Source organism: Myxine glutinosa, chromosome 5, assembly GCF_964187855.1.
Source record: "Myxine glutinosa chromosome 5, kmMyxGlut1.1, whole genome shotgun sequence".
Lineage (NCBI taxonomy): Eukaryota > Metazoa > Chordata > Myxini > Myxiniformes > Myxinidae > Myxine > Myxine glutinosa.
Window position 1 is genome coordinate 152,447,997 of NC_136265.1, and position 121,896 is coordinate 152,569,892.

At 45.0% G+C, this 121,896-nt stretch overlaps 1 protein-coding gene across 5 annotated transcripts; it reads left to right on the forward strand.

The window, feature by feature from the left end:
• Window positions 1-30,692: 30,692 nt before the first annotated feature.
• On the forward strand, window positions 30,693-113,789 carry LOC137426911 (putative RNA-binding protein 46). Of its 5 annotated transcripts, none has more exons than XM_078778873.1 (7): window positions 30,693-30,770; window positions 35,900-36,058; window positions 60,920-61,104; window positions 76,986-77,099; window positions 77,184-77,358; window positions 79,328-79,392; window positions 113,433-113,789. In XM_078778873.1, the coding sequence occupies exons 2-7, from the start codon at window positions 35,944-35,946 to the stop codon at window positions 113,475-113,477; spliced, it is 699 nt and encodes a 232-aa protein (XP_078634999.1). In that variant the 5' UTR covers window positions 30,693-30,770; window positions 35,900-35,943; the 3' UTR covers window positions 113,478-113,789. The 5 variants fall into 5 exon arrangements, with proteins under 5 accessions (XP_078634999.1, XP_078634996.1, XP_078634995.1 ...); XM_078778870.1 differs by having other exon boundaries at window positions 30,765-31,085; XM_078778869.1 differs by having other exon boundaries at window positions 30,765-31,016.
• Window positions 113,790-121,896: the final 8,107 nt, after the last annotated feature.

The following is a 121,896-nucleotide window of genomic DNA, read 5'->3' on the forward strand; positions in this document are numbered from 1 at the left end:
GCGACTGTGTTCGCATCCAGAATCAGACCGGGCCACACCCCCTCAAATGGGACAAAACCGGCATCATCATCGAGGTTCGCCAGTTTGACCAATATGTGGTAAGAGTTGACGGTTCAGGAAGGGTTACTCTGCGCAATAGGAAATTCTTGTGAAAATACATTCCTGTGCTAACACCCCTACCAAGATTGACGATAGATGGTGATATTGGAGTGCAGAGACCAATGGTTCGGCAGAACATCCCACACCCATGCATTGTGCACACCACAACCCCGGCCAGTCACAAGGAGGCTTGTGGCCCATCCATTACGAGTCCAATGCCACCGCAACATCCCACCATCAACTCTGACACCACTCCACCGCAGCCACCTGCTACGTTTCCTGTTGAATCACCCAGGGTCAACCGGAGCCCTCCTAGCCGCCATCAGCTCTTTGATGATGCTACATCCCCATCTATGGCTAAGTCATCGCCGGTAACTCGGCATATCAGTGCAGCGCCTCAAATGTCACCTCCTCAAGTCAGTGGTCCCAAACCCAATACGGTTACCACACGCACTGCGCTTGACAAACCAGCTGCTGCACCCAGACGGTCCGGCCGAAGCACGAGCAGGCCTGCCTTGCACTCTGACTATGACATGTGATTCTGGCATTGACCATTACTGACATTGTGCTTGGTTTCTGGTTCACCAGTTCTTCAATTAGCTTCAAAGTTAGTTACATTTATTCTTCATATTCTCAGTCTTTGTCATGCCAAAAGACACACATACCTGTTATACACTTATATTTTCCATGCCAAAGAATTGGGGGGAGATAGAGGATTCTTAATCATTACTGATCATTATGTTTGTTCTTATATCTTTCAGACCGTGTTCATTGTTGAAGTTGCAATAAACCACCAAATGGATTAACAAAGAGAACTGGTCTTATTTACAGAATAGATCCTTTCACTTGTAAATTAGTGTATTTCCCATTGCTAACCCCTTCAGAATAGATCCATTCACTTGTAAATTAGTGTATTTCCCATTGCTAACCCCTGCAGAATAGATCCATTCACTTGTAAATTAGTGTATTTCCCATTGCTAACCCCTGCAGAATAGATCCATTCACTTGTAAATTAGTGTATTACCCATTGCTAACCCCTGCAGAATAGATCCATTCACTTGTAAATTAGTGTATTACTCATTGCTAACCCCTGCAGAATAGATCCAATCACTTGTAAATTAGTGTATTACTCATTGCTAACCCCTGCAGAATAGATCCATTCACTTGTAAATTAGTGTATTACTCATTGCTAACCCCTGCAGATTAGATCCATTCACTTGTAAATTAGGGTATTACTCATTGGTAACCCCTGCAGAATAGATCCAATCACTTGTAAATTAGTGTATTACTCATTGCTAACCCCTGCAGAATAGATCCAATCACTTGTAAATTAGTGTATTACTCATTGCTAACCCCTGCAGAATAGATCCAATCACTTGTAAATTAGTGTATTACTCATTGCTAACCCCTGCAGAATAGATCCAATCACTTGTAAATTAGTGTATTACTCATTGCTAACTCCTGCAGAATAGATCCAATCACTTGTAAATTAGTGTATTACTCATTGCTAACCCCTGCAGATTAGATCCATTCACTTGTAAATTAGGGTATTACTCATTGGTAACTCCTGCAGAATATAGGATTCTTAATCATTACTGATCATTATGTTTGTTCTTATGTCTTTCAGACCGTGTTCATTGTTGAAGTTGCAATAAACCGCCAACTGGATTAACAAAGAGAACTGGTCTTATTTATGAACATGGTGCAAGTTGACCGAAGCCACAATGCCTGCTGTGGGATGCCCAATCGCCGGATGTGACTACACCACTGAAGACCTCGATCCTGCTATCGTGGCGCACTCGTCACTGCCCACAGTGCCATACACGCCCCTGGACATGCCGCCAAGGTTGAAAAAGTCAAAAGGCCCACAATTGTCGCCGCTGGCTCCAGTGAAGAGTGGGCTTACTTCGAGTCACGATGGTCTGAATACGTCGATGCAACCAAAATCACTGGCCGTGATAAAGTAGTTTAGTTACTAGAGTGCTGTGACGAACCTCTGCGCAAGGATCTAACAAGATCGACAGGTGGTAGCCTTTCAAACAAACCCATCGAGGTGGTAATGGCAGCCATTAAAAAACTTGCCGTTCACAGAGAGAACACTATGGTTGCCAGAGTAGCACTACATAATATGCGTCAATACCGTGATGAGACAGTGCGCAGCTTCGGGGCCCGCCTACGTGGTCAAGCGGGAATATGCAAATTCCTAATCAAATGCCCTCGTTGTGATGCTGAAGTTAACTACACAGAAGTGATCGTGTGTGATGTTCTTACACGAGTAATTGCTGACCCTGAAATCCAGCTTGACCTCCTTGGTGACAAGAACCAGGACATGATCCTGGAGGACGTTTTCCAATTCATTGAGGCTAAAGAATCTGGCTAACGGTCAGCATCTACACTACTGGACACACACTCAGAGGAAGCAGCTAGCAGCACATATCAAAAGGCCAAGCAAGTAACCATCAAGGACAGAAACGACCCATGCTCCTACTGTGGCAAAAAGGGACACGGGAAGAGCGCCCCAGCCCACGTTCGCAAAACAGAATGCGCGGCATATGGTCACAGATGTGGGCATTGCAAACGCGATAATCACATGGAGAGTGTATGTCAAACCTAAACCTAAACCATGAACCATGAACAAACTTCAAACCATGAACAAACCTAAACGCACGAGTGCCTCTTCTAATAACAGTGAAAATGCTGTGTTTGATACCTTATGTACTGTCCACGTATCAGAACAACAGTCAAATGAAACTCCTAACATATCTGGGCATGAATGTAATGAGTTTGATAATGTTATTAATTCGGGTCGATCACGCAGTGAGCGTTCCATCACCCTTGACCACCATGTTTATGACAAACTCTCTAATACATGGATCAGGAAGGGTTCAAAACCTCAACCATTTGTTAGTGTGACTGTCAAAATCATGCGCGAAGACTACGCAGCCCTTGGCTTTGAACTTTCCACTCAGACCATGACTTGCCATGTCCCCGTGATGGCAGACACAGGGTGCCAGAGTTGCCTTGCTGGTATAAAGGTCATCCACCACCTTGGTTTGCGCAAATCTGACCTCATCCCAGTAACCATTAGAATGCGCACTGCCAACAATGGAGGCATCAATATCCTTGGGGCCACTGTACTCCGCTTGTCGGGCAAAGACAAACGGGGTCAGGCTGTTGAAACTAGGCAAATGACCTATGTCACAGAAAGCTCTGACAAGCTCTTCCTCAGCAGAGAAGCCTGTGTCGCCCTTGACATCATCCCGGATAGCTTCCCCCGGATTGGTGTAGACCTGACAGCACAGCAGCCAGACGCAACAGCAGTCTTACAGGAAGACCCCACTACAGCGTGCCATTGCCCTCAGCGTCGTCGACCCCCACCACCCCCGACAAAGCTGCCATTCCCCGCAACTGATGCTAATCGCATGAAGCTACAACAGTATCTCCTTGAATACAATAAGTCAAGCACATTTAACACTTGTGAGCATCAAACATTGCCTCTAATGGATGGCCCGCCTATGAAACTGATGGTAGATCCTAATGCTGAACCAGTGGCACACCACACCACACACTGGTGGGATGTGGTCAAAGCTGGGATAGACCACGATGTACAGTTGGGTGTGCTTGAACCAGTCCCCATTGGTGTCTGGTGAACTCATCACCTGGTGCCATAGAATGGTTGTCTGTGCAAAGAAGAATGGCCAGCCACGCCGCACCATTGATTTCCAGGCCCTCAACGCCCATGCTACACGGGAAACACATCACACGCCATCACCCTTTCATCAGGCTAGATCGGTTCCGAACGGTAAGAAGAAGACGGTCTTTGATGCATGGAACGGTTACCACAGCGTGCCCATCTGCAAAGAAGACCGGCACCTGACCACCTTCATCACACCCTGGGGTAGATACCGCTATAAAACAGCCCCTCAAGGGTAGATTGCGTCTGGCGATGGATATACAAGATGTTATGACGAGATCGTGTCTGACATCCCCAATAAGACCAAATGCATTGATGATGTCTTGCTATGGTCTGACTCGCTGGCAGAAAGTTCCTTCCAGGCTGTTAAGTGGCTTGACACCTGTGGACAGAATGGAATCACCCTGAACCCTGACAAGTTTGTGTTTGGCGAAGATATAGTGGAATTTGCTGGGTTCAAAATAACTCCCAATAGTGTCCATCCTTGCAGGAAATACCTACGCGTGATCCTCGATTTCCCAACACCCAAGGACATCACAGATGTACTTTCTTGGTTTGGACTTGTCAATCAAGTGTCATACGCTTTCAGTATGGCTGAGAAGATGTTGCCGTTCCGGCAATTACTTAAACCTAGTACACCGTTTAAGTGGGATGAGCACCTCCAAGATGCATTTGAAGAGTCAAAAGCTGTCATTGCCAGTGAGATCGAGGAGGGTGTCCGGATATTTGACCCAAGCAAGCCCACGTGCCTCGCTACAGACTGGTCCAAGACTGGCATTGGCTTCTGGCTACTGCAGAAAATTGGTACCTGTACCAACATAAAACCCTTCTGTTGTCACACAGGATGGAAAGTCACACTCGTTGACAGCAGATTCACCCACCCTGCTGAATCACATTATGCACCAGTTGAGGGTGAGGCCCTAGCAGTTGCTGATGCCCTAGACAAGGCCAGATACTTTGTTCTGGGATGTGAAGACCTCATAATCGCTGTTGACCACAAACCTCTGCTCAGGATCTTTAATGATCGAAGTCTCGAGGATATCTCAAACGCTCGACTTAGGAACTAGAAGGAGAAGACCCTGCGATACAGGTTCTGGATGGTCCATGTGCCGGGGATTAGACATCACGCCACAGACTGCATCTCACGCCACCCTACTGGAGAGCCTGTGAAACTGACCCTCACTGACGATATGGCGGCCATTGATTCCACACCCATCACCTTGACGCATTCCAAAACCCTCCTGAGTGGCTTACGTAGATCAGCACCAGAAACCCCCGATGACTATGTTTCCACGTCTGCTATGTCCACCCTCGCCTCATTTAGCCTCTAATCTGTAACATGGGACAGGGTTCGAACCGCAATAGCGAGTGACAATAACATGCAGAGCCTTGTTGACCTTATCGAGTCAGGTATCCCTGAATTCCGTCATGAGCTCCCTGGACCCCTATGCGAATACTTCCAATTTCGAGATAGTCTACATACAGTTGATGGTGTCATACTCTACGAGGATCGTGTCCTTATACCAACGTCTCTCAGGGACGAGGTGTTAGCCGCTCTGCACGCTGCTCATCAAGGGGTCACCTCTATAACTGCGAGAGCTGAGTCTTCCATCTTCTGGCCTGGCATCGCCCCTGCCATTGCGGCCCTTCATGCTGGGTGCTACCATTGTAATTGGATTGCGCCCTCCAATCCAAGTGCATCACCCACTCCTCTGACACCTCCAGATTATCCATTCCAATGCATGTGTGCCGACTACTTTCACTACAAAGGATGCAACTACTTGGTAGTGGTCGACCGGTATTCTAACTGGCCGATAGTTGAGAGAGCCTCACATGGTGCAGGTGGACTCATCGCTTGCCTAAGACGTACCTTTGTCACATTTGGTATCCTTGATGAATTAGCTTCCGATGGTGGTCCTGAATTCACAGCTGTCGCTACACGTCAATTCCTCAAGGACTGGGGTGTACATCATCGACTCTCCTCAGTAACTTATCCACATAGCAACTGCCGTGCTGAAGTTGGTGTCAAGACTGTGAAGCGTCTTCTCATGGACAACACTAGCCCTAATGGAGGCCTTTATACCGATGCATTCCAACGTGCATTGCCCCAGTATAGAAATACTCCAGACAGAGACACAAAACTCTCTCCAGCAGTGCATTTTTGGCTGCCCAATTCGAGACTTCATCCCAATACCACTTGGCAGATACAAACCTCATAACACCTGGTGTGGGACTCTGGCGGCTCAGGAGGAAACACTACGCAACCGCCACATGAGAGACGCTGAGCGCTGGTCTGAACATACCAAGAGACTCTTGCCCCTTGTTGTCGGCGACTGTGTTCGCATCCAGAATCAGACCGGGCCACACCCCCTCAAATGGGACAAAACCGGCATCATCATCGAGGTTCGCCAGTTTGACCAATATGTGGTAAGAGTTGACGGTTCAGGAAGGGTTACTCTGCGCAATAGGAAATTCTTGTGAAAATACATTCCTGTGCTAACACCCCTACCAAGATTGACGATAGATGGTGATATTGGAGTGCAGAGACCAATGGTTCGGCAGAACATCCCACACCCATGCATTGTGCACACCACAACCCCGGCCAGTCACAAGGAGGCTTGTGGCCCATCCATTACGAGTCCAATGCCACCGCAACATCCCACCATCAACTCTGACACCACTCCACCGCAGCCACCTGCTACGTTTCCTGTTGAATCACCCAGGGTCAACCGGAGCCCTCCTAGCCGTCATCAGCTCTTTGATGATGCTACATCCCCATATATGGCTAAGTCATCGCCGGTAACTCGGCATATCAGTGCAGCGCCTCAAATGTCACCTCCTCAAGTCAGTGGTCCCAAACCCAATACGGTTACCACACGCCCTGCGCTTGACAAACCAGCTGCTGCACCCAGACGGTCCGGCCGAAGCACGAGCAGGCCTGCCTGGCACTCTGACTATGACATGTGATTCTGGCATTGACCATTACTGACATTGTGCTTGGTTTCTGGTTCACCAGTTCTTCAATTAGCTTCAAAGTTAGTTACATTTATTCTTCATATTCTCAGTCTTTGTCATGCCAAAAGACACACATACCTGTTATACACTTATATTTTCCATGTCAAAGAATTGGGGGGAGATAGAGGATTCTTAATCATTACTGATCATTATGTTTGTTCTTATGTCTTTCAGACCGTGTTCATTGTTGAAGTTGCAATAAACCGCCAAATGGATTAACAAAGAGAACTGGTCTTATTTACAGAATAGATCCTTTCACTTGTAAATTAGTGTATTTCCCATTGCTAACCCCTTCAGAATAGATCCATTCACTTGTAAATTAGTGTATTTCCCATTGCTAACCCCTGCAGAATAGATCCATTCACTTGTAAATTAGTGTATTTCCCATTGCTAACCCCTGCAGAATAGATCCATTCACTTGTAAATTAGTGTATTACCCATTGCTAACCCCTGCAGAATAGATCCATTCACTTGTAAATTAGTGTATTACTCATTGCTAACCCCTGCAGAATAGATCCAATCACTTGTAAATTAGTGTATTACTCATTGCTAACCCCTGCAGAATAGATCCATTCACTTGTAAATTAGTGTATTACTCATTGCTAACCCCTGCAGATTAGATCTATTCACTTGTAAATTAGGGTATTACTCATTGGTAACCCCTGCAGAATAGATCCAATCACTTGTATATTAGTGTATTACTCATTGCTAACCCCTGCAGAATAGATCCAATCACTTGTAAATTAGTGTATTACTCATTGCGAACCCCTGCAGAATAGATCCAATCACTTGTAAATTAGTGTATTACTCATTGCTAACCCCTGCAGAATAGATCCAATCACTTGTAAATTAGTGTATTACTCATTGCTAACCCCTGCAGAATAGATCCAATCACTTATAAATTAGTGTATTACTCATTGCTAACCCCTGCAGATTAGATCCATTCACTTGTAAATTAGGGTATTACTCATTGGTAACTCCTGCAGAATATAGGATTCTTAATCATTACTGATCATTATGTTTGTTCTTATGTCTTTCAGACCGTGTTCATTGTTGAAGTTGCAATAAACCGCCAACTGGATTAACAAAGAGAACTGGTCTTATTTATGAACATGGTGCAAGTTGACCGAAGCCACAATGCCTGCTGTGGGATGCCCAATCGCCGGATGTGACTACACCACTGAAGACCTCGATCCTGCTATCGTGGCGCACCCGTCACTGCCCAAAGTGCCATACACGCCCCTGGACATGCCGCCAAGGTTGAAAAAGTCAAAAGGCCCACAATTGTCGCCGCTGGCTCCAGTGAAGAGTGGGCTTACTTCGAGTCACGATGGTCTGAATACGTCGATGCAACCAAAATCACTGGCCGTGATAAAGTAGTTTAGTTACTAGAGTGCTGTGACGAACCTCTGCGCAAGGATCTAACAAGATCGACAGGTGGTAGCCTTTCAAACAAACCCATCGAGGTGGTAATGGCAGCCATTAAAAAACTTGCCGTTCACAGAGAGAACACTATGGTTGCCAGAGTAGCACTACATAATATGCGTCAAGACCGTGATGAGACAGTGCGCAGCTTCGGGGCCCGCCTACGTGGTCAAGCGGGAATATGCAAATTCCTAATCAAATGCCCTCGTTGTGATGCTGAAGTTAACTACACAGAAGTGATCGTGTGTGATGTTCTTACACGAGTAATTGCTGACCCTGAAATCCAGCTTGACCTCCTTGGTGACAAGAACCAGGACATGATCCTGGAGGACGTTTTCCAATTCATTGAGGCTAAAGAATCTGGCAAACTGTCAGCATCTACACTACTGGACACACACTCAGAGGAAGCAGCTAGCAGCACATATCAAAAGGCCAAGCAAGTAACCATCAAGGACAGAAACGACCCATGCTCCTACTGTGGCAAAAAGGGACACGGGAAGAGCGCCCCAGCCCACGTTCGCAAAACAGAATGCGCGGCATATGGTCACAGATGTGGGCATTGCAAACGCGATAATCACATGGAGAGCGTATGTCAAACCTAAACCTAAACCATGAACCATGAACAAACTTCAAACCATGAACAAACCTAAACGCACGAGTGCCTCTTCTAATAACAGTGAAAATGCTGTGTTTGATACCTTATGTACTGTCCACGTATCAGAACAACAGTCAAATGAAACTCCTAACATATCTGGGCATGAATGTAATGAGTTTGATAATGTTATTAATTCGGGTCGATCACGCAGTGAGCGTTCCATCACCCTTGACCACCATGTTTATGACAAACTCTCTAATACATGGATCAGGAAGGGTTCAAAACCTCAACCATTTGTTAGTGTGACTGTCAAAATCATGCGCGAAGACTACACAGTCCTTGGCTTTGAACTTTCCACTCAGACCATGACTTGCCATGTCCCCGTGATGGCAGACACAGGGTGCCAGAGTTGCCTTGCTGGTATAAAGGTCATCCACCACCTTGGTTTGCGCAAATCTGACCTCATCCCAGTAACCATTAGAATGCGCACTGCCAACAATGGAGGCATCAATATCCTTGGGGCCACTGTACTCCGCTTGTCGGGCAAAGACAAACGGAGTCAGGCTGTTGAAACTAGGCAAATGACCTATGTCACAGAAAGCTCTGACAAGCTCTTCCTCAGCAGAGAAGCCTGTGTCGCCCTTGACATCATCCCGGATAGCTTCCCCCAGATTGGTGTAGACCTGACAGCACAGCAGCCAGACGCAACAGCAGTCTTACAGGAAGACCCCACTACAGCGTGCCATTGCCCTCAGCGTCGTCGACCCCCACCACCCCCGACAAAGCTGCCATTCCCCGCAACTGATGCTAATCGCATGAAGCTACAACAGTATCTCCTTGAATACAATAAGTCAAGCACATTTAACACTTGTGAGCATCAAACATTGCCTCTAATGGATGGCCCGCCTATGAAACTGATGGTAGATCCTAATGCTGAACCAGTGGCACACCACACACTGGTGGGATGTGGTCAAAGCTGGGATAGACCACGATGTACAGTTGGGTGTGCTTGAACCAGTCCCCATTGGTGAACTCGTCACCTGGTGCCATAGAATGGTTGTCTGTGCAAAGAAGAATGGCCAGCCACGCCGCACCATTGATTTCCAGGCCCTCAACGCCCATGCTACACAGGAAACACATCACACGCCATCACCCTTTCATCAGGCTAGATCGGTTCCGAACGGTAAGAAGAAGACGGTCTTTGATGCGTGGAACGGTTACCACAGCGTGCCCATCTGCAAAGAAGACCGGCACCTGACCACCTTCATCACACCCTGGGGTAGATACCGCTATAAAACAGCCCCTCAAGGGTAGATTGCGTCTGGCGATGGATATACAAGATGTTATGACGAGATCGTGTCTGACATCCCCAATAAGACCAAATGCATTGATGATGTCTTGCTATGGTCTGACTCGCTGGCAGAAAGTTCCTTCCAGGCTGTTAAGTGGCTTGACACCTGTGGACAGAATGGAATCACCCTGAACCCTGACAAGTTTGTGTTTGGCGAAGATATAGTGGAATTTGCTGGGTTCAAAATAACTCCCAATAGTGTCCATCCTTGCAGGAAATACCTATGCGTGATCCTCGATTTCCCAACACCCAAGGACATCACAGATGTACTTTCTTGGTTTGGACTTGTCAATCAAGTGTCATACGCTTTCAGTATGGCTGAGAAGATGTTGCCGTTCCGGCAATTACTTAAAGCTAGTACACCGTTTAAGTGGGATGAGCACCTCCAAGATGCATTTGAAGAGTCAAAAGCTGTCATTGCCAGTGAGATCGAGGAGGGTGTCCGGATATTTGACCCAAGCAAGCCCACGTGCCTCGCTACAGACTGGTCCAAGACTGGCATTGGCTTCTGGCTACTGCAGAAAATTGGTACCTGTACCAACATAAAACCCTTCTGTTGTCACACAGGATGGAAAGTCACACTCGTTGACAGCAGATTCACCCACCCTGCTGAATCACATTATGCACCAGTTGAGGGTGAGGCCCTAGCAGTTGCTGATGCCCTAGACAAGGCCAGATACTTTGTTCTGGGATGTGAAGACCTCATAATCGCTGTTGACCACAAACCTCTGCTCAGGATCTTTAATGATCGAAGTCTCGAGGATATCTCAAACGCTCGACTTAGGAACTAGAAGGAGAAGACCCTGCGATACAGGTTCTGGATGGTCCATGTGCCGGGGATTAGACATCACGCCACAGACTGCATCTCACGCCACCCTACTGCAGAGTCTGTGAAACTGACCCTCACTGACGATATGGCGGCCATTGATTCCACACCCATCACCTTGACGTATTCCAAAACCCTCCTGAGTGGCTTACGTAGATCAGCACCAGAAACCCCCGATGACTATGTTTCCACGTCTGCTATGTCCTCCCTCGCCTCACTTAGCCTCTAATCTGTAACATGGGACAGGGTTCAAACCGCAATAGCGAGTGACAATAACATGCAGAGCCTTGTTGACCTTATCGAGTCAGGTATCCCTGAATTCCGTCATGAGCTCCCTGGACCCCTATGCGAATACTTCCAATTTCGAGATAGTCTACATACAGTTGATGGTGTCATACTCTACGAGGATCGTGTCCTTATACAACGTCTCTCAGGGACGAGGTGTTAGCCGCTCTGCACGCTGCCCATCAAGGGTCACCTCTATAACTGCGAGAGCTGAGTCTTCCATCTTCTGGCCTGGCATCGCCCCTGCCATTGCGGCCCTTCATGCTGGGTGCTACCATTGTAATTGGATTGCGCCCTCCAATCCAAGTGCATCACCCACTCCTCTGACACCTCCAGATTATCCATTCCAATGCATGTGTGCCGACTACTTTCACTACAAAGGATGCAACTACTTGGTAGTGGTCGACCGGTATTCTAACTGGCCGATAGTTGAGAGAGCCTCACATGGTGCAGGTGGACTCATCGCTTGCCTAAGACGTACCTTTGTCACATTTGGTATCCTTGATGAATTAGCTTCCGATGGTGGTCCTGAATTCACAGCTGTCGCTACACGTCAATTCCTCAAGGACTGGGGTGTACATCATCGACTCTCCTCAGTAACTTATCCACATAGCAACTGCCGTGCTGAAGTTGGTGTCAAGACTGTGAAGCGTCTTCTCATGGACAACACTAGCCCTAATGGAGGCCTTTATACCGATGCATTCCAACGTGCACTGCCCCAGTATAGAAATACTCCAGACAGAGACACAAAACTCTCTCCAGCAGTGCATTTTTGGCTGCCCAATTCGAGACTTCATCCCAATACCACTTGGCAGATACAAACCTCATAACACCTGGTGTGGGACTCTGGCGGCTCGGGAGGAAACACTACGCAACCGCCACATGAGAGACGCTGAGCGCTGGTCTGAACATACCAAGAGACTCTTGCCCCTTGTTGTCGGCGACTGTGTTCGCATCCAGAATCAGACCGGGCCACACCCCCTCAAATGGGACAAAACCGGCATCATCATCGAGGTTCGCCAGTTTGACCAATATGTGGTAAGAGTTGACGGTTCAGGAAGGGTTACTCTGCGCAATAGGAAATTCTTGTGAAAATACATTCCTGTGCTAACACCCCTACCAAGATTGACGATAGATGGTGATATTGGAGTGCAGAGACCAATGGTTCGGCAGAACATCCCACACCCATGCATTGTGCACACCACAACCCCGGCCAGTCACAAGGAGGCTTGTGGCCCATCCATTACGAGTCCAATGCCACCGCAACATCCCACCATCAACTCTGACACCACTCCACCGCAGCCACCTGCTACGTTTCCTGTTGAATCACCCAGGGTCAACCGGAGCCCTCCTAGCCGCCATCAGCTCTTTGATGATGCTACATCCCCATCTATGGCTAAGTCATCGCCGGTAACTCGGCATATCAGTGCAGCGCCTCAAATGTCACCTCCTCAAGTCAGTGGTCCCAAACCCAATACGGTTACCACACGCACTGCGCTTGACAAACCAGCTGCTGCACCCAGACGGTCCGGCCGAAGCACGAGCAGGCCTGCCTTGCACTCTGACTATGACATGTGATTCTGGCATTGACCATTACTGACATTGTGCTTGGTTTCTGGTTCACCAGTTCTTCAATTAGCTTCAAAGTTAGTTACATTTATTCTTCATATTCTCAGTCTTTGTCATGCCAAAAGACACACATACCTGTTATACACTTATATTTTCCATGCCAAAGAATTGGGGGGAGATAGAGGATTCTTAATCATTACTGATCATTATGTTTGTTCTTATATCTTTCAGACCGTGTTCATTGTTGAAGTTGCAATAAACCACCAAATGGATTAACAAAGAGAACTGGTCTTATTTACAGAATAGATCCTTTCACTTGTAAATTAGTGTATTTCCCATTGCTAACCCCTTCAGAATAGATCCATTCACTTGTAAATTAGTGTATTTCCCATTGCTAACCCCTGCAGAATAGATCCATTCACTTGTAAATTAGTGTATTTCCCATTGCTAACCCCTGCAGAATAGATCCATTCACTTGTAAATTAGTGTATTACCCATTGCTAACCCCTGCAGAATAGATCCATTCACTTGTAAATTAGTGTATTACTCATTGCTAACCCCTGCAGAATAGATCCAATCACTTGTAAATTAGTGTATTACTCATTGCTAACCCCTGCAGAATAGATCCATTCACTTGTAAATTAGTGTATTACTCATTGCTAACCCCTGCAGATTAGATCCATTCACTTGTAAATTAGGGTATTACTCATTGGTAACCCCTGCAGAATAGATCCAATCACTTGTAAATTAGTGTATTACTCATTGCTAACCCCTGCAGAATAGATCCAATCACTTGTAAATTAGTGTATTACTCATTGCTAACCCCTGCAGAATAGATCCAATCACTTGTAAATTAGTGTATTACTCATTGCTAACCCCTGCAGAATAGATCCAATCACTTGTAAATTAGTGTATTACTCATTGCTAACTCCTGCAGAATAGATCCAATCACTTGTAAATTAGTGTATTACTCATTGCTAACCCCTGCAGATTAGATCCATTCACTTGTAAATTAGGGTATTACTCATTGGTAACTCCTGCAGAATATAGGATTCTTAATCATTACTGATCATTATGTTTGTTCTTATGTCTTTCAGACCGTGTTCATTGTTGAAGTTGCAATAAACCGCCAACTGGATTAACAAAGAGAACTGGTCTTATTTATGAACATGGTGCAAGTTGACCGAAGCCACAATGCCTGCTGTGGGATGCCCAATCGCCGGATGTGACTACACCACTGAAGACCTCGATCCTGCTATCGTGGCGCACTCGTCACTGCCCACAGTGCCATACACGCCCCTGGACATGCCGCCAAGGTTGAAAAAGTCAAAAGGCCCACAATTGTCGCCGCTGGCTCCAGTGAAGAGTGGGCTTACTTCGAGTCACGATGGTCTGAATACGTCGATGCAACCAAAATCACTGGCCGTGATAAAGTAGTTTAGTTACTAGAGTGCTGTGACGAACCTCTGCGCAAGGATCTAACAAGATCGACAGGTGGTAGCCTTTCAAACAAACCCATCGAGGTGGTAATGGCAGCCATTAAAAAACTTGCCGTTCACAGAGAGAACACTATGGTTGCCAGAGTAGCACTACATAATATGCGTCAATACCGTGATGAGACAGTGCGCAGCTTCGGGGCCCGCCTACGTGGTCAAGCGGGAATATGCAAATTCCTAATCAAATGCCCTCGTTGTGATGCTGAAGTTAACTACACAGAAGTGATCGTGTGTGATGTTCTTACACGAGTAATTGCTGACCCTGAAATCCAGCTTGACCTCCTTGGTGACAAGAACCAGGACATGATCCTGGAGGACGTTTTCCAATTCATTGAGGCTAAAGAATCTGGCTAACGGTCAGCATCTACACTACTGGACACACACTCAGAGGAAGCAGCTAGCAGCACATATCAAAAGGCCAAGCAAGTAACCATCAAGGACAGAAACGACCCATGCTCCTACTGTGGCAAAAAGGGACACGGGAAGAGCGCCCCAGCCCACGTTCGCAAAACAGAATGCGCGGCATATGGTCACAGATGTGGGCATTGCAAACGCGATAATCACATGGAGAGTGTATGTCAAACCTAAACCTAAACCATGAACCATGAACAAACTTCAAACCATGAACAAACCTAAACGCACGAGTGCCTCTTCTAATAACAGTGAAAATGCTGTGTTTGATACCTTATGTACTGTCCACGTATCAGAACAACAGTCAAATGAAACTCCTAACATATCTGGGCATGAATGTAATGAGTTTGATAATGTTATTAATTCGGGTCGATCACGCAGTGAGCGTTCCATCACCCTTGACCACCATGTTTATGACAAACTCTCTAATACATGGATCAGGAAGGGTTCAAAACCTCAACCATTTGTTAGTGTGACTGTCAAAATCATGCGCGAAGACTACGCAGCCCTTGGCTTTGAACTTTCCACTCAGACCATGACTTGCCATGTCCCCGTGATGGCAGACACAGGGTGCCAGAGTTGCCTTGCTGGTATAAAGGTCATCCACCACCTTGGTTTGCGCAAATCTGACCTCATCCCAGTAACCATTAGAATGCGCACTGCCAACAATGGAGGCATCAATATCCTTGGGGCCACTGTACTCCGCTTGTCGGGCAAAGACAAACGGGGTCAGGCTGTTGAAACTAGGCAAATGACCTATGTCACAGAAAGCTCTGACAAGCTCTTCCTCAGCAGAGAAGCCTGTGTCGCCCTTGACATCATCCCGGATAGCTTCCCCCGGATTGGTGTAGACCTGACAGCACAGCAGCCAGACGCAACAGCAGTCTTACAGGAAGACCCCACTACAGCGTGCCATTGCCCTCAGCGTCGTCGACCCCCACCACCCCCGACAAAGCTGCCATTCCCCGCAACTGATGCTAATCGCATGAAGCTACAACAGTATCTCCTTGAATACAATAAGTCAAGCACATTTAACACTTGTGAGCATCAAACATTGCCTCTAATGGATGGCCCGCCTATGAAACTGATGGTAGATCCTAATGCTGAACCAGTGGCACACCACACCACACACTGGTGGGATGTGGTCAAAGCTGGGATAGACCACGATGTACAGTTGGGTGTGCTTGAACCAGTCCCCATTGGTGTCTGGTGAACTCATCACCTGGTGCCATAGAATGGTTGTCTGTGCAAAGAAGAATGGCCAGCCACGCCGCACCATTGATTTCCAGGCCCTCAACGCCCATGCTACACGGGAAACACATCACACGCCATCACCCTTTCATCAGGCTAGATCGGTTCCGAACGGTAAGAAGAAGACGGTCTTTGATGCATGGAACGGTTACCACAGCGTGCCCATCTGCAAAGAAGACCGGCACCTGACCACCTTCATCACACCCTGGGGTAGATACCGCTATAAAACAGCCCCTCAAGGGTAGATTGCGTCTGGCGATGGATATACAAGATGTTATGACGAGATCGTGTCTGACATCCCCAATAAGACCAAATGCATTGATGATGTCTTGCTATGGTCTGACTCGCTGGCAGAAAGTTCCTTCCAGGCTGTTAAGTGGCTTGACACCTGTGGACAGAATGGAATCACCCTGAACCCTGACAAGTTTGTGTTTGGCGAAGATATAGTGGAATTTGCTGGGTTCAAAATAACTCCCAATAGTGTCCATCCTTGCAGGAAATACCTACGCGTGATCCTCGATTTCCCAACACCCAAGGACATCACAGATGTACTTTCTTGGTTTGGACTTGTCAATCAAGTGTCATACGCTTTCAGTATGGCTGAGAAGATGTTGCCGTTCCGGCAATTACTTAAACCTAGTACACCGTTTAAGTGGGATGAGCACCTCCAAGATGCATTTGAAGAGTCAAAAGCTGTCATTGCCAGTGAGATCGAGGAGGGTGTCCGGATATTTGACCCAAGCAAGCCCACGTGCCTCGCTACAGACTGGTCCAAGACTGGCATTGGCTTCTGGCTACTGCAGAAAATTGGTACCTGTACCAACATAAAACCCTTCTGTTGTCACACAGGATGGAAAGTCACACTCGTTGACAGCAGATTCACCCACCCTGCTGAATCACATTATGCACCAGTTGAGGGTGAGGCCCTAGCAGTTGCTGATGCCCTAGACAAGGCCAGATACTTTGTTCTGGGATGTGAAGACCTCATAATCGCTGTTGACCACAAACCTCTGCTCAGGATCTTTAATGATCGAAGTCTCGAGGATATCTCAAACGCTCGACTTAGGAACTAGAAGGAGAAGACCCTGCGATACAGGTTCTGGATGGTCCATGTGCCGGGGATTAGACATCACGCCACAGACTGCATCTCACGCCACCCTACTGGAGAGCCTGTGAAACTGACCCTCACTGACGATATGGCGGCCATTGATTCCACACCCATCACCTTGACGCATTCCAAAACCCTCCTGAGTGGCTTACGTAGATCAGCACCAGAAACCCCCGATGACTATGTTTCCACGTCTGCTATGTCCACCCTCGCCTCATTTAGCCTCTAATCTGTAACATGGGACAGGGTTCGAACCGCAATAGCGAGTGACAATAACATGCAGAGCCTTGTTGACCTTATCGAGTCAGGTATCCCTGAATTCCGTCATGAGCTCCCTGGACCCCTATGCGAATACTTCCAATTTCGAGATAGTCTACATACAGTTGATGGTGTCATACTCTACGAGGATCGTGTCCTTATACCAACGTCTCTCAGGGACGAGGTGTTAGCCGCTCTGCACGCTGCTCATCAAGGGGTCACCTCTATAACTGCGAGAGCTGAGTCTTCCATCTTCTGGCCTGGCATCGCCCCTGCCATTGCGGCCCTTCATGCTGGGTGCTACCATTGTAATTGGATTGCGCCCTCCAATCCAAGTGCATCACCCACTCCTCTGACACCTCCAGATTATCCATTCCAATGCATGTGTGCCGACTACTTTCACTACAAAGGATGCAACTACTTGGTAGTGGTCGACCGGTATTCTAACTGGCCGATAGTTGAGAGAGCCTCACATGGTGCAGGTGGACTCATCGCTTGCCTAAGACGTACCTTTGTCACATTTGGTATCCTTGATGAATTAGCTTCCGATGGTGGTCCTGAATTCACAGCTGTCGCTACACGTCAATTCCTCAAGGACTGGGGTGTACATCATCGACTCTCCTCAGTAACTTATCCACATAGCAACTGCCGTGCTGAAGTTGGTGTCAAGACTGTGAAGCGTCTTCTCATGGACAACACTAGCCCTAATGGAGGCCTTTATACCGATGCATTCCAACGTGCATTGCCCCAGTATAGAAATACTCCAGACAGAGACACAAAACTCTCTCCAGCAGTGCATTTTTGGCTGCCCAATTCGAGACTTCATCCCAATACCACTTGGCAGATACAAACCTCATAACACCTGGTGTGGGACTCTGGCGGCTCGGGAGGAAACACTACGCAACCGCCACATGAGAGACGCTGAGCGCTGGTCTGAACATACCAAGAGACTCTTGCCCCTTGTTGTCGGCGACTGTGTTCGCATCCAGAATCAGACCGGGCCACACCCCCTCAAATGGGACAAAACCGGCATCATCATCGAGGTTCGCCAGTTTGACCAATATGTGGTAAGAGTTGACGGTTCAGGAAGGGTTACTCTGCGCAATAGGAAATTCTTGTGAAAATACATTCCTGTGCTAACACCCCTACCAAGATTGACGATAGATGGTGATATTGGAGTGCAGAGACCAATGGTTCGGCAGAACATCCCACACCCATGCATTGTGCACACCACAACCCCGGCCAGTCACAAGGAGGCTTGTGGCCCATCCATTACGAGTCCAATGCCACCGCAACATCCCACCATCAACTCTGACACCACTCCACCGCAGCCACCTGCTACGTTTCCTGTTGAATCACCCAGGGTCAACCGGAGCCCTCCTAGCCGTCATCAGCTCTTTGATGATGCTACATCCCCATATATGGCTAAGTCATCGCCGGTAACTCGGCATATCAGTGCAGCGCCTCAAATGTCACCTCCTCAAGTCAGTGGTCCCAAACCCAATACGGTTACCACACGCCCTGCGCTTGACAAACCAGCTGCTGCACCCAGACGGTCCGGCCGAAGCACGAGCAGGCCTGCCTGGCACTCTGACTATGACATGTGATTCTGGCATTGACCATTACTGACATTGTGCTTGGTTTCTGGTTCACCAGTTCTTCAATTAGCTTCAAAGTTAGTTACATTTATTCTTCATATTCTCAGTCTTTGTCATGCCAAAAGACACACATACCTGTTATACACTTATATTTTCCATGTCAAAGAATTGGGGGGAGATAGAGGATTCTTAATCATTACTGATCATTATGTTTGTTCTTATGTCTTTCAGACCGTGTTCATTGTTGAAGTTGCAATAAACCGCCAAATGGATTAACAAAGAGAACTGGTCTTATTTACAGAATAGATCCTTTCACTTGTAAATTAGTGTATTTCCCATTGCTAACCCCTTCAGAATAGATCCATTCACTTGTAAATTAGTGTATTTCCCATTGCTAACCCCTGCAGAATAGATCCATTCACTTGTAAATTAGTGTATTTCCCATTGCTAACCCCTGCAGAATAGATCCATTCACTTGTAAATTAGTGTATTACCCATTGCTAACCCCTGCAGAATAGATCCATTCACTTGTAAATTAGTGTATTACTCATTGCTAACCCCTGCAGAATAGATCCAATCACTTGTAAATTAGTGTATTACTCATTGCTAACCCCTGCAGAATAGATCCATTCACTTGTAAATTAGTGTATTACTCATTGCTAACCCCTGCAGATTAGATCTATTCACTTGTAAATTAGGGTATTACTCATTGGTAACCCCTGCAGAATAGATCCAATCACTTGTATATTAGTGTATTACTCATTGCTAACCCCTGCAGAATAGATCCAATCACTTGTAAATTAGTGTATTACTCATTGCGAACCCCTGCAGAATAGATCCAATCACTTGTAAATTAGTGTATTACTCATTGCTAACCCCTGCAGAATAGATCCAATCACTTGTAAATTAGTGTATTACTCATTGCTAACCCCTGCAGAATAGATCCAATCACTTATAAATTAGTGTATTACTCATTGCTAACCCCTGCAGATTAGATCCATTCACTTGTAAATTAGGGTATTACTCATTGGTAACTCCTGCAGAATATAGGATTCTTAATCATTACTGATCATTATGTTTGTTCTTATGTCTTTCAGACCGTGTTCATTGTTGAAGTTGCAATAAACCGCCAACTGGATTAACAAAGAGAACTGGTCTTATTTATGAACATGGTGCAAGTTGACCGAAGCCACAATGCCTGCTGTGGGATGCCCAATCGCCGGATGTGACTACACCACTGAAGACCTCGATCCTGCTATCGTGGCGCACCCGTCACTGCCCAAAGTGCCATACACGCCCCTGGACATGCCGCCAAGGTTGAAAAAGTCAAAAGGCCCACAATTGTCGCCGCTGGCTCCAGTGAAGAGTGGGCTTACTTCGAGTCACGATGGTCTGAATACGTCGATGCAACCAAAATCACTGGCCGTGATAAAGTAGTTTAGTTACTAGAGTGCTGTGACGAACCTCTGCGCAAGGATCTAACAAGATCGACAGGTGGTAGCCTTTCAAACAAACCCATCGAGGTGGTAATTGCAGCCATTAAAAAACTTGCCGTTCACAGAGAGAACACTATGGTTGCCAGAGTAGCACTACATAATATGCGTCAAGACCGTGATGAGACAGTGCGCAGCTTCGGGGCCCGCCCACGTGGTCAAGCGGGAATATGCAAATTCCTAATCAAATGCCCTCGTTGTGATGCTGAAGTTAACTACACAGAAGTGATCGTGTGTGATGTTCTTACACGAGTAATTGCTGACCCTGAAATCCAGCTTGACCTCCTTGGTGACAAGAACCAGGACATGATCCTGGAGGACGTTTTCCAATTCATTGAGGCTAAAGAATCTGGCAAACTGTCAGCATCTACACTACTGGACACACACTCAGAGGAAGCAGCTAGCAGCACATATCAAAAGGCCAAGCAAGTAACCATCAAGGACAGAAACGACCCATGCTCCTACTGTGGCAAAAAGGGACACGGGAAGAGCGCCCCAGCCCACGTTCGCAAAACAGAATGCGCGGCATATGGTCACAGATGTGGGCATTGCAAACGCGATAATCACATGGAGAGCGTATGTCAAACCTAAACCTAAACCATGAACCATGAACAAACTTCAAACCATGAACAAACCTAAACGCACGAGTGCCTCTTCTAATAACAGTGAAAATGCTGTGTTTGATACCTTATGTACTGTCCACGTATCAGAACAACAGTCAAATGAAACTCCTAACATATCTGGGCATGAATGTAATGAGTTTGATAATGTTATTAATTCGGGTCGATCACGCAGTGAGCGTTCCATCACCCTTGACCACCATGTTTATGACAAACTCTCTAATACATGGATCAGGAAGGGTTCAAAACCTCAACCATTTGTTAGTGTGACTGTCAAAATCATGCGCGAAGACTACGCAGTCCTTGGCTTTGAACTTTCCACTCAGACCATGACCTGCCATGTCCCCGTGATGGCAGACACAGGGTGCCAGAGTTGCCTTGCTGGTATAAAGGTCATCCACCACCTTGGTTTGCGCAAATCTGACCTCATCCCAGTAACCATTAGAATGCGCACTGCCAACAATGGAGGCATCAATATCCTTGGGGCCACTGTACTCCGCTTGTCGGGCAAAGACAAACGGAGTCAGGCTGTTGAAACTAGGCAAATGACCTATGTCACAGAAAGCTCTGACAAGCTCTTCCTCAGCAGAGAAGCCTGTGTCGCCCTTGACATCATCCCGGATAGCTTCCCCCAGATTGGTGTAGACCTGACAGCACAGCAGCCAGACGCAACAGCAGTCTTACAGGAAGACCCCACTACAGCGTGCCATTGCCCTCAGCGTCGTCGACCCCCACCACCCCCGACAAAGCTGCCATTCCCCGCAACTGATGCTAATCGCATGAAGCTACAACAGTATCTCCTTGAATACAATAAGTCAAGCACATTTAACACCTGTGAGCATCAAACATTGCCTCTAATGGATGGCCCGCCTATGAAACTGATGGTAGATCCTAATGCTGAACCAGTGGCACACCACACCACACACTGGTGGGATGTGGTCAAAGCTGGGATAGACCACGATGTACAGTTGGGTGTGCTTGAACCAGTCCCCATTGGTGAACTCGTCACCTGGTGCCATAGAATGGTTGTCTGTGCAAAGAAGAATGGCCAGCCACGCCGCACCATTGATTTCCAGGCCCTCAACGCCCATGCTACACGGGAAACACATCACACGCCATCACCCTTTCATCAGGCTAGATCGGTTCCGAACGGTAAGAAGAAGACGGTCTTTGATGCGTGGAACGGTTACCACAGCGTGCCCATCTGCAAAGAAGACCGGCACCTGACCACCTTCATCACACCCTGGGGTAGATACCGCTATAAAACAGCCCCTCAAGGGTAGATTGCGTCTGGCGATGGATATACAAGATGTTATGACGAGATCGTGTCTGACATCCCCAATAAGACCAAATGCATTGATGATGTCTTGCTATGGTCTGACTCGCTGGCAGAAAGTTCCTTCCAGGCTGTTAAGTGGCTTGACACCTGTGGACAGAATGGAATCACCCTGAACCCTGACAAGTTTGTGTTTGGCGAAGATATAGTGGAATTTGCTGGGTTCAAAATAACTCCCAATAGTGTCCATCCTTGCAGGAAATACCTACGCATGATCCTCGATTTCCCAACACCCAAGGACATCACAGATGTACTTTCTTGGTTTGGACTTGTCAATCAAGTGTCATACGCTTTCAGTATGGCTGAGAAGATGTTGCCGTTCCGGCAATTACTTAAACCTAGTACACCGTTTAAGTGGGATGAGCACCTCCAAGATGCATTTGAAGAGTCAAAAGCTGTCATTGCCAGTGAGATCGAGGAGGGTGTCCGGATATTTGACCCAAGCAAGCCCACGTGCCTCGCTACAGACTGGTCCAAGACTGGCATTGGCTTCTGGCTACTGCAGAAAATTGGTACCTGTACCAACATAAAACCCTTCTGTTGTCACACAGGATGGAAAGTCACACTCGTTGACAGCAGATTCACCCACCCTGCTGAATCACATTATGCACCAGTTGAGGGTGAGGCCCTAGCAGTTGCTGATGCCCTAGACAAGGCCAGATACTTTGTTCTGGGATGTGAAGACCTCATAATCGCTGTTGACCACAAACCTCTGCTCAGGATCTTTAATGATCGAAGTCTCGAGGATATCTCAAACGCTCGACTTAGGAACTAGAAGGAGAAGACCCTGCGATACAGGTTCTGGATGGTCCATGTGCCGGGGATTAGACATCACGCCACAGACTGCATCTCACGCCACCCTCCTGGAGAGCCTGTGAAACTGACCCTCACTGACGATATGGCGGCCATTGATTCCACACCCATCACCTTGACGCATTCCAAAACCCTCCTGAGTGGCTTACGTAGATCAGCACTAGAAACCCCCGATGACTATGTTTCCACGTCTGCTATGTCCTCCCTCACCTCACTTAGCCTCTAATCTGTAACATGGGACAGGGTTCGAACCGCAATAGCGAGTGACAATAACATGCAGAGCCTTGTTGACCTTATCGAGTCAGGTATCCCTGAATTCCGTCATGAGCTCCCTGGACCCCGATGCGAATACTTCCAATTTCGAGATAGTCTACATACAGTTGATGGTGTCATACTCTACGAGGATCGTGTCCTTATACCAACGTCCCTCAGGGACAAGGTGTTAGCCGCTCTGCACGCTGCCCATCAAGGGGTCACCTCTATAACTGCGAGAGCCGAGTCTTCCATCTTCTGGCCTGGCATCGCCCCTGCCATTGCGGCCCTTCATGCTGGGTGCTACCATTGTAATTGGATTGCGCCCTCCAATCCAAGTGCATCACCCACTCCTCTGACACCTCCAGATTATCCATTCCAATGCATGTGTGCCGACTACTTTCACTACAAAGGATGCAACTACTTGGTAGTGGTCGACCGGTATTCTAACTGGCCGATAGTTGAGAGAGCCTCACATGGTGCAGGTGGACTCATCGCTTGCCTAAGACGTACCTTTGTCACATTTGGTATCCTTGATGAATTAGCTTCCGATGGTGGTCCTGAATTCACAGCTGTCGCTACACGTCAATTCCTCAAGGACTGGGGTGTACATCATCGACTCTCCTCAGTAACTTATCCACATAGCAACTGCCGTGCTGAAGTTGGTGTCAAGACTGTGAAGCGTCTTCTCATGGACAACACTAGCCCTAATGGAGGCCTTTATACCGATGCATTCCAACGTGCACTGCCCCAGTATAGAAATACTCCAGACAGAGACACAAAACTTTCTCCAGCAGTGCATTTTTGGCTGCCCAATTCGAGACTTCATCCCAATACCACTTGGCAGATACAAACCTCATAACACCTGGTGTGGGACTCTGGCAGCTCGGGAGGAAACACTACGCAACCGCCACATGAGAGATGCTGAGCGCTGGTCTGAACATACCAAGAGACTCTTGCCCCTTGTTGTCAGCGACTGTGTTCGCATCCAGAATCAGACCGGGCCACACCCCCTCAAATGGGACAAAACCGGCATCATCATCGAGGTTCGCCAGTTTGACCAATATGTGGTAAGAGTTGACGGTTCAGGAAGGGTTACTCTGCGCAATAGGAAATTCTTGTGAAAATACATTCCTGTGCTAACACCCCTACCAAGATTGACGATAGATGGTGATATTGGAGTGCAGAGACCAATGGTTCGGCAGAACATCCCACACCCATGCATTGTGCACACCACAACCCCGGCCAGTCACAAGGAGGCTTGTGGCCCATCCATTACGAGTCCAATGCCACCGCAACATCCCACCATCAACTCTGACACCACTCCACCGCAGCCACCTGCTACGTTTCCTGTTGAATCACCCAGGGTCAACCGGAGCCCTCCTAGCCGCCATCAGCTCTTTGATGATGCTACATCCCCAATCTATGGCTAAGTCATCGCCGGTAACTCGGCATATCAGTGCAGCGCCTCAAATGTCACCTCCTCAAGTCAGTGGTCCCAAACCCAATACGGTTACCACACGCCCTGCGCTTGACAAACCAGCTGCTGCACCCAGACGGTCCGGCCGAAGCACGAGCAGGCCTGCCTGGCACTCTGACTATGACATGTGATTCTGACATTGACCATTACTGACATTGTGCTTGGTTTCTGGTTCACCAGTTCTTCAATTAGCTTCAAAGTTAGTTACATTTATTCTTCATATTCTCAGTCTTTGTCATGCCAAAAGACACACATACCTGTTATACACTTATATTTTCCATGCCAAAGAATTGGGGGGAGATAGAGGATTCTTAATCATTACTGATCATTATGTTTGTTCTTATGTCTTTCAGACCGTGTTCATTGTTGAAGTTGCAATAAACCGCCAAATGGATTAACAAAGAGAACTGGTCTTATTTACAGAATAGATCCTTTCACTTGTAAATTAGTGTATTTCCCATTGCTAACCCCTTCAGAATAGATCCATTCACTTGTAAATTAGTGTATTTCCCATTGCTAACCCCTGCAGAATAGATCCATTCACTTGTAAATTAGTGTATTTCCCATTGCTAACCCCTGCAGAATAGATCCATTCACTTGTAAATTAGTGTATTACCCATTGCTAACCCCTGCAGAATAGATCCATTCACTTGTAAATTAGTGTATTACCCATTCCTAACCCCTGCAGAATAGATCCATTCACTTGTAAATTTGTGTATTACCCATTCCTAACCCCTGCAGAATGGATCCATTCACTTGTAAATTAGTGTATTTCCCATTGCTAACCCCTGCAGAATAGATCCATTCACTTGTAAATTAGTGTATTACCCATTCCTAACCCCTGCAGAATAGATCCATTCACTTGTAAATTAGTGTATTTCCCATTGCTAACCCCTGCAGAATAGATCCATTCACTTGTAAATTAGTGTATTACCCATTCCTAACCCCTGCAGAATAGATCCATTCACTTGTAAATTAGTGTATTTCCCATTGCTAACCCCTGCAGAATAGATCCATTCACTTGTAAATTAGTGTATTACCCATTCCTAACCCCTGCAGAATAGATCCATTCACTTGTAAATAAGGGTATGCTAATGTACAAGTAATGGATATATTAAACTGACGTGAACCCAAAGAACGAATCAATGACTTTCTTTCAATGTATAATACCCGGGGTAACTTATGTGTAAAGTATCTCGACAAACTACGATCAATTGTCGTACACGTTTATTCACTCTGCCGATACAGGCCCGATTCACCTCAGCACCATCCGAGCTCGCGCATAGTGATACAATGCCGTCACGGTGTAGGGATACAACGGTGATTATTTGCACTTCATACATGACATCCTCCCCTTTAAGTCCAAAATTACCAAGAGCAATATGTGCTAGATTTCAAGAATTGACATTTCAAAAGCAACATTTCCAAAACATGTGAAAATATGTGTGCAAACGGTTATGAGAATAATGAAAATACGTGAAAATAGAACATGTGTCACCGTAAAAATAGAACATGCGTCACCGTGAAAAAAAAACATCTTCAAAGATTCAACCGGTCGGGTGCTTTTCTCTCACGCATTGAGCGTCGCGGTGTACTAGTGGATACAGAGTCCGAGGTGATTCCTTTGGGTCGCGGTGTACCAGTGGATACAGAGTCCGAGGTGATTCCTTTGGGTCGCGGTGTACCAGTGGATACAGAGTCCGAGGTGATTCCTTTGGTCTCCACGAAGGGTGTAGTGTTCGCAGAGGTTTTCGGGGCATCCGAGCCGGCTGGAGCGGCCACGACGATCTCCGGCAGTGGTGGGTCGAACTGTTGTCCTGACTGTGACGATGCTGCCTGACTGACGATTTCTCTCACGCATTGAGCGTCGCGGTGTACCAGTGGATACAGAGTCCGAGGTGATTCCTTTGGGTCGCGGTGTACCAGTGGATACAGAGTCTGAGGTGATTCCTTTGGGTCAAGGTGTACCAGTGGATACAGAGTCCGAGGTGATTCCTTTGGTCTCCACGAAGGGTGTAGCGTTCGCAGAGGTTTTCGGGGCATCCGAGCCGGCTGGAGCGGCCACGACGATCTCCGGCAGTGGTGGGTCGAACTGTTGTCCTGACTGTGATGATGCTGCAGGCTCTATCGACTCACAGTGACGGTTGGTTATGTGGTCCTGATTTCGATGAATTTCGCGGCCATCCTGCAGGGGAATCACACAGGACAGTGGACCTGGCTTCTCGATGATGTCCCCCGGTAGCCACGTCGCACCTGCACCAAAATTTCGGGCAAACACTGGATCTCCAATGTTGATACATCGACTGTTGGACGACTTATCGTGCACCAACTTTTGATTAAGCTGGCTCTGATAAACATTTGATGATATGTCCGGTTTGTGATTGTCGATCTCAAGTGTCGTTTCATCAATAACTCAGATGGAGCTGCACCGGTTGTTGATTGTGGCGTGATGCGGTATTTGAACAGGAGACGAGGAAGCTTTGTTTCCAGGGTTCCCTCCTGAAGTTTCTGCAATCCGGATTTGATGATTCCCACAGATCGTTCGGCCAAGCCATTTGAAGCCTGGTGATGTGGGCTGACAAACTTATGTTTGATGCCGTTCCGACGTGTGAACTCGGCAAACTCGGTACTGGAAAAACACGAACCGTTATCACTCACGATCATCCTGGGCAGACCATGAGTGGCGAAACAGCGTCTGAGTCTTTCGATGACAATGGCTGACGTAGTACCACGCGTCACATAGGCATCAATCCATTTTGTGTGCACGTCCGTAATTATTAGAATCATGCTGCCGTTAATAGGCCCGGCATAATCGAGATGCAGGCGATGCCACGGTTCGCTGGGCCATTCCCAGGGATGCAGTGGCGCTTTCGCAGGTGTATTCCGGGTGCTCTGGCAGGGGTAACAATGTCGAACATGATGTTCGATATCAGCATCAAGATTCGGCCACCACACATAGTTTCTGGCGAGTGACTTCATCTTCACAATCCCGGGGTGACAGTCATGGATTTCATCCATGACCCTGGAACGCAGATTTTTCGGGATCACGAAACGACATCCCCAGAGTCGGCAACTATTTTCCACGCTGAGTTCGTTTTTACGTGCTTTAAAAGCCGCAAAATCTGGGTCACCCTCAGGTAGCAAATGCCATCCAAGCTGTACAGCCTGGACAGTTCTGGACAGAACGGGGTCTCGTCGAGTATGAGTGCGGATCTGGCCGGAATCGACAGCACAATCTTCCAGATGATCCATCAGTGCGATAATGGATCCTGGTGTAGGCGAATCATCAACGGATTCTGGAAGGGGTAACCGACTCATGGCATCTGCATTTGTGATAGACGAACCGGGCTTATAACATATGGTGTAGTCATAAGCAGCGAGAAACAGGGACCAGCGGATGATCCTGGGCAGTAGTGTGTCAGATGTCACCTTAGTTGGACCAAACAGACTGATCAGCGGCTTGTGATCAGTGCGAATCGTGAAATGATGTCCAAGAAGGTACTGGCGAAATTTGCTGATGACGAAAACGATTCCCAATCCTTCCTTGTCAAGTTGGGAATAGTTCTTCTCTGCCGGGGACAACGTTCTGGATGCAAATGCAACCGGTCTTTCCGTACCATCAGGCATCACGTGTGATAATACACTCTCCACTCCATACCGACAGGCATCGCATGTCAGCACAAGATCCTTCTCTGGATCAAAATGAACGAGAACATTGGACGATTTGAGCAGATCCTTAGAGGGCTGGAATACTGATTGTTCAGTAGACCCCCAGCTCCAGGAGATTCCTTTCCTCAAAAGCCGATAAAGGGGGCCCAAAACATCGGTCACATTCGGGATGTAACGACCATAGAACTGAAGCAAACCGAGGTATGACTTCAATTTGGTCACGTCTCGTGGAGCAAGAGCATCCTTGATAGCTCGGACTCTCTCATCTGTCGGGTGTAGACCCTCGGCATCAATCGTATGACCCAGGTACGTGACTGATAGCACCATAAACTTGCACTTGTCTCGACGCAAACGTAGGCCGGAGTCCGAAATCTTCTTCAGAACTCTCTCCAGGTTTTGTAGATGTTCTGCATCCGTACGACCAGTAACCAGAATATCATCCTGGTAACAAACGACATTGTGTTCGGTGGCAAACAAACTGTCCATTACACGCTGATAAATTCCAGGTGCAGATTTCACTCCAAAACTGAGTCGGTGGTACCTGTACAACCCACGATGTGTGTTGATGGTAAGATACTGTTTCGAATTCTCGTCCAAACGGAGCTGCAGATAGGCGGATTTGAGATCGTGTTTCGTAAAAGTCTTGCCTCCCGTGAGATGAGCATAGAGGTCTTCGATCCTCGGGATTGGATATTTATCCAATGAAGAACACTTGTTCACGGTCATTTTATAATCCCCACATATGCGGATGGACTGGTCCGATTTTATGACCGGAACGATGGGCGCCGCCCATTCGGCATACTGGATTTGCTCGATGATCCCCAGATTTTCAAGATGATCCAGTTCCTTGTCAATCCGCTCACGCAGGGCGAAAGGGACTGGGCGAGCCCTGCAAAATATAGGATTGGCATCCCGGTCAACCCTGAGTTTAGCCGTATGTCCTTTCAAGGTTCCAAGCTTATCCTTGAAGACATCCGGGTACGTATCCAGCACATTTTTGAGTGTGTATGCTGCGGTAGGAGAAACGTTGGCTGCCCGGAGTTGATGAATATCTCGACAAATACGTTGGCTGCCTGTAAAGTATCTCGACAAACTACGATCAATTGTCGTACACGTTTATTCACTCTGCCGATACAGGCCCGATCCACCTCAGCGCCATCCGAGCTCGCGCGTAGCGATACAATGCCGTCACGGTGTAGGGATACAACGGTAATTATTTGCACTTCATACATGACATTATGAAAGCTTGCTTCTAATTTATTGGTGGAGAAAAGCCAATGACAAAAAAGAATTTCTGGGCTACTTAACAGTGGATTCAGCACTTTATGGGTTAATCTTCCTTGTATGTAAAGTTTTTAGACGATTTTTCCTTCTTCCTTTAAAGGTATTTTAAACATGCTCCCAATTTCACAATCTCCCCGTGATGGACATTAACGATGTGTTCCTCTTCTTCACCACGTTCAAACGACGCTTCTTCTTTTTCTACATCAAGATTATTTTGTTCCTTTTCTCTTGTTTGTATCCTCAGGCTCATTTGTTCGGTGAATCGGTGTTCTCGCTCTTCCAGGAGTTTGGTTGCGGATGCAAAAATTTCAAATAATCCTTTGCTGGGGGATTAGCTTGGGTTAGCCACGCGGTCCGGAAGTGGACAATGATCCGCCTTTTGAGGACCCTTGAGGTAATTTGACCACGAGGTTGATGGCGGATCGTGCGCTCATTTTGATTTTCGGCTCTGTCACGTTTGCATAATCACGTGATACATTGAAGGTCATGTGACCTGGCTCGCGGATAGTGAGATTCCGTCACGTGTGCTTTATCCGTCGAGATACAACAGGCTCGACCCTCCCCCTGAGCCTGAGGTGTTCACATAAAACAAACAGACGGGATAATCTCAAGACAAAAGTGCTCGAAGGTTGTGGTGTCATTAAAACATTTAAATAACAACCCCAAAATGAGGCAAAGCGTGTGACGAAGTACACGTGGCTGTATCTTATTGGCTGATCATTGTTTTAACCAAGCCCTCTCGAAGAGGCTTCTGGGCTTCTGGACTTCTGGTCTACTGTTCGAGGCAGGCCCAGTGAACTGGTCCAAAGGTTGATTACTCGCGCCGACCATAAGCCAATCACGTGAGTGTTGTGATGATTTCCGTCTGTTTGTCTTTTTCCGCAGAATAACTGGACAACAAAGGCAGCTAAAATCGACAAATTTCGGTACCTGGGTCATTTTGTTGAGTGGCGTATATAGAGCCTTGCGGCTCTGATACTAGATCTGATACTAGTTACATATTCTAGAACCGCGGATACGCGGCAGTACAGATACAGTTTACGCCCTCTAACTAAGGCGGTATTACATGACAAAGAGGAATCCAGGATGTGAGCGAGCACCTCATTAGGATGCATGGTAGTCTTAAAAATAGCGATTGATTTTGGAGCTAGTTATATGTGAGTATATGTCTGGTGTTATTATTATTCCTTTTGAATACATTTTACACTCTGTAGCACAATGATAAGATCCGGTGAGTCTCGCGCGCAGGTCGGCGGTTCGATTGCCCCGGGCCGAGCGGTTTAACATTCAGCATTTAAAGAACGTATAACGGACAAACATGACGAAACATGATGGTGACGAAAACATGTCTGACAAAACATGATGGTGACGCCGCTACGCCCCGGAAGTTATCACGTTCCCCATTACAGTATCTGACGAAACGTCCGGTGTTGTGTATACATGTCTGACGAAACGTCCGGTGTTGTGTATACATGTCTGACGAAACGTCCGGTGTTGTGTATACATGTCTGACGAAACGTCCGGTGTTGTGCATACATGTCTGACGAAACGTCCGGTGTTGTGCATACATGTCTGACGAAACGTCCGGTGTTGTGTATGCATGTCTGACGAAACGTCCGGTGTTGTGCATACATGTCTGACGAAACGTCCGGTGTTGTGTATACATGATTACATGTCTGACGAAACGTCCGGTGATGTGTATACATGTCTGACGAAACGTCCGGTGTTGTGTATACATGTCTGCTGAAACGTCCGGTGTTGTGTATACATGTCTGACGAAACGTCCGGTGTTGTGTATACATGTCTGACGAAACGTCCGGTGTTGTGTATACATGTCTGACGAAACGTCCAGTGTTGTGTATACATGTCTGACGAAACGTCCGGTGTTGTGTATACATGTCTGACGAAACGTCCGGTGTTGTGTATACATGTCTGACGAAACGTCCGGTGTTGTGTATGCATGTCTGACGAAACGTCCGGTGTTGTGTATACATGTCTGACGAAACGTCCGGTGTTGTGTATACATGTCTGACGAAACGTCCGGTGTTGTGTATACATGTCTGACGAAACGTCCGGTGTTGTGTATACATGTCTGACGAAACGTCCGGTGTTGTGTATGCATGTCTGACGAAACGTCCGGTGTTGTGTAGACATGTCTGACGAAACGGCCGGTGTTGTGTATACATGTCTGACGAAACGTCCGGTGTTGTGTATACATGTCTGACGAAACGTCCGGTGTTGTGTATGCATGTCTGACGAAACGTCCGGTGTTGTGTATGCATGTCTGACGAAACGTCCGGTGTTGTGTATACATGTCTGACGAAACGGCCATTTAATTCGGGAAATATTCGTCAGTTTCCGTTTCCCCGTGTGAGGCTGTGTCGTCTTCTCGTCCACGTGGCGATCAGTTAAGTTGTGTTTTTTCTGCTCAAAGTTAAGTATTTTGTTTTGCTGTGTTTGTGTCTACTGTTTCTGGTTCGATCGTGTTTTGCTTTTCGTGCACAATTGTGTATTAGTCAGTCAGTTTGGTCGTACGTGTTTGAGGCCTAGTTGGCCTCGATGCCTGTCTTCCTCTCATGGTGTTCTCCTTCCAACAACAACCTCCTTACCTCCTCCTCAAATCTCCCCTCACCCCTCCCCTCACCTCACCCCTCCCCTCACCCCTCCCCTCACCCCTCCCCTCACCCCTCCCCTCACCCCTCCCCTCACCCCTCACCCCTCCCCTCTCCCCTCACCCCTCCCCTCATCCCTCACCCCTCCCCTCACCCCTCCCCTCATCCCTCACCCCTCCCCTCACCCCTCCCCTCACCCCTCCCCTCACCCCTCCCCTCACCCCTCCCCTCACCCCTCCCCTCACCTCACCCCTCCCCTCACCCCACCCCTCCCCTCACCCCACCCCACCCCTCCCCTCACCCCTCCCCTCCCCTCACCCCACCCCTCCCCTCACCCCACCCCACCCCACCCCTCCCCTCACCCCTCACCCCTCACTCCTCCCCTCACCCCTCACCCCTCACTCCTCCTCACCCCTCACTCCTCCTCACCCCTCACTCCTCCTCACCCCTCACTCCTCCTCACCCCTCACTCCTCCTCACCACTCACTCCTCCTCACCACTCACTCCTCCTCACCACTCACTCCTCCTCACCACTCACTCCTCTCACCACTCACTCCTCCTCACCACTCACTCCTCCTCACCACTCACTCCTCCTCACCCCTCCTCACCCCTCACTCCTCCTCACCCCTCACGCCTCACTCCTCACTCCTCCTCACTCCTCACTCCTCACTCCTCCTCACTCCTCACCCCTCCCCTCACCCCTCCTTTCACCTCACTCCTCCCCTCCCCTCACTCCTCCCCTCCCCTCACTCCTCCCCTCCCCTCACTCCTCCCCTCCCCTCAAATCTCCTCCCCATCAAAACTGCCAACTCACTCCTCCCCTCAAATCTCCCCTCTCACTCCTCCTCCTCAAATCTCCCCTCTCACTCCTCCCCTTCAAAACTCCCAACTCACCCCTCCTCCTCAAATCACTCAGTCATTTCAAATTGATGCAAAAGTTTTTTTATTGTTTTTATTTTTACCAATTTGAAGGTAAGGGCCTTTCTAACAATTTTGGTTCGAGTGACAACCATTCATATAAAAAAAAAATTTTGGAGGATTTTTCTCATCACGAATCTTCCCCGTACCGACCTGCGTTGTCATCCGAAGGGTCCCGAAACTCTTGTTCCAAGTCAGATTTGTTGGGATACATGTGAATGTGTCCCCTCTCTCTCCCCCTCTCTCTCCCACTCCTCTCTCTCTCCCCCTCTCTCTCCCACTCCTCTCTCTCTCCCACTCCTCTCTCTCTCCCACTCCTCTCTCTCTCCCACTCCTCTCTCTCTCCCACTCCTCTCTCTCTCCCACTCCTCTCTCTCTCCCACTCCTCTCTCTCTCCCACTCCTCTCTCTCTCCCACTCCTCTCTCTCTCCCACTCCTCTCTCTCTCCCACTCCTCTCTCTCTCCCACTCCTCTCTCTCCCACTCCTCTCTCTCCCACTCCTCTCTCTCTCCCACTCCTCTCTCTCTCCCACTCCTCTCTCTCTCCCACTCCTCTCTCTCTCCCACTCCTCTCTCTCTCTCTCTCACTCATCTCTCTCTCTCTCTCACCCACTCCTCTCTCTCTCCCACTCCTCTCTCTCTCTCCCACTCCTCTCTCTCTCCCACTCCTCTCTCTCTCCCACTCCTCTCTCTCTCCCACTCCTCTCTCTCTCCCACTCCTCTCTCTCTCCCACTCCTCTCTCTCCCCCCCACTCCTCTCTCTCCCCCCCATTCCTCTCTCTCCCCCCCATTCCTCTCTCTCCCCCCCATTCCTCTCTCCCCCCCCCCCCATTGCTCTCTCTCCCCCCCCATTGCTCTCTCTCCCCCCCATTGCTCTCTCTCCCCCCATTGCTCTCTCTCCCCCCCCATTGCTCTCTCTCCCCCCCATTGCTCTCTCTCCCCCCCATTGCTCTCTCTCCCCCCCCATTGCTCTCTCTCCCCCCCCATTGCTCTCTCTCCCCCCCCCATTCCTCTCTCTCCCCCCCATTCCTCTCTCCCCCCCCATTCCTCTCTCCCCCCCCATTCCTCTCTCCCCCCCCATTCCTCTCTCCCCCCCCCATTCCTCTCTCCCCCCCATTCCTCTCTCCCCCCCCATTCCTCTCTCCCCCCCCATTCCTCTCCCCCCCATTCCTCTCCCCCCCATTCCTCTCCCCCCCATTCCTCTCCCCCCCCCCATTCCTCTCTCCCCCCCCATTTCTCTCCCCCCCATTTCTCTCCCCCCCATTTCTCCCCCCCCCCCATTCCTCTGTCCCCCCCCCATTCCTCTCCCCCCCATTCCTCTCCCCCCCCCATTCCTCTCCCCCCCCATTCCTCTCTCCCCCCCATTCCTCTCTCCCCCCCATTCCTCTCTCCCCCCCCATTCCTCTCTCCCCCCCCATTCCTCTCCCCCCCATTCCTCTCCCCCCCCATTCCTCTCTCCCCCCCCATTCCTCTCTCCCCCCCCATTCCTCTCTCCCCCCCCCATTCCTCTCTCCCCCCCCATTCCTCTCTCCCCCCCCATTCCTCTCCCCCCCCCATTCCTCTCCCCCCCCCATTCCTCTCCCCCCCCATTCCTCTCTCCCCCCCCATTCCTCTCTCCCCCCCCATTCCTCTCCCCCCATTCCTCTCCCCCCCATTCCTCTCCCCCCCATTCCTCTCCCCCCCATTCCTCTCCCCCCCCATTCCTCTCTCTCCCCCCCCCCCATTCCTCTCTCTCCCCCCCTCCATTCCTCTCTCCCCCCCCCCTCCATTCCTCTCTCTCCCCCCCCCCCTCCATTCCTCTCTCGCCCCCCCCCCCTCCATTCCTCTGCTCCCCCCCCATTCCTCTCTCTCTCCCCCCCTCCATTCCTCTCTCTCCCCCCCCCCCCCCCCCATTCCTCTCTCTCCAAACCCATCTCATCCTCCCTCTTGGTCCATCTCTATCTGTATCTCTATCTTCATCTCTATCTTCAATCCCACTCCACCCTCCAGGTCTTTAAAACAGCTGTTCACCACCATCTCTTATCCTCCCCCATCCAAAACCTTGATCTTTTCTACCCCGCTAATTTCGGTCCCCTTGTGTTTTATACCTCTCCCCCCCCCCCCCCCCTCTGCCCTTCCCATGCCTCCTGCCCCAAGCCCTCTCCCTCCCACACTTCTCCCTGCTCTCAAATGTTGTGGTTGTGTGCTTCCCCTTCTCTCCCCATCTTGTCTTCCGCTCCCTCTTTTTGTATATTTTGTTTGTCTGGTTGATTTGTTTGTGAAATAAATGTTAGCTCTTTCACGAGCCTCGATTCAGTATACAAAAAAAATAAAAAATAAAAATCTGTCCGTCTCCTAGTTTTTTGACTACCTCTTATTTTAGCATCTTTAAAGGTACTAAATAGTGGTCAATTTATGGTCATGCAACTGTATATTAATTTTTTTTTTTTTCCTGCCACACAGCTCTGAAGAAGGGTATTGAACTTCTGAATACACACGCTGTTGAAATGGCCAGAAACATGGGTACACATGCAAGTTTGAATGCCCAGAGGGTGCTCGTGGAGGACACTGTATACATCGTAACGCAGATTAATGGACAGAGGAAATGCGGTCCTCCACCTGGTGAGGATGTGGACATTTCAATATTGCTCTCGGTATTTCTTTGGTGGTTTAAAGGTTCACATAATCAGAAATTAATGTTTCATTTAATGAATAAATATGGCTTCACTTAACTCTTAATCGTTGTTTTTTTTTTGTTGTTGTTGAATAAATATCTTGAAACGAAGATTCTAATGTTTTTTTGGTGTACTTGTAAGCTTGATTGGTCCTGCTCTAGGATGGTTTTTCAAAATGAAAGTTCGACAAGTCATGCTCCCCACACTTAAACAAGTACAAAAAGTTTTAATTGAAACAAAAGCCGCGTCGATGTTACACAATGCCTAGATGCAGCTGTGCCTATAACGTCGATGTTATAGGCACAGGACATTCCTATTGATTCGATTACTTGATGTTATTTTTGTGCAAAGTGAAAATATATCTCGGCAATTTCCCGTGTGTGGCGACGAATTTTTAATATATCTCGGCATTTTCCCGTCTGTTATTTCGGGCGGTGTATGACTGACCATGCCGCGATTTAAACAAAATATATATATCTCGGCATTTTCCCGTCTTATTTCGGGCGGTGTATGACTGACCATGCCGCGATTTAAACAAAATATATATATCTCGGCATTTTCCCGTCTCTTATTTCGGGCGGTGTATGACTGACCATGCCGCGATTTTAAAAAATATATCAATGGACTTGAAGTTACAGGCCTTTGAGAATTCATTTCGTTCTATAAAGGGCAACTTTCATCGGATTTTCTTCCCGTTTTTTTTCAACCGAGTCTAAAACTATGTTAGCGACTGTGAAAAATGAAATGATATATCGAATTTGATTTGAAATAAAACTGTGTGAGAGAGGAAGACACCACGGGCCTACAAAACAGGCCTCAAAGCTATGCGAGTTAATAAAATGGTGGATATTTGTTTATATGAAGCCTCTCCCACAATGGGTGGAGCTATGGTTCCCAGAATGGGTGGAGCTTTGAGGTTTTGTCTTCTCTGCAAGAAGAACAAGAAGAACAAGAAGAAGAACAACAACAGCAGAGGGCACTCTATGACAAGCGTCTTGCGACGCGAGTAGGTGATAAATGTTGCTTCTGGGACACCTCCGTTTAACATGGGAAATCCCTATCTAATGTCATTTACCCCCTTGTCTTTTTCAAAAATCATAAACACCTCTATTTCTCCCTCTATGAACCTATAATCCTTCTCACCGTATGAACCTATAATCCTTCTCACCGTATGAACCTATAATCCTTCTCACCTTATGAACCTATGATTTTCTTCCTTTATGAATCTATAATCCTTCTAGCCTTATGAACCTATGATCCTTCTCACTTACATGTAATTTTTACCCTATTCCCCCCACTAGCCCCTTAATGTAGTTCCTTAGACCACTCTACTAATGAGCCTATAAATATATTATCTCTTTCTAACTTTTTAAAGAGTTCCATTCTCCTATAGAACTCATCCCCATCAAGTATATTTATAAAGTATACAGGTTCCTTAACCTTTTGTTGTGAAAGTATAAAGTGGTATGTTTCACGGAGGGTTCTTGTTTGACCTCCTCCTCTCCCACATACCATTTTAAAATTATAATATTTATTATCCGATTGATAACCATTAACGTTCTCACTCCACTCTAATATATTTTTCTTCCCGCCCTCCATTACCCCACTTAACAAATGAATACGTTTATCCGTCTTGAGAACCTTCTGACCAGTGATTCTCTCAACCTCTTGAATCTAATATTTTTCACATTCGTTGTGTTTTCTATTTATATACCAAGGTTGATTACACCTCCACTCTTTAGTCTGGTTGATACTTGGTTCTATCATTTATATAATAGAAAAAAGGTGGTGGTAGCCTGTTAAAATCCCTAACCCCCCTTTTTAACTTATCACTTATATACATCTTATCACTTATATACATCTTATCACTTATATATCTTATCACTTATATATCTTATCACTTATATATCTTATCACTTATATATCTTATCACTTATATCTTATCACTTATATATCTTATCACTTATATATCTGATCACTTATATACTTATATAACCATAAGGGAGACTATCAATTCCATTTTCTAAAATAAACCTCTTATCATCAAAAGCCCCCAATGCTTTCTTATTCACCTCTTCTGAATATAATTGATGTTTATAACTTCTTATTCCATTAATCTTTCTAAACTCTTCTTTCTTTGTTGTTAAACAGTTATAATAATCCTTAAAGTTTATTGTTTCTTTAATGACATTTTTCTTTACACCTTTTAACTTCTTATCAGTCTTTTCAACGTTATTCACAATGTATTTATAAGCATAAGCCTTCGACCTCAATCCCACAAATTCACTCATAATATTTCCTCCCAATTCATCCTTGAACTTTCCAATCACCTTTTTATTTTTAGAAGAGAACAACTCACTCTCTGGACTGTAATTACTTGTATCATAGATATTAATGTCCTTTTTCATGTCTGAATAAACATCATCAGTATTAATTTTCAAAATAAAACTATCAGTATCCATATACAACAATGACACATTATCCTTATACTTTGATTTTAGATTAATATAAAAGTAATCATACATTAATGACTTTGACAAGTCAAGAATTGATGTTCCAATGTAAATAGGTTTGTCCATTTCAATACTCTTTAACCAAATGGATCGCACAAAAGTTCTCAGTAAAGACCTCAGCTCTAGTAAAACTCGGTCTATTAATTAATTTTGATGCTTGTTCCCAAGATGTTGCTAGTCTGATATTTTGTCTTTTCCTCACATTCTCCATGGTCTTACCAAAGACCGCATTATTCATCAATTTATAAAAGTCTTTCTCAAAATCTGTTTTTGACTCTGTTCTTCTTTGTGTATTAAAATCGATGTACCCCTTTAACCAATGACTTTGATTGAACTTTAGAACCCTGTGGATCTTCTCTACTCTTAGACCTTTTGATAAATATTGTTGCAAATTTCTTTGGTGTAGTACATAATTTTTCTTGTTATATAATGTAGTAAGTAATTTTTCTGTTGATTCACCTATATCAAACGATCGTTGATAATCACTCAACCATTCTTTCTTTGGACTTTCTTTCTCACAAGCAAATGGAAGATCTTTATGTTTGATATGAAGTTCTTCAGGATATTTTAAATCGACCTCAAAATAATAACCAACCTTTGAATCATCCAATTTTTTGTGTAGAGATACATACATCTTGTAAAACCTTTGTGTAGTCTTTTTCCTTTACCCATCTTAGTTTCCCATAAGGAAGAGCTTGAGACATTGCCCAGCCATACAAGTTGTTTGCGTCATAGTACATCAAGTAAGAACTCTCTTTCGTTGAATCATAATTTGGAAGATATTTGTTATTTGCTTTTGCGTATCTGCTCGAGCATACTTGTGAAATTCCACCTCTTTTTGCCTTTTCAATCATCAAAAGCATATCGACATCGGTTATCAAATCCAAAGCTTGTTTTGTCATTTTCAACATTGCACTCCAAGCCAATCCAGGTGCTGTGTAGTAGTGAGCAGGATCCAATCCATATCCAGTGCGACAAACAGATCTAAAGGCTTCAAATACATCGGCCAATAAAAGCACATCAGTTTTGAGATACAAATCGTGATACTCGCCAAGATTCTTGATGTTATATTTTTCCCAAACATTTTGTGCGTGTACATAATCTTTATCAGATATATGACTGTTGTTTAATTTGTTATCGAAATTTTCTTTTAAAGGAAGTTGTGTTTCATTGAATCTCTCAAATGAGTCCATATAGTCATAGGGGTAAATTCCCTTTTGTGTTAGAAAATCTTTATCTGAAAAATACTCTGAAAGACATGGAAACTCTTTTAGATTTTGAACCAAGTTAGCCAATGGACTTGCCATGAATTTAAATGTATCAAGAAATCTGATATGAGTAATAGGAGATGTGTGAATTGTTTTTGTGAATGAAATGTATTTCTGATCTGTGTTAGGAATTGCTGAAATGTGTCCAGATGTCTTTGAAAGTTCATTAATAAATAGATGCGTATCATAATGAGCATTGTTATGAAGAAAGACAGGAATGAAAGAGGGGAGTTGATAATTAATATTACAACTTTGATGAGCTGGACCTCTATATTTACCAGTGAGATGACAATGATCTCTAACCTTTAGACCTTCACCAATTTTTTCCTCACAAATATGACAAACATTGTTTTTACTAAATTCCCTTTTCTGTTCACTCGTCAAGGACATTGGTTTATTAGTTTCTCTCATTATCTTGGTTAATCGGACAGTCTTTTTCTAGTCGTTTCACAAACTCCTCTGGGGTATTTCAGCCTCTATACTCCTCTAACTTGTTATATTTATCACCAACGGATGATTTTATATAATAACAAAAACCGCAAGGAGTATGTTTTTGATATTTATTTGTGTATGATTCTTTTGGATCTGGAGAAGCAGTATCTATTTTTTCTAGAATACTTTCAAAATCAGCATATATAACAAATGGATGTTTGATCTTTTTCTTTTCATCTTTGAATGTGATATTTGAGCCTTCTTTAGGCATATTGATTACCGTTGATTTATGTTCACCACAATAATTTGAATGTTTATCTAATCTTTCTTGTGTATGGAAGAAGTTAAGACAACACAAACAAATATATATTTTATTTGTTCTTTTACATACTTGTGGTTTTATTAATTTAGCAATACCTTTAATGTATGTATAATGTGAATTTTCCTCTGAATTAAAATATAGAAGATTAATATGAGTTTGTTTACAATTGTCAGAAAGCTTTAAAACCTGAATGCTGTTTGTTTCTGTTAGACCATAAACATTAACTGATAAATTATTTATCTTTTCAAATTTAGGAATATCATTTAAAGCCATCGGAAACTTTAGATCTTTCGTATTTAATGTATTCTCATATTTTTTATAATGAGATACTCTTTCATCATGAAAATGTGGAGGATGTAAGTGTGCTAGAATAGACCAGAGAAAACATTTATTGTCTTTATTTTTGATATTGATAACTGCTTTTCTATTTTTGATAACACTGGGTAAATCAATGTAGGAAGAAGCTTTTAGAGGATCTGATTTAAGAATATGAATGTCTATGTAAATAATTTTTCCTATATTGAATCCACTTCCTACGATTGAATTATCCACATCTTGCTCTTGTTTAATAAGTTCATCATAGACTCCTGATGTTTTAAAATCTTGATATGAAGATATAAAGTGTGGCTCAGTTCTCATGTATGGTGTATCTATAACTCCTTCGTCCTTTGTCATTTCTAATTTTACTCCCATATAAAATTTAAGTGGTTTCATTTCTTTTAGTGTTTTTTCAATCAACGTTTGAACAGCAGGTTTAACCATTTCTACAGCATCAACTATAGACTCTGGTTCAGGAGGTTTGAAGTTAAAGACTCTTATTTTAATATGTCCTTTGAATGCGCCATCAGAGTTTTTAGTTGTGATAAAATTTGATAAATGTAGAATTGTTTTAAGATGTATTTCGAAGCCTTTCTTGAGGATATTTTTATTACATGCAGAACAGTGTTTTGTTTCCTTCTGAATAGGAGATAGTAGGTGAAGTAGATTAAATGTGTGTTTGTTAGTTTTAAGGTGTCTTTTGTATTGTTTATATTCTTGTTCACAAACGTCACAATACGTTGCTTTGATCATATTTATTTATATAGTAAAATTATACTTAAAACAAAGTGCCTTTTTTAGAGGCTTTTTAAAAGATGAAACTGTGCTTAAAGTAAAACACCTTTGAGCTTTTCAACTCGTTTTATGTATATAACTTTACTTAAAGTAAAACACCTTTGAGCTTTTCAACTCGTTTTATGTATATAACTTTACTTAAAGTAAAACACCTTTGAGCTTTTCAACTCGTTTTATGTATATAACTTTACTTAAAGTAAAACACCTTTGAGCTTTTCAACTCGTTTTATGTATATAACTTTACTTAAAGTAAAACACCTTTGAGCTTTTCAACTCGTTTTATGTATATAACTTTACTTAAAGTAAAACACCTTTGAGCTTTTCAACACGTTTTATGTATATAACTTTACTTAAAGTAAAGCGTCTATGTATTAGCCAGAAAGTTTAGATACTCTAGTTCATCAATTTCAATTTCACTATCTGAGTCATCAATAAAGCTACTCTCATAACTATCATTTGAACACAAACTATTATCATAACTATCTTCAGATCCTAGACTCTCAGTATAATAACTCTCAGAGTATTGACTGTTAATATCACTCATTTACATACCATTAAACTTCCATCAATATCTATATATTTTCTTTCATTAGAACTAATAACCACAATATTTTTTTACATTAAATGTTATTTTCAAATAATCTCTAATAATCAGAGTACGGAATGATAGTTCACCACTAATATTCATATTATTAATTTCACCCACATCTTTGGGTCTATTAAAGAATATACAAATGTTTCCTCTGGAATCGTTGATGGTCTTATCATTCATTTTCAAAGCTTCTTTATCAATGACCTTTTCAAGCTTTGAGTAAATTGTTAGTAGTAGTGGAGAAACTTTTGTCAAATTTACTTTAATAGAGTTATTAATTAACATAGCTTGTCCCGTAAATTTAATAAAAGGACACATGTTAGTCTCCATTATGGGTTTAATCCAAAAATTTCCATATTTATCTTTGTTCAATTTAACATCTTTGACATATTTTTCTATATCTTCCACCGAAGTAGAGATTGATTGAAATTTGTCTTTTGTGTTTTACTTTAAGCACAGTTTCATCTTTAAAAAAGCCTCTAAAAAAGGCACTTTGTTTTAAGTATAATTTTACTTTATAAATATGATAAATTCTGAAGGATATTTAGAATTTCCAGACTCTCCATATGATAAATTAGAAATCTGCCACCATTGTGGTAGAATAGGGCTTAATAATGAGGGTTCATATAAACAATGTATTTTCTGTGATTTAATTTTAATTAATGGTAATAAAAAAATATAGAAAAATATATAACTCTTTTAAATTAGAACCAAAAATGAATTACTTTACAAGATTAATAAGAGAGATGAATGTTATGGTGATAATACACCATTTCTTACAAGGGAAGAGACTATTTGTATTGAGGAAATGTATAAGGGTTTAATGATATTTATTATTCAAAATAATTTTAATGGAAATGTTAATACAAGATACTATATAAACAAAATAATGGATTATTTTGAAATTAAACCTGAACTCAGGATAAAATATAGAGTTTCTCAAAAAACTCAAAAAAAGTTAGATGACTTGTTTTCCAAATATATAAATGAATGATTTTTTACCCGTTTGGGAAAATAAGATAAAATTTAATAACCATAAAAATCTTCCAAATTCATTGAGATGTCTAATAGTCGGTTCAAGCGGATGTGGAAAAACCTGTTTACTTTTAAAGATGCTCCTTAGTCCTAATTTTTTAGATTATGATAATTTAATAATTTTTACAATGTCAAGTTTTCAACCCGAGTATCAACTACTCTCACAGGGTTTTAATGCGGGTCTTAAAAAGGAAGACATTATCGGTTTATTTAAACTTCAAAACGAACTAAATGATTATAATATTGATGATATAATACAATTATTTTGTGATACACAGAAATCAAAATCAAAACCAAAACCCATAACTTGTATTCTCGGTGATAATACGGATGATATACCTTCACCTCAAGATTTAGATAAATCAAAAAAGAACCTCGTTATCTTTGATGATTGTGTTAATGAGAGAAACCAAACAGTAATGGATAGCTACTATACAAGAGGGAGCCATTCTTCTTGTAATTGTATTTATCTTAGTCAGTCATATTTTCAACTCCCTCGGCGCTCAATAAGAAACAATGCTAATACTTTTATTTTATTTAAGTTAAATTCAATAGATACAAATAATTTTTGGAGAGATAATTGTTCTACATTATGTAGTAAGAAGGAATTTGAAAATAATATGAAACACACGATTGGAAAATATAAATATATTGTTGTGAAACAAGATGAGATACTAAATGATATTTTTCAATAAATAAATACAGAAAATGAATACCGAAGAAAGAGTAAGAAAGTTTAAAGAACATCAAGAGTTGGTTTCAAAAGTTGTAAAGCAACAGGAAGACATAAAGAAGAAAAGGAGACAGAAACTAACTGGTGAAGAAGCCTTTGAAAGAAAACAAGAGAAATTTTTTAAACCACTTTTAAAAACTCAACAAACGATTTCACCTACAGTTCCCACGGTAGAATTTACTCTGAAAAAATTTCAAATGCTCAAAGATTTTAGTCAAATGACAGAGCAAGAACTTGGAGAATTAGAATATGATGATGAAGGATTATTTCAGCATCTTGAGAAGGTAAATAAACTTTCCAATTATATTGTAGAAGCTCTTCAAAACAATGAATATTTGAAGGGTTCAAAAACCAGAGCAGGTCTCATTCCAACAGAAGAACCAGCACAGTTCCATCTTGTGAAAGAAAAGTTATTGATATTTAATGATAAATTGGTGTTCTTAAGTTCTGACCAACCAAATGTTGAATTAACCCCAAGATTAATGTTTCTTCTAACAAAAGATGGACATGCTAATTCACCTTATTTTGATGAACCGCTTGATATGGAAAGAGAGGAAGATAGAGAGTATATTGAGTTGCTAAACGCACTTGATTATGGAGTTTTTGTTGCTGGTAAAAGTAAGAAGAATGAGAAGGAGAAACATATTATTGATGCTTTAAGTAAGCTTGGTTCAGGTGTTAGTTTTCTTCCAAATGACCCATCACAATTAGTTAATAGGTTATTATTGTTGTTAGGTAGTAAGAAGGCTGGAAACAACAATTGTTTTAATGAAGCATCCGCCATTTTAGATCAGTTGATGAATATGAAAATAATTAATAAATGTCAATACAAAGATATTTTATTAGATATTAAATAAGATGAGAAGCACAATTCTTAGTTTTAATTTCACAACGAGTGATTACACAGCTTCATTCCCTTACCCACTACAACTTGACCCCACAAAAGAATATGAGGCTTCTTTGTTGTCAATGGAGACTTACAATACCCTTTTTAATATCACAGAGAAAAACAACAAGTTTAGTTATAAGCCAGGAAGTGGATATAAAACTATAACCGTTTCACCCGGTGCTTACGAGATTTCTCAAATATCTTCAGAAGTCTCTCGCCTTATGAAAGAAAAAGGTGATGAACCAAAAAATATTGCAATAGATATTCAAAAACACACTTCAAAATCAACTATTAAACTTAAAAATAATTATAAAGTTGATTTCACGATTGAAAATTCGTTCAGAGAGCTATTGGGTTTCTCTTCTAAAAAGATTGAAACTAATGGGACGTCTTACAGTGATAATGTCATTCAAATATCCTCCGGTATAAATTCAGTATTAATTCATTGTGATTTGATTGATGGTGCTTATAACGATGGAATAAGAACAAATACAATATTTTCATTCAGTGCATACTCAACCCCGATTGGTTATAAATTTAATATGGAACCAAAAAAATCTTGTCTATTTACCTGTGTCAGGAAAAACCATATACAGAGTAAATTTTAGGATAACCGACCAAGATAATCGTATGATATCCTTTAATGATGAAATTATATCCATCAGAATTCACCTACGTGAAGTTTTTCAATAAATAAATAATGGTTATTGTGAGAAAACACGAGTTGGGAAAATATAAAATAATTACAGGGGATGGGATGTTCCTTTCACCATATTATAAGGGTGAAGGTATGTTTCTTGGTAGAGGATACTATAAACCAAAGAGACAACGGGGTGTGGGACATCAATTTAGAAATAAAGGAGATGGGATAATTGATACTCTAATGGGTATTGGTTCAACCATCCTTAAACATAAAGACCTAATTGGTTCAACTGCTTCAGCCGTGGGCTCAGTTGTGGGTGCTATAAAGAGTATAAAAGATGCTCAAAAGGAGTCACAAAATTACAAGCAATCAAAGAAATTTAAAAAGGTAAAACTCAACTAGCTTCACAAGAACGACAAAAAAATCATTAAAATACTTGGGTCAGGATTTCAACGATTTTAATGCTATATAAATACAAGTATGGAAGCGATTGATAGTATCTATGATTTGGATGATACGATTATCATTTCAAACTCTACTAAAAAGGAAGACTATTTTAAGCTAAATGCTATAACAGGAACAGACTGGAATTCAAACGGAACAAAAAGTTTTGAAATAAATAATCAACAAACTTACTTGAATATAGCTGATAGTTTCTTGCTGTGTAAATTTAAATTCACTAAGGCTGCGAATAATACTAATGCTACACTCGTAAATGATTTCTTCTGGAAAATGTTTGATAGTGTCCGCCTGTATATTGGAACACAAGAGGTTGAAGCGGTTGATTATGTCTCTGCTATATCTGAAATGATGAAATTTACACTATATTCGTTTAGTGATAGAATGGGTAAGGGAGCTGTTGAAGGTTTTATTCCTGATATGTCAATGGAAACAAATGCTGACCCTGGTTATAGTCAAAGGAAGTCAATGTATAATGATACAAAAGCAGAGAATAGTTTTACCGTAGCAGTACCTCTGAAAGGTATATTTGGATTTTGTGATTATGATAAAGTTTTGTATGGTCTTAAAATTGGATTTCAACTACAAAGGAATGATAATGTAAATAGATTGCTTTTTGGGGTTGAAAATGCTTTTGGCGACAATAATAAATTTGTTATTAATGATTTGTGTTGGTATATTAGTGAATATACTCCTAATCTTAAAACGGAAGAGATGTTAAATAGAAGACTTAACTCAAAGAAACCGCTAAATGTATCATACCTTAAAAGAAGATGTCAACACGTTAAACTGGAACACACTACCTACACTTGGAATTTGGGTGTTCTTGAAGGAAAGCCACGATACCTATGGCTCATTTTTAAGAAACCAGATGGAGAGGAGGGTACTGATAAGAATAATGCGCTGAGTGATAATGCTAAGGTGAAACAACTTCGGGTTTCTCTTGATGGAACATTTTATCCGCGAGATAGATTGGAAATTGATTGGGAAAAAAATGATTATGCGGAAGCCTACAAGTCTTACCAAAAGGTGTGTGAAAGCAACGGTAATAATGAACCTATTTTGGATATGGTTGCGTTTCAAAAACTTTATACCATCTACGCAATTGACCTGAGTTCTCAAAAGGAAACTATAAAGTCTAATCGAGTGGATACTTCTCTATACATTGAAAGAGGAGAGAATGAAGAAGTTGATGCTTATTGTTTGCTTTTGGAGGAAACAGAATTACAGATTAATACAGATAATGGTGTTATGATTAATATCACATAGGTTTTTTCTCATAAATAAATGAGTAGGAAAGAACTGGTATATGTTAATCAAATCGATCTTAATAAATTAACATCTTGTATTCAAAATCAAAAGCCTTGTATTATTAACGTTAAAACAATTCAAAGAAAAGGAGCAGTAAGAATTGATGTTTTACTCACAAGAGAGCAGGTAAAAACACTAAATGATGCTGGTTCACTTAAAATTAAAATGACAAAACCTATGTTAAAGAAATATTCAATACAAGAGGGAGGATTTCTCCCGTTTCTAATTCCTTTATTTGCTGGTTTAAGTGCGGCGGGAGCATTGACTGGTGGTATTTCAGCAGCGGTAAAAACTGCTAACGAAAGGAAGGCACAACTAAAAGCTCAAAAAGAATTGGAAAGACATAACAAGGAGTTGGAGAAACAAATTAGTGGAAGTGGTGTAATTGTAGATTTTGCTCAAGAACTTGAAAGTCTACCTGATAAAGCTAGATTGTTAGTTGGAGATATGCTTTCCTCTATCGCTCAAGCGGGTGTTAAACTAACTAAAAGGGGTAATGGGTTCTATCTTTCTCATAAATAAATGGATAAATGGTTTAAACAATTTGGAAAGAATACAACGTCAAATATAGAACTTACTAAATATTGTAAAAAACTAAAAATTGATAATGTGGTTATTTGTATGAGAGATGAATTTAAAAAGTTGTCCAAGAATACAATGAATATTATTATGAATTTAGACACACAGAATGGTTCTCATTGGGTTTGTATTCATAATAGTCAGGATAAATATTATTTTGATAGTTATGGTATGCCACCGCCTGTTGAAGTAATACAATTCTTACAGAATGGTGTTTATCAAACATTTCAAGTTCAAGAAATTGATTCTAAATGTTGTGGTCAATTGTGTTTATATGTATTATTTCAACTCAACAATAATGAAAATTTTTATGATATCATTTTAAATCTAATATAAATGACATGTTGGAAAAGATGGTTCTATCTTTGGAAAATCCTCTCAGGATATTGATTTATCAAATTATTATACAAAGGCACAGGCTGAACGACAAAAATATAGTATAAGTAAAAATATTAATATGAAGAATACTTATAAATTAATCAATTATCCAAACCCGACAGATGCGAATGACTTAATTAGATTTAGTGTTTATCACAATATATATTTTTAAAGAAAACAGCACGTTTTGTTAAACAAGTAAAATTTACAACCACAACACCCGGTTATACTGACCATACACCTTTCCTCATTCAATTTAACTATCTGCTTACAATTGAATTTTATAAAGAAGGACATATAGTTAATATGCAAATCAATAAATGGGGGTATGATATGCCTGATTTAGGGTATAATTGGTATTTTTCAATAAACTTAGAAGACCTACATGATTTGAATCAGTCTCGTAAAGAAGAATATTATCCGCTTGGTGAGGATAAGGATTTATGTGGAAATACAATTGGTAAACAACAAATACATGGTTTTAAGAAAAGAAAAATATATGATAGTATAGCGATGGTTAACATGACAAAGAAGGAAGGTAATGAGATAAGGATAGAAAGCCGAGGAATACAAACCGATTTGGTAGTGGGAAGATGGGGTGGTATTACCTGTTATAATATTAATCTCACATATATTTCTGATACATAAATGGCAGGAAAAAGACTACAAGAGAATTATAATTTTTGTATTCAGGGATACCTACAAGAAAAGGGTGCTCGGTCTTACATACCTTATGATTTGGAGCATATACATGGAAATTTTGTCATTAAAAAGTGGCCTTATACTGATATTGCTAAACCCACAAATAGAGACTTGTTTAAAATATTAAATAAAAATGAATTTCTCAAAGTTATGAAATATAAAACTCTTTTAGAAATCGTCATCAAATCTTATTGGTATCCTATTATGAGAAAAATAATTATAGATACAAGAATATCTCAAAATCCAGATGAGTATATGTATAATATTCTTTGGGGCTCAAGCTCAAGGGTAGCAAGGGATGAGAAAGGAGTTGAAGAAAAGGAGGAAGGAGTTGAAGAAGAGAAGGAGGAAGGAGGAAAGAGAGGAGGAGAAGGAGGAGAGGGAGAAAAAGGAGAAGGAGAGGGAGGAAAGGGAGAAAAAGGAGGAGGAGGAGAGGGAGGAAAGAGAGAGGGGGGAAAAATATAAAAATATGACCATTCCTGAGATTAATGAAAGATTGAAGTTATTACGACAAATAAATCAATCTCAACGCACCGAAGAGGAAAATAAAGAACTAATGACTCTTATGAAGATATTGGTTTTTAAATTTGCTATAATAAATTCAGAGCAGATATACAACATGTAGTTGATGTTGGTGTTATTGACTTTAGTTAGTTTTATTTGTAAATAAATGGAGGAGAGAGTGAAGGCATTCCTAAGGATTCTTTATGTTTTAAAAATCAAGATAGAAATGTATATGTTGAAAACCCAAAAGGCTTTGGCACTATGTAGGACTTTTTCTCATAAATAAATATGAGTAATTGTCTCAAATGTAAAAAGAAAACTAAATCTAAAAATATCTCCTTTGTTAAAGCTAAAAATAATAGTTTATCAAAAAGGAATATGTCAAGTGTGTGGCTCTAAAAAGTGCCAATTCATCTCTCCTAAAAGTGGAGGAGACATACAAAAGTTTTTGTCAGGAAGTAAATTTACAACAACTGGAATTCCAGGGGAACTACATCTACCTGGATATTCTTTCTGTGGTCCTGGAACAAACCTGGATAAAAGATTAGATGAGGCTGACAATCCTAAACCTTGGTCTAAACCTACAAATAGGGTTGACAAAGTGTGTATGGAGCATGATATTGCTTATGGGAAAACCACTACGTTGACTGAAAAACATAAAGCCGACAGAGAAATGTTGTATAATTTGTCTTTGATACAAAATCCAACGTTGAGAGAGAAGGTTGATAGGTTTATTGTGAGAAATTTGATAAACGCTAAATTGAAACTTGGCCTTGGTTATTCACCCTCAAAAAACTATTAGGCTCTAATGATGTCATCAAAACTGAGGAGCTTTTGGCTGATGAATTACATAAACCTATAATCACAAAGTTTAAAAGAAGGAAAGTTTATTCTAAATACACCGACCACATATTGTCCGCTGATTTAATCGAACTAAAAAATGATAAGGGATACAAGTATGCTTTAACCGTTATTGATTTGAGGAGTAGATTTGCTTGGGTTAAAAAAAAAAAAAACCACCTTTAGAGGCCATTTTTCGCCGCAAGCGGGGGTTGGCCTTTTTCGGGAACTGTGGTTGTTGTTCTTTTTCGGTCCCCTTTTTGAAGCAATGTTTTACGTCCGGATGCCCTTCCTGACGCCAACCCTTTTTGCCGCCTTTAACGACAAGCAGGGAATTACCAGTGAACTGGTACTCAATTTGCCGACCTCGGAAGGATGACAGGCTGAGTCAACCCCCCTGGCGTTAATTCAGCGATTGACCGGGATTCGAACCCAGGATCCTAGGGTCCTAAGCCGGCACCCTAGCCGCTAGCCCAACACCAGGGATGCTTGGGTTGTTCCTTTGAAAAACAAGAGAGGTTATACTCTGATGTTAGCCTTCCAACAGATATTTAATAAAAGTAAAAGAAAACCAAAGAAACTGTGGACCGATGAGGGAACAGAGTTCTATAACAAAATATTTATGAAATTTCTTAAGGGGGAGGGTATTAAATTATACAGCACCTTTAATGAAGGAAAAGCAGTTGTTATTGAGCATTTTAATCGTACTTTAAAAGAGAAATTATATAAAAAATTCACACAACTCGGTTCCCAAAAATGGGTGTATTTTATTCAGGATATTGTAGATAATTACAATAATACAGTTCATTCATCAACAAAATCAAAACCATCAGAAACATTTACAAAATTAGAATATGAAAAGGAGATTAATTTGAGAAAGCCCAAGTTCAAAGTTGGTGATATTGTAAGAATATACAGATGGAAAAGTCATTTTGAGAAAGGTTATACAAAGAGATGGACTAATGAATTATTCAAAATCGTTGATGTAATGGATACTATGCCTTGGACTTACAAATGATATGAATTGGGAAGAAATCTTGGGTTCATTTTACTCACAAGAATTACAAAAAACAAAACTGATAATTCATTAAACAACAACCATCCATACTTTCATCCACCCAGATTAGCTAATTTAATTAGTAGTAATAAAAAAAATTAAATAAAAATCATAAGCCACACCCAGACAGACCCCACCCACAGACCCCGCCCACACAGACCACACCCACACAGACCACACCCACACAGACCACACCCACACAGACCACACCCACACAGACCACACCCATCATCCCCCACCCCTGTGTGCCCCCACCCTTGATCCCCCCTCATCCTACCCCCACCTTCCCCACACACACAAGGGGAGGGGAGGGGTGGGATGAGGGGGGATCAAGGGTGGGGGGCGCACCTTCTCATCTTTTTTCCCTTTATTCTCTTTTTGTAATTAAGAATTAAATAATTCTGGACAAAGCGAATAAAATCAAAATTATGAAATAACATTAAAAACATAAAAATTATAATAAAACATTTTTCACGAGGTATAAATTCAGTTTCTTCCATAAATTCAGTTTCTTCCAAGGTATAATATCCTCTTGTCTCCCATGTTGGCTTCACAAATTTCTTTTGTGTCTGCAAGGCACAAAAGGGATTTTAAATTAAAATCACCAAACACAGTATTTGCCTGCCGTGCCATCCCAAACCACATGAGGGCAGTCTAGGACCATAAATGAGAAACTCCATTTATACTACACACATTGTAAGATGAAAATTTTTAACTCACATGGCCAGGGAATGAGTTGACACTCCTCCCAACTATCATCTCTGCTATTGATCTATCATCATCCTTCGGAACTCCAGGTAATTCTGTAAGGGGTTCATTCAGATCCTCCCTTTGTTGGTGATAATCATTGGTTTCATCGTCAAAGTTCATGTTGTTTGGTTGGCTTTTAATGCTGAAATAAAACAAACAGTTGACATTTAAATACCAACTCACTGGTGATATCAAAATCGCAAGACAGTATCCAAGTATCAACCAAACCGTTTAATAACACACATACACACAGTATCAAAGTTTGTGAAGAATTAATCATATATCTTACCTCAAAGCCCAGGTCTTTATGAAGTCATCGATCTCATCTATTGTCTCTGCTATTGATCTATCATCATCCTTCGGAACTCCAGGTAATTCTGTAAGGGGTTATTTCAGATCCTCCCTTTGTTGGTGAGAGAGGCTGTTCAAACATTCAACCATCTCATTATGAAGACCCCTCCGAACTTCAGTGAATTCTTTAAGCGTTTCATTGAAATCCTTTCTTTGTTGGTGAAAATCATTCACTTCATTTTCAACATCAATCACCAGGTTTGATTTATTTTGTGTCTGCAAGGCACAAAAGGGATTTTAAATTAAAAATCACCAAACACAGTATTTGCCTGCCGTGCCATCCCAAACCACATGAGGGCAGTCTAGGACCATAAATGAGAAACTCCATTTATACTACACATTGTAAGATGAAAATTTTAAACTCACATGACCAGGAAATTGGTTGACACTCCGGTCGTCGAAGTTGTGAAATCCCTGGGTTTCATCAAACTTCATGTTGCTTGGTTGGTTTTTCATGCTGGAATAAAACAAACAGTTAGTTAAAGGAAATAACACACAGCTCACTTTGCCACACAGCTCCTTTAACACAGTTATTCAACCACCAACTTTGATAAAAAGGAGAAAATTAATGGATTGAAGTTTGTGAATAATTAATTATATCTCTTACCTCTCGCATAGAATTTCAAACAAGGTGTTTAATTCGTTGTCAGTCATTGGTTCTGTTGTTGATACAACCTTGGAGAATATTAACGGGTGAGAGAGGCTTTCTAAACACTCAACCATCTCATTATGAAGACCCCTCCGAACTTCAGTGAATTCTGTAAGCGTTTCATTGAAATCCTTCCTTTGTTGGTGAAAATCATTCACTTCATTTTCAACATCAATCACCAGGTTTGATAAAGATATACTGTAAAAGAGAAAAAACAATAATTATTGAGAGGTTGTTAATGATGTTCCATATAAGACGATGAATAATTAATCGTGAGAACAAAAAAAACTTACCTGTCTTCTGATAAAGCTTCATCCTCCATCTTCCATCCTCCATCCTCCATCCTCCAGAGAAACATAACGTGTGTTTAAAAAAGCAAGGTGTGGTTAGAGCCGTTATAGGCAAGGCTGAGTCATTGGCAAGGCTGTCATTTCCTGTGCCATTTTAAGCCATTTCAACGAAATTTAGGGTTGCAGAGTTTGTAATTTCACATATATGGCTCGCATAAATGTTTTGAGTTGATTATTTATTCTCCACTGCTATACTTGTGATTTTTGACCATTACATTTGACCTATGACCTTGCTATGTACTGCACATTTTGAAGTGTTTTTAAGTTGATTGAATACAGTGCAGCTGTACTCTGGTAAACCTGGTGTTGGCTTTGTGGTTAGGGTGCAGGCTTGGGATCTTAGGATCCTGAGCTTGAATCCCGGTCGATCGCTGAAATAACGCCAGGGGGTTGACTCAGGCTGTCATCTTTCCGAGGTCGGCAAAATTGAGTACCAGCTTGTTGGGATGAATGATCCTGGTGTGTACCCCGATTTAGAATAGGTACACCTTATCCCTGTGCATCGTAGGGGGCGACTAAGGGTTGGCGTCAGGAAGGGCATCCGGCCATAAAAACATTGCCTCAAAAAGGGAACTATAAGGTCATGGGGCCCGTAAGGCTAACCTCTGCTCTAGCGGGGAAAAATGGCTTTAAAACGATCGTTCATTCTGTACTCTGGTGTATGCAGTTGCTCTCATTGAATAGTACAATCGTCTCCTGACAAGGGGTGAACAGCAAACCCAGTATCTGCTTCAAGTTGTGACAGAACGTCGCAAGAGGTTTCTTGATTGCAGGAAATCAACGCTTATCGGGCCACAATGCGTGGCTGTCAACCATGAGTCACTGTGCATCCCCTAAAACTTGATGTATTCGTAAAATATTTCACATGCAGAAGTTTTACCTCGATACCAAATTTTTTTTAAAGGTTCGGAGTAAAACAATTAAAAATTTATTTTTGCCTTATGTTGCTAAGAACCACCCGACCCTGCCCTCCATCCCGTCCCCCAAATACGGCGATGTGATTACGCCATATATCACGTGACCTGCCACGTCATCTGCAGGATACTTTTGCTTCAGGGCTCATGTTTACATGCGATGTATATACGCTCTGAACTCTGAAAAAGTAGAGAGAATGCCAGCTAGATGCTGGTTGCAGCAATACTGTACAACCAAAGATAATGTGTGTTTGCATGTTTCCCAAAAGATCTGGCTTTAAGGAAAATTTGGTGATTTAAATATGTAAGCTGAAGAGTCGGAACTTGGCTCTGTAAATTAGGCGTCTGAACAGTTGTGCGGCCATTGTGTTCGATTTTAGTTACTGCAAAAACTTGAACAGCTGTAGGGATCTTAGTCAAACCTGGTGTGGTCTGTATAATGAGGTAAAGATGAACTGATTCGATTATGGTGTCAAGAGGTCAAATGCCAGATGTCCAGGTAAAAATACTGTTACTGAGCTAATTTGTGAACCAGTCATGGGATTTTCACCAAAGCTGGTATGATTATATATGATGATGCAAAGATAAACTGTTTCAATTTTGGGGTTAAGAGATCAAAGATCAGAGGTCATATTAAGTTACAATTATTTCATTACTGCGATAACTTGAGACCGGCTGAAGGGATCTTGGTAAAACTTGGTGCAGGTATGTATAATGAGGTAAAGATTAACTGATTATATTTTGGGGTCACTAGCTCAAAGGTCAGAGTTCCCACTAAGTAAAAAATTATGTGACTGTTCTAACTTGTGAACTGGTGATGGGATTTTGACCAGACTTTGTATAAGTATATATTATGATGCAAAGATGGACTGATTATGTTTTGACATCAAAGGTGAGGAATGAGGTGATCCTGTGATTTTGTGAGGTCAGAGGTCGTGTCAGGTAAAAATTTGATACTTGAGAACATCTGAAAGGATTTAAATCAAACTTGGTACAAGTATGTATAATGATGTAATAATGTGGGCAGAGGCATATCTGTCAACTTCGTGACGTCGAAGAGTGCTGTTCTAGTTTCTTGGAATTGAATCCTTTTTAGGATGTGAGACTTTGCGCTGTCTTCTCTTGGTTCTATTTGTGGCCCACTGGGAAGCTTTCAACCTGGTGCTCTCAGAAGGGCACTTTGTGATTTATCTGTGCTTTCTTTGGAGCATTGATTAAAGACCCTAGCTAGGTGTTTTAAAGAAGAAAACATTGTGTGCTTGATTGATCCGGAGGCAAAATTTAAAATTTGGTGCAACCGAGATGAAAATAACCAAAGTTTATGGTTGGTGTTGGCAACAAGACTGGATTTTGGGTGTTTTTCTGGGTATGGGTTACTGAAAGAATGCACACATCCTGGAGGGAGTCAGACGTCTGAGAAAAAGCGGGAACAAGGCAGGAGGAGAGGCGGTTAAAAAAAATAAACCACCAACTTGTGTACAATATGAGAGCTACATGCTCTCTGCCGTATTGTGAGAGATGCCAATAGTTTTGAGAGCTTTGACTTCCGCAGAATCCAAGAGACAGATATGAAGTGCGGTTCCACTCAGAGAAAAACAGTACTACATTGAGGTGGGGTCAATGGCTTGGTGGGTGGTGAGTAATGGAACGACGAGGATGCCGAATCTGTGGCTGGCTTTTGAGGCCAGCTTTGCTATATGGTCAGCTGTGAAGAGGAACAGGTTGAGATGGTTTGGTCATGTGTTGAGGAAGGATGAAAGTGACTGGTTGAGAAGAGTGATGGAAATGAATGTAGAAGGAAGTAGAGGACAGGGAAGACCGAGAAAGACTTGGCTAAAGATGGTGGAAGAAGAAATGCGGGCAAGGGGCTTAACAAGGGGAGATGCAGAAAATAGGGCAAAATGGAGAAGATTGTCATGGGGACCGCAAGGCTAACCCCCACCCTAGCAGGGAAAATGGCCTTAAAATGCATGTTGTGTTGTTGTTGTTTGCTATATGGTCAGCCCATGAGTTGTAGCTGATGATGAGGCCGAGAAATTCAAGGGATCGAACCTCTTCCAGTGGTTTACCATGGAAATGTTTACTTCTTCCATGACCTTTCTGGAGCGACTGTGTGAGACCGAGATCTGCTGGATTGAAAGATGTGCCATTTGTCAGACCAGCATCTAATTGATTCCTGGTCACCAGAGAGTGACACACCTGCTGTCTTCCTGTCGGTGTGATTGGAGTAATGGACTGAAATATGTAGAGTAAGCTGCAAAGAAGAGGTATGCTTTCCAAGGCATTGATTAGACACTGCTTGTTTATGAAAAATAAGACTGGATCCAAGATCGGAGCGATGAAGAGGAGGACAAGTTCTAGTGTGCAATAGAGAAGCTGATGGAAAACGTGAAAGATGAGGAAGTTGTTGTGGTAGGAGGAGACCTAAATGGACATGTGGGAAGGAGTATGGACGGTTTTGACGGAGTTCATGGGGGTTACGGATATGGTGTGAGAAATGGAGAAGGTGAAAGGATTTTGGAGTTTGCTGATGGAGCTGATTTGTTGATTTGTAATATTCAGTTCCAGAAAGAGGATAATAAGCTTGTTACATACACGTCAGGTGGGTCGACGGCAACCGTTGACTACCTGATGGTGCGTAGGCGAGATAGGGGGCACCTCCAGGACACAAAGGTGATCCCGGGGGAGGAGGCTGTCACAGCACCACTTGGTTGTCTGTGACATAAGGGTGAAAGGTGCGAGGAGAACTCGGCAGGTGAAGTACCAACCGAGAATGAAGGTGTGGAGGTTGAAAGAGGTGACAGTGAGGGGGGAATTAAAAGAGAGGCTGAGTATGGTAGAGGATGATGTGGTTGAGGTTGAAAGTGGTTGGATGTCAATGAAAGATAGTCTGTTGGGAGCCGTTGGTGAGGTATGTGGATGCACAAAAGGACCACCGAGGCACTCGGAAACATGGTGGTGGGATGATGAAGTTGGAAAGAAGATTGACGAGAAGAGGAAGAAGTTCAAGGAGTGGCAGAAGGCGAAGGGTATGGGGGCAGAAAAGGCAGAGCATGAAAGTTGTAAGGCAGCCAAGAAGGCTGCAAAGAAAGGTAGCAAAGGCGCAGGTGGCATGTAGGAAAATGTTCGGAGAACGCTTGGATTTGGAAGAGGGTCAGAGAGCGGTATTCAGGATTGCAAAGCAGATAGCGAAAGAGAGGTGTGATGTGATGGGGGTGAGTTGCTTGAAAGATGAAGTGGGACAAATCGTTGTGGACCCAGATGGAAGAGATATATGGAAATACTGTTGAATGCAGGGAATGAATGGGATGGCAACAACGAGAGTAACCCAGTTTTAGGACCGGCAGGGAAGATAACCGAGAAGGTAGTTGAGGAAGCAATAAAAGCAATGAAGAGTAGAAAAGCAGGAGGGCCGAAGGGAGTTGTGGGAGATATGTTGAAGGCAGCAGGAAGTTGGGGTGTGAAGAGAATGACAGAGATCTGCAATCTGGTGGTGAAAGAAGGCCGCATTCCAGTGGATTGGGAACTGAGTACCCTCGTCCCTCTATACAAGGGGAAAGTTGACCCTCTGAAGTGTGGCTCGTACCGAGCGATAAATTTATTGGAGCATGGAATGAAGGTATTGGAAAGGGTGTTTGAGAGGAGGATAAGGAAGAAAGTGAAGATTGACGAAATGCAGTTTGGATTTATGCCAGGAAGAGGAATGACAGTCGCGCTTTTTATTGTGAGGCAGTTGCAGGAGAAGTACATGGAGAAGAGGAAGAAGTTTCTTGGGTTTGTTGATCTGGAGAAAGCATTCGATACGGTTCCACGTGAAGTCGTGACATGGGCATTGAGGAAGTTAGGAGTGGAGGAATGGTTGATCAGAGTAGTGATAGCAATGTACAAAAGAGCGCGCACAGCTGGAAGGACAGGAACAGTGGTGAGTTTGAGGTGAAGGTGGGAGTGCATCAGGGGTCGGTACTAAGTCCACTACTATTTGTAGCTATGAGGGAGGTGCTGGCTCGGAATGCAAAGGAGGGTTTACTGTGGGAGTTGTTGTATGCAGATGATCTGGTGTTGATTGCAGAAAGTATGGATGAACTGAAGGAGAAGATGAACAAGTGGAAGGAATGTATGGAGCCAAAAGGTCTGAAGGTGATGGCAAGTGGTAAAGCATGTGGTGAGGTGGAAAGAACTGGGAAGTGGCCGTGTGCTGTGTGCAGGAAGGGTGTCGGAGTGAATTCCATTCAATGTACAATGTGCGCTGAGTGGGTTCATCAAAAATGTAGTGGTTTGAGAAGGTCATTAACCAGTGTGGCAGCTACATTCAAGTGTGAGGTGTGCACAGAGGGAGCTGCAGATGGAGGAAATGCTGAGTTGGATCTTGGAGACAGTGTGAAGCTGGAAGGTGTGAACACATTTTGTTACCTCAGAGACATGCTGAATGGAGAAGGTGGATCAGATTCTGCAACGGTTGCTGGAGTGAGATGTGCATGGAAGAAGTTTTGGGAACTGAGTGGCGTGCTGGCAAGGAAGGGAGTATCGTTGAAGCTGAAGGGAAAGGTGTATGCTGCATGTGTGAGAAGTGTTATGATTTATGGAACGAGACATGGGTAATGAACGTCGAGCAGCAACGAAGGCTGGAAAGGGTGGAAATGTGAATGGTTCGGTGGATGTGTGGAGTATCGTTGAGAGAGAGGAAGACAACAACAACAACATGCATTTTAAGGCCATGTTCCCTGCTAGAGCGGGGGTTAGCCTTGCGGTCCCCATGACAATCTTCTCCATTTTGCCCTATTTTCTGCATCTCTCCTTGTTAACCCCCTTGCCCGCATTTCTTCTTCCACCATCATTAGCCAAGTCTTTCTCAGTCTTCCCCGTCCTCTACTTCCTTCTACATTAACTTCCATCACTCTTCTCAACCAGTCACTTTCATCCTTCCTCAATACATGACCAAACCATCTCAACCTGTTCCTCTTCACAGCATCAATCACAGGCAATATTCCCATCATCTTTCGCAATTCATCATTTGTCTTCCTCTCTCTCAACGATACTCCGCACATCCATCGAACCATTCGCATTTCCACCCTTTCCAGCCTTCGTTGCTGCTCTACGTTCATTACCCATGTCTCGCTCCCATAAATCATAACACTTCTCACACATGCAGCATACACCTTTCCCTTCAGCTTCAGCGACACTCTCCTCCTCATCAGCATGCCACTCTGAGAGAGAGGAAGACAAATGATGAATTGCGAAAGATGATGGGAATAGAGCCTGCGATTGATGCTGTGAAGAGAAACAGTTTGAGATGGTTTGGTCATGTGTTGAGGGATGAAAGTGACTGGTTGAGAAGAGTGATGGAAATGAATGTAGAAGGAAGGAGGGGATGGGGAAGACCGAGAAAGACTTGGCTAAAGATGGTTGAAGAAGAAATGCGGGCAAGGGGGTTAACAAGGAGAGATGCAGAAAATAGGGCCGCAAGGCTAACCCCCGCTCTTGTAGGAAAAATGGCCTTAAAATGCCTGTTGTTGTTGTTGTTGTTGTCTGATCCAAGATACTGCCTTTCAACACTGCAGTCTTCACTGGGAGAGCATACATGTCCATTGTTCAGTGAATGGGATGGAATCCAAGCAGATGGCCAGTTGGCGGGCTGTTTTAAGAGAGGAAATACTTTATGTTGGCAGTGATAATGTATTACATGGCTTCGTTTCCTCTGCCACCAAAGGTGGATGGAGGTTGTTTTCACCCGTCTGTCTTTCTGTTTGTCTGTGTTTGTTTGTCTGTGAACAAGATATCTCAAAAAGTTGTGGATGGATTCGGACGAAATTTGGCGGAGAGTTAGCATATGTGACAAGGACGAAATGATTAGATTTTGGTGAAGATCTGGATTCGGATCCGATTGGTAGATTTTTTAAAAATCATTATTTATTCTTCACCATTAGGAGATAGGGCCAAAAACGATATATATAGCAGGATATCTCAAAAAGTTGTGGATGGATTTGGACGAAACTTGGTAGACAGGTTGGGTGTGACAAGACCGAATAGATTCAATTTTGATGAAGATCTTGATATGGATTCGGATACGAGAATTTTTTTTTTTTTTAAAGTGATTCTTCACCATTGAGAGATCGGGTGAAAAGCGATTCTATAACATTATATTTAAAATAGTTATGCACGAGTTATGACTGAACTTTGTGGATGAGTTGGTTAGGTGGCAAGAACAATGCGATTAGATTTTGGTTCAGGTCCGAATCCAGATCTGGCCTATCAGTGGGATACAAAACGTGAACTGTTCAGCCTGGTGGAGGGAGGTATGTTCTCCACCGAGTGCCGTTCTAGTTCCAATATGAAGTGAATGTTTGATTTCATTGGGGGAATTTCCATCACATTGTACTATATATCTGTTAATATATCTACGGAAATGATTTTTTTGCCTTTGCAGATTGGGAAGGCTCCCCACCTCCACGAGGGTGTGAGGTATTCATCCGCAATATCCCCCATGATGCTTACGAGAATGAGCTTCTGCCCTTGTTTCATCCTGTTGGTCGGATATACGAGTTTCGCCTCATGATGGATTATACTGGTTCAACTCGTGGCTTCGCGTTTGTGAATTACTCTCATGAAAGGGTTGGTGATATTTTAAGTCTGTTCGACCTGTATCAAAACTTTGAAGTTTACAGCTTGGTCGTATGACTCCCTTGGACAATTTTATATGCACAGTCTGACCATGATTGCAAATATGAGAAGCAACGGCTTCAACAAAAATGGGTGAATGCATTCATTTAAAAATAAACAAACCTAATATGGAAAAGGAATACACAAGTGGTTTTCAAAATCTGTTTTAAAAGGGTAATTGCTGATACTGGAGAGGCATTTCATTTATTTATTTATTTTGTTCCTTATAAACCAGTGAATCGTTATCTGTCATTACATTAATTTACTTAACATTGTTCTGTTTCAGAATATAATCCAGCAGTTTTCTGTCATAAAATTATGAATCCTACAAAAATTGAGCATTGAAGTGACTCACATTATCCTCCAACGGTATGAACATTGAATATGTGGTGGCCACGTGTAGCAAAGTTGTGCCCTCACATTATCCACTAACCAAATGGGCAGTTTACTTTAAGCATGGACACAAGGCCTTTGAACCTGACCCCAAATCAGGACAGTTGGTAGTTGCAGCCAACTCGCAAGCTTACTCGGTTTGAGGCATTGGCATTAAACTTGAAAGTTCATTGCGTTAAGCTCACCTCACCAACAGAACCACCAAATTTTTGAAGCCACCTTTTTCATGATTTTCCACCAATTCTTAGACACTAGGGCATGCCCGTACTATATATATATCTAAAATTATATCCCCCCCCCTCTATTTACATGAAATGGTTTGGTCCATTCGCAAAGCCAAAGCGAACGGCTTGCGAGTACGGTGACAATCCCCCCCTCTATTTACATGAAATGGTTTGGTCCATTCGCAAAGCCAAAGCGAACGGCTTGCGAGTACGGTGACAATCCCCCCCCTCTATTTACATGAAATGGTTTGGTCCATTCGCAAAGCCAAAGCGAACGGCTTGCGAGTACGGTGACAATCCCCCCCCCTCTATTTACATGAAATGGTTTGGTCCAAAGCGAACGGCTTGCGGAGTTTGGTAAAGAAATCGCCATAGCTCGGTAACTACTTCTCCGATTAATATGAAACCTTGAAAAGGCACATCCTCGGGTCCCCAGCAATATACCTGGCAAGTTTAAAGTATATCGGACCCGTGGTTGTCGAGAAACAGCGGTCACAGACAAACACACAGACAAACACACAGACAAACACACACACACACAGATATTACTGGAATTATAGATAGATGTTCAATGTCTCAGCAAGGTGGTCCCTTGAAACCTCAGCAATCAGATCAACAACATGCGCTGGCATAATGTCACGCGTTTTAATACTGTTCAGTGCTAATACAGCTGATGTTGCAGCTCATCTAACAACTAGTGATTAACTTTTGCTTTTCCTCTGGGTTCCTGAAAACAAATTGGAACAAGGAATCACTGCCACCCAACAAATTTGCATCCAACTTTCAGCTGGCAACATGATGACTTTCTGGGATGGAAAGGGAATTTTGTTGATTGACTCGGAGAACTAGGCTTGCAGCGGAATATAATGTTATGAATTTGGGTAGAGGAATATCTAGAGCCAGATAGATCTGTATAGGTAGGTATCCGACTGTCGTGATGGGGAATCTACCTGTGATAAGTTCCATGTTTAGTCCGGTTTGTCGGTATAAGCTGTATTGATGTCCCCGCCACGAGGGAGCGGGGCGTGCTAAGTCGTACAGGGATTATGGATAAGATTCCTTTGTTCGTCGTCCCCTCTGACATCAAACCTGTGTCCCTTATTGCAACGCACTCATATAAACACTTCGATAGGTCCTTAGTGCACACATTAATTAGTTCCCCCTCCCTTACAACAATGACCGTGGAAGAAAACAGGCAGGAAGCCAGATCGGGGCACCGCCGATGGGGCCGTAGCGAGCCACACCACCAGCTGGGCTAGCCACGAGCCTCGAGCAAGGCTGGGAGCCATGCCCAGGAGGACTGTTGATGGCCAGTGGGAGGGGCGAGCAACACCACAGGACAGGAAGCACTTGGCCAATGACAGGGCACCAGCGCAACAGAACCTTAGAGGTCGAGAGACGAGGTGCTGGTTGGGGCAGAGCAAGAATCGACGTCGGACGTAAGGTGACGAAAGGGCTCGCTGGATGACATTTTCTCTCTCTCTCGCCCTCTCTCTCGCCCTCTCTCTCGCCCTCTCTCTCGCCCTCTCTCTCGCCCTCTCTCTCGCCCTCTCTCTCGCCCTCTCTCTCTCGCTGGACCCCCTTCGAGTTGGAGATCGTCATATGCCCTTGTTTTTGCCTCTGCGCTGGACGACATTTTCTCTCTTGGTCTCTTCCATTTCCCTCTGAGCTTGGATCGGTGCTTTTGGTGCTGGGAGCGAGTGTTGGTGCGGGAGCGAGGATCGGTGCTGTGAGCGGGCGGGACCTCGTGGGTGGTCGACGAAGAGCCTGAAGTGGGGCGTGCCGCTCGGGGCCTGGCGGGGTGTGCGAGCGAGGTGGACTGAGGCAACCGCGTTGGACGGCGGACACGACTACTGACAGATAAGGCCGCACCCCACAGAACATTACATGACGGGACAGTTATTTTATGTAATTCATTTTCCTTTGTCTCGTATTCTGAAGTGAGTTGTGGGGACGTCCTAACCTTGGATTTATTTATCATCGCGTTTCCCTGTCCTGACCTTTATTTAAAATAAACCCTTGCATTACTTTCCATTACTTGTTAAACCCGTGTTTGTTTGAGTTAATCCCCTGCAGGATCGGAGCTACAGTCGGATCACTGTAGGTAAGCGCTGCCGCCTCTTCTCCTTCATTCTCCCTCCCATGCTGTTATCGTCAAATCCGTATTTGATCGTCGCCTCCATTAAAGCCGTTTGGTGTTCCTCGGTCCTTGGTGTTAACCTTGAGGGATTCGCGTGACAAATGGTAGTCAGGAGTAGGATACGATCTTTTTGACAACAGACAAGTGTTGTCAAGGAGTGGGATTTGAACCCTGTAGTAAATTTGGTGTCAAGGAGTGTGGAGAATTTGGACGCAAATTTTTTTTAGTCGGAGGTGATAAATTTGCATCATCAATCGGTGCGCGGGACGCGAACGGAGCGTCGTTAAATTTAGATCGTTTCTGAGGTAAAAGCTGCGCGGGGTTGCGACCTTCTCTCGACGGAGGAGGAGGTGAGCGATATGGAGAAAGGAAGAATGGAAGATGGGCATAGCATTAGGGGTGAGTCGGAAGTAGTAGGGGGGTTTGAGCATAGCGATGGAACTTCCCCCGCCGTAGGGACGGCCCCCATAGACAGCCAGGCCTTAATGAAATTTATGAGGGAATTGATAAACAAAAGTAGTGAGAAAATGAGTGATAAAATTGAGGGAATGAATAGCAAAATGGATGCTCAGAGTGAGCGATTTAATAGAAAAATGGATGCTCAGAGTGAGCGATTAGAAAAAATGGACTCCAGAAGGAATGAATTGAGGGGGATAATAAGGGGATGTAATGAAAGATTGGATGCGCAGATTAAAGAAACGGAAACCCCATGTGAGCAAACGAATGAGATAAAGAAAGAACAAAAGAATGATTCACATGGGGCCCAGGAGAAGCCAAGGGTGGCAGAAATTCAATCGGAACGGGGGCAATTCAAATTGGGAATTGCAACGGGAATGGCAAAATTGGAATCGGTGGGAAGGAAGGGAAGGTAGAAATTTAAATGGGGAGAATTTGATTGCGGCATGTGCAGAGGTGAATGGGGAATGCCTACAGGTAGATGGGGAATGCCTACAGGTAGATGGGGAATGCCTACAGGTAGATGGGGAATGCCTACAGGTAGATGGGGAATGCCTACAGGTAGATGGGGAATGCCTACAGGTAGATGGGGAATGCCTACAGGTAGATGGGGAATGCCTACAGGTAGATGGGGAATGCCTACAGGTAGATGGGGAATGCCAACAGGTAGATGGGGAATGCCAACAGGTGAATGTGGAGTGCCAAGAGGTGAATGGGGAATGTGAAAATTGTAATGAGGGATGTTTCCCACATGGTGACCTGGAGGTTTATCGGGGCCGGGTGGATGCCCCAACACATCAACCGGGGGATGGATTGGAGTCCTTGCAGCACAAGGGCGGTTGTGCAGTGCAACAGGGGATAACAATAGGGGGGTCCGAGTAATGGAGCCGGACCAGGTATTTATTGGGGAAGGCCTGTCGGAGCCAGAATTGATGGGTAATGATGATGAAAATGATTTGATCCAGCGGTTGGGGACCTGGGACAGTCCCATGGAGGACAAGTTTGATCAGGCCCAAAGGAGTTTGGGGGAGGAGGTGAGTCGGTCCGAGGAGGCGGTTGAGGTGACCGAGGGGACCCTCACCATGCACACCAATTGGGTACAAGAGGCTCCAAAATTGCAGGACCATTTGGGGGAGTGTGTTGGCTCCGGGCTGAATTCGGACAGAGGGATCGGGAGATCGAGCCTCGGGAAATTTGGTCCCCGTAGGGAATTTGGACCAGCTGCAGGGAGGGGCAGAACAACCTGTGGTAGGAGTTGTTACCTGTAGCTGTGGTTATTGGACACCTGGGGCCAAAATTCTTAAAAGGAAATCTAAAATTAAATTAAAATGGGAATTGGATGTGGACCAGCCATGGAGGGAGTTGGTCCCTGGGCTGTGGAATTCGGACCAGGAGAGGTCATTGGGGATGGCCTCGGGCAAAAGTTTCCCCTTTAAAAATTTGGGTATGCCAGCCAGCTGGGGGGCTGTGCTTGCGAGATTTGGACGTTGAGGCCAGCCATGGGTGTCATGGTACGACCTGGGCCCCACGGGGGGTCTGGTGGAGTGTGGCATCCCTTGTCCGTCAGGGCGCCGCCCGAGCGGGTGGCTCGGGCTGGCAGGGTCACCGGACCCTGGTGGGGGTTAAGACCTCCAGGGGTCCGAGGTGGTTTCTCAAGCCTGGGATGGCGTATATTGAGGACCACTAGGGGGAGGTGTTGTGGGTCGCGCTTTGGTGGTGGCATCGCGGATGGCCAACTTGGGCCTGATGTGGTGACCACCCGGGCATGCGGCCTGGCGCCCTCTCCCTAAGACTCTGGGACAGACAGCATGTGATGACCTGCCATGCTGTGTTGGTCTGTGGCTGCGGGTCGAACCGAATGGACAGGGATGGATTGTAGCCCACCAGACAGCCATTAGAACATCTGTGGAACGTGATGGTGTGAGAGTGACCTTCCACAGATGTTCTGTTATGATTTGTGGACTCTCGGTTTGGGAAGAGAGCCGTGGGAGTGTTGATCGGGAATGGTAACGTGCCGAGCATGAGCATATCGGCCATGCTCGGCTGGCATGTGTATGGCAAAGCATCCTTCTTTGGTGAGGTTCGTGAAATGTGAAAAATGTTTGGCATGGGTAATCTGAGGGTAGATGCAAATTTAAGGGTGAATTTTGAAATGTCATGATGGATACTGACAACAGTGTCACCATTATTGATCCAGGTGTGTTGACCAAAGTGTTGGAGGCTGTGATAACAATTGACAGGTTAGCAGGACACAGCTTTCAACTGGTTGCGGGGGCGACTGCGCCAATATTTGGGACGCGAGATCATGGGGATGTAGTTGGGTAGTCTGAGGGTCAACGTGGTGCTCTGGCTGTCCGAGGTGTGTGGACCATGTTGTCTGGGTGGATCTCCTGGTGGAGCATGGCTGTTGACTGGACCTTGGTGTGGTCAAGTGTGGGTGAGCACTGGGGGCTGCGGTTCTGTGGACTGGGGGACAAGGGCGGCGTTGGTGACGTGAGGGGAATGCCTCGCACTGCGACAGTCTCCCCCAGGGCCGAGGTTGTGGGTATGGTAGTGTTTGTTGGCAGCAGGTGCTCACCACATTGGCCAGCTGGGGCTTGTGCAGCTGTGTTCCTCGCAGGGGGGCCGAAGGATGGATGGTGGGTTGCACCCTTATGGACACTCATGGGCCATGTTGGCGTTTTGACTGCTCACCTTGTCCCGATGACCCTTGCACGGTAGAGGTGCGGAGCTGTCGTAGCCATATGTAGTTGTGTAGTGATAATCACTGTTGGATGCGGATCCACATACCTGCTCGTATAGAGGGGACAAAAGAGAAATTTGGTGGAATTTGATTGGTCCAATGTGAAATTTGGGGATTTTATGGGTGGGTGGCACTTTGGACCTGACCAACCGGTAATTACCTGCACATCAAGGTAGGGTTAAGGCCTTGATGTTTAGTGTCCCAGGCTTCAGGACTTGCTTAGTTAAATTGGGGACATGTAATTTGGAGTTGGGGGCGGGTGAGAGTGATGACATGGCCGGTGAGGGGGATGGAATGTGTGCCACACAGTGTCTTGTGGATGACGTTTGTTTTTGTGTGGTGGTTATGTGTTTTTATGTGGTCGTGAGTTTGGAAATTGAAATATGAGTGAGTGGTGATTATTGTGAAATGTGCTTTTGAAAATGTGATTTGAATATGAATTGGGATTTCACAATGGCAGGCCATGGAAACTCTTGTAACATCTTTTTGGTACCATCATCTCTGGAAATGTGTTGGAGAATTGAATGGAAGTGGGGGAGGAAATGTGTTTTTTGGGATTTTGTGGGTGGGGAAGGTGTGTGTGTCCGCAGGTACAGATCAAGCTCTGAGGAGCGATGCCTGCGCCCCCCCCCCTCCCCCCTCTGCGGCAATTGCCCCTGGCAGCCAGTGGTATCTGGAAATTGGAGCTCGGCGGTGGAGGGTCTGTTTGGGCGCCTTGGGGTAGGGGAGACCCCCGGCGACCCGTGTAGCCACGCTGAAGCAGGACACCACGGGGCCTGGTGTGTGGAGACCCTCACCGGCGGGGTAACGGCGAAAAGGGCTGTTTGGCTCTCACGGGGCCAAGAGGTAAAGGGGGGGGGGGGGGTGGGGGGAGGCAATAATGAACTTGAGTCAAGTGACTTGTTTTTGGGACTGCGGGCACCACAGCCTGAAGCGCCCCGACCATCTTACTTGTGCGGTACCTCCCCGCTGCCTAGGTGAGAAATGCACACATGTGATATAACATCTATGCCATGGTCCTGCAGGGGGGTGAAATATGTGCTCTATTGATTTAAGTGTTGTGATGATTTTTGGAATGAGAATGAGTGAATAAGGGGTTGTGTTGAATGAATGTGGGCGAAAACCACCGAGCCATGTCACTCACCTGGAACACCAGGACAGGGCCCGCGTAAATTTAGGGGTGCATTGGGATGGTCCCGCAGTTAAGGTTGCGTCTTGTGGCATCGCCGGGGGACGCCGTCTGTAGACTGGGGTTGTACAAATGTTTATTAGAGTTTTTGAATTTTTTGGTTAACGTTAAGGTTTGTGGTTAAGTTAGTTTTACGTGTTGTTTTTCCTCCCACCGCAGGGACAAAGAATTATAATGATTGTAAATATTTGATTGCATGATGGTTAAGGGGAGTAGCATGTTCAGGAGAACAGGTAGGGAGCTCTGGCTCACTTCCCACAGCCCTCCTAATTTATTTCATTGGCTAATTAAGTGTGACAGTAAGTGTCAGGATGAAAATGGTAGCACCTGCAGTGAACCTAGCAGGAGCTATGGTTCCGGGAGAGGGGTGGGGGGGGGGGGGGAGGCTGTGTTATGAATTTGGGTGGAGGAATATCTAGAGCCAGATAGATCTGTATAGGTAGTTATCTGACTTAGAGTCCCTGTATATAGAGAGTTGTGTCAACTCAAATTTGGACGCCATTTTGTGTCTAAGTGTGTCGGATTAGATATACATGTACATTCGTGATATGGGGTGATATATTCTAAACCTGCTAAAAAAAATTTTACTACACATATTTAGTCTTGTTATTACATACAGGTGATATTTGTTTTGTCAAAAACTCAGCTATTGCCGTGAAAAAGAGCTGTGTGGTGATATTAAAAGTGGTATGGCAATGCATATTACAAGCCAACACTGCATATAAGAGCTAACATTATAAGTAAGACAAACCAATGCTGTCGTTCTCTGAATTTTAATAACTTTTAGAAAGGAGTGGGCATATCCAATATTTTTTAAAGGGTGCCGAGAGCAATTCCGGTGTAGGACTTCCAGCCGACATATAGTCTAACACACTTAAAACAAATTCTGTACGTGGTATTGCCATATTTCTATAGTGTACAACTTTAGTTTTATCGACATTTATATTCAATTTCCATTGTAATGATTTAACAAGCTGCAAGTCAGCTTCTGTCTCTGACATAAGGAAAACGTCATCGGCATCTAGTAAGATTGAAACGTTCATTTATTACGACACCCTTGCCCAGAACTCTGATGGATATTGCCTGATCGATTAATATGTTTCATAGCTGGCGACTTAATTAACACTTAATTTTCGACTGCGCCAAGCCGTAATTAAACAGAGAAAAAACTTTTAAAAATACCTGCAGTGTGCACGGTTCGTCTAGTCAAACAGATATGGAAAAGCACAGATAAGACGTCGTATTCACCATAACTTGTTTAATTTCACCAGGAACACGATGACGCCAACACAGTAAACATTCAGTACAAAACTTGGTTCATACATTCAGTACAGAACATGATTCATACATTCAGACCGTAAGAAAACTCTGCCCGTAATACAACACTCTGACCAGACCAACACTTCATCCCACTACGTTCACTCCTCACAAGTGAAACTCATCACTACTCCGTTCACTCCTCACAAGTGAGATTCATCACTACTCCGTTCACTCCTCACAAGTGACTTGTATTTGATGTATCCTTGATGTATTTATTTATTGAAATTTTTATTCTAACACAACACAGTTTAATTTTAATGAGCTGTCATGTACTAGTACTTCCACAACAGAAAATCACATGGACAATCTTCCGGAAGATGGCCAGACAAATCGCTAGCTCTATCGACCACATGTATATTGATATCAAACAGGGATAACAGCTTTTGAAAGTTGAGCCAGTTTTAAATGTGGGTACACAAATACACCTGTTTTACTGCATTAATCACCTAGAAATATTGTATGTTTTGGGAACGATAGCTGTCACCAGGTTAAATATATAGGGATTGTCCAATGTGCAAAATCTTCCATCACTACAATTTGGCCATAAATCCCGGGGTGGGAAATATTTGAGCAAATATGCCACAAGACGCATGAGCACTGTACAAAGCAAACAATAACTCGTCAAATTTTGGACGTATGGATGGCTGCACAACCTGCAAAAAAATTGAGCAGGTCCCCCCCTAAAATTGCTTTTATGATTGCCGATTAGGCTAAAGATTTTAAACCAAAAAAATAACTTGCCTCGGAATAAGTTTTGAATGGACGGACAGACAACTGAAAACAAAACGGACCATGGGTTTCCCACCCCTATAAAATCAAAATTAATTCCCTCTGAAAAAGTACAGTGACATTGCCCGCAGACTACCCAACCGCAGACCAGGCAATGTCACTGTACTGGGACATTTCATCAATCAATGACAATATGCGGTCCGCTAGGACTACCCGAAAAAAATTGAGCAGGGTTCTTCCCACGGAAATGCATTTTTGGTCAGCTCCTTGAAGATTATAAACAAACACAAATCACTTCCCTTTAAAAGGGTTTTCAACGGACAGACAACCAAAAAAAAACCGAGCAGATAGAATTGCTTTTGATCATCGATCATCAAGCGGCGTGGGCCTACCTGGCAGAGTCTCGAGGAGTCGATCGCTTTCCAGCTCTTTCGTCTGACTTTCGCTTCCCAAATTTGTCTTCTGACTTTATCACTTGGAAATCTATACATCTTATATTTCCCAGATTGGTTTGAACAACCAAAAGCAGAACAACCAGTCATTTTGTTTGGCAATAAACAACATTCCCGTACCAAGCTGACGTTCACGCACGGTGAAGTTAGACACAAAATGGCGCCACGAAATCACGTGACCAGAAATCTCGGGTCAGCGCATGGCGCAACTCTCTTTATACAGGGACTCTAATCTGACTGTCGTGAAAGGGAATCTACCTGTAATAAGTTCTATGTTTATTCCGGTTTGTCGGTATAAGCTGTATTGATGTCCCCGCCACGAGGGAGCGGGGCGTGCTAAGTAATACAGGGATTATGGATAAGATTCCTTTGTTCGTCGTCCCCTCTGTCGTCAAACCTGTGTCCCTTATGGCAACGCACTCATATAAATACTTGGATAGGTCTTTCGTGCACACATTAATTAGTTCCCCCTCCCTTATAACAATGACAGTGGAAGAAAACGGTCAGGAAGCCAGATCGGGACACCACCAGCTGGGCAAGCCCTGAGCCTCGAGCAAGGCTGGGAGCCACGCCCAGGAGGACTGTTGATTGGCCAGTGGGAGGGGCGATCAACACCACAGACGGGAATCACTTGGCCAATGACAGGGCACCAGCGCAACAGAACCTTCGAGAGGTCGAGAGACGAGGCGCTGGTTGGGGCAGAGCAAGAATTGACGTCACACGCAAGGTGACAAAAGGGCTCACTGGACGACATTTTGTCTCTCTCTCTCTCTGTCTCTCTTTGCGCTGGACCCCCTTCGAGTTGGAGATCGTCATTCGCCATTCTTTTTGCCTCTGCGCTGGACGACATTTTCTCTCTTGGTCTCTTCCATTTCTCTCTCTGAGCTTGGAGCGGTGCTCGGCCCTTCACGGTGCTTTTGGTGCTGGGAGCGAGTGTTGGTGCGGGAGCGTGGATCGGTGCTGTGAGCGGGCGGAACCTCGTGGGCAGTCGACGAAGAGCTTGGAGTGGGGCGTGCCGCTCGGGGCCTGGCGGGGTGCGCGAGCGAGGCGGACTGAGGGAGCCGCGTTGGACCGCGGACACGACTACTGACAGATAAGGCCGCACCCCACAGAACATTACATGACGGGACAGTTATTTTATGTAATTCATTTTCCTTTGTCTCGTATTCTGAAGTGAGTTGTAGGGACGTCCCAACCTAGGATTTATTTATTATCGCGTTTCCCTGTCCCGACCTTTATTTAAAATAAATCCTTGCATTACTTTCCATTCCTTGTTTAAACCCGTGTTCGTTTGAGTTAATCCCCTACAGGATCGGAGCTGCAGTCGGATCGCTATAGGTAAGCATTGCTGCCTCTTCTCCTTCATTCTTCCTCCCGTGCTGTTGTAGTCAAATCCGTATTTGATCGTCGCCTCCATTAAAGCCGTTCGGTCTTCCGCAGTCCCTGGTGTTAACCTTGAGGGATTTGCGCGACAATAATATTAGCCTCATTCAAAATATTGTGGCAGACGATCATGGATGAATGCTGATTGATTCGGCCAAAGGTGTGCTCCTCTCATAAATGCTTTGTGCCCTGTGCTGTGCAAAGTACCAGTCGTGACTGTCGATTCTAGTAGCCTGGTCACTCCTACATATCCTGGACCTGGCCCACTGTCGCCAATGTCTGTTTCGACATTTGCAGTCACACCTGCATAGCTACTGCTTCACTGGTCACAACAAAGACTGAAGCAACTATTTATTCTTGACCAGCAAAAGCTGAAGGAGTCAGCCATGCAAGGATAAATAGAGCAAATCAAATGAAGTTCAGAGACTCCGAATTTAAGAACAACAAAGTTGCTACGTTTTGGACTGTGAACAACTCATTCCGATATATTTTGGAACACCAATCGTAATGATGATGTTTCATATGCAGCCCGTGGCTGCTGGTTGCATCATTTCTGGAAGTGTGACTGTGCCGCTGATACAATGCATCTGTTACTAGTGTAGATGCAGTGCCTCTGGACCACCATGTGCATCCAGGGCAGCTTGGATACTTTGTGTCATGGAATCAACAAGGGCCTGGAACTGTTCTGCAGGAATTTTGCACCATTCTTCCACAAGGAAGTCCTACTACAATTCATGTCGGTGTGATGGAGGTAGAAACCGCTGTCTTCGGTGCCTCTCCAGACAGTCCCACAAATGCTCGATGGGATTGAGTTCCAGCGACCATCCAGTGACCATAGGATTGCTGGCCTGAAAGACATCCCTCACAGCAGGGAAGAAAAGCTGCATTATGGGATGCAGATGATTGCTCGGGATGGTAACGTAGCGTGCTGCATCAATCCTGCCTTAAAAGGAATGAACGGATTGAGTCAAGAAATGAAAATGCGCCAAAAAAGCCATTATGAAATCGCCAAAACTGTTGGAATCAGTCAGGCACTTGGGGCTGCAGAGCTACGTGGGCTGTCATCGCCCATGCACTTCTCCATTCGTAGAGAACATGATGAAGGACGACTCGTCCTACCATATCACCATTTTCGATGATGCAGGATTCTCAAGACTCACGTTAAACTCAACACAGTTTGTCCGCCATTGCTCTCCTGTGTCGCCTTGCTGTCCGGCCTAATGACCGTGCATTACACTTGTCCATAATGCTCTTCCGCCAACTGTTGTCCTTTGATTATGGCTTTCCTTGTTTTTCTCAAGCTGACACCACCTTGAAGACACCACCTCATCTTTCTTCACATTTTTACCCTGCAACAACAACAACACAACAGGCATTTTAAGGCCATTTTCCCTGCAAGAGCGGGGGTTAGCCCTGCGGTCCCCATGACAATCTTCTCCATTTTGCCCTATTTTCTGCATCTCCCTGTGGAAGCATACCAGAATATATGTTCTCATATGTGTTCTCATACACTTCTTTTCCAAAATGTGCTTTCCTGTGTAACTCTGTAGAAATGGAATCTGGAGGATAAGGAGCTTGCATTTCTGTTTGGACAGGTCAATAGGGAGTGACCTACAGAGAACAGATAAAAAGTGCTTTACCATTTTAACTGATAACAGCTGTTTAAAAGCTCTTCAAACTCTCCAAGATAGAAACCAGAGTGTCTCACTGTCTGGGCCGGAGGGCCCTGTGCGGAGTCCTGAATTCCATGCTCATATAAGGAAATAAGTTTTTATTATATAAGAAAGGGACTTTGAGGAAAACGCTGCGCTGGCCAAGGAACGGAGAAGATCTGCGCACAGAAGAAGATTCTGGGTGCCACGACAGGCAGAACGAGGCTTCGTCAAGTCTAGTCAGTTCATTAGTTAGTCAATATCTTGAATAGGTACGTTCATGTAACAACCCTTTTCAGTTTTAATAAAACATTGTGTGAGAAACAAAAGGAGGAGTTTTTCTTTGTTGTAAGATTAGGGATTATTCAATATCCCCTTGTTAACCCCCTTGCCACGCATTTCTTCTTCGACCATCTTTAGCCAAGCCTTTCTCGGTCTTCCCCGTCCTCTACTTTTTTCTACATTCATTTCCATCACTCTTCTCAACCAGTCACTTTCATCCTTCCTCAACACATGACCAAACCTTTTTACCCTGCACATGAAGTGAAAAGCAGGGTTAAGCAAAAAAAAGACATTTTGGACAAAGGCTGTGGAAATTGTGAGCGTGTGATGAGGAACTCCTCATTGCACTCCTCATTACACGCTCACACTTTCCACAGCCTTTGTCCAAAAAGTCTTATTAATATTAAACAAAAATTAAAGGTAAGGTAAAATCTAATTTCTAAATGAGGGACCCTCCATATGGACTTGCATACAACACAAGGGGATGATGAAATAAAAACAACGTAGTGTGGTGCGTTGGCTGATTCTCCGCCTGGCTTCCTTGACCGGTCTCGGAACCACCGCGCGGGAACCTCACAAGTTGGTGCGCAGTCACGCCCAGAGCAGCCACCGACCCATGGAGCGACGGCCAAACTCCCTCCTCTTCCAATCGTCCCACGCTCGCAAAGCTCCGATGGTTCTCTCAGGCACACATGGCACGAAGCACAGCCGTCACTAAGCCAGCACCAAAGAGGGAAAATATGCGGCCGCTTCCACCAATGCCAGAACAGAGAGAGACAGAGAAGTGCGACTGCTTACGATCAAGCCCAGGAGAGAGAGAGAGAGCGAGTCCAACTGCTCGCGATGAAACCCAGCACAAGAGAGAATGCAAAATGTGACCTTTGTGCGAGGACCAGAGAGAACAGGAAGTACGACCGCTCGTACTAACAGCCCGGGCCAAGAGAGAAAAATGGCGGTGCTTTTCCTTTTTACTTCGACTGTCTCGAATGTTCTCTCTGACGTCACCCGCGCTCCAATCACCGAGCGCCACTCGCTCACCTCATCGTTCTTCAAACGATCGTTTTTTGGGGCGTGGCCTCACGGCCACACTTGACGCCCATCGAGATGATTCGGCTCGGTGGCGTAGTCGCGTCTGGGTATCGTCAGCGCTGATGTTATTTGCCATTACGTGCCGATCGCATGGCTGGTCGAGTTTGCTTTATAAGAACGAAGGGAAAAGTCACAAGTGTAATTACACACTGAATTTGTCCATATACCCAAACTAATTAGTATAGCTCCACCCTTCGCATGGAGACACAACGCTTACGCGAGCCTCTGGCCCTGACTTAGATACATGAGGTTTCTTCTTTGCGACCTTCAGAGCACACTACTCTATGCAATCCTACCTCGACTACGGTATTTCATTACCTACCCCAAGACATGTAACAATATGTTATTGTAACATATTGTTACGTTCGTGGGGGTAGGTCATGAAATACCTTCGTCCAGGTAGAATGGTATAGATTAACGTGCTCCATATGCCGTGTAGACACCTCGATGTAACGAAGTAGGCCCGGATGTCATGTACATGTATATTTGTCTCCATGCGAGGGGTGGAGCTATGCTAATTAGTGAGGGTATAAGGGTAGATTCCCTGTGTGTAGTCGCCTCTGTATGTTCTCCCTTCATTCCTTATGACACGTACTCCACCAGCCATGCGTTCAGCACCTACGATTACATAATGCAATTGCCGACCAGATCCAGACATTCGACTTGCACCACCCAGCTCAAATCTTCTCGATGGGCATCAAGAAAGGCCATGAGGCCCCACCCCAAGAGAAACGATTGGTCATGGCCATAGACTGATGCGACAGCGCTCTGATTGGAGCGCTGGTGAAGTCACGAATAACTTTCAAGCACGGGAGCGAAAAGGCGAAGCGACCGCCATCCTGCTCTCTTTCTGTCCCAGACTGGTTACAGGCGGTCGCGTTCGGGTGCTGGGTTGGAGCGCGAGCGCTGGTGAAGTCACGGATAACTTTCAAGCACGGGAGCGAAAAGGCAAAGCGACCGCCATCCTGCTCTCTTTCTGTCCCAGACTGGTTACAGGCGGTAACCGCGACAACTGTGACAAGCAGTCACAATTGTACGCTCTTTCCTCCCCTGGGCCTTTGGTGTGGGCGGTCACGCTTGGCTTCGTACCAGAGTTGAGGAAAACGTGAGAAATCCATTGGATCGTGTCGATCGGCAGAGGAGAGATTTTTGGCTGCGGCATGACTTTGCGCCATTGTGCGTTTCCTGCGCAGTGACTTGTGGACCGATTTGACGACTGCCAGGGCTCGAGGGCCATTTGAGGAGACCAGAGCTGAGTATCAGCTAACGCTACACACCACATTTTTCGCCTTTGTTTATTTCTCCCTGTGTCTGTATATGAGTCCGGTATGCCTTTTCACCTTCCACTAGCCCTCCCCCCCACCCCCCCCCCCACCCCCCCCCCCCCCCCCCCCGCAGCGCATATCACTACCACCCTAGTTTTGGTATACGCCTTGGAGTTAAAGCTCGGTCGGCCATCCGTTAACCTGCGTTGTTCACTGCCAGGTAGACACGCGACAGTATTTTGTTCAATTCGATAAATCGTGCATACAATGGCAGACTTTAGAAAGACTTGTCTGCTCCCGGAGATATCCCTTTTCCCTGTAACTTTATCCCTTGACCAGTTATCTCATAAAGTCGCATCATCATATCCTCATACCCTACCCACCCTTACACACCCCACCATAATAATTTCCTTTCTCCATGTATGTAGTGTGTTTTTGGTGGATATTTGCTGACTGCGCATGAGGATTTGTTCTTTGTTCTTGTTTTTATTTTTGTTGCTTCTTTCCAATATCCAGGAGGCCATCTCTGCTATAGAAAGACTCGATAATCATACATTGAGGCCAGGCCACTCAATTCGTGTCCTTATGAGCATGGACAAACGCCACATTTACATTGGAGGATTGCCCCAGGTACGTTATCATGGAAAACAACTTCAGACAGTTCAGTTCTTGCCTTTTGAATGCTGCAATTCTAATTTTGGCACCTCTGTTCAGGATAAGTGTAAAATGGAAATTCTGGAGCGTTTGAATTGGGTGACCGATGGTATCGAGGATGTGATTCTCGGGCCAGTGGACGATAGAGCAACTCGGCCCACCAACTATGGCTTTGTCTACGTGCAATACATATCCCACGATAAGGCTACCATGGCACGTAGGAAGCTGATGCGCTGTGAGTTTTGATTCTGGCAAGTTTTTATTCTTTAATGTGAAAAATGTAGAAAAACCTTAATTGTGGTTCATTTTAGCACGTTGTCTCAGAATTGACTTTTCTTGTATCTTTCTTTAATTTATTTGAATTACACAGACTCTTGTGTACCTGTGCCATGGTTTGAAATACAGACTTGGCATTTAATATGGAATATTTTTTTTTCTTGATTTGGGTTTACTTTCTGAACTCAGTATATCAATCTGGTGAGTTAATTTTACCCTTCGGTGATGTCTTTGTTGAAAGAACCATGTCACTGATTGTCTTTCACAGCAAGAAGTCAATAACAGGATTATATCACAGGTGGCGTGACAAAATGTAAGGACAGGTACATTTGACGATTGGCTTCACAATCGGGTATATAAGGGTTGTTGCGTTCTGTATTAGTGGAAAACAACTGCTGCACGTCTACAAAAGTTATTGCCGCTTCCTCTGGAGATGGTCTGTCAACTCGACAATGCTGTTTGTCATGGAGTGGTGGCTTTACGAAATTACGGCATGAAACGGCGTGCTGTTGCTCGGCAGTATGGCATCACTCAAGGTCATGTCAAAGATCCTGAAACGAAATGATCAGAGGGGTGTCCCTACTCCAATACCGAGGCCAGGACGTCCACGCAGAACCACAAGGACAGATGATCGCCAGCTGCACCGGTTAGTCTGCAATGGCCATACCAAGTCAGCTAATCGGCTTAGGGCTGAGTGGCAGCAACTGACAAATGTGCCTGTGTCCAGAAGGCTAGTCAACCAACGACTGGTTCAAGCAGGCTATCGTGCCAGGCGTTCCCTGAGAAAGCCACGCCTGACCACACAACACAGCCAGCGCCGATTGCAGTGGGCCAGAGAGCACCGTCAATGGCAGCCAGGACACTGGAATCACGTGACCTTCAGTGACGAGTCTAGATTTCTGGTCTATCATCAAGATGGCCGCGTCCGAGTGTGCAGACAAGTGCAAGAAGCCCACAACGAAGATTGTCTAGTGCCAAGAGTCCAAGCTAGAGGTGGTGATGTGACCATTTGGGCTGCTTTTCATGCAGGGGGCAAAACTGACCTGGTTGTTCTGAATGGAAACCTGAACCAGTTCAAGTACAGGGTCATTCTGGAAGAAACATTGCTTCCATTTGCTCATGCCGCCTTTCAAGGAAACTTTGTCTTCCAAGATGACAATGCAAGGCCTCATCCTGCTCACATGATCCAGCACTTTCTTGCTGACTGTGGTGTAGAGCATATGGAGTGGCCTGCCATGTCCCCAGATATGAATCCGATAGGGAACTTGTGGGCAGAAATAACGCGTCAAATCGACAACTTGGACCAGCAGCCCACCTCTGTGCGTGAATTGCAGCAGACTATTGTCACTGCATGGCAAGCGATTCCTGTCCAAACCTTGGCAAATCTCATGAACAGCATGCCTCGACGTGTACATGCTCTCCTGAATGCTCGTGGGGGTTACACGAAGTACTGAACTGTAATTTTACTGTCCGTAATCCCAGTCATAATTTAGCTTTTGTTTTTGTTGAATTTTTTTTTGGCTAATGTGCAAAATAAAGAGATACTTCTGGAAAACGTACAGAAGTTTAACACAGTACTGTCCGTGAATTGAGTTCGATATCAGTTTCCATCACTTTCAAGGATAAATTTATTTGCTTCGAAATGTCAAATGTGGTTTTTGTTTCTTTTAAAGGTAACATTAACAAAATGTAGAATAATTTCAACATAATTCCAATGAACTTTTGGTTCTAAGTCATCTTGAAAAGTAAGTTCACCCCCACAAAAAAAATATTCCATATTAAATGCCAAGTCTGTATATTGCAAAATAATCTCGCGGTAGCCATTCAGAAAAGTGTGAAATTGCTTTGGAAGTGACAGCACCTGGTGAAAATGTCTCGTGATGAAAGTGGGCATTTAATCTGCATGTTTGCTGTTTTTTGTTTTCAAGATCCCTTCTACCTCTGGGACAAACTCATTGATGTGCAATGGCCTGATCCTGGAGAAGTCGCCATGGTAAGCATTGTGTTTGAATGGCTGTGCACAGCTGATGTCAGTGATCAGCTAATGTGGAACCACAAATTAGGTTTCGACTTCTGTTTAGACAAGTTCTGGGCCAACAGGGTCAAAACATTTATGAATATGGAGCCCTGCTGATGATCTGGACAGTCAGAAACAGATAGCTCGATTGCGTACAAGTTAATAAGGTTCCTACTTTATTAAACAACTATTTCAAGGTTCGCAATTGAAGATAAAGTTGACTGCAGGACGTTGTCAAATTAGCATCATTTGAACATCTTTGAAATGTTCATGTCATGCATCAGGAATAGCCATTACTGTTAAAACAAATAAAATTGGTGGGTCCAATTGGGAGTAGGTTCTATTAAAGTATCACCCTCCCCTAAAAAGTCCCATACTTGTCCTGCTTCATCATAAACCCCTCTCGCTTGTTGTCCTTCGTCATCCCTTAATACACTACAGATGTTCCATTTACTCTAAAAAAAATTTATGTTGAAGGCTTCAGTCACGGACTGGACAATTCTGCAGTAACGGAATTGTAATTCAGAGAAATTTTGCCATAATTTTACATGCTATGGATTTGTCTTAAGGTCTGAGTAACAAAACTTTTATAAGGTCAGGTGATACCCCCGTTATCATATCAAAATAAAAAATTGGATACCTCTTGTATGTGGAAGGCTCTAAGATCAAAAGAATGTTAACGGTATTGCATCAGAAAATTGGGCATAATTTTTCCCTCAACTTTCAAAAGAATTTCGATTGAATCGTTAACACATTGGCCAAAGTTTGATCCTGATATTTATTACCTTTGGTGTGAACTCTGCCCTGGCAGGCATTTTTAGGGTTATGTTTTTACTGATACCTCACACTTGACATTTTTCAAAAAAAAAGGCAGTGGTAATGGAATTACGTCTTCTGAAAATTTACATGAAGAATGCCAATTCTTGAAGATCAGATAACCTGAAATTGCTGTGTAAGCACTTCATACGTCACCAACTTTAATTTCAACTATAATACAAGTCACTTGTTTGTCAAATTTAAAAGAGGGCGATTTACCTACTAAACATTATACCTTCGTAAAAACATGAAATTTATAAGCAATCAAAAGTGCTTTTCTCCAATGTAAAAGGACCTGGACCAATGTAAAATAATAGCGACACCACGATTGTAAGCAATCAAAAGTGGGTGGTGAACAAATACAAGTCAATCTTTGCTTATATGGTCATTGACTTCAAATTCTGTAGTTCTGACACTATGTTGGTTGGAACATCCTTTACTGTATATCAAACTATCTAATATGCATGGTAACGAAATTACGCTTACGACTATTGAATACACTGCTTTACAATGCATTATCTTCCATATTTAGTCAAAATCAATGCAACTAACATTTTGATCGTGAAACATTACATACACAAATCAACACTATTTTTCATCTCATCTAACATATATCATAAACCTATGCAGGCATGAGGATGAACTCATGTGGAAAAAAAAATAATAATAATTAAAGAACACTGAAATGGAGAGAAAAGAAGGAATGGAGTAAGTTGGGCAAGATAGCCAAAAATGGAGCTAAGCTGCAAGAAAACACTGACATTCTTGGTAAAGAACACCTGAATTCTGAATTCAGGTCTAAACCAGATAATTCTCATGCTTGCCTTTGGTAAGTATAATTTGAAAGAACAGGTTAAATCTGGCTTACAATCAGAGAGTGACAAGTTGAAAATAAATTGTTCAGCGTGAGTACAGAATGGCATATAACAATGCCACTGAACATCTTGTTGCAAGTTGCACATTTATTTGAAGGTTATAGTGCATTTGTGGCTCATTGAGAATAGGTATGATATGAGACCAAGGAAGAGTGTCAATGTCTTGTACTTCAGGCCAAACATACTTTTCAAATGCAGTACGTTTCAAGAAGTTAACTGTAACATCATCCACAGTTTTCAACACTTGGCCAATTAACTTTTTGGAATTTTTATGCCTCTGCCTACAGTCACCCGAGGCATTGTTTTCGGGTTGTCCGTCCGTCCCGGCTAAACCTAATTTTTCTCAGCAACCATATGTCTGATTGAGACGAAACTTTAAGGGTAGGAGTGACACCCATGCAGAATGTTCTATGATAATTGTGATGTCATCGGTCACGTGGCATGGCAGCCATCTTGGATTAAAAACAAGAAGTTAACTGTAACAGTTATTTGAAATGATTTCTCAGAAAAATTTCTCAGAAACCGCTGAATGGAAAAAAATTGAAACTTGGCACATTGTCAAGTACTCCCAATGGGGAACGAAATCATGATAATGATGACATCATAGGTGAAGTGGTATACCAGCCAAAAATGTTTTAATTGAATACCTTATCCTGAAAATCTGGAATTGCATGCACATGATCTATGACCCATTTGTATTGAAATATTAAATTTATGACATCATATGTCACATGGTTTGGCAGCCATCTTGGATAGAAAAATGAACCTTATCCGATCAACATGAAACTTCACAAACATGATTCCCTACCCATACATATGCAGAGTGATGGCATCTACCCATTGTGGGACTATGCAGAGGCATATTGGCGACACAGTTGCATTGTTCTAGTTGTCTTTGGAATACTGAACCAACACCTATTTACAGTCCAAATTTCTATCTTTAACTGCACATCCATTGCTATCCTTCTTCTCCTTGTTGTTAAAATCTCTCCCACCACCGTGCTGGTCATCATTATCATTAGCTCCCTCATTGCTGTCCTGACAACCATCGTTTCCACCATCACCATTGTTCTCGTTATTATCATTGTTGGTACCAACTCCATTCTCATACCTATTGTCATCTTTATCTTGGCTACTTGCATTGTCACCATTATCACCAAACTGCATATCATCAGTGGCACCACCATCACTATTGTCCTGGCTGCTGGCATCATCATTGCCAGATTCATTGTCCTGTTTACCATCATTGCCATGACTATCACTGCTTTCCTTGCTACCATCATCATCATTTACACTGTCATCACAACTCCTGGCATAAGGATAATCATTTGTTGTCGGTTAAATTCAAATATACTCACCAATTTGCTGATGTTCATGGATTTTACAGATGGATACTTGACTCTCTGAGATTATCATGTGCTCTCGGTCTTAAGACAACATTTGGCAGACTAATTACTGCCCTCTGGTTAAATAAAGAAAGCCCTCAGGACTGACACCCTATGGTTGTATATGTATCATAAACACACAAGCAACTAATACTACTACAGCTACATAGCCTCAGAAATAAGTCGTTGTAACTCCGTTACCAATGTAATTCCGATATTTCAAATGTTGGTATTTGAGGCTTTAATTAGGCAGATGAAGGAAAATAATTTACAATCTACTATATAAGAGAGCCGTTGGTCTGTCTGCATGTCGCAATTTTTCCCCAGAGATGGCTGAATGGATCTTCATCAAACTTTCAGAGGTTTATCAGTGAGTGTTTTGTTAGGGTTAGGGTTAGTGTTTTGGGCAAAAAAAAAAACGTTTTTTGGGGATTTTTTTTTTTTTATCGCTCTTTCGTGCCTAAGCCCTTTTGATTACTGACAGTTATATACAAGTACACATTCGTATAAATAAATACAAAACAATTGCAAGACATTCAAACACAAATGATAAAACAATTCCAGAAGCGGTCAAAGTTGGTGGTAAGGCTTCTTGTTCTTCTTCTTCTTCTTCTTCTTCTTCCTGAACGTCGTCATACTTAACTCAGAAACGTGATTAACGGCACATTCACCAGCATATATTCAACGAAAAGGTAAAATGATGATTTGACATTTGTGATTGATTCTGATTTGGATGTAATTGCTTTTCCATTATATTTGCTCTCATTTCAAATATGATAATGTTTCTTTTTCGCTTGAGCAACGCCAGTTACTCCAGCTATAAACGCTTTTATAATTTACACGGGGTACAAATACAAATACAACTTTTGTCTGGGGGGTAACATAGGCTATGTGGCCGTGGCCTTATTTGGGGGTTGTGGGGGCGTAAATTGTCAATGTAAATGTGTACTGTGTAGCGCCACCTGGTGATGGTGGTGGAGGGTATTACAATTTATTTTTTTTACTTGGGTAACACAGCTCTCTTTGCATGGGAAAAAATTTTCCCCTTCCCTCAAACCGCCCCCCTCCCCCAAAACGGAGGAGCCTGTAAAAGCCATCCCCACCCCCCAAAAATATATATGTAGTGTATCTTTCCCCTCCCTCTGCTCTCCCCCTTCCACTCCACCCACTCCCTACCTCACCCCTACCTCTCCTGCTCCCCCCTCCCTCCCCCCCCCCCCCCCCACGCAAAGCCAGGTACTCCTGTTAGTTATATTATAATTCAGCAACAAATAAGCCCAGGAGGAAAACGTATTTCAAATTTCAGTAATGAAATTGCAGCAAAAAAAGGCCAAAAATGGTTATTCCCCTCTGCAAATACCAGATCCAGTTGTGGAAAGTGCTCGTAAGATTCCAGGGTATAACCCTGTAAAATTAACAAATGTACAGAGGAATAAGTTATTGATTCAAGGGTTTATTGAATTTTGTAAGATTCAGTCATGGTTCCCATGCTTCAAGCCCAAAAAGTCCCCAAATTGCAAATCAAATTTTCATGCAAACCAATAAAATTATTGAAAAAAACGGTTTTCTGTTCCTCAAGTAGACATTTGTTCACACAAGACATGTAACTTCATAGAGATTTGATACTTTTAAATTTGCTTTTTTTTGTCTTCTGCCATGCGGAATTGCCCGACTATATAGTCCTCATCGAGGCCAGGCCTGAAATAAAAGAGCTGCATTGATAGAAAAGTGAAGAAAGAGAGAATAGTCTTAAGAGTTTTTGAGGAAGTAAAAAAAAAAAAAACTATTTGAAAAAGGGAAGGTTGTAAATGTTTGGAAAAGAAATAAAAGTTTTTTGTTTGTTTGGAGAAAAAAAAATGTTTGTGTTGTAAATCAAAACTCAGACCTCTTTCAAGTAATGAGGTTTTATTGAACTATATCTCCACTCATCCTACAACACAAAATAAAGCACAATCATTAGCACCACAAAGGAAGCAATCAAAACAAACATCTCCTCCAAGCCCCCCGCAAGCAATTACGTACCTGTTAATCCCGATAGTCTCTTGGCACTAAGGTAACTGCCACGAGACCGAGCGCCGAAGAGTCCGGTCTTATATAAGCTCCCTCAAGGTCGGCCCTCCGACCGAACCTTCTCTTCCAGCTCGAGACATTACATTATATTTCACCACATTCACCTGCCGTTGAAAATCAAGCGAGCAATAAAGCAATAACAAGATAATAGAGCAACCTAACAAACAGCACAACATTCCTACCAACAATCGATTTGGTGGCTCGCACAAACGGCCCGTACGGGTGCGATATATCCCTTCATATCCAGATCCTTCACTGTCCGGGGCGGGAAGTTAGTCCCCTCCAGATAGGTTTCTTTGCGGACTATCTGTCACCGACCGGACTGGCGACCCAAATAACGAAGTATCATCTCCGATCATCTCATTAGCAGACTCTGGCGAATCAAGCGGGCTTCAATCTATCGGGGACCTCTGTGACCCCATTAGTTTTAGTGTCCAGCTCATTGAGTATCTCTTCACTACGGTGTCGGGTCAACACCATAGTTTCTCGCCCATCCTGCAATCTAACATGAGCATATTCCGGGTTGGCTTCTAAAATATGTACTCGGTCTACCAAAGGCACGTACTTGCTCTGCTGGACCGCTCACTTCAGTAGGGCAGGACCTGGCTCAGACAGCCACGAGGGTAGAGGCTGCCCACGAGCACTGCGTCGTTGGTAGCGAAATAAACGCTCGTGGGGGGTTTTGTTCATAGCAGCACAGAGTAGTGCTCTGATGGCATGCAAGGCCTCAGGTAACACTCGCTCCCACGATTGCCGAGGCAAACCGCGCATCTTCAAGCTCATCGTCACTGCTCGCCATACGATCCCATTGTAACGTTCCACCTGGCCATTACCTTGGGGGCTATACGCCGTAGTACGACTGGAGGCTACTTCCCGTTCCTGGAGGTATTGCTTAACTTCCCTAGATAGAAACGCAGTTTCCCGGTCTGAGTGTACTGTTATGTGTTCCTCCCCGACCTCCTAGTCCCGGTATACCTCCGAACCCCGAGAGGAGCCACGGCAGAAAAATATGTTATTTTGTGTCAGTAATCAATAGTGAAACCACACCAATGATTAAAAACGAACAAATGTTGTATTAAAAATCACACACAAGAATAACGGCACAACCAATAGCAATCAAAGTGCACTCAATATATCTTAAGATGGTACCATCAGCTAAAGTAAGATAACTCGCTGCGCTCCCAGTGAATGAAAAATAACACTCCTAAATGTCTCTATAACTCAAAGGTGATCCCCTCCTGCGAGTAGTGATGAGGCGAGTAATGAGGCGTAGGCAAAGCGTAGACAGTCACGTGGTCCAAACCAACAGCAAACTGGTGTCGAAAAGGGAAATCCCAAAGGCGCAATCCAGACGTGCACATTCACAGTTCAATCAGCGAACCGCAACGTAATCTTCAAATGCCGCTATTGCGCACACACATCCCCGGCAGATGACCGGAGGGGGAGAAAAGCTGACGCGGAGCAAAATCTTTTTCAGTGAACGAAGCGCAAGGTTCAAAATGGCCGACGGCTCTGACTTGAGTCGAAGCGACCAGGCGAGGATTTTTCAGAATCTCTTCGCCTAAACCTGACTACGCAGGTTTCTCAATCCTCTAGCGATAACACCTATCGCAGGAAGTTCCTTTCCAGGAAACTCGAAGTTCACTCGCGACGTTCGTTCGATAACGCTCGCTATCAAGCTGGAAGCCACGCGTCTTGTCCGACTTTTCTCGCCACGCCTTCTTTTTTTTCGTCTTCCGGTTCCCGATCCGGCTTCCTGTCTCTTTTAGACATCAACACTTTTAACCTTTGCAAACGATTCATGAACAATAAACCTTTTGAAGACAATAATAGGACATAACATCAGAAATATGTCAAGTGGATGAAAACCACAACAACGGAAGTGACGAATCCATAACAGTACATACACGGGGTAGCCGAACATGAGAAACAGTTGCTGAAGACAGTGTATAACTGTTGTGGATGACATAGTCACGTGAAAAAGTAAGTACACCCCATGTGAAGTTTTGACTTTTTCAACATATTTCAACATACAGCTATTTGATTTTCATTTCAACGATATTGATAGATAAACATGATATAATATAACAAATATCATGAAACATTTACATTTTGTAGTCCATTGTATAATTTAAATAAACATAAATGCAAATTTTGCATGTGGAAAAAGTAAGTACACCCCTACATTTATCATTACTTCAAATACCTAAAATTAGAATCAGGTGCACCAGCTCAGGTGCAAATGATTAGAACATCATTAGAGAGGAGATTGGAGGAACCTGTCTTATTTAAACCTCAGACATTTAGTTTGGTTTGCTCTTTGTTGTTGAAGTGTGTGGCGTCACCATGCCTAGATCAAAAGAGCTCTCTGAGGCCTTCAGAAAGAAGGTTATAGATACCTACGAGTCTGGGAAGGGATTTAAAAAGATCTAACAATTTGAAATCAATAATTTGACTGTCCGGAAGATCATCTACAAGTGGAGAAGATTCCAAACAACTGCCAACTTGTTCAGGCCAGGCCGCCCCAGCAAGTTCAGCCCGAGAGCAGACCGCAAGATGCTGAAATAAGTCTCTAAGAACCCCAGAATGTCAACACGTGACCTGCAGGTAGCTATTGCCACTGTTGATGTCAAAGTGCATGAGTCTACCATTAGAAAGAGGCTGCACAAATTTGATCTACGTGGGAGGTGTGCCAGGAGGAAACCTTTGCTGTCCAGAAAGAACATCAGGGCAAGACTAAAGTTTGCCAATGAAACTAAACTAAAGTTTAGTTTACTAAACTTTACTATTAAAAGTTTACTATTAAAACTAAACTAAACTAAAGTTTGCCAGGCAAAGACCAGCACTTCTGGAACAACGTGCTCTAGACAGAAGAGTCAAAGGTAGAGCTATTTGGCCACAGTACCAGAAGACATGTTTGGCGAAAACCAAATACAGCATTTGACCACAAGCACCTGATACCAACTGTAAAGCATGGTGGTGGAAATATTATGGTTTGGGGCAGCTTTGCTTCATCAGGGCCTGGGCAGCTCACCATCATATAATCCACTATGAATTCTTCATTGTACCAGAGGGTGCTTGAGGATAATGCGAGGCCATCTGTCGGAAAGTTGAAGCTCAACCGAAGGTGGACCTTGCAACATGACAATGACCCTAAACATACCAGTAAATCCACCAAGGAATGGCTGAAAAGAAAGAAATGGAGGGTTCTGGAATGGCCAAGTCAAAGCCCGGATCTAAATACCATCGAGATGTTGTGGGGGGATTTGAAACGAACTGTGCATGCAAGAAACCCCTCAAACATCGCACAGCTGAAAGAATTCTGCATGGAGGAGTGGGCAAACATTTCTCCCACTCAATGTCAGAGACTGGTAGACAGTTATAAGAAACGCCTACTTGAGGTTGTTTCTGCCAAAGGGGTCAATACCACCTATTAGAGCCAAGGGTGTACTTACTTTTTCCACATGTGAAATTTGCATTTATGTTTATTTAAATTATACAATGGACTACAAAATGTAAATGTTTCATGATATTTGTTGTATTATATCACCTTTATTGATCAATATTGCTGAAATGAAGATCAAATAGCTGTATGTTGAAATATGTTGAAAAAGTCAAAACTTTACATGGGGTGTACTTACTTTTTCACGTGACTGTATAATTGTCCGTTCGCGTTACACTGAAGAGCTGCCTGCCGGGTTTCGTCCGCTGGACCGGAGCCGGATTGGAGCCTGGACGCGTTGGTGACCATCAACCTCTTCCACCCTACCATCTACAATCCCCGTGTGAGTGTCTGTATGTGAGATGGGCCCGTTTGTCCAGGGAATAAGATAAGACTGTTTAAGGCTGCCCTGTGTAACTGCTTCTTCCTCTTCCTTGTACATTCCCTTCTTTCGTTTCCTCTTCTCCTTCTTGTACATTTGTAATAAATTGCTTTGTTTTTCCTATTTTCTTTGTTTCCTCTCCATCAGATCGCATCAGTCTTTTCTCCAATTGGGTAAGCGTGGCACGATCGCAACCGCTATAATCGGGTTACTTAGGCAGTTAAGACCGAAAAATAGGGCGTATCGTTCATTTTTTCAGGAAAGCACCAAATTTGGCACAGATGTAGTATGGACCTATACAATTGTTTTCCTGGGGGGGCGCCCAAAAATTCAGAACCCCTGGTGGCCACCATATTGAATTTCAACATGACCGCCCTCTGTGACCTATTTCCCTCAATAACTTCTATACTATGAGTGATAACACCACAGTTCCAGTATCTTACCCCATGTTTTCATGGTCTCTGAATCCAATGGGATCAATTGCATAAAGATTGGCATCCATCATCTTTAATTTCAAGATGGCCACCATGGTGTTTCCATTTTCCTTGAATCTCTCATAGTATTTTAGGTAAAATTTCAATTCCAAGTGATACACATTGTTTTATTGGTCTCTGATAACAATGGAATGGTATTAATTAATCAAAGTTACACACAGTTGCAGTTTTAACTTAAAATATTGTGGGCACTTGAAAGGTGGAGGCTCTCGCACAGACGCGTAGTACTACAAGCACTGTCCATCGCAGTCACACAGTGATGTGCAGGGCAGATTTGCCCTGGAGCATTTACAGTTGCCTTTACAGGCCGACTTACAATGGCAGCTTGTAAGCTCTGAACATGCCTCCTGTATCAGTGGTCCAAATTGGTGTCCAAGAAGTCCCTATATTCATCCCGCCCCAATCAGCTGATGATGGAAGTTCTGGGTGGGGCACAAGTGCCTGACTCCATACGTGTCCAGCCTGAAAACATGCACGTTTTAGGTGTTGTTCGAAGGCGTCTGCTGTTGGGGGAATGTGATCAATTGTTCTTGCCTTCTTCGTGAACAAGTGTCGGCGCATGTCATTCACTGTCTTTATCTCGGTAGTCCGGTCATAGAGGATGGCAACATATCTTTCTATGCTCTGTAGTTCCATAGTAATAGCATCCACAGATGGCCTATAAGCGAGAGCATGAAAGGTCTGCATGATGCTGGGGTATGCCTCCCAAGCGTTCCAGGCTGTCTTTTTCCCAATTTGGGCAAAAAAATGACAGTGTCGCAGCCAGTGAAGGCATGAAATAATGGCAAAGACTCGGACTTCCTGCGGCCAAGGCCGGTGGCAATTTTATGGATGGCAAGATAGCGGTAGCTTTTACCAGTGCCAATGGCAATCAAAAGTTCCTCCACACCGTGTGACTGGTAGGTAAAGTAGTGTGCTATTGCCAAGACCACAATACAAGACCAAGACCACTCATAGTATAGACGTTATTGAGGGAAATAGGTCACAGAGGGTGGTCATGTTGAAATTCAAATATGGCGGCCACCAGGGGTTCTGAATTTTTGGGCGCCCCTCAGGAAAACAATTGTATAGGTCCATACTACATCTGTGCCAAATTTGGTGTTTTCCTGAAAAAATGAACGATGCTTCCTCTTAACTGCTCTGCTAGGTCTAGTAGTGGGGCAACCTAGCATAACAATTGTGCATTTTGTGAGGAAAGCACCAAATTTGGCACACTAGTAGACTATCCTATTATGAACAGATTTGGATATTGGGCCATCTCAAATTCAGCCACTGATGGCTGTGGCAGCCATTTTCCAAAATGACACCTTCAGCTTGTTCTGACGAATTGCATCATCAATTGGCTTGGTCCTTTCCACCAGGCATTCTCTGGTGAAAGCCTGGAACTGCTCTTGGCCAATCTTCTTCACATTCGTGACAGTCTCAACTGCAGCAGGACCTGCAATTTCCTTTGTGTCAAGGACAACCAGATCCATGCTCTCTTCCTCAAAGGGGTTGCCAAGCTCTTCTATGACGCTGACAAGGGCGCGGACATCCTTGGCGAAAGAGGTCTGCACACTTGGTGTCTGATCGTGACGACGTGTGTCTTCTCGCCTCCCCCAGTGTTGATGGCCATCTTGGAACTCTTCTATGGCCCTGGCAACTTCTGGCCCGGCAATCATCCAACGCCGCAGGGCATTTGGGTTGTCAGTGAGGCCGCGACTGCTCCACCATCTCCTTTGATGCAGGCGTTATTCTGTTCATGCGCCTGGTCGATTGGGATCGAAGAGAACACCTTCTTCGTCTTCTGTACAGTGAAGTTGCCAGCCCAGAATTCTCTGGCTACATCTGGGTGCTTCATTGGGAGTGCAACCATGTCCCTCAGTTGAACAGGGACCCACCTGGCATAGTGTGTGTGGTCTAAGGCATGGAACCATGGGACCATTTCCGTCAAGGCATCAAGGTACATCGTGAATGAAGCCTGCCACAGAGAACGCACATAGACCAGTACCAACATCTCTAGTTCCAGCACAGTTGCCCAGTACTGAAAGTTGGGAATGTCTTCTCCTCTCTGGTGACACCAGTCTTCGAACTCAGGCAGGTCTTCTGCATCATCAGCATATGTCATACAGTGGCGTTCATACGCACGGTGTTGCAGGATGTGCAGTGCCGCTGCAGTGATTTGATGAGCTCTTCTTGTGCGGGTGACGTGGGCAGCTCGCAGGAAGGAGTCAGCCGTCCCTGGCGTTGCAATCTCAGCTTGCAAATCTGCAAAATCTGCAAATCTTGCAAAAATCAAATCTCTGAATCTGAGATGGCCCAATATCCAGATCTTTTCATAATATGATAGTCTACTAGTGTGCCAAATTTGGTGCTTTCCTCACAAAATGCACAATTGTTATGCTATATTTAGCTTAGCTGCCGGACTATAGTCCTTGTTAATGGCCCGAATCGCGGCTCGCTTCACTCGGCGTGTCCACTAATGCCGTGGTTCGGGCGGGAGTTATTTCCTTGCTTCACGGTCGGTGTTAGTAATTAGGTATTAGGACTAAGTCGACCAATAACCCTATTTAATACCGACCGGAAGGAATGTTGTAACTTCCAGGACTCGCGTCGGCCAGATAAAAGGACAAGGGGATTAACCCCCCTTGATAAGGGGAGAGCCGATGTTCGAGATCCGCAACAATTGGTAGTCAGGAGTTGGGATTTGGAACTTGGGACTAAATTTTTTAGACCAAATTTTGGACACCAATTTTGCACATTGGCCGCAACAATTGGTGTCCGGGAGTGGGATTTGGACCTGAACCAAATTTTTATATTTTGGACCAAATTTGGTCAAAATTACAAGCGGCCGAAATTTTATTAACATCTAAATTTTGAATCGTGCCATGGATAGCCAAGGTGATCGGATGCCGGTGGGGGTAGATGAAGAGGGGTTAGAGCTCACCCACGACCCCCGGGAAGAAGTGAGACAATTGGAAGGAATGGAGGAGGAAATTGAAGAAAGTGCGGCAGTGGGGGTTGCAGGAGAACAAAATGGCGGCGCCACACACATGGCGACGAGGGCTGCGCCTGCTGCGCAAATGGGGGTGGCCGACATGCAAGCCTTCATGGCACAATTCATGGCGGAAATACAAAAAAAGAACGACAGTATTGACAAGATGGGAGAACAATTGGAACGAATGGAAAACAGAATGGGGGAGCGATTGGGAAGTCAAATTTGGGGGTTAGAAAGCAAATTGGGGGGATTAGAGAGCAAATTAGGGGGCAATTTGGAGGACATGGGTGGCCAAGCCAGAGAAATGAAGGACGGGTTAGCGGGGTTGGAAAACAGGATGGCCACCCAGGAGAACCAAATGAAAGGAATGAAGGACGGGTTGACGGGGTTTGGAAACGGAATAGGTGGCCAGATAAAAGAATTTGAGAAGGAAATAGCCCGCAGGTCAAGCGGGAAAGGCACATGGGTATGCGACGGGGTAACGCAACTTGAGAAGCGTGGGGAAAGCGAGTTGGAGCAAAGCGAAGTCACGTGGACTGGAATAGAAATCGCGACACGGGGAATAGAAAAGCCGACGACCGCCGAATTAAAAAATTTCATTTTATTAGCGCCAGCGGTCGTCGAGGAAAAAGAGGACATAATCCTAATGGAAATTGGGGTGGAAAAGCCGGCAGAGGTCGTACATGAATTGAGGGAAGAGATGGAAATTGTACAAAGTCTGTGTTCACATCATGATGTCGTGCTGCCTAATTCCAATGAAAGTTTGCAGCTGCGTGTGGAGAGGAGGATCCCAAAGGTAAGCCGGGCTGTATATGGCGCGAAAAGGTTTGGCGCGAAGGGATTTTTCATGCGTTTGGGATCTCGCTTCGCTTGGCGTGTACACTAACGCCGTGGTTCGGGCGGGAGTTATTTCCTTGCTTCACGCTCGGTGTTAGTAATTAGGTATTAGGACAAAGTCGACCAATAACCCTATTTAATACCAAACCGGAAGGAACGTTGTAACTTCCAGGACTCGCGTAGGCCAGATAAAAGGACAAGGGGATTAACCCCCCCCCCCCCCCCTTGATGAGGGGAGAGCCTGAGATCCGCAATATATATAATTCCGCCTGAGATCAAACGTCTGAGATCTGCAATATATATATGTATGTATGTATATATATATATATATATATATATATATATTGTTACGGACACGACTTAGATGTTGCTTGACCGAGCGGAATGGCCGCCGTGTTCGCACAAGTTACCCGATTCCACTCGAACGTTGACTAAGTCGCGCTATGCTAGATCAATGAAGGAAAGGACACAACGGCTGGATTAAATGACGCGACACCAGGGGTACAGTTCTTAAGACCTCCGGAGGAGGTTATAATATGGGATTTGCAGAACGTTTAGATTACACTGACGAGAGGTACAGCATAGAAAGGTGGGCACTTAAACACGGTCTTATCTTAGCCCCGACAGACCACAGATAAACGGGACAAGACTGACTCACATAGGGATTGATGGCAAGGAAGGGCAGAATCGATGGCTCAAGGTGCACCTTGGCTCAGGGGCAGAATCGACCCGGTCCGGTCCAGAGATGCGGGAGGTATCTCTCAGCGCTAGGAGGGGACGTTCTTTCTCCAAGCTGGGGGCGCATCTGACGTCACCTCCGGTAAGTGGCTGCGTATATCCAGCGGGGAGTGACGCCCTCGGCTCGTTAGCTCCGCCCCAGATGGAATCGGCCCGCCGCTTCTTATTGGGTGCAGGGGGGGTTACCGGGCTCCGCCCTTGACGAGGAGCTGACAGTCAGCCCCTTCGTGGTAACCCCGTCGGAGCACATGGGCAATGGCGGCTAACCAAGCCGGAGTGAGGACGCCCACTCCCCGCCGCGCCGCCCCCGCTGTGGTTGTAGTTGTTGTTGTTGTTGTAGTTCCATGAGATGATGGGAGGATGCGGAGATGAGGTTGTGGGGAGGTATTGGGAGGTCCTAAACTCACTACTGGTGCCATACAATCACATTCTGGTGCAACGAAGAGTCAGAATTAATGGAAACGAGTCCTTAACTGACATAGACTAAGAATAACTAGCAAGATGTCCTATAGTTGTCTACGTGAGATGCGGTGAACCTGGGCACGACATTTAATGGGGGAAAAAGGGGAAGGTCGGGGCTACAGAGTGTTGTTTACAGACAATGGGACTAGGGAATGGGGGATTGGGGATAGTTTGGGAGTATTGGGGAAATAGGGGAATATTTACAAGCGGATATGGATGGAGGCCAAATCCCATATCCGCAACAATATGTATATATATGTATATATATGTATATATATGTATATATATGTATATATATGTATATATATGTATATATGTATATATATGTATATATGTATGTATATGTATATATATATATGTATGTATATATATATATGTATATTGTTGCGAATATGGAATTTGGCCTCCATATCCGCTTGTAAATATTCCCCTATTTTCCCCAATACTCCCCAACTATCCCCAATCCCCCATTCCCTAGTCCCATTGTCTGTAAACAACAATCAGTAGAGCCGACCTTCCCCTTATTCCCCCATTAAATGTCGTGCCCAGGTCCACCGCACCACACGTAGACAACTTTCGGACATCTTGCTAGTTATTCTTAGTCTATGTCAGTTAAGGCCTCGTTTCCATTAATTATGACTCTTCGTTGCACCAGAATGTGATTATATGGCATCAGTAGTGAGTTTAGGACCTTTCCCATACCTCCTTCCATCTTCTTCCCCAACCAACTATGGCTGCAGCAACGGAGGGGATGGGGGCGGCGCGGCGGCGCAGGGGGGAGGATGCGTCCTCACACCGGCTCGATTAGCGCCATTGACCACGCGCTCCACGGGGTTACCACGGAGGGGCTGGCTGTCAGCTCCTCCTCAAGGGCGGAGCCTGGTAACCCCCCGCACCCAATCAGAAGGGCGGACCGATTCCATCTGGGGCGGCGCTAGCGGGCCGAGGGCGTGTCACTCCCCGCCGGATATACGTGGCGACTTAGCGGACGTGAAGAGAGATGCGCCCCCAGCTGGAGAAAGAAGGACCTGCGAGCGCTGAAACAGATGCGCCTGAGTTTGGAGAGGCCTGAGAAAGAACGTCACCTCTGAGCGCTGCGACGAGACCTCCCCGCATCTCTGGACCGAACCGTGTACCCTGCTTTGAGCCAAGAGTGCACCTTGAGCCATCGATACCCGCTTTCCTGCCATCAACCCCCGTGTGAGTCAGCCGTTGTCCCGTTTGTCTGTCGTCTGTCCGGGGTTAATATAAGAGTGTGTCTAAGTGCTTGTCTTCCTGTGATATACCTCTAGCCCCTGTAATCTAACCTTTCCTTACGAATATAATTGAGAATCGAAACATTGGTGTCTGTCATTATAACCCAGCCGGGTGTCTTCTTTTTCCTTATTGAGCCAGTGTGGCGCGGCTTCGTCAACGTTCGGGTACAATCGGGTAATTTGTGCGGACACGACGGCCATTCCGCTCGGCCCACCTTAACATCAAAGTCGTGTCTGTAACAATATATATGTATATATATATATGTATATATATATATATATGTATATATATATATATGTATATATATGTATATATATATATGTATGTATATATATGTATATATATTGTTACAGACACGACTTTGATGTTATGGTGGGCCGAGCGGAATGGCCGCCGTGTCCGCACAAGTTACCCGATTATACTCGAACGTTGCCGAGTCGCGCTATGCTAGGTCAATGAAGGAAAAGGACACAACGGCTGGGATTCAAATGACACGACACCAAGGGTTCAATTCTCAAGACCTCCGGAGGAGGTTATATTAGGGCGGAAGGTCAGATTACAACGACAAGAGGGACAGCATAGAAAGACAGGCACTTAGACACACTTATCTTATTCCCTGACAGACGACAGATAAACAGGACAAAAACTGACTCACACGGGGATTGATGGCAAGGAAAGCGGGCAGTCGATGGCTCAAGGTGCACCGTTCTCGGAGGGGGTGCACCGTTCTCGGAGGTACTGCAATACCGGGTCGATGCGTGGAGCTCGCTCAGCGCTTGGAGGTGGTGACTGGCTCTTCTTCAAGCTCGGGGCGCATCTGACGTCACGTCCGGTAAGTGGCCGCGTATATCCGGCGGGGAGTGACACGCCCTCGGCTCGTTAGCTCCGCCCCAGATGGAATCGGCCCGTTGCTTCTCATTGGGTGCGTGCGGGGGGGTTACCGGCTCCGCCCTTGATGAGGGGCTGACAAGGAGCCCCTTCGTGGTAACCCCGTCGGAGCGCATGGTCAATGGCGGCTAACCGAGCCGGTGTGAGGACGCACACTCCCCCGCGCCGCGCCGTTGTTGTAGTTGTTGTTGTAGTTGTTGTTGTTGTAGTTGTTGTTGTTGTTGTTGTTGTTGTAGTTGTTGTTGTTGTAGTTGTTGTTTGGGGAAGAAGATGGGAGGAGGTATGGGAAGGTCCTAAACTCACTACTGGTGCCATATAATCACATTCTGGTGCAACGAAGAGTCAGAATTAATGGAAACGAGTCCTTAACTGACATAGACTAAGAATAACTAGCAAGATGTCCGAAAGTTGTCTACGTGAGATGCGGTGGACCTGGGCACGACATTCAATGGGGGAAAAAGGGGAAGGTCGGTTCTACAGAGTGTTATTTACAGGCAATGGGACTAGGGAATGGGGGATTGGGGATAGTTGGGGAGTATTGGGGAAATAGGGGAGTATTTACAAGCGGATATTGAGGCCAAGTCCCATATCCGCAACATTGCACCCTTCTCTACCCTCGGGACGTCCCGACCCGATAAATTTTTACCTACTTTAGTGTGGCACTCAGATGTAGTTCCCTCTACTATTAACTCTACCCTGAGTGCGACAGTTTTACAGATATTCACAAATGAGTAAATATGTCCCCCTGCGACGTTGCACCCTTCTCCTCACAGAAACACACCCACAGGATAACCGAATTGCGGAAAGAATCCTCAAACTAAACATACAGCCGGTAGGGAGCATTATTTACAAGACTACGCTGATATTTACACTACGATCCAGGACCTGTTTTTGGAGGAACACATGCAGATGTTATGCATAGAGAGAGCACGCATGCCAGCATCGATACACCAACCCACGAGTGCTCTGTGGCCTACGGCCTTTAATAATGTGCAGAGCACCCCTTCCCAGCACCAAAAGCACCACCCCATCACACAGTCAGCACCATCCGGTGCACCAATAAAATGTTTAGTGATCATTGTGTGGTGTCGCAGCCGGCCGATGTTCTGCCGCTGGTCTTGCCTTCATGTGGTGCTCTTGGCCTTCTTACTGCTTTCACAAAAATAAAGAAAGGCGCCAACCGCGTCCATTTCTTTATTGTGGCCGTCAGGGGGCCAACTGTTAGTGGTTCACCTTGTATGGCATAGGTGCCACGTTGACCCATAGGTCCATCCATGGGTGGTGCTTGGCCGCATAAGAACTGCGGTCCATGGTGGGTGGCCACAAACATTGCGGTCCATATGGTGTATCGATCCAGGCAGCAAGCAGCGAAAGTGCAGGCCCACAACTGCGAAGCCAGCACCTCTCTCTCCTCTCTCTCTCTGCCCCAAAGCCAGATCCTCGGAGGTGGGAGACAAAAGAAATAGACAAGTGAGTAAGGTGGTAAGGGCGCAAAAGTGCACGCAATACAAGGTGATGCACACTGGGGGCACATGGGAACCAGGTGAGACAGGTACGTTCCTACCGTACGCCCCCCCCCCCCCCACCAGGTAACCTACATGGCCCCTCCCTTACCCCTTACTGTATCCACACAACACAACACTACCCATAAACATCTATTTTACCAATCAACAAACGTCCCTACTGTCTTCCCCGTTCCTCCCATAAACCAAATTCGTCTTCTCTCCCTCCTAACCAATCAAATTTGCTATTTCCAACTCTCATCAAAATTTGCCATCTCCAACTCAACATCAAAATTTGCCATCACCAATTCATCATCAGTCCCTCCTAGGGAGGGAGAGATGGAATCACCCCAATGTCTCATCCACGTCGTGATGCGTCTCACAAATCCACAGCAATCTCATTTCCTGCAACAAAACAAAGAAAACACAGGTGTGGAGTCATCATCATCACCACAGGCAAGTGGCTGCGTATGGTGCGACAGGTTCATCAATCCTAACTATCTCCTAAATGACTTTAACAACTTTACATTACCCGGGGTCTTTCCCTGCCAATCCATTGGCCCTCTTACACTATGGGTTCTAAAAACCAATTCCCATTGGCCAAACTGTGGTGCTCTTCAATTTGGGGTCTCACTCCCCCGATTCATCTCCCGGTGCCCTCGCACAATTTCTGGGCCGCGACGTGTACCTCTCCCAGCGGGTCTACCCACCTGCACACCTCCACCACTGCAGTTGCCTCCGAGCTTACCTGCTCCTCACCCTTACCTAACTACCTGGGGAAGGCCCTCTGGCGCTCTCCCCACTCGGTGCCCTCTCTGGCACTGGGCTGCCCGATCCACACCCGGGATCCTCAGGCACCCACTCACAACCACCGGCTCCCAGAGCCCACCTGCGGCCTCACCTGGCCGACATCCTCACAGTGGTGGAGTGCCCAACCAACTACACACACTAACAGGCTACACGCCCAGCCATTTCCACAACACTAATGCACCCATCCACAACACCATTCTGCAACCGCACCACAAATGCCAATATCCAACCACAATTTACCTATACCCTCTACCTAACACTTACACTACCCGCCCCGGGTACTCGTGAAAGGGGTCCACTCTTCCCCCATCCACACCTTCGCACCATGCACACCACTCCGTACCACTTACTCCAACTCTCTCCACACCACTCATTCTCTGCTCCATGTATTCCACACACCTGTGCTCTCACACCTGGTGCCACCTGCACCCTTCTCTCCCCAAGCGCATTCGCGCTGATCCACACACTCACTACTCATACACTGCTCCACACACCTGTCCAGTTGCACACCTGTGCAATCACACCTGTTCAATTCTCACACACACGGCATCATCTCAGCTAACTACTCCCTTCTGAAACTTGCGCTTCCCAGTCGTCCCTTTAAACTATTGCGCTCCCACGTCATTATCATCCATACTAATCTACCTGCGTCCCCACTACAGGTATCAGTCACTATCTAAACCTTAACGTTACCTACGGTCATCTTCTAGGGCCCTATCAATATAACCTAACCCACCCGGGCTAGTTTTCACTGCCATACACCCCATAATCTATTGCTCCTTTGCCCCACTTGGGAAGGGTGGCAGGGATGCCACCCTGACCCACCGGACCCATCGCTCACTACCAATTTTGCACATCAAATTTCAACAAATCAAAAATTTGCCAATCACTGCCAATCACTGCCCATCATCTGCCAATCACTACTGCCAATCCCTTGCCAATCATCAAATTTTGTTTTTCTCTAATTTTGGGTCCAAAACACTAACCTCATCACCCAGTCTACTCACTAATGCCTCTCGGTGCGCCCATTCCTGTCCAAAGCCCGGCTTCGTAAAGCCAAGCCATGAATGCGGGTTGTTTGGTGCCAGCGGCTGGATACGTCCCGCATTCGGTGCAGGGACGGGGGCTTACCCGGGCCGAGATCCCACGCACCATCTCGGCGTGGAGCCATCCAATGTCCCGATCTCGACCTGCCGGACTGCCTCAACAAAAAGTGGTCGCCATGACGACCCTTTCTATCGGGCTGCCCGCTCCGCCTAGTGGAGCACGGACGCGGCCGTTCAAAGCGAGGCCCGGCACGCACCGAGGGCCCGCTTCGGCTAAAAGTCGACCTAACCTCTAACTTGGTTACCGTCGATGCTTCACCTGGATTCTTACACCCCACAGCCCGTTCCTTGCTCACACATCCAGCCGTTTCCATGCTCCTCGTACCTTTCCTTACACACCCAGGTACACCCATTCCACTCACAGCCTTGGTCACACACCTGACCACCGAACACTTTGGCACACATTCGTTGGTCGCACACCTCACCAACACACCTCTTCGCGCCCCCTCCTCTGTCACCTCCTCTGTGACAATCACAGGTGTGCTCTCATTCGCACACCCAACCACGTGCCTCACCACCAACTCCAGCGTGCATTCCCACTCACGCTCTACCATTCCAGGTGTGCATCCTTCCATCCCAGGTGTACATCCTCGCTCACCTGTCACAACCAACTCACTCTCCTTGTCACTCTCACTACTCTCACCTCCATTCTTGACAGCGCACTCACCCTTACTCTTGACAGCGCACTCTTTCCTCATGCACCTGTCCGTTACACACCTTTCTCGCGCACACTCTTGCGCACACTCTCCCATCACACCCTCTGTAACACTCACCACAGGTGTGCATTCTTCCTTGCCTTTGACAGCGCACTCTTTCCCCATGCACCTGTCCGTCACACACCTTTCTCGCGCACACTCCTGCGCACACTCTCCCGTCACACCCTCTGTAACACTTACCACACCGCGCTTCCATGTGCTCCCTCGCACACGCGCTACGACCGACTCACTCTCGCCAGCACCCTCACTCCTTGGCACACACTTTTTCCTCACACACCCCAGAGTCGGACTTTCTCGCACACCTCCTTTTTCGCACACCAGACCTGTCGCACACTTCACCAACGGCCTCTCACGAACACCCGGGTCCATCTCGACCCCCAAGCTTCTTAAATCCCCTGGCGCATCATACACACGACCATATTGGTCACCACTTACACCGGGTCCTCTTCCTCTTCGCTTCTCCTCCATCACCTGCGAATCCCTCATCCGGTTAATGGGCACATCATCACGATCCAAACACAGACTTTGGACCAATTCTTTTATCTCCTCTTTTATCTCTTTCTTATCCCCTCTCCGTCGCTTCTTAATTTCGCTCATCCCTTCTTCCACTTCTTCTAGTTTCTGCTTCACCTCTTTTATTCCCCGGTACGTCTCCTCCAGCTCGTCCTCCAAGGCTACCTTGACCGTTTCCATGTGCGTCCTCACCTGCCGGTCCTTCGTCTCCATTACCTCTACCACCTCGTCCAACCTCGTTGTCAGTCCCTCACGTACCATCTGACATTCCCTCTTCGTCGCTATCAAGTCATCTTTTAGTTCTTTCTGTGTCGCCTTTAACCCTCCTAATACCGCAGTGTTCCTTTGAACCTGCTCCGTTACTTCTTTTTGTCCCTCTGTCAGCTGTTCCACCTCCTGCGTCAGGACCTCTATGCCCCCTTGTAACTTTACAGTCCCCTTTCTCACCTCCTTCTCCATGTGCTCCTTACAGTGCCTCACCTCCTCGCGCACTCCTCCGACCTCCTCACTCACTCCTCTTCTGATCTCCTCTCCCATCACTTGCATCTCCTGCCCAGATGCCACCCTCATCTGCTCCATTTCCTCCCTGTGAGCATCCAGTTTGGTTTCTACCCCCATTCTGACCCCCTCTATCTGCTGCCCCATTTGTTTAACTTCCCTTTCCGCTTGGTCCCTCATGCCCCTCAATTTGCCTTCCATCCTGTTTTTTAACCCCTCTAACCCATTTTTCACTCCCTCTATCTGATTCTCCTGGGCAGCCATTCTATTTTCTACCCCCTCTAACCCCTTTTGCATCCCTTCCATTTGATTCTCTTGAGCGGCCATTCTGTTTTCTACCCCCATTAACCCATTTCTCACCTCTTTTATCCCGTTGTCTAACCCCTCAAAATTATTGTCTAACTTCTCACCGGTACTCCTCGCTTCGTCCCTCATTACCCCCATTTGGTTTCCCATTACCCCCATTTGGCCCTCCAATCGCTCACTATCAGCCCTCATTTGCTCACTCTGAGCATCCATCCGGTTCCCCATTACCCCCATTTGGCCCTCCAATCGCTCACCCATTTGTTCCATAAAGGCCCTCATTTGCAGGAGGAAAAGGTTCGAATCCACCAGGGGCGCTGCCACGGTCGCGGGCGCGGTGACCAGCGAGGCGCCATTTTGTGCGTCTGCTACCCTCGCTGCTTCGCTCTCCTCACGTCCCTCAATTTGGTCCTGGACCGACCCTGCCTCACTCTCCACTACCGGACCCCAGCCGACTTGGTCTGCCATAGCGCGACTTTCAAAATTCGGGTTTTTATATTTTGTAAAACACAATCAAATTTCGCCTTTATAATTTCGAGCGCGTAAACGCGCTCCGAGTCGAATTCTACCTTCCAACACCAATTGTTACCCTAGTGGTACAATTGGTGTTCCAAAATTTGGGCCTAATAAATTTAGTCCCAGGTTCGAATCCGACACTCCTGACACCAATTGTTACAGACACGACTTTGATGTTATGGTGGGCCGAGCGGAATGGCCGCCGTGTCCGCACAAGTTACCCGATTATACTCGAACGTTGCCGAGTCGCGCTACGCTAGGTCAATGAAGGAAAAGGACACAACGGCTGGGATTCAAATGACACGACACCAAGGGTTCAATTCTCAAGACCTCCGGAGGAGGTTATATTAGGGCGGAAGGTCAGATTACAACGACAAGAGGGACAGCATAGAAAGACAGGCACTTAGACACACTTATCTTATTCCCTGACAGACGACAGATAAACAGGACAAAAACTGACTCACACGGGGATTGATGGCAAGGAAAGCGGGCAGTCGATGGCTCAAGGTGCACCGTTCTCGGAGGGGGTGCACCGTTCTCGGAGGTACTGCAATACCGGGTCGATGCGTGGAGCTCGCTCAGCGCTTGGAGGTGGTGACTGGCTCTTCTTCAAGCTCGGGGCGCATCTGACGTCACGTCCGGTAAGTGGCCGCGTATATCCGGCGGGGAGTGACACGCCCTCGGCTCGTTAGCTCCGCCCCAGATGGAATCGGCCCATTGCTTCTCATTGGGTGCGTGCGGGGGGGGGTTACCGGCTCCGCCCTTGATGAGGGGCTGACAAGGAGCCCCTTCGTGGTAACCCCGTCGGAGCGCATGGTCAATGGCGGCTAACCGAGCCGGTGTGAGGACGCACACTCCCCCGCGCCGCGCCGTTGTTGTAGTTGTTGTTGTAGTTGTTGTTGTTGTAGTTGTTGTTGTAGTTGTTGTTGTAGTTGTTGTTTGGGGAAGAAGATGGGAGGAGGTATGGGAAGGTCCTAAACTCACTACTGGTGCCATATAATCACATTCTAGTGCAACGAAGAGTCAGAATTAATGGAAACGAGTCCTTAACTGACATAGACTAAGAATAACTAGCAAGATGTCCGAAAGTTGTCTACGTGAGATGCGGTGGACCTGGGCACGACATTCAATGGGGGAAAAAGGGGAAGGTCGGTTCTACAGAGTGTTATTTACAGGCAATGGGACTAGGGAATGGGGGATTGGGGATAGTTGGGGAGTATTGGGGAAATAGGGGAGTATTTACAAGCGGATATTGAGGCCAAGTCCCATATCTGCAACAATATATATCTATATGTATATATATATATATATATTGTTACGGAAACGGGGGGCAGCTCTCCCGTTAGCAAGGGGGGGTTGATCCCCTTGTCCTGTTAAGCTGGCCGTCTCCACCAGTCCTGGTACTTGTAACGCTCTCCCGCGGGATAGAACGGATCAGGGTTATGGGTCCAGGGTTTATCCCGAATACCTTTACCCGTCCCTCCGCAGAACAGGGAGACAAGTACCTCTCGAACCCCGGTTTTAGATGTTCTCGTTGCCGAGCGGTTTTAGCAACACGACGTTCGAGCCATTTAACAAAGACTAACCCGATTCATAAGTGTTGGCCGAAATCGCACCACAGGGACTCAATGGGGAAATCTCTAAAGCGACCGAATGTGAAGAAGCAAAAGGGGTAAAGAAAGAACACAGGTATTTATTACTAATTATGTACAAAACCAAAGAAACCAAGGAGAAGGAAAGAAACGAAAGTAATTTACAGAAGAAGAAGAAGACACAGTGCAATCCTTAGCTTATCTACACAGGCTTAACTTATTCCCCAGACAGAACAAACAAGACAAACTCACGTACACAAAAGGATGAAATGGCCGGGATGGTTTGGGACGGCAGAGAAGGGTCCAGGCAGATGGTAGGCGTCGAGGTCCGGCTCCAAGCGCGCGCTCCGATCCACGCTTTGGGGTCGAGGCGAAAACCCGGCAAACACAGCTTCGCGTTTCACCGACCGGCAATAGGGCCTAGAGGGTCTCGGCCTATTGCTGCAATATGAGCACCCCCTCACGTCTCTTTCTCTCTTGTCTGCTTCAGCTGGGTCATGCATCTGCCGCGAAAAGGCTTGTGTGCGCGCTTATATCGCGCATGGCGTGATGATCCGCCAACTCCTATGCCACGCCTCCGGTTTTTGCTCACCTCGGCGCTGATTGGTGGGCAAGGGCTCTTTGGCTCCACCTTTGATGACGAGGTGGTGCCACGTCCGTGATCCGGCGGCTCCTGCCCCTTCCTTGGCCTCGTGTGCGATGGAGTCTTGGGGTGAAAATGATGGTAATGAAAACTGCCCAATGCAACGGCGGTCAACGCCGCCGAAAACAGCCCAACTGTCACTTGCACTTTGAGGAGACGATTTGGGGGAAACTTGAAAGGGGAACTATCTTATTTCATTTGGTGCAATGCAATGTCAACTAGTGGAAAACAGAGCCTTAACTGATGCACATAATAAAGAAATAACTATAGAGAGGTTCTATGATTGGCTACGTGCTTGTACATGGACTAGCTAAGGGGACGACCTTTGACCTTTACACAAATGGAGGTATTTACAAAGAATTACTATTTACAGAGGGTGATATTTCCAACAATTACACCAAGTGCAGGGTTTCCCAAATCCGTTACTATATATATATTGTTACGGACGCGGTTTGGATGTTATTTTTGACCGAGCGGTTGGTATGACCGCGACCGAACAGTTATTCCCCGACTAGACCCCGATTCCACCCAGACGTTGACCAAATCGCGCTATGCTAAATCAATGATGGAAAGGACACAACGACTGGGATAGATGAAACGACGCAAGGGTACAGTTCTCAAGACCTCCGGAGGAGGGTATAATTACAGTGGTGGAGAAAAGGGGATAGATTACACGGTAGAGTGAGGTAAAAGACACAGAAGAGATAGGCACTTAAATACCGTCTTATCTTAACCCAGACAGACCACAGACAAACGGAACAAGGCTGACTTACACAGGGATTGATGGCAGGAAGGGACAGGTAGTCGATAGCACAAGGTGCACCTTGGCTCAGGGACAGGATAAAGCACGGTCCAGTCCAGAGATGCGGGGAGGCCTCACAGCGCTCGGAGGGTACGTCTTGCTTGCTCCAAGCTCAGCGCGCATCTGACGTCACCTCCCTCTTCCTGCGCATGCTCAGCGGGGAGTGACACGCCCTCGGCTGGTTGGCTCCGCCCCCCTGGGGCCGGTCCGCTGCTTCCATTGGGTGCGGGGGTTACCGGGCTCCGCCCTTGACGAGGAGCTGACAGGGAGCCCCTATTTGGTAACCCCGTCGAGCACATGTTCGATGGCGGCTCGTTGGGAAGGCCTCATGCCCTCCCAACACCCCCTACCAACCAAGCCGGAGTGAGGACACGCACTCCCTGTGCACGCCGCCGCCGTTGCTGTTGTTGTTGTTGTTGCTGAACCGTGAGGAAGAGCTGCGGGGAGGTATTGGGAGGTCCTAAACTTCCTAACGGTGCCATACAATCACATTCTGGTGCAACGAAGGGTCAGAATTAATGGAAACGAGTCCTTAACTGACATAGACTAAGAATAACTAGCAAGATGTCCTATAGTTGTCTTACATGAGATGCGGTGAACCTGGGCATGACATTTAATGGGGGAAATAGGGGGAGGTCGGGTCTACAGAGTGTTGTTTACAGAAAATGGGACTAGGGAATGGGGGATTGGGGATAGTTGGGAAGTATTGAGGAAATAGGGGAATATTTACAAGCGGATATGGATGGATGTAAATCCCATATCCGCAACACTGCACCCTTCTCTACCTCGGGGTGGCCCGACCCGATAAATTTTTACCTACTTTAGTGTGGCACTCAGATGTAGTTCCCTCTACTATTAACTCAACCCTGAGTGCGACAGTTTTACAGATATTCACAAATGAGTAAATATGTCCCCCTGCGACGTTGCCCACTTCTCACAGAAACACACCCACAGGATAACCGAATCGCGGAATGGTCTTCAAACTATACATTGACGGTGGGGTGCATTATTTACTTTATTTACAAAACTAACCCAGGACCTGTGATTGTTCTTTCTGGGGGGGAGACAGTCTGCTCTGCATCAATGCACCATTAAAGCACCCAAAAACGCATCAATACACACCCAAGCACCAATCGGTGCAGTCATCACTGTTCATCAATGTTCAACAATAAAAAATAAATCAACAACCCCTAACCCTGCAGGTGATCTCTTGCTCTTCGGCTCCCTCTGCTGGCTATTTACTTTCTTCCAGATGTTGTCATTTCCTTTCATTTTCTTACTGGCGGCCTATTTGAGCATAAAATGAAATGCACCCAACGTGTCCATTTTTATTTATTTATGGCCCACAGGGCCGACTAGTGTGGTTCACCTGTGGGGCATCGGTGCCCTGTGGCCAAGGTCCGCCAGCAAGATTTCGGGCCCTCATGGCCGGTTCCAGCAGAGGGGCCATGCCCCAACCCATGGGGTCCATCAGTGGGGCTCGGCCACAGACATGTGGTCCATAATGTGGTGCATCGATGCAGACAGCTGGTTCTGAGAGTTCCGGGCGCACAATGGCCGACCCACGCACGCTCCCCTCGGCGCCCAATGGCGCACAGGTCATGTGGGAGAAAAAAGGGGAAAGACAAATGAGCGAGGGGTAAGGTCACAAGGGTACACGTCAATAAGGCAATGCAAGGTGAAATGCGTACGGAGAGCGAAATGAGAAAGCTCGTCCCTACCGTACGTCACCCCCCCTGTCACCTACACTACCCTTGCCCTTACCCCATATTTACAAAATCTACACATTTACAAATTCGTCGCTACTGTCACGTCTTCCCCACATTTCCCTTACACCAAATTCGTCACCACAATCCCTCTAGCCAAAATTTGCCATCACCCAATTCGTCATCAATCCTCATAAGGAGGAAGAGATGGAACATCAAGCACAATGTCACACCCACGTCATGATGCGTCTCACATTCCAAACATCTGCACAATAAAATAACAAAACATGGCATGGTGTGGAGGTACGACATCTCAGGTGAGTGGATGCAGATGGTGCGAGGAGACTTCAATCCTAACTATCCTCTAAATGACTTTAACACACTTTACACTACCCGGGGTCTTTCCCTGCCAATCCATTGGCCAGCTTACACTATGGGTTCTAAAAACCAATTCCCATTGACCAAACTGTGGTGCTCATCAATTTGGGGTCTCACTCCCCCGATTCATCTCCCGGTGCCCTTGCACAATTTCTGGGCTGTGACGTGTAGCTCTCCCAGCAGGTCTACCCACCTGCACACCTCCACCAATGCAGTTGCCACCCGAGCTTACCTGCTCCTTAACCTAACCTATCTACTGGGGAAGGCCCCTCCTGGCTCTGTCACCCCACTCGGTGCCCTCTGGCACTGGGCTACCCGGGTCCGTCCTCCGGATCCTCGGGCCCCATCCACAACTACCGGCTCCCAGAGGCCACCTGCGGCCTCACCTGGCCGACATCCTCACAGTGGTGGAGTGCCCAAACCAACTACACACACTAACAGGCTACACGCCCAGCCATTTCCACAACACTAATGCACCCATCCAAATACCATTCTTCCACCCGCACCACAGATGCCAATATCCAACCACAATTTACCTATACCCTCTACCTAACACTTACACTACCCGCCCCGGGTACTCGTGAAAGGGGTCCACTCTTCCCCCATCCACACCTTCGCACCATGCACACCACTCCGTACCACTTACTCCAACTCTCTCCACACCACTCATTCCAATACTCCATGTATTCCACACACCTGTACTTGCACACCTGTGCTCTCATACTTTGTGCCGCCTGCACCCTTCTCTCCCCCAAGCGCATTCGCGCTGATCCACAACACTCACTACTCATACACTGCTCCACACACCTGTCCAGTTCTCACACAGCATCATCTCATCTAACTACTCCCCTCTGAAACTTGCGCTTCCCAGTCGTCCCTTTAAACTATTGCGCTCCCTCGTCATTATCATCCACTCTAATCTACCTGCGTCCCCTCTACAGGTATCCTTGTCACTAACTAACCTTAACGTTACCTAATGTCATCTTCGCTAGATCCCTACACACAATATCCTAACCCACCCGGGCTAGTTTTCACTGCCATACACCCCATAATCTATAGCGCATCTGCCCCCTCTCGCCGTGAGGGATGGTGGATTGCCCATCCCACCACATCGGGGAGGTCCCACTATCAATTTTGCTCGTCCAAATTCCAACCAATTCAAAAATTTTCCATTTACTGCCAATTCTACCCACTATTATAAATTTCGTATCAAATCACTACCATCATCATCACAGTCCGCTATATCCTAGCCTCGGTGCGTCATGACATCATTAAACTCGGTTCGTAAAGCCGAGCAATGAATTCGGGTGGTTTGGTCGCCTGCAGGTTGAATCCGTCCGGCTTTCGGTTCAAGGGAGGTGGTTTGGTTGGGCCGAGGTTCCACGCACCATCTCGGCGCGGCACCTTGCGGTCCCGGGCCCGATGGCTCAATCTCCCCCGGTCGGAACCCCGTCCCCGCGAGGGGGCACCGTTCCGCTTCCTCCCACTCGCCCTTGAACCGTACCGGTCGCCTCGCCCGCCAAGGCCCGGACTCGACCTTGCAGGGCGGGGCCAAGCCCGAATCGGCAACGACGCTTCGAAGAGAAGCGACGCAGCATCGGTCCGCGCCGGGCCCTGCATCCAACAAAGCACGCCGCGCCCCGAGTGCTCGCATCGGCTATCCGTCGCCCTAACCGCTAACCCGGTTCCCGTCGATGCTTCACTTGCATGCTCACACGCATACGCTACCCCTTTCACCCTCACAAAACCCGGCGTTCCAACGCCGTTCGTACATTCCACCAACGCTCTCCCTGTTACACACCACACCTCTCGCGCACACTCTTGCGCACACTTTGGTCCACACCTCTCCTCCGTTACACTCACCATGGGCGTGCACTTTGCATCCACCCACTAACGCGCTCATATGGGCTCTCCCACACCCGCGCTACCACTAACTCAGGTGTGCTTCCTCGCACACCCTCGACCATTCCAAGCGTGCATTCTCGCACCCGCTCCACCACCAACTCACTCCTCATGCCACACTCCGTACACCCCGACGTGCATTCTCGCTCGCACTCGGTTTCCCTCCCACACTTTATAACACACCCACTCGCCGACGCACACTTTTTCCTCCCACGCGTGCCATTTCCACTCACACGGGACCCTTCACCAACGCCCGGATGCTTCCTCGATCCCAAGCGCGCGAAAATTCTTTTGTCGCTAAACATCCTCTTACAAAATCTACCCGCACAATATACAGCACGACTCACCTGGGGGATCCTTTTCTCCACGCGCACCTGCAAACTTCCATTCGGGTTAAGCACAGCATCGTGATGTGAGCAGGGACTTTGCACATATTCCATCTTTTCCTCCCACCGCGAGTGGTTTTCTAAGTCCCCGGTCTCTTCAATTTCAATGCCCACTTCCACTTTTTCTTTACTCACCTCGACGACCGTTGGCTTTAATAAAATTCCCTCTACCTCATCGGTCGCCGGCTTTTCCAAACCCCATGTCGCGATTTCTACCCCGGTCCGGTTACCCGTGCTTTCCTCCACTTCGCTCAACCAGCGCTTCTCGACCCGCGTTACCTCCTCGTGCACCCCTGGGACCCTTTCGCCCACCATGCGATCCATGGTCTCCCCACATTTTTGCATGCGGTCACCCATTCTGTTGGTTATTGCTTCAATTTGGTTTCCCAAGCCGTTCGTTATTGCTTCCATTTTATTACTCAATTTCTCCCCCTCTATTCTCAGCATCTCGGTGAATTGCGCCATGAAGTCCCCCACATCAAAGCCCGCTGCTACGGTCACGGGCGCGGCAAAATTTGGTGCCGCTGTAACCACGTGCGCGAGAGCGCCATTTTGTGCACCTGATACCCCCTCAACCACACCTTCTTTACTCTCCTCCACCATTTTCCCCACTTCTTCCCTGGGGTCCTGGGACGATTCTACCCCACTCTCCTCTACCGGAACCCAGCCGTCTTGATCTGCCATTGCGTGACTTTCAAAATTCGGGGTTTTTTTTGTAAAACAAAATCAAATTTCGGTACTTTATAATTTTGACCAAATTTTTTCCTAGATGTTTTTTTAAAAAATTTGGTTCGGGCCTCGAATCTCACTCCTCGACACCAATTGTTACGGACGCGGTTTGGATGTTATTTTTGACCGAGCGGTTGGTATGACCGCGACCGAACAGTTATTCCCCGACTAGACCCCGATTCCACCCAGACGTTGCCCAAATCGCGCTATACTAAATCAATGATGGAAAGGACACAACGACTGGGATAGATGAAACGACGCAAGGGTACAGTTCTCAAGACCTCCGGAGGAGGGTATAATTACAGTGGTGGAGAAAAGGGGATAGATTACACGGTAGAGTGAGGTAAAAGACACAGAAGAGATAGGCACAAAAAATACCGTCTTATCTTAACCCAGACAGACCACAGACAAACGGAACAAGGCTGACTTACACAGGGATTGATGGCAGGAAGGGACAGGTAGTCGATAGCACAAGGTGCACCTTGGCTCGGGGACAGGATAAAGCACGGTCCAGTCCAGAGATGCGGGGAGGCCTCACAGCGCTCGGAGGGTACGTCTTGCTTGCTCCAAGCTCAGCGCGCATCTGACGTCACCTCCCTCTTCCTGCGCATGCTCAGCGGGGAGTGACACGCCCTCGGCTGGTTGGCTCCGCCCCCCTGGGGCCGGTCCGCCGCTTCCATTGGGTGCGGGGGTTACCGGGCTCCGCCCTTGACGAGGAGCTGACAGGGAGCCACTATTTGGTAACCCCGTCGAGCACATGTTCGATGGCGGCTCGTTGGGAAGGCCTCATGCCCTCCCAACACCCCCTACCAACCAAGCCGGAGTGAGGACGTGCACTCCCTGTGCACGCCGTTGCTGTTGTTGTTGTTGCTGAACCGTGAGGAAGAGCTGCGGGGAGGTATTGGGAGGTCCTAAACTTCCTAACGGTGCCATACAATCACATTCTGGTGCAACGAAGGGTCAGAATTAATGGAAACGAGTCCTTAACTGACATAGACTAAGAATAACTAGCAAGATGTCCTATAGTTGTCTTACATGAGATGCGGTGAACCTGGGCACGACATTTAATGGCGGAAATAGGGGGAGGTCGGGTCGACAGAGTGTTGTTTACAGAAAATGGGACTAGGGAATGGGGGATTGGGGATAGTTGGGAAGTATTGAGGAAATAGGGGAATATTTACAAGCGGATATGGATGGATGTAAATCCCATATCCGCAACAATATATATATATATATATATATATATATATATATATATATATATATATATATATATATATATATATATATATATATATATATATATATATACAGTATATATATATATATATATATACGTATATATATATATATATATATATATATATATATATATATGCAAACTTGGCATTTAATATGGATTTTTTTTTTTGTTGGGGTGAACTTACTTTTCAAGATGACTTAGAACCAAAAGTTCATTGGAATTATGTTGAAATTATTCTAGATTTTGGTAATGTGACCTTTAAAAGAAACAAAAACCACATTTGACATTTCGAAGCAAATAAATTGATCCTTGAAAGTGATGTAAACTGATATCAAACTCAATTCACGGACAGTACTGTGTTAAACTTCTGTGCGTTTTCCAGAAGTATCTCTTTATTTTGCACATTAGCCAAAAATTTTTTTTTAACAAAAACAAAAGTTAAATTACGACTAGGATTACGGACAGTAAAATTACAGTTCACTGCTCCGTGTAACCCCCACGAGCATTCAGGAGAGCACGTACATGTTGAGCCATGCTGTTCTCGAGATTTGCCAACGTTTGGACAGGAATCGCTTGCCATGCAGTTACAATAGCCTGCTGCAATTCATGCACAGAGGCAGGCTGCTGGTCCAAGTTGTCGATTTGACGTGTTAATTCTGCCCACAAGTTCCCTATCGGATTCATATCTGGGGACATGGCAGGCCACTCCATATGCTCTACACCACGGTCAGCAAGAAAGTGTTGAATCATGAGAGCACGATGAGGCCGTGCATTGTCATCTTTGAAGACAAAGTTTCCTCGAAAGGCTGCACGAACAAATGGAAGCAATGTTTCTTCCAGAATGGCCCTGTGCTTGAACTGGTTCAGGTTTCCATTCAGAACAACCACGTCAGTTTTGCCCCCTGCATGAAAAGCAGCCCAAACGGTCACCCCACCACCTCCAGTTTGGACTCTTGGCACTATACAATCTTCGTTGTCGGCTTCATGCACTTGTCTGCGCACTCGGACGCGGCCATATTGACGATAGACCAGAAATCTAGACTCGTCACTGAAGATCACGTGATTCAAGTGTCCTGGCTACCATTGACGGTGCTCTCTGGCCCACTGCAATGGGCGCTGGCGGTGTTGTCTGGTCAGACGTGGCTTTCTCAGGGGACGCATGGCACGATAGCCTGCTTGAACCAGTCATTGGTTGACTAGCCTTCTGGATACAGGCACATTTGTCAGTTGCTGCCACTCAGCCCTAAGCCGATTAGCTGACTTGGTACAGCCATTGCAGACTAACCGGTGCAGCTGGCGATCATCCCTCCTTGTGGTTCTGCGGGGACGTCCTGGCCTCGGTATTGGAGTAGGGACACCCCTCTGAGCATTTCGTTTCAGGATCTTTGACACCTGACCTTGAGTGATGCCATACTGCCGAGCAATAGCACGCTGTTTCATGCCGGAATTTCGTAAAGCCACCACTAAATGACAAACAGCATTGTCGAGTTGACGGACCATCTCCAGGGGGAAGCGGCAATAACTTTTGTAGACGTGCAGCAGTTGTTTTCCACTAATACAGAATGCAACAACCCTTATATACCTGATTGTGAAACCAATCGTCAAATGTACCTGTCCGTACATTTTGTCACGCCACCTGTGATATAATCCTGTTATTGACTTCTTGCTGCGACAGACAATCAGTGACATGGTTCTTTTAACAAAGAAATCACCGAAGCGTAAAGGAAACACCAGATTGATATACTGAGTTCAGAAAGTAAACCCAAGTCAAGAAAAAAAAAAAAATCCATATTAAATGCCAAGTCTGTATATATATATATATATATATATATATATATAGATATATATATATATATATATATATATATATATATATATATATATATACATATATATATATATATATATACACACACATACATACACAGTTGTAACTTCTACCTTGCAAGGCATTTTCTAAGAATTGAATATAACGCCAAAGTTGATACTTTGATTGTATTCAGTAAACGTCATATATTTGAATGTATATTTGCCATTGTGGTATGCAGGTTCAGGATCTACGCCATTCTTTTATCCCATTTCCTTTGTTTTAGCATCTTGGAGGAAGCGCAATAAATGGCAGTTCTGCAAGCTCGAAGACCTCTCCACAAATGAGAATTTCTATCATTCTGAATTAACGACTTTAGTCATGGTAATTGTTTTGCATTTTTAAATGTCAGGTTGTTTGACTTTGCAACCTTCTTATGTTTTACACTTTTGATGTACTATTTTTCTTGATTGCTGGTTCTTGCAGACGTGTGTGTAGCTAAGTAGATGCTTCATACTTTTGTTAAATGATTTCTGCTCGCTTTGGTTTTGATTGAATGAAGTGGGAGGTATCTGTTTATTAAAGATTATGATTTTGACTTCTGACCCTTTTTGAATTGAACTAAGATGCCCTGTTTTTTTCACTGTTGCCTGAAAGCACAAAAGTGCCCAGGAAGTGTAAAAACTACAAATTGCACAAAAAGACTCCCTTGCATATAAATCACATGTCAAATTAAGTACAGGACAGACCATCAGTGACAATGATGGTTTTTGTTTGAGGTCTCGGCTCAGTATGGAATCGAGAATGGTGGATGGTAAAATGAAGTAAATATGGGGGCAATAGCCCTAACACTCACCTGGTAGAATAAACAGTACACTACACTGACTAAAGGTATTTTAAACCAATTTCAATGTTTGCTCGAAGACAGGGCAACATGTAGAATCATACTAACATAATCATAAGACTTTAAACAAACAAAAAAATACCTCTTTTTGGGGGCAAGCCCCACCCCACCCCATATACCTCCTCAGACCCCAATAATTCTAATGCCTTGAACAAACTGGTACATCACGGGTGATGTTAGGGATATTTTCCAACAGTAGTATGTAATAGATGAACCAAAAATTCAATGTCCATAAACTTGTCAGAAGTCACAAATTTTAATTCCCGAGGAGGACAACACTTTCTGTCTACAAGGAAATACACAGCAAGAAACAATAACCTTTATCAAACCATATTACCATTCACAAATTACATTTCAAGATTCACAGAAGGTCCCAAGTGAAATCCTGGTACAGTAGGGATGCACAAAGAAATGCCACACCAAACACCAGCATGCATAGAGTACAGTTAACATACAGTGTAAACATACAGAATCGACCAGCCAAGTAAAACATCCTAAGTACAACAAACCAACATCTTACAGACCCAGTGCTAATCCTGGCTATTTGGTCATCCGTTCTGATTTTTATACATTTTCGAGGGGGGAGGAGCGAAGAGAGGGGAGGAGAGCAGTATGATTGGTTGGGCAAAGTTTGGGTGGGAGGGAGCAAGTGGAGGGGGGAGGAGCGAAGAGAGGGGAGGAGAGCAATGGGATTGGTTGGGCAAAGTTTGGGTGGGAGGGAGCAAGTGTCGGGGATGAGGGTGCTCCCCGCTGACAGCAGGTTTGCATTTCAAATTCTTTAATGCAGTTTTCTGCTTTTCCATTGTCTCCTGCCAAACACCTCGGAGCCCCCGTCTCTCTAATCCCGTATGAAGACTTCAAGAACATCTGAAGGTCATTCTCAGCGAAGTGGATATATCTTTTACTCATTTTCGACATGACAAGAACAAAGACCACTTACTTTATTTCAAAGCACATTGTTTTTAACAATATTATCCTTAGTCATAAAATAATTACAGTGCCTTTATTATTAAAACCATACCAAATGATTTACCATTTTGTGGTTTTATCTGTAATTCATTTATTGTTTGATGCAAGGGTTATTATACCATATTGCGAATTAACACACTAGTAACATGAGTTTTGATAAGTCATGTTAAAACTTCAAAATAGGCATGCAATTAAATAAGAAAAGTCCTTATTTAATTAAAACAGTCACTCAATAGCTATGGCAATCCCATCCTTTTTCAATCTGCAAACTCATCTTTTCCCTCATAAGTCAAATCATACTGCAATCCCACAAAAGATTTTACTGAGAAGCAGAGAGCTAGCCTACATGGATTTTATACTTTATTATTTCCGAACCGTTGTTCAGTTTAGTTTTATTTTAAAACTCAATACTGCACGCAATTTTTAGTTCTATACATAATTTTTCTCAAAACCTAGTTGTAACATTAAGTTGAGAATGGACTTCGGAACTACCATCCCCCAGAAGTCACGTAGGCAAAAGTGGGAGGGGACACACCCTACAAATATTTACATTAATTTATTAAAACAATGGTAGTTTAGTGCTAATCTAAAGCCCTTTAGTGCCAAGACCTCGAGCTGAAACGATTTGTCATAACGAGCATTTGTTTACCAAGCGCTTTGGCAAGTAAGCCTCGATAACCCAGCAAATCACTTCAAAGAGCCTCGGTAGACATTATGGCTCCAGTTGTATTATTCAATTATTAAAAGAAAACTACCCTTTTCTCCAATTTGCTTTTCTAACTCCATAAGACATACTTGATCTAACATTACATTATTTTCCAAAAACACATCCCATCTGTATTACATATTCCCCTCAGTTAGAAAAATGATTTTGTCATGGCAATATGCGATCTGCCATTGCCTTATAGTAAGAGTTTTACTTTTCTCGAGCAAACGAACCTAGTCAGTGTTGGAGATAGCTTGCCAACTGTAGAAAATCCCACATTCTGCATGGAAACCACAAAAAATCTTGCAGACTAGGAAAGCAGGTTGTGGCTCATAAAATTACTTGCTTCATAAATTTACACTTCCACAGTGATTAAGGTTGTGGTGAAGTTTCATTGAAATGATGTATACAGTTTGAGAAAAGAGCAAATACCTACTTTGGCGGGTGGGGGTGGTCGTGTAACACAGACGAACACAGATGTACCACAGACTAACTTTTGTGTAACATAAACGGGGGGAAAGGAGTAGGCTTGTCCACAAAATGTTCAACTTGAAACTGCTGAAGCTTAAAGGGCTTAAAGTTCAGCTTGCCCAAATGTCCTATTGCCGTAGGCTGTTCAAATACAAATGCCAAGGTTTTAACCCTTTTTAAATCAATGTGAAACAAACTCTTCGCTGCTCGATAGGTTTGGAAAGCCACATGGATATGTGCAGACTTCAAAAGGTCTATGCTACAACCTCCTCCATGTTGATTCACTTCAAATTCTGTGCTTGACTCTGAGCATGACAGTACATAATATTCTGAATTTTGCAAATCATCATGCATCTACATGTGCACTTAATCTTGAGTTATACGAAATTAGTGAAGAATCCCGAATTAATGAAGAACCCGTCCTTAGAGTCGGGATAATTCCCCCAGGATTGGCAATTTTGGTATGACTTGTAATACCCCCCGCTTCACTCTTCTCCATGCGAGCAGCTAGGATGACTGGATGTGTTGCTTTAGGTGGCATGGGTAGTGTTGGACACCACCACATGGTCCTGGTGGAGAGTGTTGTGCTAATCGGATAAGCATCGCAGTCTTTCTCACCAATTTGGTGCACACTTATGAGGCAAACTATCCACATACTCGACTTTTGGCTATCCCCCATGCCTACCCATCTTGTGGCCGTGCCACAAGTCATCGCCATGGCTTCTGGCTTGATATTAAATCAAACTGGCTTCTGGCTTGAAAGCCTAATCCCCCTAGCTCTCACCCTGCCGCTACTGCCCCATCTTCTGCATCACTTTACTGTTCTAAATTATAGATGTACTGTCCACCCCATATACCTAGTAGTCCCTCTGTCTTGTGGCTTTCTCTTGTCTCTTTACCCTATGTCGCTACTTTGGCAGACACATCTGGCCTGTCTTCCTAACACTCCTGTTATTGCTATGACCACTCCCCTTCTTTTTATCCCTAACTCCACTTGTGTATCTACCTCCTCCATTCAAAATGGCTCTAATGTTACCCCTACTGGATATAACTGTACTTCCACATGCTCTAACATCACCCTCACTGGCTCTCCCACTTCCCCTGCTGGCTCGACAACTGCCTCTTCCATCACTCCTGACCCTACTGTCCACTCATCCTTTTCCCCATGGGTGGGTGTGATGACCAACCCATGGATTGAGCCAGATTCCTCCTCTGCTCAAGGACACCTCTCTGCCAAGATGTTGTGCCTCTCCTTGGCAGCATCCAGGCATCCGTTTTAGACCTGCAAGATACTCATTACTTTATTCTGATGGGTCTGCAGATCCTCATCCATCTCTTTCCCAGCAAAATGTCCATGTCCCTCTCGACCTTGATCCACAGACCATCCAAGTCCTTGAAAACTTTGAGCTGGCTGGTCACCTCATGTCTCTGACCTTCATCCTGTCCTGCAGCTATTTCATTCTGGGTGTGGCCATCTTTCCTCAAAGCTAAGCCTTCAGTGGCTTGGCTTTCTTCCATATGATCCAAACCAGCCTTGAACTTGGCCTGGGCCATTTCAATTTTGTTGGTCATGTTAGCCTTGAGTGCTTCTTGACTCACTGCAGGCTGGTCCAAGCCAGTCTCGACCTTCCTTGCCAATTTTTCCCAGACAATGTAAATTTCAGCCGAGAGCTACCCCTGGCCCATTTCCACTCAATGGACTTGAAGTTACAGGCCTTTGAGAATTCATTTCGTTCTATAAAGGGCAACTTTCATTGGATTTTCTTCCCGTTTTTTTTCAACCGAGTCTAAAACTATGTTAGCGACTGTGAAAAATGAAATGATATATCGAATTTGATTTGAAAGAAAACTGTGAGAGAGCAAGACACCACGGGCCTACAAAACAGGCCTCAAAGCTATGCGAGTTAATAAAATGGTGGATATTTGTTTATATGAAGCCACTCCCACAATGGGTGGAGCTATGGTTCCCAGAATGGGTGGAGCTTTGAGGTTTTGTCTTCTCTGCAAGAACAACAAGAACAAGAAGAAGAAGCACAAGAACAAGAACAACAGCAGAGGGCACTCTATGACCAGCGTCTGCGACACGGCTAAAAATAAAAAAAATAATGACTTACAATTTCGGTGCTTCAGCTTCCGGGATCTTTTTACTTCATTTTTGAGATCCTGGTATTTGAGCATTTTCTTGAACTTTGCATTGTTTTGGCCAAAATTTCTGGGTACTGTTGGGTACCCCTCAATTAGCATGGCGTGTTGGGTTTTTTTTTTTGTACCTATGTAGTATGTACTATATCTGGTCGTTTAATTGCCATCATATTCGTCAGAGTTAAAGGTTAAGGTCATATGGGGATCCAAAAAAATAACTTTTGTCATCGCTCATTTTTGCCACTAAGGAATCTCAAAGACTGCCTGGCCTTCTAATATGTCCTTGCATCGTAATAGCATATCTGCACTGAAGTTCTCCACCTTATATCCGGTTAGTGTCCTTCACCTACTTTTTCTGATTGTTACCTAATTAACAAAAAACATATTTTTGATCATGACTTGAGTAGTTTTCTTCTTATTTCCATGACGTTGAGTTTTAGGGATAGATTGTAGATGGGGACACGTTTTTAATTTATACTCTGTCCCTAAATGTTGAAGATCAAGGTATGGAGGTCCGAAAAGACCATCATTGGATCGTGAGTGCCAGGTGAGGCTTACTCTTGGCGATCGCGTTTATTTGCAGATGTCTTGTTTTCTATGTTCACGATCATTGAGATCGTCAGGCCATATGTGAGCATTAAATCCTTGTTTTCAATTATCGTTTCTGGTTCATGTTTCCATAAATTTTCTTTGAATGAGTTTTTTTTTTGCAGATGTCCCTGTGGATTACTCCACATTCTTTGTTGTGCCTTTGTGTGAACAGTTGTTCTGACATGAGTTTTTTTTATATCCTGAGAGGAGGTGACTCATGCATTCTGTTTCTACCTTGGTGTGTGTCTGTGTCGTTGGTTGTTATCTCCATATGCCGGTTTCAGGAGGTGGAACGGAGCCCTCCCAGGTCTCAATGCATCCACCTTCGTGTGTGTGTGCACATGCATGCATGTATGCTGTTTTTGCCTGCTATCTGCACACGTGGCTGGGCTTCAGGAGGTGGAACGGGCATCTATCGGGTCTTAAAGTATCCTCCGTCGTACAATTGTATCCACCCCTCATGTGGGTGGGTGAAACCGACTTGCACACGCACACACACACACACATTATGTAGGTGTTGGGTTATATCTCCTCATGTGGGTGGGTGAAACCACATACGGACTGAGCCAGTCGGGTTCTGCAAGGTAAAAATGTAAGGTATGAGACCTCCTATCAGATTGTAAAAAAAACTCGCGTCAGAGCAGCTGTACACAGAAAGCCACAACAAGGTCCATTCATGGCAAAATATTGGCACCCTTGCACTTTTTTCAAATAACTCACAATTTTCTCTAAAAAGTTGAAATTGACAAAAGTATTTGGTGTTCACAATTCTTTATTTCACTGTTAATATTATAGAACCTTTGTTTTTGATTCAGAACTTAATATATCCTTTTAAATCAGAAAATAAAAACAAATGGCAATGACAAAATTATTGACACCATACTCTTAATATTTGGTAGCACGGCCTCTGGACAAAATAACTGCAGTCAAGTGCTTCCAATAGCCACGAATGAGCTTCCTCCACCTCTCTACTGGCAGTCTGTCCCACTCTTCTTGTGCAAACTGCTCCAGTTCTCCCAGATTTAAAGGGTGCCTTCTCCCAACTGCTGTTTTCAGATCTCCCCACAGGTGTTCAATGGGATTTAGATCTGAACTCATTGCTGGCCACTTCAGAACAGTCCAGCATTTTGTCTTGAACCATTCCTGGGTGCATTTTGAATTGTTTGGGGTCATTGTTCTGCTGTAAGACCCATGCCCTTCGACGGAAACCCAGCTTTCTGACACTGGGTTGAACATTGCGCTCCAAAATGCCTTGGTATTCACCTGATTTCATGATGCCGTGCACACATTCAAGGTACCTAGTGCCAGAGGCAGCACAGCAACCCCAAAACATCACAACCTCCTCCATGTTTGACGGTAGGGAAGGTGTTCTTTTCTTTGAACGCTTCATTTTGTTTTCTGTAAACACGAAGATGATGTTCTTTACCAAAAACCTCTAAATTGGGCTCATCTGTTCACAGAAGGATTTTGGCTTTTCAGGTGTGTTTTGGCAAACTGCAGTCTCTTGTGTCCCTCTCTCAGCAGTGGGGTCCTCTTCGGTCTCCTACCATAGAATCCCCTTTCATCGAGTTGATGACAGATGGTGCGAGTTGAAACTGTCGTACCTTGTGTCTGAAGGTGAGCTTGAATCTGTTTGGCAGTTGATCGAGGTGCTTTCTCCACCATTCGAACAATCCTTCCCTGCAATATACGATCAAGTTTTCTCTTGCAGCCACGTCCACGGAGGTTGGCTACAGTGCCATGCGCCTTAAACTTCCTGATAACATTGCGTACGGTGGACACAGGAACATCAAAGTCTCTGGAGATGGACTTGTAGCTTTGAGATTGTCCATTCTTGGCTACAATCTTGTGTCTGACCTCCTCAGACAATTCTCTGGTTTTCTTTCTTTTCTCCATGTTCATTGCGGTACACACAGTGACACAAAACAGCAGAATGATTCCTTTCTCTATTCAAATTAGTTGAACTAGGGCATGCCCGTACTATATATATATCTAAAATTATATCCCCCCCCCTCTATTTACATGAAATGGTTTGGTCCATTCGCAAAGCCAAAGCGAACGGCTTGCGAGTACGGTGACAATCCCCCCCCTCTATTTACATGAAATGGTTTGGTCCATTCGCAAAGCCAAAGCGAACGGCTTGCGAGTACGGTGACAATCCCCCCCCTCTATTTACATGAAATGGTTTGGTCCAAAGCGAACGGCTTGCGGAGTTTGGTAAATAAATCGCCATAGCTCGGTAACTACTTCTCCGATTAATATGAAACCTTGAAAAGGCACATCCTCGGGTCCCCAGCAATATACCTGGCAAGTTTCAAGTCTATCGGACCCGTGGTTGTCGAGAAACAGCGGTCACAGACAAACGACACACAGACACACACACATACACACAGAGATTACTGGAATTATAGATAGACTAGGGCATGCCCGTACTATATATAAGCTAGGACGTGCCCGTACGTGGGTGCCCGTTCCTTGCCAAAAAAAAAAAAAAAAAAAAATTTGTGTAGGGGTGTGTGTGTGTAAACATCCTAGGGCGTGCCCGTACGTGGGTGCAAAAAAACATGCGTGCAAACAACAACAACAAAAAAAAACTTTGAAACCACGTGGCAGTAACGACCACAGAACCCCCCCCCCCCCTCTATTTACATGAATGGTTTGGTCCATTCGCAACGACTACAGAACCCCCCCCCCCTCTATTTACATGCAATGGTTTGGTCCAAAGCGAACGGCTTGCAGTGTTTGGTAAAGAAATCGCCATAGCTCGGTAAGTACTTGTCCGATTAATATGAAACCTTGAAAAGGCACATCCTCGGGTCCCCAGCAATATACCTGGCAAGTTTAAAGTATATCGGACCCGTGGTTGTCGAGAAACAGCGGTCACAGACAAACATACACACATACACACATACACACATACAC

Coding starts and splice junctions, on each gene's coding strand:
- LOC137426911 (XM_078778869.1), top strand. CDS start 30,995: ATGACAAAGAGGAATCCAGGAT. Junction 77,359..79,327: donor ACGTAGGAAGCTGATGCGCT/GTGAGTTTTGAT, acceptor TTTGTTTTCAAG/ATCCCTTCTACCTCTGGGAC. Junction 79,393..113,432: donor ATCCTGGAGAAGTCGCCATG/GTAAGCATTGTG, acceptor TGTGGTATGCAG/GTTCAGGATCTACGCCATTC.